At 41.8% G+C, this 142,614-nt stretch overlaps 7 protein-coding genes, 1 long non-coding RNA gene, 5 other non-coding genes and 2 pseudogenes across 16 annotated transcripts in view; 9 read left to right on the top strand and 6 right to left on the bottom strand.

Annotated features, from left to right (window-relative positions):
- camk1b (calcium/calmodulin-dependent protein kinase Ib) overlaps positions 1-17,982 on the top strand; it is a 38,135-nt gene extending 20,153 nt beyond the window's left edge. For both annotated transcript variants that reach the window (XM_085775871.1, XM_085775869.1), the window contains 10 exons: positions 3,165-3,296; positions 11,244-11,318; positions 13,071-13,209; positions 13,313-13,439; positions 13,612-13,687; positions 13,858-13,970; positions 14,656-14,734; positions 14,866-14,953; positions 15,990-16,077; positions 17,655-17,982. In XM_085775871.1, the coding sequence (XP_085631997.1) occupies positions 3,165-3,296; positions 11,244-11,318; positions 13,071-13,209; positions 13,313-13,439; positions 13,612-13,687; positions 13,858-13,970; positions 14,656-14,734; positions 14,866-14,953; positions 15,990-16,077; positions 17,655-17,755 (1,018 nt within the window). In that variant the 3' untranslated portion in view covers positions 17,756-17,982. The remainder of the gene's footprint in view (positions 1-3,164; positions 3,297-11,243; positions 11,319-13,070; positions 13,210-13,312; positions 13,440-13,611; positions 13,688-13,857; positions 13,971-14,655; positions 14,735-14,865; positions 14,954-15,989; positions 16,078-17,654) is intronic.
- Positions 17,983-33,696: 15,714 nt separating this feature from the next.
- ccdc3b (coiled-coil domain containing 3b) lies at positions 33,697-43,788 on the bottom strand. The gene is made up of 3 exons (XM_085775864.1): positions 43,393-43,788; positions 39,179-39,353; positions 33,697-34,112 (listed from the first exon to the last, which is right to left on the bottom strand). Exons 1-3 carry the CDS (start codon positions 43,758-43,760, stop codon positions 33,819-33,821), a joined length of 837 nt encoding a protein of 278 aa, XP_085631990.1. The 5' UTR covers positions 43,761-43,788; the 3' UTR covers positions 33,697-33,818.
- Positions 43,789-45,095: 1,307 nt separating this feature from the next.
- Positions 45,096-45,168, bottom strand: trnar-acg (transfer RNA arginine (anticodon ACG)). Its single transcript has one exon. It is a non-coding gene; the product is annotated as a tRNA-Arg (tRNA).
- A 363-nt stretch (positions 45,169-45,531) lies between these two features.
- Positions 45,532-45,604, top strand: trnar-acg (transfer RNA arginine (anticodon ACG)). Its single transcript has one exon. It is a non-coding gene; the product is annotated as a tRNA-Arg (tRNA).
- Positions 45,605-51,851: 6,247 nt separating this feature from the next.
- Positions 51,852-53,390, bottom strand: LOC146986964 (uncharacterized; annotated as a pseudogene).
- A 108-nt stretch (positions 53,391-53,498) lies between these two features.
- LOC146986963 (uncharacterized) lies at positions 53,499-54,569 on the bottom strand (annotated as a pseudogene).
- Positions 54,570-60,316: 5,747 nt separating this feature from the next.
- trnar-acg (transfer RNA arginine (anticodon ACG)) lies at positions 60,317-60,389 on the top strand. The gene has a single exon. It is a non-coding gene; the product is annotated as a tRNA-Arg (tRNA).
- LOC146986960 (uncharacterized) lies at positions 60,342-65,515 on the top strand. Its single transcript, XR_015035908.1, has 5 exons — positions 60,342-60,400; positions 63,790-63,923; positions 64,046-64,179; positions 64,792-64,848; positions 64,965-65,515. It is a non-coding gene; the product is annotated as an uncharacterized LOC146986960 (long non-coding RNA).
- Positions 61,764-61,836, top strand: trnar-acg (transfer RNA arginine (anticodon ACG)). Its single transcript has one exon. It is a non-coding gene; the product is annotated as a tRNA-Arg (tRNA).
- Positions 65,516-66,713: 1,198 nt separating the features above from the next.
- On the top strand, positions 66,714-76,059 carry vamp3 (vesicle-associated membrane protein 3 (cellubrevin)). Its single transcript, XM_085775863.1, has 5 exons — positions 66,714-66,842; positions 71,940-72,018; positions 74,372-74,530; positions 74,802-74,853; positions 75,020-76,059. Coding segments are annotated over exons 1-5 (309 nt in total). The 5' UTR covers positions 66,714-66,840; the 3' UTR covers positions 75,037-76,059.
- A 2,459-nt stretch (positions 76,060-78,518) lies between these two features.
- Positions 78,519-104,914, top strand: per3 (period circadian clock 3). The gene is made up of 22 exons (XM_085775860.1): positions 78,519-78,683; positions 85,667-86,083; positions 86,880-87,040; positions 87,139-87,257; positions 87,978-88,176; positions 89,292-89,343; positions 89,733-89,881; positions 90,091-90,169; positions 90,279-90,385; positions 91,170-91,326; positions 91,527-91,635; positions 92,085-92,213; positions 92,328-92,436; positions 93,211-93,322; positions 93,429-93,568; positions 93,664-93,828; positions 95,797-96,048; positions 96,911-97,968; positions 98,662-98,854; positions 99,604-99,790; positions 101,407-101,557; positions 103,499-104,914. The coding sequence occupies exons 2-22, from the start codon at positions 85,812-85,814 to the stop codon at positions 103,619-103,621; spliced, it is 4,023 nt and encodes a 1,340-aa protein (XP_085631986.1). The 5' UTR covers positions 78,519-78,683; positions 85,667-85,811; the 3' UTR covers positions 103,622-104,914.
- An 821-nt stretch (positions 104,915-105,735) lies between these two features.
- Positions 105,736-119,929, bottom strand: LOC146986957 (matrix remodeling-associated protein 8-like). 2 transcript variants are annotated; one of them, XM_085775861.1, is made up of 12 exons: positions 119,598-119,929; positions 118,939-118,965; positions 117,359-117,664; positions 116,429-116,530; positions 116,200-116,333; positions 115,023-115,202; positions 112,496-112,637; positions 107,871-108,029; positions 107,730-107,754; positions 107,115-107,206; positions 106,532-106,603; positions 105,736-106,428 (listed from the first exon to the last, which is right to left on the bottom strand). In XM_085775861.1, the coding sequence occupies exons 1-12, from the start codon at positions 119,647-119,649 to the stop codon at positions 106,406-106,408; spliced, it is 1,314 nt and encodes a 437-aa protein (XP_085631987.1). In that variant the 5' UTR covers positions 119,650-119,929; the 3' UTR covers positions 105,736-106,405. The 2 variants fall into 2 exon arrangements, with proteins under 2 accessions (XP_085631987.1, XP_085631988.1); XM_085775862.1 differs by having other exon boundaries at positions 106,167-106,428; positions 107,115-107,200; positions 119,598-119,831.
- An 872-nt stretch (positions 119,930-120,801) lies between these two features.
- On the bottom strand, positions 120,802-120,873 carry trnae-uuc (transfer RNA glutamic acid (anticodon UUC)). The gene has a single exon. It is a non-coding gene; the product is annotated as a tRNA-Glu (tRNA).
- A 681-nt stretch (positions 120,874-121,554) lies between these two features.
- Positions 121,555-126,267, top strand: psma5 (proteasome 20S subunit alpha 5). Of its 2 annotated transcripts, none has more exons than XM_085775874.1 (10): positions 121,555-121,595; positions 121,902-121,952; positions 122,613-122,679; positions 122,781-122,907; positions 123,823-123,890; positions 123,988-124,095; positions 125,013-125,071; positions 125,190-125,292; positions 125,515-125,601; positions 125,824-126,267. In XM_085775874.1, exons 2-10 carry the CDS (start codon positions 121,924-121,926, stop codon positions 125,899-125,901), a joined length of 726 nt encoding a protein of 241 aa, XP_085632000.1. In that variant the 5' UTR covers positions 121,555-121,595; positions 121,902-121,923; the 3' UTR covers positions 125,902-126,267. The 2 variants fall into 2 exon arrangements, with proteins under 2 accessions (XP_085632000.1, XP_085631999.1); XM_085775873.1 differs by having other exon boundaries at positions 121,571-121,609.
- A 2,921-nt stretch (positions 126,268-129,188) lies between these two features.
- LOC146986954 (sortilin-like) overlaps positions 129,189-142,614 on the top strand; it is a 20,240-nt gene continuing 6,814 nt past the window's right edge. The window contains exons 1-10 of the mRNA XM_085775859.1: positions 129,189-129,483; positions 134,753-134,815; positions 136,845-136,918; positions 138,394-138,496; positions 138,594-138,755; positions 138,945-139,018; positions 140,993-141,042; positions 141,122-141,249; positions 142,032-142,176; positions 142,293-142,448. Coding sequence (XP_085631985.1) covers positions 129,211-129,483; positions 134,753-134,815; positions 136,845-136,918; positions 138,394-138,496; positions 138,594-138,755; positions 138,945-139,018; positions 140,993-141,042; positions 141,122-141,249; positions 142,032-142,176; positions 142,293-142,448 — 1,228 coding nt within the window. The 5' untranslated portion in view covers positions 129,189-129,210. The remainder of the gene's footprint in view (positions 129,484-134,752; positions 134,816-136,844; positions 136,919-138,393; positions 138,497-138,593; positions 138,756-138,944; positions 139,019-140,992; positions 141,043-141,121; positions 141,250-142,031; positions 142,177-142,292; positions 142,449-142,614) is intronic.

Genomic DNA, 142,614 nt, shown 5'->3' with positions numbered 1-142,614 from the left:
CAGTAACAGAGACTGTGATCAGCTCACGTCCATCCATCTCTGAACACACTGGCACTTCTTCCTTGTTCGTGAATGCACGGTTGTGGTTCCTCTCTGCCCACACGTACAGCTGTCTGTGGCCACAGAGATAAAACATGGCACAAACTGACAGCTGACAGGCCCCTCTCACACGCAGACACACAATAGATATAGCAACTCCACACACACACGCACATGCCATAACTTTGTGGTTGTTTCTACACACGACGGTACCGATGAAACTTTTGATTAAGTTTGGTTTAGACTTTCCTTTGTGACGTCACTTTTCCCACCGGAGACAGAGTCGTGTCTGAATGTGCTGCTGCTGCCGCCAACATCTGTTGGCAAACCGGTTTCCTATAATACTGATACGATCAATGGATCTGTTTTAAAACAAATATGCATCTGTTCATCACGAGTTGATGTAGAATGAACATTAAACAGTGAAAAGGAAGTACGAGTAAGATCTGATACTACAAACTTCCCTGTTTGTGTATCGGATGATCAGGAACTTGATCGTTGATGTTTCAGCTTCAGCGACTCTCCTGGCAGCAAAGATGAACCTGAAGTTTCGATGGGAGGGAAGTTGTCTAAAAAAATGTATTTAAATAGTTGAATACTGGAGTTTTCGGTTGATTTTGATGAAACAAGGTGTTGTGTTGTGTTATGAATCGATCCAGTGCAGGAAATCTGTATATTGTAAATAATAAACCTGTTTACCTTGTGGTTGGCACCTATGGAGGAGGATGTACACTTCAAATACTAAGTAAATGTCATACAGTTACTCTATTTTGGTGATTTATTGATATCTATTGAGTGAAATATGATATTTTTTATGGCACTGTTGCTATTTTTATGTTAGAAAATGAGATTCCTTCGCTCTGACTTGGTGTTATCACTTTTATCCCATCTAAGTTTCTTGTTAGTGAGTCTCACACTCACACTCTGTCGTGTCCAGCTTATAAATAGCTTTTACTTTAACATCTAAGTTGTAATTTGGACTGAGATTTTCCTCCTGAAATCTCTCGATTTATCCAGCTTAGTACTAATATGGAAGTGCCTGGAAAGCAAACAAATATGCGGCCGGTTCACAGTATTTTTAACCCTCACATGGGCATCGCTGCAATTACACAACCAACCAGCTCCAGCGAAGTGGTGACTGACAACATGAATGTTTGGCGAGTCATAAACATACGAATCTTTCCCATCTGTACGTTCCAGCTGTAATGACGTGAACGCGGCAACATAAGGTGTTGTCTGTGGGGATACACAGATGTTTTGCATTGGGCCTCATTACTTTATACAGTACACACTCACTGACTGCCGTGGTCCTTTGTTTTTCCTCTGCTTGCCCTGAATGCCTCAGGAGGTCTAAGGCCAAAAAAGTGTTATGTGTGTAATAAAACAAGAGCGAGCAGTGTGGAGACTCCCCCTCCTCCTCCTCCTCCTCCTCCTCCTCCTCCTCCTCCAGAGCAGACAAAAGAATTATATCCATAATGTTATTAATCTGAGAGACCACCGTAGTTTGGACGTGAAGGTAAAAAGTTCAAACTGGGATTTATTGTAAACATGAACAGGTGAAAATGTTCGGAGCCGAGCCAGAGAGAACAATAGAGAGAGCGCAGGGCCTGAGGGAGAAATCCGGGTCGGGAGGCCGAGGGAGGAATGGGGAGGGGGGTGGGGGGTTGGGAAGTGGATAAGATGAGGCGAGGGGAGGCAGACAGGATATAACTGGACTGGGAGATGGATGAGGAGCTGGGTGAATGGGACTGGAGCCGAGGCCGAGACCCGGTTCAGTCAAGTCTGTATGTGGCTCTGTTACAGCAGCGGAGTTATCAGAGCTCGGGTCTTTTTGTAGACGTTGATTACTGGATGAGCTTCAGGTATGTGGGTTGATTTAGAGAGCGAGGAGGAGGGAGGAGGAGGAGGAGGAGGAGGAGGAGGAGGAGGAGGAGGAGGGAGGAGACCGCTGTGCCCCAAACACACACACACACACAGAAACACACACAGAGGTGGAAAACAAGAGGGAACCCGTGACACTGCAGCAGAACTGGGACACTGTGATGCCGCTTCGCCATAAACAGCAGCGTTTCTTTCACACTTTTCCTGTGAAACGCTTTTCCTTGTTGTGACTCAGAAATCCCAAATACAAGTAGGCTACGTAGTTATTGTTCAGTTATTTGGATCCGAGTCAAAAAAAAAAAAAAGAAAGAAAGAAAGAAAATCTCTGGACCTCGGCCAAAAAACGCTAGAGAGCCTGTAAGAAATGTCTGTCTCTACTTTTAAAAAGCGGGTCATGGGAAAATGCTGAAGTTCTTTTAACTGTTCTGAGATCTGCTCTTGCTTTACTAGTTTTTTTGTTTTTTGTAGTGGGAAACGAGACACATAGAGTAAAAACAGAACGATAAGCGGTTTATCATGAAGCCATCAGGGAAGACGTGACATCTGTGCATACTTCAGCCTCACTTTGGCATAAAACTGGCACATGTGACAACATACTAGATGAGGAAATTAAAAGAGTATCATGTTGAATTTATTAGAACTTCTAGTGTACAAATGTGCTGAAAATGAATAATTAATTGCACACGCTGGTTTAAACACATACACAACACACATTCATTTAGCAGTTTGGTAGAAATTTACTTCTAAATTTAAATCTTAGACATTTTCCTCAGTGAAACTAATGTGAGACACAAAGAGAGTGACGGTGATCGATGGGCATCACATGGTTCAGACTTGAAACGGTGTCAAAATCTGTCTCCGAGATAAAAGCTGCAGTATTTGGAAATCAGTTTTTCTTCCAAAAAAAACAAAACAAAATCATCATCCCACCAAGTTGTCGCATCTCCAAAAACTTGACTCAGCAGCAACCCGACGACTTCAGGAGGAGGCTGCGGTTAAAAATAAACCTTATCTGGCATCAGCGGGTGAGAATTTCTCCCAGCAGCACTTAGCTGCAAGTCGCCGCCAAGTTATCAGAAACGTTTCGCCAATTTAACATCAAAGCAGGAGTTTGCTTTTTTAAGTCTTTACAGTGTCACAGATGCACATGATGAAGCGCTCTGCCCCCACACACACCCGGTGATAAATGGACAGCTGCGCTCTGACCGGCTGACCTGTGTGTGTGTGTATGTTTGTGTTTTAAGGGGAGCGTTCTCCGAGGTGGTCCTCGCCGAGGAGAAGAGGACCCAGAAGCTGGTGGCCATCAAGTGCATCCCCAAGAAGGCGTTGGAGGGCAAAGAGAACAGCATCGAGAATGAGATCGCAGTCCTGCACAAGTAAGTGGACTGACTCGGTTTCTGATTTGAGAAATTGACCGGTAACAGACTGTGATTGTGAAATGTTTTGAAACCGCAGCATCAGCCTGCATCTGAAATCCAATCTGCAAGGTTCAGGATGGTAAATTTTTCATCACTGGATCCCCGTTACTGCATCATATACGTTGTATCACATTACTAGATATCATACATGTTGTATATGACCGCTGTAATATGATCTAATGTGATGCATGACTTTGCATCATGCTATATAGGGAGATTTAAAGGGCCAGTGCTAAATAAAATGAACTATAAGTTCATCCAGGTCGTTTTACTTTTATTTGTTCAGGGTGTTAAAGGTGAGTTACACTTTTTCTCACCTGGCGCTCAAATTACTTTTTCAAAATTTCAACAACTTGAGTTTCAGGAAACAAATTCCTGGTTCATCTGGAAAAACCAGAGACTTCACTATGCAGACGTTGTAGTTGAACTACTTTCTAACTAATCACACGTTCTGCAGATTAACCAGACGAGCAGCTTCTTCACAGAGTTTGTGCTGCTGCTTTAAACAGAGTAGTTTTCAGCTCCTTTGTGTTAGTTTGACAAAATGTTTATTTACTTATTGGAATTTGGGAGATCTGGTTATTTTAATTTTAACACAAATCAGCCTATTGAGTATAATCAACTTTATAAGATTATCTTTTGAAGATTACAGTGCTGTGCCTTAAAAAACACACACACACATACACAAGTAATGCGCCTTTTAACCCTTTTTTCTGAAGTTAAAGGGATAGTTCAACATTTTGGCAAATTGGCCTATTGTCATAATCCCTATAGTCATAGCAGTAAGTTTGTTACCTTTAATTGTTTAATTGCTCAGAGCTACACTACGGAGGCTCATGGGATTTCCTGGTTTCCCTCATCAAACTCATCAAATACACAATCCAACAACTCCAAAACGCTCTGGTGGACAAGTTGTGACCTGCACATTCACCACGCTATGAGATAATAACACAACGTTACCAGACAGAGTTGTTTTAGAGGTAAATTCATGCAAAACTGCTGATGCACTTTCCCGTCGAAGGCAGTTTTTCATCAAGCAGTCTCTGTATTTACCTCTAAAACAACTCTGTCTGGTAACGTTGTGTTATTATCTCATAGCATGGTGAATGTGCAGGTCACAACTTGTCCACCAGAGCGTTTTGGAGTTGTTGGATTGTGTATTTGATGAGTTTGATGAGGGAAACCGAGAAATCCCATGAGCCTCCGTAGCGTAGCTCTGAGCAGCTCACGGCTCTGCTCCGCCGTTCTAAAAATAGCTTGCACCGACAATTAACAGTAACGAACCTACTGCTATGACTATAGTGATTATGGCAATGGGTCAATTTGCCAAAATATTGAACTATCTCTTTAACATGTGGAAATAAATGTATGGGTTGTTTTTTTTATCACATCTTACAATTTTCACACCTACAAAAAACGGCTGCACACGTTTGCACTTGCAGAAGTTTTCTCTCTACCTGTGCAAATGATGACATAATGTTTTATTACCATATATTAAGACAATACATCTCTCTTGGTAATTGTGCAGTGCTTTCGAACGTACATCTCTCTTTAGATATGGGGGAATTTACAGGCCGGTGGTGAAAATGGCTGATCTACATTGGGTCCCAAGTTATTTTTAGACCTCTTGTTGCCTGGGTTACAGGAGACACACACACACAACTCTTGCCAATATACAGCTATGATCCCTCCTGAGGTTTTTGGATGGAGGAATGAGAGCGGGTGGGAGTTTAGTGAGCACTTTGGTGACAATTTTGACAAATAGAGTAAACCGAGGCGAACTTGGCCTGAAAGTCGTTGCTGTCGTCTGAAGTTTGTGTGTAGACGCATTCAAGGGTGTCATCACTCAGTCTAACACTTCGTCTTTGAGACACACATACACACACACACACACAGCACAGGACGAGGTCAGAGTGCTACTTTCAATAGGCGACTAGAGGATTTTCATGAAATACATTGAATTGAAACTATCTCATCCCAGTGCCGTTTCCTTCTTCTGTCTTTTCTAATCTGTAGTTGTTTGAAATTTGCGTTGGTACGACACTGAAGATTTACAGTGAAGTGAACCTCCAGCTGGCACACATTAATGTTGTTGTACCAGAAACACTGTCTCTTCTGTCGCTTCCTGTGAGGCCCAGAGCCAGAACCTGTCATCCAGACATTTCTTTCATGTCTCTCTCTGAAGATTAATCATTATTTACTTAAACATGTAAAAGAATTTATATAACAATGTAAACAAACTGAATTTATTATCAGTTCAGAGTCCATCGGCCCCTCTGCTCCTGCTCTGGCTTTAATGGTAGTTTGATGTGCCACCGTGGTAAACTGAAGCCCTCTGATATCATCATCATCATCATCACCATCAGATGATTCGCTGGCTCTTCACCCTCTTCCCTGTTTTATCTAGAGCAAACATTTACTCAAACACAGACGTGCAACTGCAAATACAGTGACTAATCACACTCTGCTAAGTCATCTGTCGCCGTGCCAGTCCGGAGAGTCGGTGACGCTGCTGCACAGGCCTCTGAAAAAAAACCTTCATAAATATGGATATAAAACACATCTGAAGCATATTTCTGTGCTGGAAATGTAAAGTGGATTTAATGTTGGATGGCTCATAATGTTTCTTATCTTATGGTGAGACACCCCAGGCAAAAACACTGTTTTTTCATGCACTGATCAATTTTGAGATTTTGGGCTATTTTTCTTCCTTAACATGTCTTCTTTCAGAAAAGTCAAAAGAAATGGTATTAAATCCACATTAAGGTGGTTATTTTACTTCATTTTGTCTCTTTCGTCAGTAGATTTCTCCTAAACTCGCCAAAGGTTACTGTGACAAACTGTGCTGTGCTTGTTATCTGACCCATGTCAGGTATCATTGTAAAGCTCTCTCTCTCCTGAACAGTGATGTCGGCTCCAAAAATTGTCATCTCCTCCGTATCTGCAACCAATCATAAAAGTATGATTTACATTAACAATCTGGGATTTTACAGTGCAAGTCTTTAAAGGCCGTTTTCTCAAAATGAGTTTTACCTCAGACTCTGAGCCCGAAATCTCCACTTCAGCAGCACTTACAGACACCAAACCTTCCAGTTTCATTCCTGTCTATATTCTGAAGGTTTTTACAGAGGGGATTGTTGATATATCATTCACAGCCAGATTTATATAACATTTTATTCCTAAAAACATGGCGAAATTTTTTGGGCTAGTGACAGTATTTTCTCATTTACAGAGTGATAAAAAGAGATATCCAAAATCCCCTCTGTAAAAACTTCTGACTCTAATATGTCAACAAAATAAAACAAGAATTTTGAAAGTAGCTTTATCCATTTTTCAGATTTCGGTTCTGGAAATGTATGCAAATTAGCGCATATTTCATCAGATATTACCTCATTTACATATTTAAACATACAATTTGACAAAACTTGTAATACAAAAAATATTTGTCTTAATGTAAGTGATAAACTTGGGAAGTTTCATGGTGATATCTGTTATTTAAGATTTTTACCCTATTCACCTGTAGTGTCTCCCCTTAAAACACCAAATGTCCACTTTTACTGATGCTAAAAAGTCATGCATGACAGGACACTTGACTTTTAGGAAGTAAGTTGTAGAACAGAGGGCATTTATTACTCAACGTCCTGAAAATGTGGTGGTGAACTAGTTTACCATCTGCATCATTGTGTTCATGGTGCAAAAGCACCTTTGTACCCGTACTACCGCTTTCTGCATGTAAATTTAGGTTTAGTTTTTTTTTTTATTTCAGGAAAAGCAACATTCTCTGCACTTTAATGGATGTGTTTCCTCCTCCTCCTCCTCCTCTATGACCTAAGGAGGAAAAATTTCCTCTCCCACCACAGGAATTTAAAAGATCCTGCAGATATTGTGAGAAGCATTCATTCATTCATGCATTCATTCAAAGCCCACTAACGGCTCTCGGGGGGTAGAAACTGTGTCTCAGCTGTAAGGAAAACAAATAATATTCAAAATGTCACATGAGCAGAGATGCCAGATCACCTTAAGGCTGTTAAATTGTTAAAATAAAACAGGTCGTTAATGAATAAACGTGTTTTTTGTTTGAGAAGCCCGACCTGCTTCTCAGCCACAGTCGTTCGCCGGTCCGTCAGACCTCGTCTTTACACTCTTCTCTAATTTGCTGACTTCTCTGTTCTGGTGTGTTGTGAGACCTACGGGTGCTGACAGAGGTCAGAAAATGACTCACCAGCCTCCCAGCACTCTGACAGTCACCATGACCACTGCCCAGCATTTCTATTCTCATCGCCCACGCACAAACACACACACACACACACACACAAACACACACCTGCACAGAAATCCACCTTTAAAATTGCAGCAACTTGACTGCATGAATCCGACCCTCTGTTATTGTGTCTTAAAGCGCACGCCCGAGCTCACACGCGTTCACACGTGTCCACTCACACGGCAGCTTTAATCCATCATTCATCCTTCACCGGGTCCATCTCTCCTTCCGCGCCGAGCTAAGCAGATGAATGAAGGTGTCCATGCATAGTTACAATCCGGATAAGAGCCGCTGCTGCTGCTGTAATCCAGCATGAGCTGAGGCCGACACATACACACTCACCTCCAGTACATCTCCAAACACGTGGCTTTGTGTGTTTGTCTTTGTCTTCCCGTCAACTCGGTAACCTTCAGCTACGTCCAGGTTGAATAAAGGAAGTGGTCACATGCAAACGTTAAATAACCCCACAGTTAAAATATGGATTAATAGTGCTGAGAAACAGGGTCTTTGTCACATGGATGTCCAATTTAAAATATTTTCAAAAATTATCAGTTGCATCATAGTAAAGAAAATGTTTTTACACCCACGGAGCATTTTGGTGAGTAAACATGACCTCTGTTTGTTCACTCTAAAACGCCACAGGACATGACATTCAAATCATACACAAACACACACACAGACACACAAACACACATGTATCAAGTGCTGTTTATCACCTACAATATTTTTCACCCTAATGCTGATGCGAGACTTGAGCTTTGATATGATAAAATATTGTATGTTAAACCCTTTTTACTTCATCTTTGTTTTAACTATTGATTATGGTTTCTTTATAAAACTCTTAAAGCCCCAGTATGTCACTTATTTGGCTTCTTATTAGCAAAAATCAAATATTGCTTTCATAAATACGTATTTCACTGAAGTGGAATCACACCCGCATACAAATGAAAGCTTTCTCGTACCTTAGAATGAGTTGTTACAAGTCATTACAAATATAGGAGGGGGGGCGCACCGAACCGAGGCGGCCATGTTGCATCGCCATTTTTTACGTTGAGTGTCAGCGTGACCGTAGGTAACCACGGAAACTCAGCGGAGCTGTCGGCTCGGCCTGTTAAAACTGTCACCACTGTGTAGTGTGAGGAAGGACGGAGGCACTGGTGTTGCATTCAGGTGCAGTCAGGCAGACGGCCGTCGGCAAACCAACCGGATGTCATTTTACTCCACCAGAGAAAGACGGTAAAACAACGTGGGTCAGGTAAACAATACGACATCACCATGACAACATATTGTCACGCCTGTATTGTTTTGCCTTGTGCTGGCGGACCACTTGTTTACATAGACGCTTGTTTATCCTGTTACATGCAGCGTCTGTTGTCTGCCTGACGTCTGCCCAATTTCACGTGAATGCAACATCAAGAATACGTTCAGATATGCAACCGCACCGCTAGATGCGGGGAATTCCTACATACTGGGGCTTTAACACAAGCAGAAAATAACATTATTTATGTGTAAAGATGACGTTTAAATAGAAACAAGCTTTTCAATACATAATTTTAAGGCTAAAGTCTGATTTATACTAGAAACTATCATTACATAAACATTTTAAATGGTCATGATCTTCCCACATATCCTAAAATTATCATTGTTTTCTAATGCAAGATGACACTGAAAAAATTCATTAGGCTATGCATCACAGTGGTTCTTATTAAGTAAAAATCTGCAAATAATAAATAAATAAAATGTTTCTAATGTCATCATGTTAATTTCATGATGTGACCTCGGGCTCATTTTATTTCGCATCTTGCACTAAAAACACAGACTAAGTGCATGTGTTTATTTGTTTATTTGTTTATTAAGATCCCCATTAGCTGCAGCAACGCCACAGCTATTCTTCCTGGGGTCCAACAGTATCAAATATACAGTTGAAAACACAAAACATAAACATTATAAAAATTTAAAACAAAAAAAAACAAGTGAGCGATATGCTTAACCTAACAAAACAAAAACAGAATAAGTGTTTACATTTCTTAACTGTGCTTCATTCATTCTTCGTTATATTAATTGTTCACATACTAATCCGATTACCCACATTTCTACATATCATATATGTATACATCATTACACATCACACATCATACTTGTATATACATTCATTCTACAGAATATACATTATAATAACACATATCCTATATCCATCGAAATATACTCCATATATAAATATACCATGTTGTCTTACTTTGATAAATGCTGTTTTATTAATATTTTGAATTTCTTTGTGTTCGTGGTGAGTTTGATATTTTTCGGCAGTGAATTCCATTCTTTCATACCTCTATACAAACCGTACGCTTGATGGCGTTAGATCTTGCTTTAGGTAATGTAAAGTTTCCTACAGCTGCATGTCTGGTGATATATTTATGACTCTCTGCACTAAAAGCGAGGTTTTTAAACAAGATAACAGGTGTTTTTAGGACAGATATATTTCTAATAACAACAAACAGTGAGTACAATAGTCTGTCTTTGACCAGTAACCAGTTAAGTTTCTTGTGCATAGAAATTATCCTTGTCCTGTAGTCACACTTAAGTATTGTGCGGGCAGCTCTATTCTGTATACATTGTAGTTTGTTTAACATGTCTCCAGTGGCATTTGACCAAACTGCTGGGCAATAGTCGAGATGTGATAATATTATCGATTGGATTGCTGTTTTCAAGATGTTTATATTTATAAAAGTTGCATGTCTTCTTAGAATTGATATACCATTACCCATCTTTGCAATCATATTATTAATGTGTTTTTTCCATGATAATTTGTTGTCAACTGTCACTCCCAGCAATTTGGTCTCATGTACCTGGTCTATAGTGATATCTTTGATTTTAATATTTAATACAGGATTTCTATCAATATTATGATTTGAGCCTACAATCATGCACTTGGTTTTAGATATGTTCAGGACCAGCTTGTTTTCTTTAACCCATTCAGCCACACTTTCTAGTTCCTTATTCATAATAGTTTCTAATACATTATTAGTAGATGCTGATGTATATATGGTTGCGTCATCCGCATACATAACTGTGTTAGCCTTCTCTAATACATACGGTAAATCATTTGTGAAAATACTGAATAATAAAGGACCAAGGCAGCTCCCTTGAGGTACTCCACATGTCGTGGTTTTGGTTTCTGAGTAGCTGTGTGTGTGTGTGTGTGGGACAGAGGTTTATCATGGTGCCGGTGACAGTGTCACACTGGTTGAACAGAGAAGAACGAGACTTCTCGGTCTTGATCCTGTGAGTCATCGTCTCATCCGCGGGTCTCAGGGGTCAGAGGTCAGCCAATTAGAGAGCTACATGTGAAGCCTCCTGCACCACCAGGAAAACAGCTGTGTGGGGGCTTCACACACACACACACACACACACACACACACACACACACACACACACACACACACCGACCCACCGACCGACCCCGTCACATCCACTGGACATGATTAAAGTCATTTTAACGACACACACAGAGAGAGGAGAGGGTTTCACGCTGCCTGCAGACACACAAGCGGCTAAACGATGAGTGTGTGCATCGAAAAATAAAAAAAAATGAAACGAAGGAGTCGGTTTCTCATCGTGTTTCTCTGCTCTCTCCCTCCTCACAGGATCAAACACGCCAACATCGTGTCTCTGGAGGACATATTTGAGAGTAAATCACACCTCTACCTTGTCATGCAACTGTGAGTATTCACATACGTGTGGGTTTGTGGGATGATTTGTCTTCGTCGTGTGTTTCTCAAACTCCCTGCTCGTGCTCTCCCACGCACTCCATGTCACATGCCATTAATTGCACTCTGTATCACAGTTGCATGCGCCTCAACACACACACACACACACACACACAGAGAAGCAAAGACTGTACGATGCCTACTCACGAGCACCAGTGGGGAGTTCGCCCTCACACCTGCAGCCTGTCGGCCTCCCACCCACCTCAACTCCTGAAATGTCAGCGAGAGAGAGAGAGAGAGGGAACCAGAGGAAGGACGGATCAGGATCATCAGCACGATTCACTGAAAACATCAATTATTAATACAGTAATCACAGTCATTGGTAAATCATGGACAGAAAGAGAGAGGGAGGGAGGGAGGGAGGAGGGTGGGCGTGTATTTATGAAGCCAAGGATTTTTTAGTTTCTCAAGTTGTTTTTCAATTCCGATGCCAAAACGCTGCAACACGATTGTGTTTCCTCATAATAGTTTGGACGTGACCTTTTCAGTGTGTTTTGTGTTGCCTCTAACTCAAGGTTTCACACTCCTTCACATCATGAGTCAGTTCTTTTCATTATTATTATAATTATTTAATATGAACATGACCAAACAAGATCAGAATGACATTTTAACAAGATGCAAAAAAAACCTTCAAGGAATCACAGATAGTTCAAGCATCATGAGAAAAATTAAAAGTATGTGGACAATCAGCCTCACACAGGTAGAGTCAACATGCACACAAAAACAACATGCAAATGCACATTAATGCTCAGTGTCACATTACATTTGACTTTTACCTCCTTTATTGTTCATCATCTGCACCTGTTGTTCACCTGTCCCTCCCTTTTCCTCTGAATTGAGTCTGCGGCTTATGATATATGAAGAGCAGCCAGTGAGTGTGTGTCTGTGTGCGTGTGTGTGTGTGTGTAAGAGAGTGACTGATGTGGGAGGCTTAAGAAACACACCCAGTTAGCAGATGTTGTGTGTGTGCATGTGTGTGTGTAGAGTGAAGTCTCCATCTAGTGGCTTCAGGGTTTAACATCAGGCACACGACGGCTTCACTTTCCTCCGGTTTCTCTCACACTTTTCTATCTGCAGTCGTCTATTAGAAATAAATACAGATAAATACATGATACATTTTATTATTGAAAAGTTAAAGCTGAAATTTGAGCAAAAACAGAAGCAGTCTCTCTCTGTGAATCTGGATTTTTAACAACTTTAAAGCTATTGGAGCTGTTTTTCTGTTTTGTTAAGATAAAATATTATTGAATGACTTTTATAATGAATTTTATGGAATGAATAGATACTGGGTGATTTGATTTGATTGAACTGTTTAGATATTTTATGTTAGTGGAAAGGTTTTCAACTACACGTATCATATTTATGCCAGGAAATGATGTCATAAAAGGTGAGCAAATGGAAGCAGTGCTGTTTTTTGACCACATGCTCCTGCTTTGTTTTTTGTTTTTTTTGTGTGAGTGAAAGTTTAAGTGGATTCTGTGCCGTAGGGTTAATACAGTTATTTAGTTTGAACCCCAGAAACAAAAGGACAGCAGCTAAAGATGGCTAGAAGCCGGCGCGCGCCACACAAGCAAACTTTCAATTTAATATCTTCGCATTTCATATTTCTTTCTCTCCTCTCTTTACGTCCCTGAACAAATCAACACGTCTTCATTAAGCTCATTCAGTCTTTATGAACCGACCTCCCTCCTCCTCTCTGTGCAGCGTGTCTGGTGGGGAACTCTTCGATCGCATCATAGAGAAGGGTTTCTACACGGAGAAAGACGCCAGCAAGCTCATTCAGCAGATTCTGGACGCCGTCAAATATCTGCACGACATGGGCATCGTGCACCGCGACCTCAAGGTCGGTTGGGTCTTTGTGGCGGTAGTGCAGGAGTTTGTACTTTGCTTTTGTAAGATACTATTTCATCTAAACACCCATTTTTTTTTGTCTCTTCTCGTTGTAGCCAGAGAATCTTCTCTACTACAGCATGGACGAAGACTCCAAAATCATGATCAGTGACTTTGGTCTGTCGAAGATCGAGGGCTCCGGCAGCGTGATGTCGACGGCCTGTGGGACTCCTGGATACGTTGGTAAAGAAGCTACTGGCTGAAATTTACTAAATCTGTTTGTATTTGATCAGATTTACAAAGAATTTGCACTTTGCTGGTGTTGATTTTAACAAATTTAAATAAGTCGGGAAATATTGGAACTAACTCAGATTTGGAAAATGGGGACCAACTGTGTTTGTGTTTATTCTTTCAGCCCCTGAAGTGCTGGCTCAGAAACCCTACAGCAAAGCAGTGGATTGCTGGTCTATTGGCGTCATATCTTATATTCTGTGAGTACACACACCCAGCCTAATGTAGAATACATAGAAATCCTGCGTTGGTGTGATATTTTAATAGTTAAATTATCTTTATTTTGTCATAACTGTGCGTATGTTTTGCATCCAGATGTTTAATGCTGTATGGAAACGTGACATCTGTCTCCTCTCCTGTGTGTCTTCAGGTTGTGCGGTTACCCTCCCTTCTATGACGAGAACGATGCCAAACTGTTTGAGCAGATCCTGAAGGCAGAATACGAGTTTGATTCTCCGTACTGGGACGACATCTCTGACTCAGGTTGTTAATAATCGATGGACGGTTTAATTAATTAATCCAGATGTGACAAACGAGTATTATAACGTATCTTCGACCTCAGATGTGCTCGTGACGCTCGTCAGAAATTACGCAACCTACAGTAGTGTCTAAATGAGCTTTTTGTGAGCTGCGTATTGTAGAGAGGGTCACCGTGGCAACAGGGAACAGAGTTGTGAGGTGAATTTTTCTTTTTTTTCTTTTTTTTTTTCCCCTTAAGCTCCGTCTTGTTTTGACAGAATGAGGTTTTTCCAACACAGTTAATATTTTGTCCGTCCACCGGCCGATCACCTTGCAGGTGTTGAGCCCACGGAGTCGTGGCGGTGGCGTCGATCCCACCACGCTGATTCTTTTCCATCCAGTCCTGGCTCTCTGCCTGCGTCCCTGTTTCCCCGCTCGGCCTCGGCCTCTCTCCAACGTTTAGGACAAATTATGCAGCTGATGCAGCAGCCAGTTTCCTTGCATATAGGAAAAAAAAAACTGAAGATGTTGTTTTTTTCTCTTCATTTTGTTGTTTTTCAGCAGTTAGACACTGAAATATTATTATTATACTAATAAACTGAATCCAGTCTGTAGCCTGGGGCGCTCATGAATAAATGGACTGTGTCAAATCGCATTAATGAGTTTTTTCTCTTTTTATTTTATTTTATTTTATTTTATTTTATTATAGCCAAAGACTTTATAGTGCACCTGATGGAGAAAGACCCCAACGTACGTTACACCTGTGACCAGGCCCTGCAGCACCCCTGGTACCGTTCCTACACTCCTCTATTATTATTAACATTATTAACATGAATGCAATTTGCCTATTAAGCAGAACAAAGTGAAGTCGCCCACGGTGCCAGTGAAATGTTCCCTGTCTCTTCTCTCTCTGTGTCAGGATTGCTGGAGACACCGCCCTGGACAAGAACATCCACGAGTCTGTCAGCGCTCAGATCAAAAAGAATTTCGCTAAAAGCAAGTGGAAGGTGAGTCATGGTTGGATTCACTTTGTTTTTCCTCTCTGCTTATTATGTCCTGCACTTTTAACTTCCATTTGAGCAGACACACACACACAGAGAGATACTGTTTAGTAGTGACATTTAAAAAGTTTGGTCTTGGTCTGAACCTCAGGAATCACAGAGTTTGTTTTGTTTTAACATACAGATGTATGTGGAACTTAAAAGCACCACAGATCTTTGATAATGACAATAACTTTACACTACTCACGTAGTTAAAAGTTAGGGATATTTGACAAGAATATCCCTATAAAAAGTTCATGCTACAGTGATATTCTATCATGAAAGCCTTTTAAGTAGAGGGATGCAATGATAATTTCTTTATCTCAAACAAAAGCTAACAACAGTGGTGGCTATAGTACAAGAAAAATCTCAATGTCTCAATAACTTGATCAATTTGATCAAAGTGTCGTCTTGGTCTCATGATGTCAAAATTTGAACATCATGGAGAGAAGAGGACTGTATACAGATTGTCATTGAACCAACAATTGAACATTTAGTGGTTCAATGACAACTGAACCACTAAATCAGACGGTGCTTGTGATTTTTGTGGTTAATCACCTTGTTAGAGAACAGCAGGTTATTCAATAAGGACTGAAACTTTGAACAATTGGACATGTGCATTCAAAAGTTTAGAGAAGGTTAAATTAAGTTCACCTGTAAAGGTTACAGTGCATTTTAGGTGCATTCTGAAATTTAATCCAAAAGCCAAACATGCCTAACTTGTTGTGAGTCGTGTATATGATACCAAAAACAAGAGTTTACGAAGTGCTTTTACAAAAAAACAGGGACACACAGGAACCTGGTATCATAAAAGTCCAAGCAACACAGGCAGTACTTGACCCCAACAACAAATTGAGACGAAGAGGAATTAGAATAAGATGTAGTTTGTGTCACATACATGAGATTGTGCAGTAACTGATGCTCACCTGTATCTCTGGTCTCCTTACCTCCCTCCCTCCTCCCTTCCCTTCTTCCTTTCTTCCTTCCTTCCTTCCCTCTGCAGCAAGCATTCAACGCCACAGCGGTGGTTCGTCACATGCGGCGTCTCCAGCTGGGCACCAGTCATGAAGGCCCCAGCCCCACCCTGGCCGGTGTGTGTTGTGTTGTTATCTCACATACACAGCTTTAAAGGAGTGTAAACTAGGGGTTGCATGACTTCAGATTTTTTAGCGTCGACTCTAATGTTATGAAAGTCGACGTCGACTAGTCGCTGATGACATCATTCATATTTTTAGAAAAAAGGAGTGAAGTCCGCAGATGAAGATCCACCGTGATCAAAACGTTGATCCACAATAAACACTAGAGGAGCTTTATACAGTGTGCGGACTTCACTCCTTTTTTCTAAGTCAATTTTGTTTGTTGGTCCTGCACCTGTAGTGCGTTTGGATGTGCGTGCTCTACTCCACTATTGTGTCCTCAGCAGTCATTCATATTTTTCCCATCATAACTAAAATCACAGGAGGAGGGAAATGCTCTGCAACAATCTGTATTCACTCACAGACAGAAATTAGTACACAGACCAGCAGGTGGCTATATAAACTACAAGCTGTAAATCAGTGTTTGGTTTTTTTGTAACATACACTCCTATATGCAAAAGAAAATACTGTAATATTTTCATTCAGCGCACTCAGCTGTTGTTTCAAGCAGCTCTTCTCTTGTACTGTCACATGATCAGCAACTAGTTGACGTCAAACTAAAAACGTCATTGTGGAGCAGTAAAGTCGACTAATCGACTAGTCGACTAGTCTGTGCAACCCCTAGTCAGGGTTCCCACTTGTCCTGGAAAACATGGAAAATGGTTGGCCAATTTTCCAGTCATGGAAAACACATGGAAAATTAGAAAAAAAAGTCAAATGTCCTGGAAAAGCTTCAGTTGTCCTAGTAAATTATTTAAGACATCAGTTACCAGAGCTCTATTTGCCGTTTTCAGACCTCACTAAGGATTTATTTTCTTAAAAGAAAAGTGCCTAGTAAGAAAACTAGAGACTTTGAGTTGATGAGTGTTTCCAGTATTGGACCCCATGTTTGTGTTGTTCTATGATAAATTCATAGGAATTTCTAAGCATGTAACTGTAAGAGGTTATTGCATAACTTAGAGCCATAGACTGCACATCTTTAAAGCAGAAGTAAGCGATCCGGTCGTTTTGGCTAACTTCTTGTCAGCCGATGGAGTTAGCAGTCCTCACCCTCGTCATGGATCTATTGGTCCTCGTCCCTACGTCACCACATTCACGCGCATCCCTTGGCTGCACACACAGCCCTTCATGCCGTTCTCTCTCCTCATTGGATAAAGGTTGTAGGATACAAGGAAAGTTTTCTCCTCAGCTTACAGCAGAGCAGAGCAGAGGGACTGACAGACCCGTGTTTCAGACCAAACACTCTATATAAGTGATTGCTGTTGGAAGATATAACTATTTAAGACTTATATTAACACAAAAATTCTGCTTACTTCTGCTTTAAATCAGACTTCTGGGGCTGGGAGAGGAAGAAACATAGAAACAAAAATGTACAAAATAAGGTACAACAGTCGAAAAGAACACTTCTCCAAAGCATGAACGGGACAGAGGATGTATAATAACATGTCTGTCCGACTGTAGCCGCTGAAAATGTCCTGAAAAAAGCACTGACAGTACATGTTCCTGTCACTCTCTCTCTCTCCGTCTCTCAGAGGATTGCTCGGAGGGTGGTTGCTCCCAGAACGTGGACGGCGGCGGCGCCGATCCTCTGGCCAACTGCACCTACCGCTGCCACCCGACCAGCAGGGTGTGACGCCCGCCACCTGCTCCACTTTACCTGTCTAATCAATCCCAGTGACTTTCCAATTTTAACCCCTCGGTGGAACCAGAGGCAAACCATCTCCCCCCATTATCTGGTTAGGAATACAGCGTCATTCCAACCTCTCACCTGCAGGGGGAGCAAGCCTGTCCAGCCTGAGAAGGGATCGAGACACAAAATGCAATGAAAAGAAGGAGGGAGGAGGAGGACTTGATGAAAATGATAATGATGAAGCACCGGAGCAGATGGTTTTTACAGACTGGGCTGGTGGTTTGGGATGAGTTAAGAGAGGGGAGAGGATTCAAAGGAGGGGAGAAGACGACGGACGGCCTCCTCCCACCAGCTTGTCAGGTGGATTGTTTTTGCTGCAGCAGGACAGAGCTTGTTGGACACTTTTTATTCATTCTTTTTTTTTTTTTTTTCATTCAACCTGTCTCTTTGTTTTGTTTTATTGTTTACTGTTTTATATATTTTGTGTTGTCTTTTTTAACCTCCTCCTCCTCCTCCTGGAGTGTAAAATCCAGAAACAATATCTGCATGACAAGGAGAATCTTTCCCCATGCATGTTTTTGTTATCTTTAAAAACACACAGATGTGTTGCAGAGATGCAGCATCACAAACACCATGCAAACCACGGGAGCGTTGTCGAGACAGAAAGGCGGAGAGCATTTTGATTTGTCGCAGTATTTAAAATGAAACCGGTTTAAATCTCGTAGTTTTCACAGATTTGGATTCTGTGTCTTTAAGTCGTGCTTTTAGACAATCAGTGACAATAGTTTATGCAATTACAAAACTCCATCAATCTACTATGTCGCCTTTCTGGTGGCGATCTAGAGTTTCCAAACAGTGGTTTGAGCTTTTTGAACGTCAAAGGCTTACCTCTTGTTTTTTTTTGTTTTTAAATTTCAACCCCAAACTTCTTCATCCACTTGAGCACAGGGATATATCTTTGTCTAAGGTGCCTTTAGGATATATAAATAAATATATATATATATAGTATGGTGGGTTTATTTTCGGGTATAGCTTCTGATGACATGGTTTTGTCTTTTTCTGCAGAGCTGTTGCAGCACAGACTCTTTCTGCAACTTCATATTTTGTATGTATCACATTTTCAGCTTTAAAAAGAATTTTATGCTCAAAGTAAAGTACTGTAATCTCTGAAAGGAGGCCTGTGCACATACAGTAACACATACTAACGACTACTTACATTACAGTTACATAATGAAATGGGTAGAGCAAACAATGATATTTTGAAAATCTTTCTGGGGAGCTTTTTTTTTTTTTTTTTAATCCATCAAAAAAAAATCTTCTTTTCAGAAATATTTTCTAGTATTTTGCCTTCTCCCTCCATAAAAGAACTTTTTCATGTATCCAAATAACATTTTGTGCAAAAAACTTTGCAAACAAACTTGCAAACCTGAAAAAGCGTCGATCAGCGTGCTCAGCTGTTCTCAACACTTTGCTGGCTGACGCAGCAGGATTGGGTTGTGTCAATGCAAAAAAAAAAAAAAGAACAAGAACAACCAGAATTTGATATGCATCTGTCACCATGTCGTGTACTTGTGCCATCATTAGTCCCTTTTTCTTTTTACACTCGTTTGCAGGCGCATCTCCTCCACGTGCAGCCTGTTCACAAAAACCCTGGATTAAAAGCATGTGAATATGAATCAACGCAGACACAGAGTATGTCCTCTGTGTTTATTTTATTCACCCTACTTAAAGGTGTGTGTCAGGAAACACACACACTCAACAGTCTTGGTTCTTTTATTGGATTTTATTAAGAATCATATGCCGTACATTTTTTATTGGATCATGTAAAAGACGTGGAGGAGCTTTAGGTGCAGGTGTTTGAATCGTCTGTACTTTATTATGAGGCCTGTTAGAGGGAATGTCTGGACTCTTCCATGAGCTTCATCCATCCTCCGATCGCTCCATCCCGATCACACTTTCTCTTCTCTGTGATACAACAGTATAGATGTGATTTGGTACTGATGTGATTCTGATTCTTCTGATTACGTATGTTTGCATGACGTGGCTTGAAATTTTGTGAATCCCATGATTAACAATGAATAGTGTGTATGTATGTATGTACACTACTTGTGATGATGTTAACAGTTGCCATGAAGTGAGTGCTGGTGAAAGAAGGGGGTTTTTTTTATGTCACTTTTACTCTTTAAAAAGTTCAAATTTCTTTTAAAAAACATCACACAGATGAGTGAAGAGCAGCAAAAGCTGTAATAACGTCAACATGTCTGAGCAAGTTGAGTGTGCTGCTTCAAAAAGTATTTTTGAGCTTTATTCTGCATCTCTATTGGGTAGGCGTTGTAGTATATTTGAACAGTAATGTAACTGGTGGTGACTCCAACTATAAGCGTAGTTAAAAAGAATGATTATTTTTTCAGGAAACTTGCAGTGTGAAGTGTCTGTACATCATGAATTACTGTGACAACGAGGCAGCCAGACGAGCACAGGAAAGCAGACGCGTGGAGGCAGTCGTCGTTCACAGTCTTATTATTGTTGGCAGGCTGATAACGTCGTAATTAATCTCCTGGTAATGAAAACAACTCCGATTCTGCAGTAGGTTTAATGCACCCTCTCCCAAAAGTATTCAAGTTGAAAATATCTCCCACAAACCCTGTAAAGGAAAATGTATTTCCAGTGACACAGTCAAATATGATAAACAAAATAAAATAATTTGTCCTAATGTTTGTTGCTGCTTTGTTCTTTGCTCAGGCAAAGAACCTGGAAATGGAAAAAAAAAAATAAAGATTTTTACATTCCAGTGCAATGAAACAAGTGATTATGAAATATATAACCATATCCCATTACCTCACCACTCAACCTCCTTGGTAGGAAAATATGCAGAGGTGACATTAGAATTGCAGTGGAGGAGAAGAAGTCGTACTGACCTTGCCCTCAAAGGTGCTCAACCACAGGGTGTTTTGATAAATTGCTGCAGCTTTTGCATTAAGTGATGATTTTTACAGCACGTAGCCTATAGTATGTGTCATTTTGCGGCAAATCGGCCTAAAAGAAACAGATTGTTCATTTGGAGGCTTCCTCTTTGATTGCTCAGCAACCACATGTAGAGAATCACTGACGTCTGGTTAGATTTGTTGTACAAATAAGCATTTGTACTATAAATATGTTGCCTTTTTAAATAAAATGCTGTTTTGGACTACAGTAACCTACTGTGTAACACAGATGCAATGCATCATGGGTTGTTGAAAAGTGACTACTGCTCAGTGTGAAAGCCCAGTGACTTGTGCTTGGAACAGATTTGTAAGTGAAACATACATTAAAATCCTTGTCTATGCATCATGTCTGAGCGGTCGGAGTCTGTTTTTACAAGAGGAAATAAGTACATATTTAACAATACATGCTGGAAAAAAACATTTGGAGAAGATGAATTATGTGGAGGAACAAAGAAATACTGTGACCAAAAAGTCCTAATGTCTTATTTTATGCAGAAAATGTATTGAAATGTGTATTTTAATAGATGGCTATACCTTTATCTTATAGTGGGGCTACTTTTCTTTCTCTTTGAATGGAGTATGCTGCTTTGTTACTTTGGTTATAGATGTTAGTTCAAACAGACAACAAAACAGAATTCATGTTTTGCAATTACAGGAAACTACTAGAGAGAAAACATCAAGTAAACCTAGCTACAAGTGGTTATCTCCAGCTGGCGTTACCCTATGTGTTTTGTTGTAACTGCTGCCTCTTTCAAAATTACATATATTTCTATGGTATAAAACTATTTTATGTGAAATGAATATCAAATCACATCCTGGCCTTAGCTAAATGTGCATTTAATGAATTTTTATCCTTGTTGGTATCGTGACAGATTTTCTTTTTTTTTTCAGAGTCGCTTTCGTCCTTTGTCAGAAAACAGAAACATTGCGGCTGTGATACTTTTCTCAATGGCGAAATTTCTCAACTGTTGATCTCATGAAATAGTTTTGTGGCTTGAGAGGTTAGTCATGAATGTTAATTTCATAGCCTGCTACAGTACATGAGGCCTTCCTCGTCCTCTTCCGTGGAATGCTGGGTAATTGAGGCTTGTGGTTTGGCTGCATTTAGCATTGTGCTAAAGGAGGCCGAGAGCAAAGAGAGAGAGAGAGAGACTGGTGGTCGACCTCATTCAGGAGACAGTAGACAGAGTAAAAATTATGTGGTCAAACCAGGAACAAGGGACTGATTCAAAATAATGGGAGAGAAATTGCATGAATCACAAGGAGGAGAGTGCTGAAAGATGCAGGCGGTGTTTAAGATGAGGAGGGGTGGAAAAAAAACTAAGGCCAAACATGGCCGAGGGTGAAACTTGGCACCCTGGGCAACAGTAGACGACTAAACCGAGGGATGAGACCACGAGGACAACAGGCCGACATTTTAAAGGCGAACATAGGCTACATAACTTTATGCATGGGTTAAATTTCTTACCCAAAACAAAAGCAGCAGCGACTCCTCCTTGATGAAGACTGTGCTCGATCCTCGTCCTCCTTGCAGCTTGAGTTTGGAGAGCTGTTGCCCATGCTTGAATGGAATGTGAAACAGAGACTTGATACAGCAACGAGCCAAAAAATCAACCACACTGTTATGACTGCGTTGTTTGTGAGTTGATTTATCTGAGCCGTGTCAGTAATTTAAACCTTTGACGAACGGCACTAAAAAAACAAAACAAATTGCTGATCTGGACGTTTGCAAAGATTTATTAAATGATGGGTTCGTATTAGAGAACACGGCGCAAAATGAGTAGCACACCTGCTGTGAACGCTGGATGAGCTGCTTTAAATCCTCTGCACAGGGAGAAGAGGAACGTATTTGCGTAATATGGAAGTTATGTTTACCAGATTTCATGGACATCAATCCAGCAGCTGAATCGTTTCACTTGAAGCCACTGGAGCTGTGTATTGGCACGAATCTGACCATATGATACAAATCTCAAAGGGAGGTGACGATATGATGTATTATGATAGACTGGGATGCTGTAAGAAAGAAGATATATTGTGTGTTTTTTTCCCCCTAAAGTCCATTTTTAGAAAACTCTCATATTTTAAAGAACACACAGTGTTATGCCAAAAATACAGTTTTTCATGCATTCAGGTATTTCACAGGTCTTATAACAGTCTACATTGTAAATACTTTTTCAACAGATGAATTAACATCTGCCTCAAGCAGTAAAAGTCTCAAAAGTACAAAGAAGAAGGATAAGACATTTGTAAACAGTGTTATTGAACTTTAACATGGTGCAACATCCAACAACACTTTTTTTATGTAGTCCGAGCTAAAGGAATTATCCGTCCAGGGTTTAGATACAACACAAAATCACTGTCACCATCTAATCCATCGGAAAAAATGAAGGGCTTGATACTGTCACGTAAAATACTGCAATACTTTTGTGCATTCAAAGTTGGGAGGTGTGACCAATGGATGTAGATCAAAATGCATCTGTACGCAATTATACAGACCTCAAACCAATCAGAGCAACGATCCAGATGACATGACAGAAAATATAATTAGTGCTATTTTAAGCAATATAACAGTATCAAAACGGACTGTTCCCTAGTTTTTGGGAAATTGGAAGTTGGCCTCAACGGCCTTTTCTCCCGCCTACAACAAAACTTCAGGACAATCCATCCAGTAGATGCAGAGATATTTCAGTTTAGACCGATGACTAGCACTGCTATCACACAGGTTCACAAAAGTGTCATTTTTTCCAAGGTGACCTGCTGTATCTGGTGTAGAGTTATAGCTCCTCCAGTAATTATGAAGATAACTGATAAGATACAATGCAAACGACAGACAAGCTGCATGCATGTGAGCTTCTAATGGCCTTTTTCAAATGAAAGTACTTCTCAAATCCAAACTCTTTTGTCGACTTTTGTCTTTCAAGGTCACCTGTTTCCACTCATGTCAGAGTGTTGAGTTAAGGTTTGAAACCAAATGTATTGTGAGCGCACACACACGCACGCACACACACACACACTGCCGCCCCGTCTGTCAGCAGGACTTTATTGTGCTGATATCTGTCAGTGCCCTCAAGAGATTTATGCGCTCATTACGTATGTGTTGTCCTTCAACATGTGTGAGTACGGAGAGTTTCTACAAGTTGAGTGAGCTTTTTTATTCTGTTTCCACAACTTTACTGGTCAAAAGGTGAAAGTAAATATTTAGTAAATCTGTAGCACAGTGAGGAGATTTGGCAACAGGTGGAAAACAGTGCAATGAAAAGGCAATATTTACCTAATTATTACCTAAATCCTGGTATTAATTGCAGTTTGCACGAGGATTAAATGAGAAACCTTTCAAGTGAATGAATGAATTCATCATAGTTGTGCAGCATCAACTACTGTGTGGCTGAAACTGTGCAGCGTCTGTGTTCCGTCAAACCCTCCCACCAGAAATTTGGGTTTATGTATTTTGCCTGTTATGCTTAGTGAGAAATGTTACATGTATGTACCACACAGAAGTCATACGTGCACATTTGCACATATGGTTGCAATTGAGCAATGCATTAAAATAATTGTGGCAATTCACGTTAAATGGCGCAGGGAAGAATAGCAAATAAGGAATGTCAAACAACAAATGACTGATGTTTCGTTTCGTGTGCAGAAAAAAAAGGAATTGAGCTTTTAAACGTCAGTTCAGTTAAGAGCAAAATGTTTTTTTTTACAGTGTAAACAGATAAATGGTTAACATGACCATCAGCCCAAAGCTAATGAGCTCTTCCTTTGCACAAGCTTCAGTGAGATCCAAGTAGAAACAGACACTTAGATAAATGAAAACACGACCTCCGTGGTGCAGATACTAACAAATTAACTGACACGCCACGTCTGGTGAGATGTGCAATTAATTTTCTCTCAGGAGGACGTCCAACATCTGATTTCATCAAGCCGTCGCTGCACAAAGAGCGTGTGAGGGCGAGGCCGTAGCCAACGATGTGAAGGCTAACAGGTCGAAACCATAGGACGTGTGTGAATGTTGAAGTTTTTCGTAGAGCAGGAGCTGTAAATAACGTGCAAAGCTTTGGTTTTATTTTTAACAAGACTAAACTTTTTCTCTCACACAAGCCAAAGTATACACTGTGGCACGCAGCCTGAGAGCAGCATGACTAACAAATAGTCGTATGGAGAAATTTGGATTGGCTTTGTCGACAAAATACCAAATAAACACACGCGTGCATACACACACACACACACACACACACACAAACTCACCAAGTTATATCCCCCTCTTTAGCTAATCACTGAGATCTTTCCCTTGTATCTCAGTTGTGCATTTGTTTTGGATGCAGCGTCAAATAGCTCAGAGCATCTTGGCTGAATATTTGTTTTGGATCCAAACATGGAAAAACAGGCAAAAATCATTAATGCAAAGAGATTTTCCAGTTCCATTTCTCCTCAGTCCTGCAGCCGCACATTGTTTTAGGAGTAAAACCAGGTTGTTTGAGTTTGAGGGAGACTAAAGTCCCTGAGGTGCTGGAGCAGAGCGGAGGGCAAGAGGCTTTAAACTCTAGAGTGAGATCACCCTCCTCCTCCTCCTCCTCCTCGTGCCCTGGAGATGAGTGACGTGCAGTTTATGAATGACTCATTTCAGCAGAAGTAGGTGGGAAAGACAATGGGAAAGTGTTTTTTTTCCTGAGTCTGAATCTATTCATATCCAAGAAGACATCCAGAGGTCTTGTTGGAGCATCAGCACCGAGCACTGAAGCCAAAGCAGCACAGTTTATGAAAAGACCCTCACAGTCTTGCATGACTGACTGTCAAACCACAATTGGTAATAATAAACAGGGTGGAGAGAGGGACAGAAAAGAGGGATGGAGAGGATCTGGCTGTGGAGGGAAAGCCACATATTTTTCAACCTGCAGTTAGGATCAAACTGAGCCAGAAACTTGACGTCCATGTTCCTCTGATAGCGGCCTGCATGTGCTGCCTGGCTGGGAGTTAACCCCAACTCTAGTCCATCAGTCAGACCATGGAAGATGAAAAGGAAAACACACAATCAGGAGGAAAACATGAAAAGAGGGAGGATAGAAGGGGAGGAAAATTATCAAAGAGTGTTTTTTTCCACACCTTTGCACATCTAGAATGGGCTTTGAGCGAGTGTGTAGGGGACACAATGGATCAAAGAGGACATCAGACAGGATACAGAGTGGAATTCTGGGTCATCTGAGGTCACACCGGGGGTCAATGTCGCCGAGAGAGCCGACGGAGAAATTCATGAAATGTCTGACTGACTGTGTCCATCTGAATGAACTTCCTGGAAACCCAGTTTCATTCAGTCTCCCTGAGCAGGTCGCAAACCAGCAGCATTTCTCTTTCGCTTCATGTTGGCACTGATTTTTTTTCTCTTGTTTACGTATTAAAAGTTATTCAAACTGGGAAACAAATACAAAAACCAGCTCAGTCAGAACACACAACACATTGACACACAACACACAGACTTTTTATATAAAGATACGTTTGTATGCTGGTTGAGGTATGAGGCTGGTATGAGGTTGGTGCTGATGGAGAGAGCTGCAAGTGAAATGTGCTCGAACACGCCCAATGAGTCACGTCAGACTGAACCTCAGTAATATCAGTTTCAAAACAGCTTTTCATAATAACAATAACACAATGACTATATCTCTGCTCCACCCCCATTTTATTAATCCTGTATTGATTCTCGGCTTTATATTTAATCTGCATGATTTGTTTCATGTGAATCGTACATACATAAAAGGTGCAGTGATAAGAGTTGTTGCTGGACAATAAGAACGTTTCTGGATGACACATTTCTTGTATCAGTCGAAAAAGGTTTTCAAGTCAATCCAGAGACATGCGGATGTGACTCTTTTGTGACTTTAAATTATCCACAGGTGTGAATGGTTGTCTCTCGATATGTATCATGCCTTTCGTCCAGTATGCTCTTGAACAATGTTAATTGCAATGAGAATGATTTTTACCCCTTGAATGTGCATATATAATCCACAAAAAAAACCATCAGTTAATTTACCCATTGACTATCTTCAGAAGGAAAGCAAAAAAATGGAAGGTATTCAGTCTCAATGTGGAAGAGACCACAGAGAGCAGCCAATATGTGACATGTTTTCGATTTGCGTGCAGTACATAATAAATCTCCTCATCTTATGATACATTAATTATAACTTGTCTAATGATAATTCATCAATCTGTCACATCTAAAAAGCTGATCAACTCACAACTCCTCACATCTGAGACGCACACACAAACCCTCAATTAGTAACATCCGTCCTCAGTAACCCAGACAGCTGCTGGAAAAAAAAGGCACAACCCACAATTTAATGCTGTTCTCTCAAAACTATGCAAAAACACCCAAACACATGCAACTCTGACTGAAAAACCAAAAGAAAAACAACTCCTGAAGAATCACAAAAGAAATGATGTAAACATCCGGAAACCTAACGGCCCCATGTCCAACCATTAGATCTGCAAACAGCTTGGCAGCGCTAACAGCAAACACATGAAGTGCTGATTTCCTCCTGTTTGTCCTGCCGAAGTCATCAGCAACTCAGACAAAGAATAAAATAATTATAATTTAAACAAAACGACAGAGGACAGGGAGTGGGGGACAAAAGAAAAGAAAACACCCTAAGAATAAAGTCATTCTCAGCCCTGTGAACATGAAAAATGTTTCCCAGAGTGAAAAAAAATGAAGTCAAACCCAAATTCCCAAAGTGAGAACCATGAGGTTTTTTTGTGCGTGCCAAAACTGGGCCAAGGAATTCAATCTGGTGTTATGGTCATCATTGTAGCCTTAAAGTATAAAAATCCTGACCTCACTCTTTTTGGCTCACACCACCAAGACATTGCATTCACCTCTCTGGGGTCTTAAGACTGAGCTAATAGTGCTGGTCTGAGGATAAAAAGCATGGTATTGTGATTATAGCCAAATCTCTGAGGGCAAACGCACACATCTGTCATTCTTATTGAGACCGAAGTGGAGAGACAGCAATGAAAAATCACAGTCTCCTCACCAGAGTCCTGAGGGTCAAGGGTAAAGAGACGATGAGGAAATGTTCCCACTCAAGTCAAAGTCATGTTAACAGAGGTCCTGGGTACATTTCCCATGTGCAGCCACATCAGTGCATCAATTGCAATACTGGAAAACAGTTAAAAGAAAAGAAAAAAAACAGTTTGCTGTTAAAGATTTCTTAAATTCTTTTGTATAAATATTCCAGTATGTCCTATTATGTGTTATACTGGGAGGGAATCTGCTCTCAAATGATGCAACGGCTGATTGGTTTAGCATACGTCCCTCTGTGAAGAGGACAATACTCATCCACTGGAAAGTGAGGAGACCCAGCTGTTTCAGTTTGGAGAACTGGCTCAACGATCTGGGCTTCGTCTCAATGGAACGAGCGGCCACGACTCTTCAAAAGTTGGACATGGTCAAGGTTGATTGTCCCTCGACCCCAGTTAGGTAATTCCTGGATACTTCACATATCGTCCAGGGCGTAGGTTTTTTTTTTTGTTTGTGTTTTGTTCTTCAAGTATGTAGGTCAAGAGTGTGAGAAAACACATTGATAGTTTGCACCACATGCAACACAATATAAAATTTCTCTATGTTTCTGCAGCGCGACTCTCGGGTGGATCAGGTTGTCGGTTCACCACCTTATTGGACCAGACTGGAAATTCTAAACATGTAGTACAAGAAGGATTTCCTGAGATTCATAGTGCCCATAGGATGAATCCCTCTAACTGCAGCGATTCTGTGATGTTTCCTCTAATTTCACTGTTTGCTCTGCAACTGTGGTTTTCAGTCCCTTGACATCTATGGGATTGATTGCCTTGAAATTTGATGCAACCGCAGGATGAATGAATGTGACTTGTGTTGTGACTAAATGCCTGCAACAGAATGAATGGCATTCCCATCAGCTACTAATTATCAAATGGTAGCATGCTTACACTTGTGGTCGATATGAAAGCTATCTGGTAAGCGTCTGTGCACTACAATTAAAATGTAGTAGTTGAATGAGGGAGAAAATTGGAGAAATTGGAGCTGTTTTGCCTCTGACCAGCAGTAGAGTCGTAATGCTAAAGCAAGTTATACTAACTACTGGTTAAAAGGATAGTTCAACATTTTGGAAAATTGGCCAATTGCCATAATCCCTATAGTTTTAGGAGTAGGTTCGTTACCTTTTAATTGTCGGTGCAAGCTATTTTTAGAACGATGGAGCAGAGCCGTGAGCTGCTCAGAGCTACGCTACAGAAGCTCATGGGATTTATGATACAATATGAGACGATAAACTTTATTGTCCCGTTCAGGGAAATTTGTCTTGGACTCTGTAGCTGCGCCATAAATGCCTTGATGGCCACAATGACAAAAAACAATACACCTCAGCCATACCAACCCAGCAAACACAAGACATAACAGCATTGCACATATCCCTTTCTTGGTTTCCCTCATCAAACTCATCAAATACACAATCCAACAACTCCAAAACTCTCTCGTGGACAAGTTGTGACCTGCACATTCACCACGCTATGAGATAGATTTGATGAGTTTGATGAGGAAAACCAAGAAATCCCATTAGCCTCCGTAGCGTAGCTCTGAGCAGCTCGCGGCTCTGCTCCGCCGTTCTAGAAATAGCTTGCACCGGCAATTAAAGGTAACAAACCTACTGCTAAAACTGTAAGGATTATGGCAATGGGCCAATTTGCCAAAATGTTGAACTATCCCTTTAACATCACACTGATACCCCCAAAGGACAGTGTGGCCTTGGACTCAGCCCACGTGTATCAGTACACAGCAATAACACAGTAATTACACAGGAATAGCCTAAAACGTGATTTCACATAATGAATAAAGTGATAATACTGGATCATCCCGAATGATACAAGGTCGTCCTGTATTCAAAATAAAATACACGGTCCCTTACTGAATCAATACAGGATGCCCACCCTACTCTAATACACTGTGTTTTCACATGCATGGTATGACATTAGAAACAAGAAAGCCAAAAGTTTCATGAGACATAGGTGAGAAGTGTAAAATCAGAGTGACAGATAAGTTGTCTGTTACTGTCGCTCACCGTCATCGTTGCCTTGCAGGTTGAAATGAATAAAAACTGATAATACATGGGGGCCCACTTTTTCAAGGGGCCCAGAATTATTAGCAACGGCCCTGCCTGGAATTATCAATACAAAAAAACCAAAAAAAAGATGAAATCAGAGCAGCCAGAGAAAGTAACAGCATTTGTAAATATAAAACAAGGCAAGATAAATAAACCATGTCCACAGATAGCCAGCTCCTCTGGAGGAGACCACCACTGTGCAGTCTTAGTGCTTGACATCTGTTTTGCAGCTTGGCTGTGCACAGTGGTTTATGTTGAGAAAGCAGTGTATGTATATCATCTTTGGCCCTGGTCCATGGGATTTTGACAGTTGGCTGCAGGCAAGGTTGTCTGAAGCAAAAGGGCTTCACTGCGCGAAGAAAGAGTCAACGAGGAGACAAGATGAGGAGCGTGGAGCTGTTCTTTGAAATCCTTTACCCCCATGAGGTCAGATGACTGGCAGAAAGAAAAGCTTGTTAATGTCCCCGTCATGTCCTCATGGCTTCACTGCCATGCAACTCTGCAGGAGAGGCTCTGTCATTAAACTTGTTTGAAAAGTGTCCATTTTGGTTGTTTGTTCGTTCTTGCTGCCACGCAAAACCCGGCCCCCTCATTCCCTTTGGTTTTTATGCGACTGCACCATATGGAAGAAATTTGGTTCAGCTCTCCTGGAAATTGTGTTGAAAATTTCATCTGCCAGGATGATTTCGCATCTGAAACGACCCTGCTTTTCTTTGTGAAAATGCACCGGACATAAAAACTGGACAAGGAGAAGAAAGGTCAAACTAGGGCCAGTTTATTTTTAGGATTTATGTTGCTTTTGAATCCGAGCTGTTTCTTTGAAAACATTTGATTTATTAGCAGTGAATCACACAAAACACATTGTGACTGCCAGAAAACATTCATCATCTCTGACTTGAGGACATGGAAAGCAGGAAACATTACAATTGAGGTTTGAAACTTTTACCTGAATTCATTACCCTTCTGCTTCACAGCTCCCTGTGTAATAGCTTTGTTCTGGACACATTTATGATGAAAGTAAATGTAACACGTTTAATAATGTCAACCTGTTGGGTGCACCGATATCAATAAACACACGCAGCCAATGAAGCAGAAACTGCTTTAAAGTGGTGCATGTGTCTGTTTTTTGTTGCTGACTGGACGCGCCTGGAAAACTCAGGAAGATAAAAGCTGAACTATTTTACACACCCAGATTACAAAATCCTGCGCGTCCAAGTTTTACATCTGCGACTTGTCAATGTTTCGGCCCTTTCCCCGCTATGAAGAATGTGATTCTGCACAGACACTCGTTTAACAGCTTCACACTGTGTTGATTTTTATTATTTGTTTTATATGTTGTTTCTATGAAAGCCTCATGGATTTAGATGTTATGGGAACTTCTCTGTAACCTGTGAATGTTGTAGCCTACTTTTTCAAATAGCACTGAAAAGAAGGATTCAGTTCACTTCTGTGTTATACAGATTAAATAATCTGTGACGACTAAAACACTGACACAGGAAGTTTTGGAAAAGTTCATTTATTTATCAAAAAAAATTACAATAACTGTTATACAAATGATTATGCTGTTGGCAAAGCAAACCAGATGTTTATAGTTCAGAGAAAAGCGATTCTACTAACAAAAGCAAATAGAGAAAGATGAATAACGAAGCAAATTCTCATTTCTGACACAGAAAAAGCCAATCCTGTACCACGCCAGGCGCACTGGCTGGACGTACTGAGTGCTCAGCACCCTGTTTTTAAACACAAAAATTACACTTGCAGTCAGTATCATTGGTATGAACAGGTTTATGTGAACAAAATGCACTCTTGGGAATAATTTCATTGAATTTAATGAATCGTTTCTCAGGGAATAAATAGATCAGAGAAGTGGATAAAAGAGGTGAAAGAGAAGGATGACGCAATGGTTTTCAACTTGGACTGTAACTATATCTTCATATACAAAGTCAAAGACGGATCATTGTTCGTTATTTGTCCCTTTAACCTTCGATTTGTCGTCTGATCTGTCTCTGACTCATCTGTTAGAAACTGTAAACGATGAAATCCATCCTGTGCTGCTCAAGACAGGGAAGGTGAGACTAATTACTCCTCACATCTGGAGCATCTGGATGAAGAAATTTAATTCTAATATTTATACAATGCTTAATGTGTCCAGCACAGAATTAACAAAAAAAAAAAATCTAAACAGATCTACAATTTCCAATGCTTTAAATGACCAGTGTGTACAATTTAGGAGTGTCGACTGTTTTCCACATGTCTATGGTAGCCCAGAATGGACAAACTAAACACCTGAAGTTCTCCTACACCACTAAATCCTCCACACTGGTCCTTTAACATTGTCCAGGTATTGTTTCAACAGTGCATCTGCCAGCTTTGAGCTATGAGTTACTATGTGTATTTGTTTGGAAAATGGTTAAACTAATGGACACAGGTAAAACGTTTTGGGAGGTGGTGGGGTGAAGACTTTAACAGCAACAGTAACTCAGGGAAGAGTGATGATATCGGACTAATGATGGAGAAACAGGAATTAAGAGATTTAGATTTAGATAAAGATCTCTCCTGTGAAACCTTTAAATCCGTCATGTCAGAGGGAGTTAATCCTTCACTTTAGTTCATCCGGGGACACAAGACGAAACGGGTCAAAGGGAGAAGCCCACACACACATACAAACGCGCACACACATATAAACATACACACACAGTATGGATAAGGAATAAGGATGGCACTAATGGACAGTCTCAGGTCAATTTCACCAGGAAATAAAACTACACTGCAAAAACTCTAAATCTTTCCAAGAATATTTGTCTTATTTCTTGTCAAAATATCTAATTTCTAGTCAAAACTAATCTCTTTCCACTTAAAATAAGACTAATCACTTAAAAAATTAACTTGTTTTTAGATAATTTTCTCTATTTTCAAACTACTTTTCAACTGAAATAAGTAGAAAAATCTGTGCTTGTAATAAGAAAGAAAAAAGAAAAACTTCAGATTTTTCTACTTATTTCTTATGCTTGAAAGAAGTAAAAAAAAGTGTCTAAAAACAAGCTACTTTTTAAATGTGATGAGTCTTATTTTAAGCAGAATTAGATTTGTTTTGACTAGAAATGACACGTAAGACACATAAGACAATGTAAGACAATGAAATGACACATAAGACACATATACTTGGTAAGATTTTGAGTTTTTGCAGTGTGCATGATGACGTTTCTTTAAAGGGACAACGAGGAGTTTCTATTTGGTTATTTAAAAGTCTCACGTTAATGTGGATGAATCTACGCTACCCACACTTGTTAATGGGCCCATTTTCGATAAATATATCGTTTTGTCTCTATCGTTATTTTGTTATTATTAGTGGTGGCGGAGATGCTGGTCGAGCCGACCAGCGTTTCTTTACCTTCGGTTTCGTGGCGAGTCATGAGAATGAAGGTGCAACCACACTATCTTGTCGTGTCACTCCCATTGAGAATACATTGGGTGGCGCCGTCGGGAGTCGGCGTCGCCGCGCAAAGCATGCTGGGATACCTGACGACGCGACCCAATGTATTCTCAATGGGAGCGACGCAATGCTTCGCGATTTGGTCGGTTATAGTGTGGCCGCACCTTAACGCAGCCGAATCGCAGTTTATGGTCGGAACTACGACGGTATGTGATCGTCTTTGAACCTCTGACTTTAATTATTGATGAATGAAAACATGAGTCTGTCTTGTGCCGGTCAAAGAATTTCACGGTGCGCGCGGAGGCTCATAAATGTAGTGTGAAAACGCTTCGCTTTTCCAAAACTCCTCGTTGTACCCTTAAAAAAAAAAAATTTAAAAAAAAAATGTTTTTTTTTCATCCATGATTTTACTTTCATTGATAAACTTGCTGTTGCTGTCACTTCCCCCCAGCTTTTCACTTTCCCCTGTCACAGAAAGTTGGTTTACATACAATGATACAGAATAATAAAAAAAACAACAAACGTGTCTATTTTTTCAGCTTCTTGGAGAGAACCTTTTTGAGCGGCGGGCTCTTCTGGTCCTGGGTGGTGTCCTGGTCCGGGTGGGTCTGGGGCGTCTTGGACTCGTACAGCTGTTTGAGGCTGAGGGTCTGCTGCTCCTTCACGTTGTCTCGCTGGGCCTGGCGCAGCAGACGTTTCATGGTCTTCACCTTTTCCCTCAGGTGTCCGTTGGCTTTCTCCAAGGTGCGCACCTTCTGGGAGAGAGTCCTCACCCTCTCCTCCTCCTCGAACAGAGCCTTCTGCACCATGGAGCACAACAGCTGCGAGAAGAGAGAGAGAGAAGATGGAAGATTTAAGCTTGTTTATTCCACTTTTACAGCACAGAGAGTTGTATTTAATATCTGGGAATACATGAAGGCGGTTTGATTAAATGCACTTTGACCCATTTAAACATTTACCTGTCAAATTACTATCAGGCTGTTTGCAATTTACTACTCGGAGAAGTCCGGCATCAGCTTTTATTCTGCAAGATTCCCCCACTGAAATTCATCCTACTGTGCTTTTTGAGTGAAATTGTATTCCATCACGGCTCATACTGTCAGGTTTAATATATTTTTTGTTACATTTATGACAGCACATGACAGATCTGCTGTTTTTGATACTAGATTTCATTTGGATAAGTCCAGTCGGTGCTGGCTGGCTCTCTGGGCCGACCACCGCTGCCAACAGCTCATAAGTCTTTTAGCATATTCCGCTGTTTGTGTGTGAGTGAGTCAAAAAAAGAAAGAAAGAAAGAAAGAAACTTTTTGGCTGCTTTTTAGAGCCCCGAAAAGAAAGAGAGCGGAAGGAAAAAGTCAAGAAATTAATCACGGAGTATTTTTAAGATCATACCTCTCTCGCTGTGGAACAGTCTGTGGAAATACAACTCAAGAATCTAAGCTGCACCGTGTACCCGTCCTGCTCTTTGTGTACCAGCCAGTTTTTTTTATATACGCCAAAGACAACTAACACTGCAGCTGAAGGTATACAGGACCAGAAGAAAGTGTATAGTCACACACACGACATAGTCTCTGTGTTTCAGTGAGACCCTGCCACTGCAGTGAGATGAAACCCAACATGCCTGCGAACCTGCGACAGATGATCCAAAGGCCTGGACCTTTTCTTAGGTGAAAAAATGAGCTCCAGATGCGTCCGACTGCATGCCTGTCTGCCTGAGTGTGGATTTCCTCCACAGATCCTAATGCTTCCACATGGGCCCGCGTGAAACACTGATGTAAATTCCCTGCCATCAGATAACAACCGCTGAGGGTTTTGAGGAAATGTTAAAAATGTGCTGCCGGCCGCCGGCCCACATCACTGCTTAGTACATTACCCGCTGTAATATTAGCCGTGGACTTTTTCCCATGAGCTCTTGCTGGTGTGTCCCATAGGGATTTAAAAGGATGAAGTGTAGGTACAGGACAATCACGTTATGTAAAGCAGAAAGTGCAAAATGGAAAAAAAAAAACACTATTTTTTTGCACACTCAGGTAGAGCTTTAACTTAAACATGATGTTTCTCTCTGCACGTCTACAGTTTTGTTCTAAGCTGCAATACTTAAGTAATTGCACTCAAAAGAGTCTGCAGCCCAAAATGAGACACAGGTGCAGCATTTAGACCTTGATCTTTTGTTACTGATGATGCATAATCGTTGATAAAAACAGATTTTTGTGCCTCGGGCAGCAAGTCTGATAAAATACCTACAAAGCTGCTGATTCATCGAAGCGTTGTATCAACGTTTTCATCAAGAGTTCACACAGTGATGGTGGTTTTGAAATGTATTTGAGCCTCTGACCAACGGTGAGATTATATGAAAAACAGTGTTGTTGAATGTCACAGTGACCATATGTATTATATTAATTATGTTGCTTGTGCCAGAGTATGTTTCAGTTGTTTCTGTATTACCATGAGAGGGCTAGCAGAAATAGCTTTTATTTTGAAACCACCACTTTTATTTTGAAAACCAGATGTTCCTTGTCTGTGTGGGTGGGGAGCAGGTGAGCAGGTGAAGATGCAAGTTTGCTCCAGGTATCTAAGTTTTCTATGTTTTCAACCTGTTTAAGTGTTTGTAAAGTGTTTAACAACCTTACAAGGTCCAAAGAGAATCGTCTTGTTTGCAGCCAACGAGGTAATTAATGATTTTTGTCTGTTTTACTTGTCATCATACAGTGTATATGGATTTCGAGAGAGAAAGCTTCAAATAAACCAGTTGATAAACCTGATTGAGGCAGGTGTTCAGATTCAATCTGTCCAGAACAAAAGTATTTAGTTTTATTGAGGATGTTGTAGGAACTGCGCAGGTGCAACTGTTCTGTGTCTGTATAAATTATTTGTTGTTGTTTTTTTGTGCACAACATTGTGTTGTCTTTATGCTATGAGATTTTTTTAAAACAAACTTTTGGAAAAAGTACACAGCCCTCTGGTTACACCTGCCTAAAACTTATGAAGTCTAATACAGTATTGCTTTTTTCTTCTTCTTTTTTGGTAATATTGCTGATTTATCCAGTAGCCCGCTGCACTACATCATTTCTGATGCCATGTTGATGAAGCAACAACAGCTAATCACTGGAGAACAGTTTACCTTCAAATGGTGAGTGTAATGGTTGTATGAGTGGGAGCAGCAGCATGTGGATGATTCATCCGATGATTCTCTCTCTGTAATTCATGGTGAGGTTTGTTTTGGTTCTGAACTATAACACCCCAACTTCTGTCACAGTTTGCCTGCAACATTTTCTAAGTGATGATGTTTATATAAAAGTGCCGTCAGGCCAGATGCCAAGATCTTTGTTTTTTCTGTGGCAGTGGCGCTCGAGTATTCATGTAGATATCTGAGTTATAATCATCTACATTACTTGATCTAAAGAACATTTATTTATTTGCATTAAATCTAAAGGTTTTAACAGCAGCAGAAGGCAGAATCATATTTTTCAATAGCTGATTAAACATATAAAGAAACACCGACCAGTCTGAAAGATACTAAATATGAACTATATATCACTGGTGAGTAATCGTGACCAGAAAAATGACTGGTGTTTTTTAATCTTCATTAAGGCTGAGACAGACTGAGGTGAGGTCACAATCAAAGAAAGCGGCAAGTGTGCACATCCTAACTTTTTGGCTCTAATATGGCTCAAGCACTATTTCCCACAATGCAACTGTGCTACATAGATCCTCCCTGCCTGGTGAACGCCCACATCTTCCAGACTCTACCTCCCCAGATTCTGACAGGCTCCAAAATGGATCCATGTGGTGCACCCTCGGCCCTCATGCAGAGCTTTGATGATCAAAGTCTGATTTGATCCAAACTCCACAAAAAAAAACAATCAGGACTCTACGTGTTTCTTTTACGTGTCATTTCCAATGTCGGAGGGGACGTTCAGGGTAAAAACAGATGGATTATTTGCTCATCTCGCGCATTAGCACTGTATTTTGTTACACTGATGCTGATTTCTTTTGTTTAGCCTCGCTGCGGTCATCAGGCCAGGACGGTGTCTGTAGACCTCAGAGCTAATATTTCTACATTAGTGTTGGGAACAAAAACTGTGGGAAAACCCAGCTTGTTAGAATAATGTTTTTATTGCCTGATACACTTCGGTGTTAAATCTTAAGTTGAATACAGGCCATTTGATTTACTATGGTTTGGATGATGCGTTGTGTATCTGTTCGGATGTTGAGTTCAGGTCGGTTGTCCAAACAATGGTTGCTCAGTACCAGAAGAAAAAAAAAAAAAAAAAGTCTGTTTTTATTTTTCTAAGAGGAAATCTAATCATGAGAGTGATGTAAGGAAGGAGCACTGATATCTAAATGTCGCTCTATAATTATAATCATTGGCCTGACTCAAGAGTTTGCTGTTAATGGAAATACAAACCATGTTTTCGTTCTCTTTTACCCATAGCAGATTTTCTTTTCTTTTTTTGCTTTTATGAGTAGTCAGCAAATGATTGGAAACAGACTGAAGAAGACTGACCTAAATCAGGCGGATTATGCCAAAGGTTTAGATTCATTAAAGGGGATAAAGCCGTGCTGAGTGACTGGAAACCATTTCTACGCCGACACAAAGGACTCTGAGACGAGTCGACACAGTGACGGAGCACCAGGTGCAAATGAGCTTTGATCAGTGAAATCCTAAAGATTCAGACGGTCTTAAAAACCTGATGTCCATCAATATGAAAGTCATGAGCTTCCAGACACTCTGAAATCATCCATCTGAACGGTCCTACGTATAATCAGGAACTATTTTGTGATTAAAAGTTGTAATTTCATTTCACGATGGATCCACTTTCCCTGGTTTTACTTCACTCAGTCATTTTCTACATTTCTCTCTCTCTCTCTCCCAGAGAGTTATGGTTTTTCCAGCCCATCAAAGGCCGACCTCCTCCTTCAATATTCATCATGCTGCTGCTCGACTAATGTTACTGTTTCTTCATGTGATGGATTTCGTCTGAGGCCTCCAACTAATGATTGTTTTCATTATCAAATAATCATTTAATACATCGTATTTTCCCGAGTAATCGTTTAATGTCGGAAAATTAAGAAACATGCCTTTGACGAGTTCATGGAAAAACCAAGAGACACATAAAACATAGAGGAGGATAAAATCCTAAATCTACATCCAATAGTGTATTATTGCATTGGTCATTTTTGGCATAGCAGTTATTTGAATCTCTGTTTGTTGGCTGTACGTGTCATGTAGGTATAAGTTGGATATGATTAACAAGGCTGCGGTTTCCCTTCAGGGATCCACATGTTCAGTGTTTTGCTGGAAAAACTTTGACAATTAAGTGTCAAATGAACTTTTTGTCAGTGAACTAACAGATAAAGCAGGTCTTTGCTTCAGCTTCAATTAGTGGTGGTTTTCGGCTGAACACGTAAAGTTTGAATTCTCGTTCTGCCGCTTTGATTTTTATACTTTTCTCTATAAATCGGTTGAAATACTTTTAACCAATCAAAGACCGCTGGCTCCGTACGCTGTCACCCTGACGTAAGGAGCTTAGGTAAAAACTCCATTAAACAACCAAATGGCCAAATATCTAGATCTTAACATAGTGAGCTCTTTGTCTGATAAAAACCTCAAGAAAATGTGTATTTAGTTTCCAATGGCCTAAGAACTTATTTAGTGTTCCTGCTTCTTTTCTTTGAAAACAACAGGGTGTGATGTTGAATCCTTTGTGTGCGCGCCAGAAAACCTCAACCTCTTGGGGCTTATTGCACCCGTTCCTACCAAGTATGTGTGAAGTCACCATGAATCTGTAACCACTGACTCGCTGGAGATGGTGCTTTTCATCTAACACTTTATCAACACTGGTTTATGTTGGTGGTTGCGGTTGGGGTTGTTTTTTTGCTTTACCCTGCTGTCCTCCTGAGCCTCCCACTCCGGGGTGAAGGTGTGGACCTGAGTCCCGGGCGTGCAGTTGGAAAACTGGAAGAGGCTGGAAAACATGCGATGGTTATCTGCAGTGTCAGGGAAGATGGGATCCTGGAAGTTCACACCATGAGGGACGATGTTGTAGTTTTCATCCATCCTGCAGAGAAAAGGGAGAGAAGATTGTGTTCATTCACTCATGCAAAGTTGTGAAATCTGAGCAGCGAGAGACTTTATTAAGAAGGGCAGTCCGTTTAAATCGAAGCAGTGGAGGAGATCTATTTATCCTAGACTCCTAGTTTCAGTGAGTCTGTAGCGATAACAACACATAAAGTTTGGCAGAGTCAAACAGGAAGAGTTGGACCAAAACCCCCAAACATTACAGTAATATAAGTGCAGAATTGCAAACAGACTCTGGTCTATTTTTATGCAAATTCAAGCATTATGTAGATGAATCAAGCCAGCAAATTACAAGCCAACGGGATTCAGTGTGCATGTTTCATATCTTCTCCTACAATGTGAAGTGTGTGAGGGAGGAAGCGGCGTGTTTTCCATACATCTGGATTCCATCTCTGATCCCTCCAGGGACATCAGGAGTTTGGTTGTCCCTATCACAGACTCTGTGTGTGTGCGTGCATGTGTGTGTGGACTGTGGAGATGTTGAAAGAGCAAGAAGAAAGCTGATGTTTTTCTTCAACAGAAAGAAGAGGTCAAAGATCACATGTAAGCAAAGCAGCCAGGAGGTCAGAAGAACCAGGGACTTTTCACCACGATGATGAAAACCTTTTTTTTTTTTTCTTTCAACGTTGTGTAGCTGTTGGTGAATTTCACGGCATGTTCACCCTGCTATAAAGACATTATTATGAGCGATAGTTTATGCACTTATGGAGTTTCACCTCCAGTGATCGCTTGTCTACTTTTGACAGAGAGCTTCAAAAACGTCGAGATATAGGCAAAAAAAAAAAAGAAGCTTTTTACAGTGAGCGCATGGCTGAAGCAGCGCTCTCAATCTGTCTGCTTTAAAGGTCCTGGGGGAGGCCCGAGGTTGCATTTTTCTCCATGCTCTGATTCGTCCTGTCCTGGGAGCTTATTCCTATGATTGATTGGAAAAACCGCTTTGGTCTGAGACGGTGTTGTTGAGACTTTTATAACAGGAAATGGACGTCGACTGGAGACGGCGATGTGAACTGTTCGGTTTTTGGCTCCGTAACACAAGTGTCTGGTGTTGCAGAGTGGCCACAACAACTGTTCGCTATCACTCCTCGTGAACCTTATGGGTGTTGTGGCGCCAAACAACACATTGGATAAGAGCAAGAAGCTTGAGAGAAGATTGAGATGCATCTTGCATGAGGTTCAACTGCTGCACCCATGTTCCCATGTATCCTGCATGGACTGGAGTCTTCTGTATTGGAAAATGTGGGTAATCAGATCGGTGGGGGGGTTTTCCCTGGACAAAACACCACCACCACCACCACACCATTTGTTTACTGGGGTAATCATTGCTTCATAATTATCATCAGATCGGTGCTTAAACGGGCTCTGTTGAGACTTGCTCCAGGAAGTGTCTGACGGTGGTCGTCTGGCTGATTACAGGGATAATGCAACTGTGCTACATAGATCCTCCCTGCCTGGTGAACGCCCACATCTTCCAGACTCTACCTCCCCAGATTCTGACAGGCTCCAAAATGGATCCATGTGGTGCACCCTCGGCCCTCATGCAGAGCTTTGATGATCAAAGTCTGATTTGATCCAAACTCCACAAAAAAAAACAATCAGGACTCTACGTGTTTCTTTTACGTGTCATTTCCAATGTCGGAGGGGACGTTCAGGGTAAAAACAGATGGATTATTTGCTCATCTCGCGCATTAGCACTGTATTTTGTTACACTGATGCTGATTTCTTTTGTTTAGCCTCGCTGCGGTCATCAGGCCAGGACGGTGTCTGTAGACCTCAGAGCTAATATTTCTACATTAGTGTTGGGAACAAAAACTGTGGGAAAACCCAGCTTGTTAGAATAATGTTTTTATTGCCTGATACACTTCGGTGTTAAATCTTAAGTTGAATACAGGCCATTTGATTTACTATGGTTTGGATGATGCGTTGTGTATCTGTTCGGATGTTGAGTTCAGGTCGGTTGTCCAAACAATGGTTGCAAAACACCACCACCACCACCACACCATTTGTTTACTGGGGTAATCATTGCTTCATAATTATCATCAGATCGGTGCTTAAACGGGCTCTGTTGAGACTTGCTCCAGGAAGTGTCTGACGGTGGTCGTCTGGCTGATTACAGGGATAACGTCCGGATGTTTCCACCAACACACAACGGGGGCCAGAAAAAGTCGTCCCTGGAGGTGTAATTAACTGAAACCAGTGAAAATACTATAAAAGAGTCGTCATCATCCCGCTCAGAAACACACCGCATAACACCTGTGAGCGTGACTCCGCTGCGTAGCTATGTGATGTGTGACATATAAAAACACATATTGATGTTGGCTCTCTACTGCTGCAGACCCTCATGTGGGACAACCAAACATTAAATGTGAGGAATGCTTTCCAGTCGCCCTCCCCCCCGCCTCCCAACTCTGGCCACCATCAGATGGTAGTAGGCTATACTGGAGTATTTCAGCAGCAGTGGAGTGCATGGGCAGACAAAAGGTGGTCTTGCCGGCTTGATAACTCTCATGAGTGAAAATTCTTTGCAGGTTTACCTTCAAGCTTTTGGGGAAATGTCTGGCACTGTAATTACACTGACTGGAATGCAATCGAGGTTTCCCCGAGCAACCGTGTTGTTTCTGTCCAACACAGACATTTAAGAATAAAAACCTGCAAAAATCTGAGCGGAAACTTTGACAGGCCGTGAAATGCAATATTCAAATGAAATCAATACACGATGATGATGGTTTCGAAAACTGATTTGCAAAGGAGGGAGAGCGTGTGTGTGTGCCGACGGTGCCAGTCATCTGCCAATGTATGTGTGCAAATGTTTCCTCGCTGGCCGACAACTGATTGACTCCTTTGCTTCCTTTCATGACAGATCTCAGCAGAGGTTTGAGGAGCTGTTGCTGCTGCTGGTGAGACAGGCCAGACCCAGAGAGGAGCTGAGGTTCAATGGTGGATTTTATATATTACACTCCTGATTTATTACAGTGGTTTAAACACATGCAATAGACTGTGATTGCAATGTTTTCCGGGGGGTCAAGATGTGAATTTGACCTTCTGAATGAGCAAACTATTGACAGACAGTCACTGATTACTCTGTACAGATGTTTCTTAATTACCCAACCACTTAATAGGCCTACATTGAACTTCTCTCTCTTCTCCAGTTTAGACATTTAACTCTCATAGATGTGCACATTGTGTCAGAGTCAGAGGGGTGCAGAGCACAGGAAGGTCAGACGGTGGTGGAGCCAGCGATGATGTAATTTGAAGTGTATGACTGCGAGACAAATGGAGGTTCTTGTACTTTGCTGTCTAATCCCAAATATATTAAAATAAATGCACATTTTGAAGTTTCTGGACTTTCTCATCTGAGGGTTTTCTTTGAAGTGCTTCACACTGAATTTTCATTTTTTGATGGATTAGGTGTACAGTAATGAACTGGCCCCAGTGAGGGCTACTGACCGGATATGTCAGCTGTACAGGGGGGAAGAGATAGATAGTGGAGCTGATAGAAACTTTATAGGCAGCGGCTACAACATGACGTCCACTATAATGGGTGGTCTCTCTATTTGCAATCTGTTTTAACAAATCTAATTATCACTTTATGTAACCTGCTCTAATTTAAGAAAGAAAAGAGGGAGAAAAAAAAAGTCTAATTGTTCTCCGATTGTAAATAACAATGTGAAGTTTATTCCAGCTGTGAGACACATCTGGACACCATGGTGAAAATGGGTCATGTAATGTTACCTCATGGGAAACAGTCACTGAGACAAACTCTGAAAACTCTTAAAACTTTCAACACATGCTGCTGTCATAAACAAAATCATCCTCATGTGCGTTCAATCGTATCCACATTTTTAAGTTTGCATGACAATGTGTGGCAAGAAAAAAAATCCTAAATAAGCAGTTTTCTTTTGTCTTTTTCCTTTCTTTGAGTTTACTGACAGAATTTCTTGCCTCATGCTGTATTAATAAAGCTTAATTATAATCATTTTCATCCCAACTCTTGCATAATATTGCAATGCAGGTACGCTCACCTTAGGAAAAAGTAGTAGTTGTTGTTTTTGGTGACACTGTAGGAGAAGCAGGGAAAGTAACCCAGGCCGGTGACGTTAAACCTGGAGCCGGCGGGGACCTCCAGCATGCTGCCCCACGCCTGGTCGCACAGCAGCTCGATCTCGGCCGAGTAGAGCAGGTCGGTGTCGTGCTGCCACGGCAGGTAGTTGTACACGCTGTAGGACTCTTTGTGCAGCGCCAGCACCTTGGCAAAGACTATGATCTCCGCCAGCTCAGCGCGGCACGCTTCTGTCTGCGGTCTCCAGTCGTGGGGCAGCTGACATCCCATGCAGCTCCCCCGAGGACCGGCGGCCGCTGCTGCCAGGATAAACGCCAAAATAATCCACATGATCCGGGAGAGAGAGAGGGAGAGGGTCACCGAGGCGCACCGATAGGCTACGCACGATGCAACAGATGGATGAACTTAGGGAGAGGGAGATGAAGGAAGAAGAAAAAAAAAACTACAGGGCTTTCATGCAATGCACATTCTTCCAGTGTTATTCACAATAAGTCAATATAAACAACCAAACAGCCCCGGACAGACAGTCGGTAACTCCACTGCGGTCCCTGCTCCCTGCTCCCTCCTCCCAGCCTCTGTACCTGCGATCAGTGGATCAGCCCATCCACTGCAGCAGCAGCAGCAGCAGCAGCAGCAGCAGCATCCCCTGGAAAACTGCTGCCTCTCACCTTTGAAGTGACACCAGGAGGAGCTAATTAAAGTGTTTGCATTTAGAGCCTTAGCTAATTAATGGAATTTCCCTGGAGTATCATACACAACAAGTCCTCCAGCTTCAAGGTTGCGACAAATTTTAGTCATTTAATGCAACAAAGAACCGTCATGATTTTATTTATTTTTTTTGACACAAAGCAAAAGCCTAAAAGAGTTAGAACAGAAACTTTGGAAAGATCAGTGGCGCCCTCTACTGACAACATGCACGCACTTTGTTAGCGTAGGCCTAGTAGAATAAAAGTGTGTTACTGTAAAGGTAACAAACCTACTGGCAATGGGTCAATTTGCCAAAATGTTAAACTATCCCTTTTAGCTTGTCCACATTGTCACCTGTAGGAATCACATTTATTTTTCAGCACTCTGGACTAGGCCTACAAAGAACTTAATTTCTTTAAGTTTTGGCTCTCAGGAGTTGGTTTTCAGTTTGTGCCTTATCTATATATGTTTGACCAAATGTGTCAACTATTAAAACTATTATTGATAAAATAAAAAAATGCCAAGTTTGGCAGCAGTCCAGACATTCAACATGATATGGGAGTAATGTGCCTGTACCATAGTCTGTAAAGCCCTGTACCGTATATAGGTTTCAAAGCTAATTGGATCTAACTGCATCTAACTAACACAAGTGTACTTGTTGTTGTGTAATGTCATGTCTGTTGCCTCGTTGAAAAGCCGTAGGTCAGCCTCAGTCTCTTGCCAGGTCCATTATTTGTTTGTATCCACAGAAACACTTCTGATCTGTTGGGAGTTTTTTTGTGGACATAACTTGTCAGATTGTTTTCTGACTTAGTTGCAATGTTTTCTCTGTCTACTTGGTGCATTGACCTCTGAAGATTGTTATGGGTCTAAGATATAGATATAGTATGCTTGCGTGCCACAGTTTTACTGAGATTGTCTTGCTTGTACAGTAGGCCTACACTAGACTTGTTTGTACAGGACTTACAATTTAAAATTCGAGCCAGCCAGGAGTCGAACCTAGAATCTTCTGATCCGTAGTCAGACGCGTTATCCATTGCGCCACTGGCCCTACAAAATATCACCTTTGACCTATTCCCACAGTTTTGACTTCCAGGAGGTTTTTTGTTTGTTTTTTAATCTGGCTTCTATCCACAGTCTATGCTTCTATCACTTGACTTGATCAACATGTCAACCTGCTATTCCTGGAGCCTATTATGTAGGCTAATTGTCGGTGCAAGCTAACATACCATGTTGAATATCTAGACTCCTGCCAAATTTAGCCTTTTTTTAAATTGTTGTATCAATAATCGTTTTGGTTTCATCATTTGGTCAATTTTTCCTTTTTTTTTTTTTTAGATAAGACAATCAGAAACCAACCGTGCCTGAGAGTCAAAACTCGGGGAAATTGTGTCTCAGGTATTCAGGTGCTTCAGGGCCAGTGGCGCAATGGATAACGCGTCTGACTACGGATCAGAAGATTCTAGGTTCGACTCCTGGCTGGCTCGACTTTTAAAGCAAAAGTCAAATATGAAGAAATAGTAGTGCTTCATGTAGTCTTCATCATATACAAACAAGACTGTGACTGTGAAAACAGCTTGAACAATCTAACAAGGGCATGTCCACAGAAAAAAAACAAAAAAAAAACTCCCAAGACATCAAAGGTGTTTCTGTGGACACAAACAGATATTGGATCTGGTTAAAAACTGAGGCTGACCTAACTATATTCTATATTTCACCATGTGAATCATGTGATATCGACATTATAATATAGTATTTTAAAACACCACTCTCTTGTCCCTGCCAAAGTCAAGATGTATTGAACATCTCTTTTTCTTCTTTTCTACTTCTGTTGTGTTGGGAGTTTTTGCTGCACATGTTATTAATTAAATAAATTTCATTCATTGCATGTGTTTCCTAGCCTTGACCTCTCAGGGCAAGATAATCCCAAGAGTTAAAACCTGGGGGGCAATATTCTGAATTCAGTGGATAATCTTTATTATGGCAGATCTTCACATAGGTCTGAGGAGATGCTGTTATCATGGACAGATACATTCTCTGTATCTTTTGTTGTGTAACAGAAAAGCTGACTGAGCAGTCCTAAAAGCTTAACCACGGTGAAAATGTGTTTCTGCATCACTTTTTTCATGGGCCGCTGCCACTCCATTGACTCCCGTGGTAAGCATTATGCGCCCCGAGTGGCAGGATATGGGTATTGCAAAAGTGCCCAAAAAACTCATTCACCCCAATGTATGTGTTCACTTGCGTTTTTGTTTTTAGGTGTCTTGGTCATATCAAATTATACTTGTAATTTGTTTATTACAAAATGTAGATTGAAATATTAATGTAGACCACTGTATTTTTTGTTTTTTATGTGTTAATGTTTATCTGTAAAGGGTCCACGATGATGCTATTTACGTGGGTGATCTAGAAATGGCCCTAAATTATTGAAAATACCACACATGCTCATTCACCAACAATGCAGAGATGTCAGTTCTTGGGCGCTTTTGCAATACCCATATTCCGCCATCAGGAGGCGCTTGTTACTCTCTTTTCCAGCGCTAGTGCCGCCTGTGGGTCGAGGTGACTCTTGGTAGTGACAGCCAATCACGTTGCCGTATGCTACCAAGAATCTACCAAGATTTGAACGACGTGGCCAATCAGCGCTCGTATCGCTACCAAGAATCTACCAGAAATTGACCAATCAGCGTGAGGCCTCTGACTACTGACTTTTGCGGGTTGAAAAAAAAAAAAGAAAAGAAAAAAGTCCGACCGAAGTTACCGCCTTGCTGCCACCTGTCAGCCAATCACGTTGCCGTATGCTACCAAGAATCTACCAAGATTTGAATCATGTGGCCAATCAGCGCTCGTATCGCTACCAAGAATCTACCAGGAATTGACGAATCAATGATCGAGTACTTTGCGAGTACGACGATTGATTCTTTTTTTTTTTTTTAACCAACAAACGTAAGTCAATCCTTTACAGCTATTGTCAGAGCGATAGATATAATAGAGTGGCGACAGCCTTTGATGTCGCCGCCAGCGCGGTCACGTGGTTCATGTAGCTCCCAATAGTTCCAAACGAGGCTGCCGCTGTCATGTTCTGCTATGGGACAGACAGCACTGAGCTTGCTTTTGGACGGTAAATATTAAAAAATAAACCGTACAAAGGTATATTTACAACTGTTACTGAATTACTGTATGTACATCAATGTCAGTTTTCAAACAAAAGGCAAAATCTTCTTGCTTCAAGGTTTTATTTGTCACTCTAAAGTGAAGATTAGCCTGCCCTACAGTAAAAATGGCATAAGAAGAGGAGTAAAGCAATATATTAAGCGGGAATATATATATTTAAGCATAAAGGATGTTCAATGAAACCCACACAGTTTGAAACAACGTTCAAAACACACACACAGCCAGTATCACCTAAATATAAAGCCCGCTAGCTTAATGCTAACGTATAATGCAAAACCTCATAGACGGGCTAACAGAAATTAGCATCGATATCGCCATTTTGCGGCAACCGAGCCACAGCAGTAAAGCTGCCAAAACCTGGCTTTAGCGCTGTCAACACGTCACAGTTTTAATATTTTTTTCATGCAAGAAAGTCACCGTTTAATCCGGAGTCTGTGGTCAGTTCATAACGTTTGTTAGGAGGAACTTGCACCGATGTTTGTTCTGGGAGAAGTGCAGAGTCTGTGTGAGCCCCGACCCCGGGGACCAGGGGCAGCGGCTGTCACAGCAGCAGCAGCCGCTCTACTGAGCTGATCTGCCGGGGCCGACCGTCCGTTCTCCCGTCGGAGAAAACGAGCCAAGTAACGTATCCGCATGCTTTTAGAGGTTTACCGCTGGCTTGTTAAATTATTTTGAAGAGATTAATGTTGGTCTCATTGATGAAATTTAACAACTGTGGCAGTGGCATTAGTTTGTTTGAATGAAAAGTGAGCAGGGCTGCTTCTGGGCTACGGACTGAAATCACCACAGTTACGTAAATAAATAAATGTTTTTCAATGAACCGATCAGTCTAATAATTTTTATTTTGTTAAGTCAACATGGTTACTGTACTTGGGAAAGATTATTACCACTTTATAACTTAAAATCGGTCGGTATTTCGTCAACGTAGCTCAGTAGTTTCTTGCTGTGCAGCCATAGAAACAGACGTGGTCCAGCGCCGCGGGAGGAATGTTTGGAACTATTGAGGGCTCCATGACCCGGAAGTCGGCCCGCCATTTTTTACAACGGAGTCCTATGGGAGTGTCGCCACTCTGTTATATCTATCGCTCTGGCTATTGTCAATAAAATAAATGTAAATTAATTAATGTAATACGTAAATTACCGGTTCCAAATAAATGCCGAGTCAGGAAAAAACCCCAGGAAGAAGCCTTCTTCGCCCTTTTCCGGTGCAGCGAAAAATACGGCTTCAGCTTCAAATTCAAACTTTCTGTCGTAAAATATGCAGAGGAAAACTTGGGAGAAGCAGCCGCTGGACGTTTCTCTCTTCTCTGTCGACGCCAACGGTTACACCCCGCCTTTCCGAAGCCCCGCCTTTCCGACAATAGACTTCCATTCATCGTAATAGCGGGGTTTTCTATTTTTTCTAAAGACCCCGCTACTCCGAAAAGGCTATTGGGGGAAACCCCCAGTGCGCAGTGCGCATTGATCCTTTTTTCCTTTTTGGGGTCAAACGGATCATGTGCATAATTAACTGCAAAACAAGCAAATACTTCATATTAATGACATATAACGTTCATTATGCTTCTAGCCTGTCTAGCCTCTACCTGGTCTTTTTTACTAAACTTAACCAACTCCTTTCTTCATTGCCTAAGCCCAACCAAAGCATCTCCCTCAGTCAGCTGTCAGCACGAGCGGCGGCTGCAGCAGCCTCGCGCCCGTGTGAGCTCAAGCCGGGTTCAGCCGCGCTCGAGCGGAGCAGGGGGGGAGAAAAAGATAAAAAGTGTATTTCTACCTACTGTGTGGGAGATCTCCAACAACGGAGTCGGGGAGAAAGCAAGTGGGACAGATCTGCCCAGTCCCTGAGCAGCGCACGTTTCACAGACAAGCCACAAAGCAGAATGTAAACAACGTCACGCGGTTCAGCACCTTGGACAGCTGCGGGGGGGAGGAGGGGGTGTCGGAGTAGCGGTGTTTCGAAGTGGGGCTATTTCGGAACAGCGGGGTGTCGAAGTGGAGGGGTGTCGGAATGGAGAGCTGTCCCCGACGCCAACGAGAGGCGAAAAAATAAAACTGAGCTAAAAGGGCCAGGCTGCGTGGTGGAGGTAGGAAGAAGGCTTAGTAGCGAGGAGCTGGAGATAAACAGGCGGGATAAGGTGTGTGTGGCCCGGTGTGGCCTGACCGTGGCAGCTGGTGGCAGTGAGGACCATTTGATCCAGCTGTTTCAAAGAAGGGGAGCCATGTGCTGCAAGGAGAGAGGAGTTGGCTCAGGCCAGACGAGGAGAGCAGGAAGATGATGGAGAAGCTGAGCAGCAGGAGGAAGATGAGGGTGAAGAGTTTGAAAATGAACTGGTAGTTGAGGATGATGAGGAGGAGGAAGTGGATAGTGATGCGGAAGATGAGTGAGAGGGTGGACATGGACTTGGTCTTACAACAGGCTGTTGAACCAGTTTTCTTGTTGACTTACTCAGGTTGCCCTCCTTCATGTTTTTTTTTTAATTCATGTGCATGTTATTTTTTCTGTGTGTTTCAGAAAACAAGTTGCTGACAGGATCTGGCCATTCTTGTTCAGTATTTGGCCTTATATTGTCTACTTTCCTGAAAAACTGATTCGTTCAGCAATTGTTTACTGGTTTGAGGTTTAATTGAGTTTGCATGAGAGTGATGTGTTGACAAAAGAGGAACAATTTCAACTACATTGCTGCTATCTCACTTTTAAAAAATGTAAACGTTATAGTCATATTGGTTTAATAAAAGAATTTGAGTAAATTACCATATTTTCCCAGTTTTGCTGAGCAAGGAATACAATATACACAGCTGTATATTGTGTTATCAAATATGTTGTTCATCTCATCTTTCACAACTGTGTTATTTACATCTGTTTCTGTTTTCTTTATATTCTCATTTTTTAATTTAGATGGAACCTTGCTTCAGGAAACGGGCTGACACCGCTGAAACAAACACGGTGAAACAAACACGGTGAAGGAGATCAACAAAGCAAAGCCATGGGTGAAACCAGTGTCTCCTGAGGGAGTTCTTGCCAAGGCCACAAACGCTTTAATTCAGCACCATGGAGATCCAGCAAACAAAAAACACCTGCTGGGTTTCTTTGAAATCCAGTTCGGTGTGTTACGTGGGCCGCTTGTGGTTCCTCCGTCACCTGTGTGACATCTCCTGCAGCCTGCACCGTGGCGTCACTGCTGCGGTCCTTCCAGCACTTGGAGCACATAGCTGTGAGTATTCATATAGTTTTGGTATTTGTTATCACACCAACTCTAAATATATATTTGTCATAAAGATGCTAAGACAAATTTAACCTAAATATTTTCTTTTTTTCATGTAGCCCCAGTGCACCAGTTATCAGCAGAAATGGATCCTCCAACATCTGAAGAGTCCATTTCACATGATGTAAGGGCCAGGTTCTTTATTAAATGAATATTTACATGTTTGCAAACAAAATCAGGGTTAAAACTATCTTTCATTTTAGGATTCTGTTGAACCTGACAATATTGAGGCGTATGGAGCAGTGCAGGACTTGGCAGAGTTTTTGGTTGACCTCAGAGACTGAGCGGAGAGGAGTGCACCAGGATCATCACCCTGCATTGGGGGAGTATGTCATAAGAAGACTGTTTACCCACCACGTCACCAAGCCATCCTAAAACACGGACGATTCAAGGGCCACTAAGTGGCACCAGGTGTGGAGAGCACCAAAAGGTGTGTTAAATTAAAACTAAACTGAAAACTGACACTGGCTGAAATAGCATCTCTATCTTTATTAGTATAGTTACGTTTATTAAAAGATCCCCATTTGCTGACATCTTGACAACCAGCTTATCTTCCCGGGGTCCAAAACTTACATTACATGAAACACAATAGTAATTTAAACAAAAGGGAACATTCATTAAAAAAAAACAAGACACCATAACTATGCACGGATATTAAAAATCAATGTGTAGACGACAAATAAAAGAAGACAAAACAAGAAAAACAGAACAAACAAACAAAAAAGGAAAACTTGAACAAAAATACCACATAAGAGTGTATATATATTATTGATATGTATTCTGTTGTAATTTGCAGGTGTTTCATTGGGGCTCAAATTCCTGCACAGTGGATTGATTGCAACAGAGTGGTGGCGGCCGTCTTCATAAGGCTCTGTGCTCTCTACCCAAATGCGTGTGTGTGTTATGAGGAAGTCATGCTTCACAGTGTGTCTCCCCATGAGTTTTTATGTTTCCAGTCTCTTGTTTTGAACTTTGTTATTTTCTGTTGTACTTTGTATTCCTCTTTTTCCCTGTCTGGGACTTAGGCCCTTTGATACTTTGTTCTTTTCTGTTGGATTTTGAAGACCTTTTTTTTTAAACCTTTTTTCATAAATATCTTTGGTGGAACTTTACCGAGTTGTCTGCATTTGGGTCCACCCCCCCCCCCCACCCTGACAACGTGTTTACAAGCACATCCGAGAGTGCATCATCACCAATGCCAAGCTGATGATGAGTGAGACCACTATCCAGCTCCCAGAAGTGAATGCTGCAACAGTGACACAACGGTGCGTACATTAGCATGCTTCATATCAGTTTTATTTCATATCAGTTTTGCATTCCAGCAGTAATCAGTTTTCATTACATGACAGAAGGTGATGGTGATGGTGCTGGCAGGACCACAGACGGTGATGCCATGGTGCAGGTTGCAGGAGGAGTTGGAGATGATGGGACCACAGACCCTGCAGACAACGATGCTTGTGAAGACGCAGCAGGTGGTCTTTCTGTGCCAAAGATGGGGACAGTGATGTCCTGAAACTCCTCATGTTCAACATAACCTTCATCCCCCTCTATATGAACATCCGTGGTCTCTGGCTCTTCAGTAGCCAACTTGTAGTCCTGCAGGACTTTACCAGTTTGCTGATAAAGGTATTCCACTGCCCATAAGCTTACCTTTTAAAATATAAAAACCTTGTTATGGCCCGGCTCAGTGACCACAACAAAACAACCAAACAGAGGACAGATGATCAATAATAAGTGTGAAATTTATTTACAACGTAAGGAATACATGCGAACAGAACCATAACCAGCGCACAAAACAAAAGAAAACAATGGTGGCTCGGGCCGAGCTTCCAGCTGGTGGCAGGGAGAGAGAACGCGAGCAGACTGGCCAGCCATCATTTGTAGGCACCAGGAACCACAGCGGCAGGTGTTCCCGATTCCCGGGCTCCGCCTCAGAATTACAGCCACTGCAGGGGAGAAGGGAAACGCATAGAGCACAGACAACCCCGGATCGTCACATGACAAACAATTAGATAATATACCAGGACATTATATAATAAGTTGGTGGTAAATTTTTTGGTAAACTTTAATGTTATTGTCACAAAAAACAACAAATATAATAGTCATCTACCAGTGTATTTTCTTGGCCCAATGTAAGGGATGATCTTCTCGCCCAGTCCAAAACCTCCTCTGCAAGCATACTGACAGCATGGCGGAGAAGATGATTGTATGAATGCGGCTATTGCACATCAATAGTTGCTGCAGCAGCCTGGTCATCGTTCCACCTTGCAAGTCCATCCAAAAGATACGTCTGGAAGAAAATGTCACTTGCCAGGGTACCTGTAAAGTAAATTGAAATGTAAAAACAAACAAAAAAGGGAGGTCACGCAAACATTTCCTTTAAAATATGTCAGGGGCACAGAACACAGGAGCAGTTTCAAAGCAACAATGGGTTTTTATTTAACCCCAAAACCAGCCAAATCAAATTTACAACGTAACTCAAGATCTGGGTCAACTACAAATAACAAATAACTACAAATGAACTAGCAAACGATAAGGTGTGACATGAACAGTTTTTCTTACAGTTAATTCAATTTCTAAATTATCAATTAACTAAATTGTAATTTAATCTAAACATAGTTTAACATTTTAATGAAGTCAGAGGAGAAAGGATTTGCATATTTACCTGGGATGAATCTGTTCATGTGCAAGTGGAATGACTCCAGTGACGTCGACCCTCTTGTACAGCAGTATGTTGGCAGACCTTCATTAGAGTTCCCGTCTGCGTGTACAGCTACACACCTGGAGGATCCTGGATGCAGGCCACATGCTTCCGCTGGGATTTCAGGATGTCTCTCATCCGGGCCGAGTCGATTAGAGGCACCTCCAGCGTGTTAGAGCCAGTATCCCCGTCAAAGGTCTGGATCAGAGCCTGGGTCTCCTGCAATGCAGAGCGAGTTTGCTTCGGCTGATGGAGCGTGTCACATCAGCCTCAGAAGGATGTTTCCGGTCAGCTTCTAGCTCTGCACGCTTGGCCTCCTTCAGAGCCGTCATGTCATCCAGGTCCCACATGAAAATACAGTGGCTGAGGCGACTCATAAAGGTGGCGTAGAGTTGGTGCAGCAAACCTCCGCATGAAGTGCCAGATGTCCAACCGGATGTTCATCTGCCCCCACTCTTCAAACATCCTCCTCAGAAGAGTGTTTCTACAGCAGTCTCGGTCGACATCTCAGGAGGAGCCACCCCAGCCACTCTGTATCTCATGATGAGACCTTCGATCATCGGCCCAAGACCAAAACCTTCACTGGCTGTGAACATCGGTTTCCCAGGTAGCGGTGCAATAGCTGTGTCCTGCAAGCTTTCGGGCCACCTTCTTTGTTGAATCCATCTTCAAGATCCGGCCGTACTGCGATGTGATGCTGGCCTTGATCTCCTCCAGCCTTTGCAGGACATCCTGGGCGTACACCTGCATCAGCCACCGGTGCTTGGGGGACAACAGGCATGGCAGGTACAGGTTCAAATCTTACAGGCAGGATGAGGCCCGATCTGGCTGCACTGTCCATCCCCTGGCAGTCTGTGAGGTACTGGACTGTCTTGTGCAACCAGACCTCAGTGTGACGCTCCTGCAGCTTCTTTTGTATCTGGCTTCTGCTGTTACCCAGCCCACGCTGACGCATCAAACTTGCTACCTCGATGTCACAAGCAAGTTTTGACGTCAGGATGCAGGGGAAGTGCACTCTGTGGGCAATGTCAAGCTGTGAGGCGATGGCATGGCTCCAGCTGATGACCTTGCGCTTGCATCTTTGGCAGGCCAGGTACTTGGATGCAACAAAGTACATCTTCCCCACAGTCACCACCTGCCTGACCTTCTGATGCAGGCCAGCTGAGGACAGAAGTACTTTATCACAGCCTGAATGCGGACACATCAGTTTCACCTGCCACAACTCTCGTGGCATCCAGATCAGCAGAGGATGACCAAAGTAATTGTCCAATGGAGGAGAATTATTGGTCTTCAGTGGCACCTGTGGAGGATACCACCAAAGTTAAAAAGTAAACAAAAAGTCTGCAACGTACAACAGAAAATAACAAAGTACCAACCAAAAAGGGTCAACAAGCCACTAACGCAAAGTACAACAGAAATTCACAAAGTACAAAATAAGAGACTGGGAACATAGGAACTCACAGGTAGAAACACGAGGGGAGGAACACAAGAACAAAGCTCACGAAGGACAAAATGCTGCACATGGACAACAGACAATTTCACAAAGACAAAGGGAGAACACTGAGGTTAAAGCCAGGAACACACCGCCACGACGCTTCCCGACGCTTCCCGACGCTGACGGCTTTGGCCGACGAGTCTGTCGCCTCTCGTCGGGAGAAAGGAAAAAGTGAAACACACTGCCCCGACTGCCGACCAGAGCGACTGAGTGGCGAGGGCTCCCCCATAGAAATACAGACCAATACAGACCAGGGGCAGCTCTGCTCACTGTTCATTCAAACAAACTAATGCCACTGCCACAGTTAATTTCATCAATGAGACCAACATTTATCTCCCCAAAACAATTTAACCAGCCACGTTTTAACAGCGCTAAAGCCGAAATTAAAACAGTTTTTAGCAGCTTACTGCTGTGGCTCGGTTGCCGCGAATTGGCGATAGCCGATGCTAATTTCTGTTAGCCCGTCTATGGTGTTTTACATTACACGTTAGCATTAAGCTAGCGGGCTTTATATGCTTAGTTGTGAGCTGTGTGTGTTTTGAACGTTGTTTCAAACTATGTGGGTTTGATTGAACATCTTTGATGTTTAAATATATATATATTGCCGCTTAATATATTGCTTTACTCCTCTTTTTATTGTGTATACCATTTTTACTGTAGCACAGGCTAGGACATCGTTTGTTTACTGTGGTCACTTCCGTCCCTCCCACACACCGCGCTGATTCGCTTAGGGCACCGCCAATCAGAATCGCCATAGCTAGCACACAGCCAATCAGAGTACCCGACGAGTCTACTCTCCCGACGGCCGACGAGTCCCGACTGAGCATGTTCAATCGGCCCCGACGAGACCCGACAAGACCCGAGGCTCCCCGACGGAGAGGAACACACCAAACAGACGAGCTGCCGACGCCGTCCGACGAGGCCAGACGTCCGACGGTCGGCTCGGTGTGTCCCTGGCTTAAAGCAGAACAATGCAAGTCGGCCGGAAATAGCTCGCTCCTTCGTTGGTTTCTCTTTTTTTCCCTCTCCGGAGCTTCCCCACAGTTCTGGGAGGCACATGTCACTGTCGTAAAAAAAAAAAAAACTCGCCGCCGCCACCTCCTCCACCCCCCCTACACGTGCTTGTGTTTACTGCTGTTTGCTAAGCCCTGCTAACACCGAGCTAACGCTAACGCTATGCTAACACGGAGCTAACGCTAACACGGAGCTAACGCTAATACAGCCACACACAGGCACAAAGACACAAAGACACAGACATACACACACAGGAATAAAGGTTCCAAAACGCAAAGGTGTGTGTGTGTGTGTCATGATGTATTACATTATCTTATAAAGACCCATGGTGTGTGTATCTGTGTTAGCATTAGCTCCCCGTTAGCCACAAGCTGAACTTCATCAGTAAACATTTCATGTTTCCATGGTTTCCTCCGACTTTCCGAACTCAAACCAATCACGATTCGTGACATGCATGACGTCATGTGCGTTCTTATCTCGTACTGCCGTAAGGCAGTTTCTCGCGATACTTCTATCCATTGACGAGATTTGTAACACCGAGACGGACGACTGATCTTGCAAGTGCGGTTTTCAGCCAGTGGGGGGGGTGAGCGCATTGGCCTAGACCCCATTCACTTCATAACAGGTCACTCAACCATCACAGTGACTCTGAGCCACAATAATTACAGCCCAAATCCTGCATAGTTCCGCTTTAAAGCAGAACTATGCAGGTGGGCCGGAAATAGCTCGCTCCTTCGTTGGTTTCTCTTTTTTTCCCTCTCCGGAGCTCCCCCACAGTTCTGGTAGGCACATGTCACTGTCGTAAAAAAAAAAAAAACTCGCCGCCGCCACCTCCTCCACCCCCCCTACACGTGCTTGTGTTTACTGCTGTTTGCTAAGCCCTGCTAACACCGAGCTAACGCTAACACGGAGCTAATGCTAACACGGAGCTAACGCTAACACGGCGCTAACGCTAATACAGCCACACACAGGCACAAAGACACAGACATACACACACAGGAATAAAGGTTCCAAAACGCGAAGGTGTGTGTGTGTGTGTCATGATGTATTACATTATCTTATAAAAGACCCATGGTGTGTGTAGCCTATCTGTGTTAGCATTAGCTCCCTGTTAGCCACAAGCTGAACTTCATCAGTAAACATTTCATGTTTCCATGGTTTCCTCCGACTTTCCGAACTCAAACCAATCACGATTCGTGACATGCATGACGTCATCTGCGTTCTTATCTCGTACTGCCGTAAGGCAGTTTCTCGCGATACTTCTATCCATTGACGAGATTTGTAACACCGAGACGGACGACTGATCTTGCAAGTGCGGTTTTCAGCCAGTGGGGGGGGTGAGCGCATTGGCCTAGACCCCATTCACTTCATAACAGGTCACTCAACCATCACAGTGACTCTGAGCCACAATAATTACAGCCCAAATCCTGCATAGTTCTGCTTTAAGGAAACAAGACGCAGGTGGTGCAGTCAGACACAGGTGAGACACGTGAGGTAGGCTAATCACAGCAGGGAGCACACAGGAAGACAGGACACTGAACTTCAGAATAAAAAGGGAACGAAAGACACAGACCGTGACAGCTAAGATCCAGCTCAGGATGCCCCTGTGCTGTCCACCTAAACAGAGCCTTGGATATCCAACTCTGGTCCACTTCAGGGAAGATGTTTATCCAGCCAGCTAGAAGACAAACTCGTTGTGCTGGAAAAAACAAAAAGAAAGAAATAAACAAATGCAAATTCACTTAACTTCACTTATCTTTACTTTATTATCCATTTAAATCAAACCTGAAAAGTAAATAAAAAAAACAAAATCAACATTACCGTTCACAGACCAGCAAATTTTGCACTAATTAATATCGTGTTCTGTGTTATAAGTATAAACATACGTATCAAATGTCCCTCCTTCAAACCGAGTTGCCACTGCCAGCACGGCCCAGCAGTGTGCTGTCAATCCAGCTCAGTGGACACAGTGGGGTGGGCGAGGGGGGGTGAAGGCCGTATGCGTCCCTGGGTCAAAGCTAAAAACAAAACAGAAAGCAGGACAAACATTAACATTATGAGTATTGAACACATACTTAACATTAAAAAAAATGTGTTATACAATAAATGTTTGCTTACAAGGTTTGGGTTTAAGTATCTTCCTAACCATGACTGCCATCAGCCCATTTCCTGACGCAAGGCTCCATTTAAATTAAAAAATGAAAATATAAACAAAAGTAAATCAATGACACAGTTGTTAAAGATGAGATGAACAGTCTCTTGGTAGCAATACAAACGCTGATTGGCCACATCATTCAAATCTTGGTAGATTTTATAGATAGATAGATAGATTCCTTTTATTGTCATCATACAAAGCATGACAACATTAGCTTCAACCCATGAACGGCGCATAAATAGATAAAAACAGAAGGTACAAAAATGTACACAATTTAAATAAAACAAGAAAACACAAACACATCAATAGCACTAGTGCACTTTCTGGATTTGTGGTAGCATATGGAAACGTGAATGCCACCCCCTTTCCCCCGGCAAATCACACCCTTAATACAAACAACATACAAACACAAACACAAAAAAATATTGTGTTGCTTTTGTGTTATTTTGTTATGCTATTATTATGTGGTGTTATGTCCCACTCTTTCAGCGGGAGCAGGGTCTGGTGGGGTTCTCTCTCTCTCTTTTTTTGTTTTCTCTTTCCCTAGATCTAAGTGGAAATTAAAGCCTGAGCTGGTAGCTGGTGATCTAAAGGCTCTAGTTTTGTTAAAGAGGGTTTGTGGTAAAGGGAGGTTGGCCGAGGTAAGACCGGGGTACCCTATACAAACCTCACTCACGTAGTTCTTTTATGTTAGAGTCACTAGGTTATGGGTTGGTGCCACTTGTGTATGGTTTTTCAGCAGCCATTTTGTTAGTCAGGCCTTGTGTTCTTTTCTTTCCCTCACACAGTTAGAGGTAGTCAGGCCCAGTTTTGTTCTATTTATTTTATTTCTTTGGCACAACCCTCTGACGGCCCTCCTTCCCTCATCCACCTAGTAGAATTCTCTGTTCATTTGTTTAGTTCTGTGTCTTTCTCGTCATTGTTTGTCGAGTTACTGTTTCCCACAGTAGATGTGGTATTGTATTATTTATTTATTTTTTTTCCTGATTAAATAAAGGTTGAATGAGTGTGTATAATTAGTTTTGTATTCCATGTCTGAATTAATTAATTATTTTTCTGTGCTGAAAAATAAATGTGATTCCTGTGGACAAGCTTAAGTGTGGTGTGGAAAGGTTACTCAGACTATTCGGACTAGGCTCACCAAACTTTGTGTCTGCTAATTAGCCATGCCATTTAAAGATGGATACACATGACATATCAATCACAATATTCATTTGAATGGAAGAATTCAGACGACAGTTGCAACACAGATCAGGGACAGTTGTAACATATTAAAAACTAATTAAATTTCACTGATTAACTTTGCTTTTGTCTCAATATACATAGTATTCCTAAAATATGCATTGTCTTACAATAATACTATAGTATTATTTAGTTATTTAGTAATAGTTATCAGAGAACAGTTGGAGTTTTTTTTTTTGCGTAGAACATAGGCCTTGAGTCAATGTGCAGAAGTTACTGGTGTTAAAACCCAATAACTTAGTGTGAGACAAGAAGAATGCAACTTGCAATACAAAAAACTATTAATGTAGGCTAACGTTACTCTACTTTTGGATGATTTATTCACTCTATGACATCAAATAAACTAACTTTTTTCCACTTTTCATAGGAAAATATATGTGGCTACTTTTGTCCCATAGAGCAAGATACAACTAGGCTATAGTTTTTTCATTATAAGTTATTTGGGGAATTAGGCCTATTTTGTTTAGTCTCTCGTGGTTTAATATAATTGGCTGTTCTCATCATGAGGAATAAAATAGATAAATTGTGCCTTTTTTAAGCTTAAAATTTTCAATTTTATACATAATTTGCTTCCATATTCAAATGGCAGTTGCAACCGTCCCTACCACCCTATCAACAAAACATCATGTAACCTGCATGTAACTTACTAGCTAGACACAATGACACATAAACCATGTCATTTGATAGTCAACAAAACTTCGATTCAAACCACCTAGGTAGGTTTGGATTAATTCATACAAAAGGTCAGGAAAGTATGACAAAAAATACAGCTCATGAAAAAAAAAAAAAAGCTTCTTTCATACCTCAAAAGCAGCAGGTGAAGATCGGTGAATGTCCTCTTTATTCTTGGTGGGCAGAGGGGTCTATTCTGTGCATGTGCACTTAGCTTCTGGCAGGAGTCGATAAGACAAAAGATTGAGCTCGACCTACAGGTGGCAGGGATGTAGCCCCTGTAAGGTGGGCTACCGGCAATTTACTCCCATACCATGTTGAATATCTAGACTCCTGCCAAATTTCGCCTTTTTTATTGTATCAATAATCGTTTTAGTTTAGTATTTGGTCAATTTTTTTTTTTTTTTTATAAGACACAACCTGAAACCAACCATGCCTGAGAGTCAAAACTCGGGGAAATTGTGTCGCAATTATCCACATGTCGGAGGGCCAGTGGCGCAATGGATAACGCGTCTGACTACGGATCAGAAGATTCTAGGTTCGACTCCTGGCTGGCTCGACTTTTAAAATGTAAGTCCTGTACAAGTATAAAGGAAGCCTTTGTAGTTTAGTGTACTGTACAAACAAGACAGTCTCAGTAAAAACTGTAGCACGCAAGCATTTATATATCCTACATCTTAGGCCCATAACAATTAAGCTTCAGGGGTCAATGCACCACATAGAAAACATTGCAACAAATTCAGAAAACAATCTGACAAGTCATGTACACAAAAAACTCCCAACACATCAGAAGTGTTTCTGTGTGTGGATACAAACAAATAATGGACCTGGCAAGAGACTGAGGTGAATCAATGAGAGGTAGCTCTCTTCATCACTGCTAAAGTCAAGATGTATTTGAACATCTTTTATGGTGTCCCCTGAAACACTTATTTTGTGTTTAGGTTTTGCAGCATATTGTAGAAATTTAATTTAATGTCTTGCATGTGTTTCCTTAACTCCCTAACCAGAACTCTCAGCGCAAGATCCCAAGAGTTAAAACCCAGGGACAATATTCTGAAATATAAGTTCACTATCTGTTCAGTGGATGATGCCATCTTCACATAGGTCTGAGGAAATGCTGTTATCATAGACAGATAGCCTACATAGATGAGGAGTGATTCTGTGTACTAGGAACTATCTTTTGTTGTGTAAGAACCTGATTGGTCAGTCCTGAGAGGTGAACCACAGGGGAATTTTTTTTTTTTTTAATGTTTGCATCACCTCTCATGGGCCGCTGCCGCCTGTAGGTCGAGGTAAATCTTGGTAGTGACAGCCAATCAGCGCTCGTATTGGGCCAGTGGGGCCGCTGCCACCTGTAGGTCGAGGTAAATCTTGGTAGTGACAGCCAATCACGTTTTCGTATGCTACCACAAATCTACCAAGAATTGAACCATGTAGCCAATCAGCGCTCGTATCACTACCAAAATTAGTTTTTCGTGGGTCTCGTCTGAGTACGGATCAGAAGATTCTAGGTTCGACTCCAGGCTGGCTCGACTTTTAAACACTCATCCTCAGCGAAATTGAAGTCTAAAGCGCAACATGCGTGTCGTATGTGTAATATCAAAGTCCTTATCGTCTTTGGTAATATCACGCGAGGCAAAACGTCGCCTGTTTCACTAACGTACTCTTTTTTTGTTGGGTTGTTTTCTGACTGCTGGTCCCGCTGGTGAAACGCTGGCCATCGCTGTAAAAACCGATGAGACACAGAGTAGGCTACAAGTGAGGCTGAGAGCATGAATTTCATGTTACACTAATAACTATAGTACACATTCACATTGATCTAAGAAGGTTTTACCAAATCTGTTGCCTAAACGTTACCATCCAGTAAGTCCGTCGGCCCAAAGTCTATATATGAATCTATATAACTGATACTGTATATGCTCAGTACTTCATAGGGCTAGTGGCGCAATGGATAACGCGTCTGACTACGGATCAGAAGATTCTAGGTTCGACTCCTGGCTAGCTCGAAATTTTTTTTTTTCGTAGCCTACATTGAAATATGATGTAACTTGAATGTGGAGAGATCGCGTGTATGATTTAAATCTTTTAGTCGTTTGTTATACAACCAGTGTTTTAGGCAAAATATCAGCAGAAAAAAAAACCCACCTGTTTGTGATCGGGATCTAATGTCGGCATAATACAGGGTAGGCTATGTCAGGAGGAGTCTACGAAGAATCTACGTGTTACGCTGATTACCTGAATAAAGGTGAAATCAGAGCTATATCAATCGCTCTGGGTGAAATGAATCCGGGGAACACGTGTTTTGGTTTGGTTCATAGACTGTAAAAAAACAGGTTGTTACCTTAGACTGTGGCGCCACCTGTCGGTCAATAATGTGAGAGCCAATTGTGATGCTTATCCTATGTGCTTATCGCTGCCACGGTTTGAAAATCATTCAGGTGTCTGTGACGCCCACATCACAATAAGTAGACCAAGAAAAGAGAAAGAGGCTATGACCATGGATGCATAATTCATCAAACACACATTAATATGAGTCAATAATTTGCATGGGCTCTTTGGATAGGCTACCTCTTGCTTTATTTTGGGAAGTGTTTCAATAATGAAAGGTACAGTATGTGAGAACTTTCTGACTAACTTTCAAACTAGTTTGCTGATAATTGGCCTACGTCTTATTCTCACTTTGGAAACGCTGTGTCCTGCCCACAGATCATCAGATTCTGGGTTTGTCTCCTCGCCTTTCAAACATCATTACTGCAAAAGAATGCTTACATAACATTACATAACTATAACTTAGTGGAATGTCACCATATCTGGATATAATAAGAAAGTAATGCTTCTCCGTCACCAAGTGAATAGTCTAACAGCTGGCAGAGTAAAAAAGGAAAGAAAGACAGAAAAAAAAAAAACAGGACCTCATCGGAAAAGTACCTCTGGTTTTGTTTAATAGCTGGTAAATCAGTGCGGATAAACACACACCACAGGCCTTTGCAGGACTGAAAACCGCTGCAGGGTCAGTTAAATGCTACTGAGAACATTTCTAAGTTCAGGGCCTTAAAACAATTACTGTTATAAGTTGCTGCCATAAATTACTATGTACCATTTACTCTCTTTTTATTCTAAAACGTATTCCACTTTCTTCCTGAGGGCAGTTTAAATCTTTAATTACATCACACTTTACTCCCAGATGTTCCTGTTTTAGCTGTTCTGAATACCATTATAATATTTTAATTATGTTTAAGATTTTTATGCATCCTTAGTGGTTTTGTGGCTTTATTGTGGTATTTCTTGGCACTTTTTTATTGTTTGTGTTAGTGACACTATAAGCTCAACATTGTTGTTTCTTAGGACCTGTCAACTTATCTTTCATTGAGTGAGTGATTATCATTGGACTCATATGAATTGTGGTTGCATAACAAGTCATGTGTTGTGTGAGATATAGCTATTTGTGTAGATAACTTTACAAGAATTTCCATTCTGAAGCAGTGGGCCCACAGGCAGTCACAGTGTATTGGAGTTAAAGCGCATCCTCTAGGTGGCAGCATCATCAAGCATCAAGGCATTTGCAGATTGTCCCCATTGCTCTGCTGCTCTACTGACCGTGGTTTAACAATAAGACGCTCCTCAGACACAAATAATACTTACAACATTATAATCATCTATGATTAAAAAAAATCTGTTTCTGTTTCAAGTCAAAAAGTGGCAAAGGGAAGAGCACTGTCATTTAGATATCCTGCAGAGAGCCACACCAATGACACTGCAATAAGAGTTCCTCTTTGCAACAAATACAAAGTTCATACATACGTTATAACATTTGCAAACCAAAAAGGAACTTGCAGGACAATGTATTCCCCAAACACAAATATACATACAAATGATGTCTATGCCACTGAGGACACTGTGTTCTTCACCCAACAACACATTCCTTCCCTCCCCATATCTATCCGAGGCCCCTTTCTCAGGTGACAAACACAAAGTGCTGGGAGCTGACAGGGGGGCACAACAATCGAGAGGTGGAAGAGCCTGAGAGAGCACGAGGACATGGCTGCGACACTGCTGACTGTGATGCTCATGATCACCTACGTCTGTGAGGGAGGTGAGATGTTTGTTTTGTTTTTTTTTCTCAGGAACTGCTCCTGTCTCATGACATAATGCAACTACTATACTCAGCTCTTATTTGAGATATGAATACATCTGTGTCAACCGTTTGCGTAATAGCACTCCTGAGGAAATCAACAGCGTCTGACTTCCTGCAGAAAATCCGAGAGAAGCGTGCATCAGAGTGTTATCCTGGAGGCTGCAGCACAGAGGCCAGCGAGTCTGCAGAGCTGCTAGAGATGGATATGGCATATGTAAGTTCTCTGTCACTTGGACTTTCCTTCACATCTGCTGAATGTTTTGTTGTTGCTTTTGTTTTTTGCTGAAGAAATACACAAATTCTTTTGTACGGATTCAAACTCTTCCAAGCTTCACATCATTTCTTCAACTTCTCATTTTTCAAAAATAAAAGTAAATAGCAACTAAGTTTTATTAAAGGACAGTCAGTCGATTTAGGACAGTCAGGTCCCTGCACAGGGGGGAGATACGATCCACCTGAAACTATGCATCATGAATAACAGCCATGTCCAGAAGCTGGTCTTAGACTTGAGAATCACTTCTTTGTTCACCAGGTATGAAGTGTAACTCTATCGAGCAAGTCACTCAGGCGCTCACCATTACTGTGTTGCTATATACAGGCTTGCAGTCTGAGGACACAGTGAAGGCAGGCCATTAACATCTACTTTGTCTCTTAGTGCACCTGCAGCAAATATCAGGTGACCAGCATTAAAAAGCCAGCAAAGATGTGGAATGTCACTGACTAGGATTATTCTGACAAGCAAATCTTATGGACACTATTGGAAAATAGAGTGTGTTGTAATGTATTTTGGGCTATGTTTGGAATAAATGAATCAACCCATTTACAGGAGGACAGTCCGAACCTGCTGTTTAATGGAGGCGCTGCTCAGAAGGAGCTAAACCATGTAAGTTTTACTTTTGTGCTTAATGTAAACATTAGTTGTGTTGTTTTTAGTTAAATGAAAGTGGTATCAATAAAGCCAATATAACTCTGCCTAAACCCTCTGTTGTCTTGTAACAGAACCCTCCTGGAAGTGAAACAGTGAATGAAGGATCTGGGATGTAGCCAAGATGACAATGTTGTTGTTGAGTAAAGTTTTCCCCCAACCATTAGGACAACTTTGTCTGAATGCTTAGGAGTTAAAAAATACATTTGAAAATATATATCAAATATAATCAGAGAGATGATCAGTAACTGAAGCATTTATAAACATTAGAGAGTGATTTGTTGCAATGGTTAATTTGCATACATACTATCCTTAAGTTAAAATCTAAGACGTTTGAGTAGCTAAAGAGGATCATCATGCATTTCCACTAGTTATTACTGTTTTAAGTAGAGAAAAAAAAGTAAAATTAGAATTGAGAATCTTTGACATATATATTTAAAATAGACAAATTAATTTCTTTTCCAGAAGTTGGTGCTCAAAAAGTTGGTTAACTGCGTCATATATTACATAAAATATATATTTGACATGCAGACTTAAAAGCAAGCTTTACCTAAACATTTCAGTAAAGATGCATTATATTGATGTGTACTTATTTTGTATACAGAATAAATGATATGCAGACATGTGTAGACTCTTGGGATCCCTCTGTGTTGTGTTTTTCCATTCATTTACTCTAAGTTGTTGTTTATTTGTTTCCTGCATGTATCCTAGGGGCGCATCTTTATTCACCCACTAGGATTAGACATGAATTTCTTTTCTGGGGGAAGTGTAAAGTGAATTTAAGACAACATGCCATTAATTAGCTCCATATTGGGTGACCTCATGCCTCTTAAGTGTTGCTTTCATGGCTTCGAGACACAATTAACTAAACATTTAGCTATTGGGTGGTCACTTTTTTTTGAGGGCTGTATGTGTACTCTTCTCTTTTGCAGTTTGGACCTGCCAAACTTGTATGTTGTGTTACTGCTTGGTACAATTGTAGTTCATTTTTCTTCTGATCAAAACAATCCGAGGTATTGACTTCATATTGATTGGACAGAAGTCACTGACTGTTGTAGAAACATAGCACAACTCCTACTTGGTTCTGTTGCCTCGAGTTCTCAACTCACATTTTTTTTTTGCTCTGGATGTTTGCTGACACAAAGAATATCATTGTTGAATAGTTTCTATTAATATGTCACAATATAAAGAGGGCCACATGTAGGCAATAAAGAGATAAATGATTTTTATTCACGTTGACCACTTCAAATGATGAATTCTGGTCTTATTTCAGATGCAGTAATGAAATGCGTGTTGAGAGACTATTTTTACCTTAGAAAATATTCAAAGTAATGTTTTAGTTCCCATGGTCACATGCTGATCACGGGTTTTGGTGGTCGTTTTTTCCTCATACTATCTACCGGACAAATGACCAGATAAATGAATGAAGATTGAAAAATGCACATATTTGAGATGTTACTCTTCCATGTCATCCTAGAGCCTAATATCACGCCTTGATCTGGATTATGTGCTGTTTTTTTATGTTATAATCTAATGTTATGCGTTAATAATGTTATTATGCGCGAAGGGCTGCAGACTGCCTGTCGAATGATGCCTTTCAGTGCCTCTCGTTTGCTCTTACTTTTACAATTCAACACCCGACGATAGGATGCACTAAGTAATAAAAGGCAAAAAATTTAAGCACATTTTATTAGATATAGTGAACACTAATTAATGATGCACTTTTACGCAGTGAATGATTCATTTTATACATATATTTTATTATCCTATCCGAGTCTGCGTCATGGATGTAGGTCTGCGTTTGTCCGAGATTAGTTATCCCAATTTTGCCGATAGTACGTGAAGGCAGCACACCAACCGACGGTACTAACAGTTACGGCTTGACACTTAGCATTAGCACACACAAGCAAGAAGCAGCTGCGGTGCCGTTGAAACAAATTTCATCTCACAATGTAAGTTTGTTTTGTTTCTACCAGACTGGTTAACAAATCAAATAGTTGAAACTTGGTCCAACTTTTTCTCCCCTATACCGGTCTTTTGGATGGTTTGGTGAAACGGGGTCACGGAAAGAAAGCAACGCCCAAAACTTTGCTGCGTTGCTGTGTTAGCCAGCAACAAGTGCTAGGACGTTGCTAAGCTAGTTTTAGCAAGAGCTTGCTAACTTCGTAAAACACAAACTTTTTCTGTCTCTTTTTGTGTGTGCAGAAGTTGGCTCGTTCTTGTCCTTTGGTTTCCTGTTCGGCCGTCGATTAGTAATTGACAATGTTGCAAATATAATCGGAAATCAATACAGTAGTCGCGAAGTTAAATTAGTGCCTAAAGGTCTACTAGGAACAGGAAATGTATTCAATGCTAACGTGTCTATTTGTTAGTAATTAGTAATCGAGTAATTCAAAGTGGGACTTTACAAATGCGACTGAGTGATGTTTTGTCATTAGTCTTCCCTGCCCAACGATGTTTGGTCATGTTAGAATAGAAATACAGGGTGATTTTTAACCTAATTTCTTTTGAAAGGTGCATTGTTTTCGTATTTTTCCGCTAACCACCCTCATCCTTTGAGCCACTGCCACCCTACACAGGAAAACCTGTCCGTGCAATGACAACATTGCAGCTAATGTTTTACTACGATTGTGTTATTTGCTGCAGTCCAATCTGTTACCCAGCATATGCATATTGAAATAGAGTGATGTTTAGAGTTAATCAATAATAAATGCTGCCATAAGAGAAAGGCGTCATGAAAACATGAATAATTTAGTCAGAATCGACTGATCCAGTTGACTGAGTGTGATTAACAGCAGAGCCACAGTTCAGGACACATGATCTTAACCATGTAATTTTGAAAGCTTGACAGTAGTTTTTTTTTCTGCTTACACCCATGATGCAGTAGAGAACTTACAGCATACAAAGATTCATGTATGGATATATTTTCTGTTGGTTTTGATGAAGTAATAGTTGAGACAGTTAATAAACTACTAATGGGGAAAATGTGACTACATGTAAATTGATCATTTACTGTAACTTTGCTTCAAGAAGACTGGATTTATTCAGTCAGAGTTTGGTTATTAAAGGGATAGTTCAACATTTTGGCAAATTGGCCCATTGCCATAATCGCTATAGTCATAGCAGTAGGTTCATTACCTTTAATTGTAGGTGTAAGCTATTTTCAGTACGGCGGAGCGCAGCAGCTGGCTGCTCAGAGCTACGCTATGGAGGCTAAGGGAATTTCTTGGTTTCCCTCATTAAACTCATCAAATTCAACATCCCAAAACTCCACAGCGCTTTTGTAGACAAGTTGTGACCTGCACAACCACCACGCTATGAGATAATGACGGAACGATACGAAACGGAGCCGTTTTCGAGGTAAATACAGGGTAAATACGGAGACTGCTTGCTGAAAAACTGTCCCTGAACGCAACGCGCATCAGCGGTTTTGTATGAATTTACCTCGAAAACGGCTCCGTTTCGTATCGTTCCGTCATTATCTCATAGCGTGGTGGTTGTGCAGCTCACAACTTGTCTACAAAAGCGCTGTGGAGTTTTGGGATTTTGTATTTGATGAGTTTAATGAGGGAAACCAAGAAATTCCCTTAGCCTCCATAGCGTAGCTCTGAGCAGCCAGCTGCTGCGCTCCGCTGTACTAAAAATAGCTTACACCTACAATTAAAGGTAACGAACCTACTGCTATGACTATAGCAATTATGGCAATGGGCCAATTTGCCAAAATGTTGAACTATCCCTTTAAAGGTTGGATAATGTAAGCTATATCAGACTGAGAGCAAGTGCAATGGCTTGATTACAGAGTTCCCTGAAATTTAAACATTAAAATATTATAGAAAAACTAACTGTTATGATACTTGAATACAGTTTGGTCAGAAATACATGAAGTATGGACCTGTTTGCTGGCTCCTGGTCTCATATAACCAGGCATGACACCACCGCACATTTTTAAGCAGGAGGCACTGGAGAAATACTAAACCTTATTTGATTGAGAAAAATTAAATCTTGTGTGTCTCCAGAAAGTCAAGACACAGATTTTATTTTCATTCAATAGATTCTAAATATGTCTTATTTTTGTATGATTTTATTAGAGTGAACTAAGGTGGCAGTCAAAAGACCTTTTTTTTCCACGTCATGTTGACATGACTCCAGGTAGAGCACAGATGTAATTTGGAAGATAATAATGCAGTCTATTTGTGTCATTCGCTTTTACAGCCCTGTCATTGTACACACTGGCTCGTTTTGCATGGCTTAAATGGAGTGTAATCAGCCGTGCTATCTGTTGTGTAAAGGTCAATAGAAACTATCACACATTTAAAATTAAAAAACAAACAAACCGCTCACCGTAAGATAAAAAACTGTGGAGAAGCTTTCCATCTGGCCACTCTGCCATGAAGCATGATGGTTGTGCATCTGGAGGTTTCTCTTGAGATGCCTTTTTTTGTCTGTCTTAGATCTTACAAAATAATCAAAGGCATAGACTTAAATGGAATTGAGTTATTGATAATGATATCTGTGTTTTACTTGGTACACTGTCTCAAAATATCTTCTGTGAAAAGGCCCAATTGAAATTTGCATTTATGTACAAGTAGCGTAAAGCATATTTTTCACATGCTCTTGACAATCATAATAACTTCATATTAAAAAATTACATAATTCATTAAACTATATTGTTTTCTACATCTGGTAATAGTGATAGAAAGTTGCTGATAAGCCTGACATTAAGATGTAAGACTGAAATCCAAAAGGAGGTATCGCCACTGCGAGCTTATGTTAGACTGATTTGACTTTTGTGAACAGAAAGTTTACTGAACCATAGAGTCAGAAACTGAGAGCTAAGCGAGCAAAGAGAGAGTCTTTTAAATGACACAAAACGGCTAAACTCCATTGTTGATCACACTGCCTCACTTAAGGCCACTTAACTGTGGCACCAAAAGTTAAGGCCAATTATAGCAAGCAGCATTTAATTTAATGCATGCCAGTATCGACAAGGCAAGGTGTGCCATCTACAGTCATTAAAGGGACTTGCCCTTTCATTTTTGTCTGTGTGCAGCCTTTTAATAAAATCAAAAATTTTAAATCTTGCCTTATAAACCTCCGGTAGACATTCAGTACTAAAAATGGTGCCTCTAAATATTGTACTGCTTTCACAGGGTCTTGGGTGTGTAACAGGATTAAGCTCATTTAGATGTAGCCCGCCCATTCACCATTGTTGGGTTTGACATTTGCCTTCCTTTTTGGATGCATTTACGTCACAGATTGTTTTTTCTTCAGGATATGAAGTAGGTTAGTAGTAGTGTTGTTGTGTGAGCACTATTACAGTTTACATTGAGTGTTCCTGTGTAGTTTAAACCTGCGCAACTGGAATGTAAATCAGCTGCTGAATCACGCACCAAGACTTAAGTTGTATTTAAAGTTGACTGTCACCTCTGCAGTGCTGACAGATGTTTATACACCCGGGCCGACTGTGGCATTTACACTCTCACTCAGACCCTCAGCAGAGTGTCAGGTGACTTGTAGGTTAGAGAACAGTAGGTTAAGAAGACTTATTTCTGGCTTAAGCAGTAGTATACATTAGGATTATTCAGATATTAATACTAAGCCAAAGCATTAATAATATCCTCCAGCATCTTTCTCAAGTTTCTTGCTTTTTTTAGCTCAGGAAGGAAGGACTCGTATTCATAAATTCATTGGGACTTTTGAGGAAAGTGAGTTGGTGAGAGTATATGAAAATATGGCTCAGTCAGCTTCCTCATTCAACAGAACCCACACTGACGTCTGTTGTGGAAACAAAGATACAGTGAGTCTGACGTGTCACGTGACCACAGTTTCATCTCAGTTGTGTAATTTTTCAAACTAAGACGTCCAAGAAGAAATAAGAGGATTTATGAAAGTGTTGTGGCTCGATGTCTATGATCGTTTGTATAGGTTTATCAGAAAATCAAAATGATTTGGCCTCTAGCATTGTTTGTCATAAAGGATGTTTTGAGCATGTTTTGTGGACGCATTGATGTGTGCAATAACACTTTCACTTGCAGAGGAAGTTACCAATCTGCAGCTGTGTTGTTGTTGTGTTGTTTTGTTTTTGTGTGTTAGATTTGGGTTGGGTCCTTGTACTTGCCGTAAGAAGCTCCACTTGTCTCTTTACTGTACTGAGTTATAATAATCCCTTACAGTTTGCTGTAAACATATCCTCCCATTTTCAGATGAGTGGTGTCACTGGAGAGCAAGTGCCGTCTGTCGTCACAGGGTGGCAGTATGTAACTACTCTGTGACCCTCAGACAGCGATGCATGCAGTTTAGAGCCATTATGTCTAATGTAGTCCATTTTTTCGTGACATGTTACATAAGGTTACTTATTGTCAGTTATTTGAATGTTATAAGGCATTGATATGAAGCATTTATCTTGCAGCAAATTTATAGGCCTCTTATTCATTCTTATCACATGCCACCCTTCTTGCTTGATTAACTAACTTCTATTCAGATGATATCAGTCATCAGTTTTATGGTTGTTGTTACACTACAGCTACAAGACAGACATGGACCTGATATGTTAAAGGAAGTGAAACAGACACATGTGCTCAATTAGTACAGGGAGTACCGCCTGAATATATTTGTGCTGTCATCATGTTGTCACAGTGTCAGTGCTGTTGGTCTTAGAGCTCCATCAGATTGAAGGTTGTGTGGGCTGCACTTGTACCTCTGAGGAAGATCCTGGCTTTTTCTACAAAAAAAAAAAAAAAACTCAAAATGTTCACAAAATCATTTCATGACCAAAAATGCCAAGCTGAATTCAGCATGTTTATGAAGGGAAGACTAATTATGTCATGCATTGTGTGTGTTGTGCCACAGACTCGGTGTATTGTGTTTGTTTTCATGTTGTACCAAAAACACGTCAGCGACTCTGGCCACTCGGCTGCTGAAAATCAAAGTGAAGTTATAAAAAATGTAACAATTTAGGATTAGATTGGGTTATATGTTATGCAATATATTTTTTTTCTTTTCAAATCTCACAGGAGGCTAATATTTTCACTCTTTCATCGTTTTACCAGGTCAGCCCCCGGTCCAGAAGGCTCTGGCGCAGCGTCAGGCAACAAGCGCTTGCAGCAGACCCAGGCTCAGGTGGATGAGGTATGATGATGTGTCCGCTGGCCTCTGAGGTCCATTTAAACTTTCAGGCTTTTATTTTCACATATGGTTGATCATTTTTTCTTTAATCTCAGTTCATACATGTGTCACCACGAGGAATACAACAATTATTGATTTCTGTTCAGCATTTATGGAGAAAATTTCCCACATGAGTGCATTTCATTCTGTACTTATTTTTCTTTTTCCTATCATTTATCAAAATGAATGGAATTTCTGTTTGGTCTAGCCTTACCACTAAACATAATTTATCTCACCGAACCCACAACCCTCCCCCTAGGGCTTTATATTGGCACTCACCTCCCTGTTTGGTTCCAGAAGTGCAGAATTTATTCAGATAAATAGAAATGTTTATATTTATTCCAAATTCAAAAAGTGATCAATTCAGTTTTCTTCCTAACTCAAGAGTCCCACAAAGTTGTGGCAAGTCTGCGCAGACACTAATTAATTACGTCACCATTTATGAGGGTGTCATAAATCAAGCAGGCTATCATATAGTTTTCCTTTTAATTTAGATGAACCTTTCTGTGCATGTACTGCACAGGCCTTTTGGAAAGTTGTTAAGCACATACACCACTGATTTGCAGTTTATGGTGATGGTAGAGTGGCCGGATGTAACCCTCTCTCTCAGTGAACGTTTGTAAGAAGAAAAAAAAAAACACACTCAAGGAGTCTGAGATTGTGAGGAACAAGATTCTGGTCTGATGATAGAAAGATTGAACTGTTTGGCCTCAGTCGTGTCACGTCTGGAAGAAATCAGACATGACGTTCTTACCGAGCCTGTTCTCCTCTTAATACTCAGCCTGGCCTGGAGCGGCCACCTCAGGGCAGAGTCCTGCTTGTTCCAGACTTCCTCCATTTAAGAATTATGGAGGCCACTGCGCTCGTGGGAAGCTTCAGTGCAGCAGAAATGAATATTTTTATGGCCTTTCTCAATCTGGTCTCTGAACTCTGCCGGCAGCTTTTTCCTCCTCATGCTTTGGTTTTTTCCTCAGATATAGACAGAAGTGTGCTTTTCTCAATCATGTCCAATGTTCAATGTAATATTTCAGTTTTTCATTTTTAATATAATTGCAAAGATTTTTACATCAGGCGGTAGTTTGAAGAGACAATTACCGTGCATGCTGCAACATGAAAGGTGGAAAAATTAAAGGGGTCTGAATACTTTCTGAATGCACTCAGTTTCCATAAACTAGGCATTTAACACACCACACAGCCTCCCTGAACCACTCTCCACTAGTAAATATTACATTTGCATAATCCACAGTAACAGTATTTGTCCACATGTTCAGTGACAAACTGTGTAAATGCAAAGCTTGGTCTTCAGAAGAATCACCAAAAAAAAAAAATACAAATAGAAATTTCAACGGCCAGAAAACGATTTGGTTTTTTTTCTGTCTAGTCCTCAACACGCTCCGTCTTTCTCTGTGACTCGCTCTCTTGTTTCTTGATATCTGTCTCAAGCAGAGACTTACATAACCCCTTGGCAGCCGTGTCATGAATCACCACAATGTGGAATCGGTGGCTCTCTGATGCTGCTCTACCTCCACATGTCGGTTCACATGGCACGCAGCATGCGGCGTGAGCTTTCAGAAGTTAGGATCAGAAAACGGTGTCAGTAAGGCCACCAGGTAGAAACGGCGGCCAAGTTTCACTCCTCCCGACGTGGGTGTCGCTCTTAACCCTATTACTGTACGCCCCCTCCTTCCCTCGCTCAGTTTTGGCCCCCTTGGGGTTGGCCCCTCCTACCCAGAACTTTAACCTTAGTGTGTCATACAAACGCCTCCGATTGGCTGCCTGCAGTTTATATAATCACTGTCTCCATGGTTATGTAAGGCCTGCATGGGCCAGTACACTCCTCTCCACCCAGCCGCTCTGCTCTGCTCTGCTCTGTCTGAGAGGAGGGGCGATAAGTTGGGTTTGTGGATCAGTGGAACATATAGGTTATGTGTATTGTGTGATACTGTGTGCAGACAAGCATGTCTACCTGATTCCAGGTGAACTCTTGTTATTAAGCATAAGTTTGAATATCATTTATTTATTTATTTGTTTTCACGTTTTTAAAAGCATGCTCCATCCTGCTTCCTGGCAGTGTTAGGTAACATTTTAGAGCTGAAACCAATGATGTCATCAGCCATGTGCACACTGTATTAGTTGATGTTTTTCCCTGTTTACTATTAATTCTAAAAGACGTGATTAAGGCAGGGTTTGATTGGTCTCACATGATGTCTAGTCAGGATTACCCCACATTTAGATCCTGTAGGTCAAGAAAAAAAAGGAGAAAAAAAACTAACATGCTTCAACTAAGAGTGTTTTTCTTGTGTGTGTGTTTTTGTAGGTGGTGGATATTATGCGTGTCAATGTGGACAAGGTGCTGGAGCGCGATTCAAAGCTGTCTGAGCTGGATGACAGAGCGGACGCACTGCAGGCCGGAGCCTCCCAGTTTGAGACCAGTGCCGCTAAACTGAAAAGGAAATACTGGTGGAAGAACGTCAAGGTTTGTTCCAAAAATCACATTGTAATAAATATAATGAATTAAGTCCATGCTTCAAGTTTCAAAGTCTACTAAGTCCTCTAAGCTGGAAGTGGTCTGAGTTTTATCGGTCTTGACAAAGGTCAAAGTCGCAACTAGAGTTTAATGTCACAGATTTTTTTTGCACTATTAAAGTTTTTTTAACGAAACTGATAGATATTACTAATACGTTTTTCTTTTTAATGAATACACAACAACTTCCAGTTTAAGTGTTTAACACTGTCACCTCTTGCAGATGTGGGCCATCCTGATAGCTGTGTTAGTGATCATTATCATCATCATTGTCAGTGAGTATCGAGCCTGCAGTTCATATTGCCTGTGATCTTCAATATAAAATTACTTTTCAGAGCTTTCACTTGTTGATAGAGTGGCTTTTTAAAATAAATACATTCATTTACTCATCATAATTATATTCAAGACAAATGAATAACTAAATTCTTACTTCATTCACAGTTTGGAGTAAATCGTAAAAACAAAAAAAGCAACAGGGGAAGGAGGAGTGGAGGAAACAATGAAGACGAGGAGAGTAGCAATGTGCATAAAAGATGTCTCAGAGGAAGAGGCCACGTGATCACTGGCTACTGAGCTCCACAACATTTTTCTCCTTCAGGGGGGGTCTTCATTCCTTGTCCTGGATTGCCCTTTGTGTGTGTGTGTGTATATGTGTGTGTGTGTGTATGTGTTTGTGTGTGTGTGTGTGCGCACATATGCCTCAGTAAAGGATGGTCATAAAACCAGATTTACACCAGACCAGACACCTGTAAACTTCTATCAGTGCCATCCCACATGCCAAAGACTACAGAATATGAATGAACTCAAAACTCTACTAAAACCTAAAAAAAAACACCTTTACCTTTGCCTGTATGACAAAGAGCACACACACACACACACATTTATTCCAACCTCAGGACTAGAAGTGAAGAATATTGTTGTAAACTCTCCTCAACTTATATTTACCTTTTTTTTTTATGTTTTACTGTATTAATATCCATTGATTTTTGTGTGCCGGGCTAAGATAAGTGCCTTTGACAGTATGCTGTTCTGTGTTAGTCTAGATTGTAACAGTAATCTTACGTACAATAGAAAAGATGCTCCTTTCCAAACGTACACACATTTCTGTGTAATGCCAATTTTTTTTAATATTCAATATTTTCCCCTCGTTAAAAAAAATCAGATTCTTCTGCAAGTCACAGTTACAGGGGAATAGTATGGTTCAGTGCCTTATTTCATTTATGCACGTGTTAACTGAGTTGTCTATATGACATCTTAAATTTAGGATTGAAGGAAGAGGAATTTCAACAACAAAATAAGCAACAACCAGTAACACGCTGCTGAACCACCTGAAACCACCTGTCCTTGTCCACCGCTGTTTGAGCGGGGTCTTAATATACAGTATAAAGACTAGATAAGTGCCTATATGCTAAGACCAACAACCTCAAAGTCTGACAAAGGCTAGAGAAAGTGAAATGACATATAAAACAAAAGAACAAAAGTGCTACACTGGGTTTAAGTGGAGAGTTGTGGTCGGGTCTCTCTGTCATGTGCCAGATGTTTTAATCTCAGATATTCAAGCACAGCGATGTAAGAACATATAGTTTAAGATCGATGCCTTAATAAGTGTCTCTAATGAGGGGCAGCAAACATTACAGCCATATCTTATTGACCATATTCACCAACCAGCTGAAGAGTTGTGCTTTCTGAATGCCCACACCTAACAAATACTGTGCTGCTTGCATTTGAGTTACTTAATATGTCTTTTTTTTTTTTTTTTTTTGGGTTAAGTCACACTGGCATTTATCTGATCCCAAATGCAAAACGCTCCTACTGTGTGATATTTTAGTTTTATTATGTTGCTAACATGATTTTTTTTTTTTGTGCATTATTATTATATGTAGAACTAATCTTGGTGCTCGGTTCACTGTTGCTGAGCATCATGGGAGTGTAGTTAAAAAAAACAAAACAATCCAGTGTTGGATGTTGGGCAACACCAATATTGGGGTGTCTGCTTCCCCTGCTGCCGCTTCCCTCTCATTAACAGAACTCAGTTATAACGAGGCAAACGTTTTGGGATTACTTTGTACATTCATTTAATTGTGCCTGGCATTTCATCCAATCAGAACTCTTTGTGTCGCCCTTTTTTCCGTAGTTTCTCGCTAGTACTCATTTCTTATTTGGCCATATAGTTATAGTGCATGGATGATACTATAGTAATTCAGATGAACATTAACACTAAAAGCAGGTATGTGTGCTCTGTAGGCGTTTTTATAGTAAATGGGTGTAGCCGTGAAATAAATTGTGTAATGTTTTCAAAGGTCAAATTATTTTACATGCCAGCCTTTTATCACAGATGTATGGAACTGTCGCCATCATCATCCTCTCCTGTCTGCGCCGCAGATTTGAGGCCAAAATACTTTTCAAAGAAGTGCAATTCTACTCTTTGGCCCTGTATGGCTTTTTTTTTTTTTTTTTTTGCTTGAATAAAAATTTAACTTAAATCACAATACTTCTTCGTCTGGGTGTGTTTTTAATCTGTCACTGAATATATACATCACGGTACTCTTACCAACAAAGACTGGCTGTCTCACAGGAAGTCTATAGATGGTGAGAGTATTCTTGATTACTCAGTTGGGGTGTGATACAGCCTCACTAATGAAAGGAAACCACTTGGGAGGTGATGCGATGCACACTGCAGAACTGTTGAGAAAAACACTTGTCAGTAAATGTTAATTAATTTCATTGCTGAAAACACCACCTGTTTACCTCAGTAGCTTCCTCCCTGGAGCTTTTCAACATATTAACCGGCTTGAGATCGAGTCATCCAGCAAACTTTCCGAAGCATGATTTGTCATATACTGCAGCACCCATCAGTTTTTCTATTATATAATAGTTGGATAGGTCTTCCATGATGGACCTTGAGGTTCTGCACAGGCCCTGTGGCAGTGGTCTGCTTTGTCTAGTTTAGTAATCCAGCCTTGTCTGCATGGATACCACCTGTCAGAGGTTGACAGACCTCATGAACAACTGTTCTCAAGTTCACATGCAAGTTTCTCTGTCAAGCAATTACAAGAAAAAAGGTTCAAATAAAATAAAATTAGTTTTCCTCAAGACCTCCAACTATTGATTATTTTCAAACAATCAATAAGATAATAATAATTGAAGGGGTCATCTTGAGGGGATTGTTTTGTTTGACCACGGTCCACAGTCCAAATGCATAGTGCACATACAATACATTCTTTACTACTGCTACAACTGTTCAACTGTTACCTCTTTCTGTGTTCAGCTTTTAGTTTTGTTACTATTGTTGCTCTTTATTCGTCTTTCTACTGTATTTTTCTACTTAGTTTTTGCATTGCTTATTTTGGCATTTGTGTGGACAGCAAAGAAAGGATGTAATTGAACAGGGAAACACGTTTCCTACTGTGTAAATTACCTTAATAAACACTTTGAAATATGTTTATTTGCCATTCATAATTAATCAGTTTCATATCTCAGACGCTGGAACCAATGAGATTCTTGCTCAAGAATTATTACGTAATTATTTATCACAATTATAAATGATCCCCTCATTCATTTTAAACCCCCCTAATCCCGGTATTAAACTCAGTTGAAAATATTAATGTCAGAAACTGAAGTTGTCAAAGTCAGATTCCCTCCTCCTCCTCCTCTACCAGCTGGACCGTGCGGCGGCTCTGTTCATTCATCAGCAGCAGGGGGGGTGAAAACAGGGGGGGAGCTCGTAGTGAGTCCGCTGCTTGCGCGATTTGCTCCAGCTCCAGAGTTGTTGTCGGCTCTGTTGTGTAACATGGAGATACACGTGAACCGACAGCAAGCCGATGACAAACTGTGGCTTTTGGGACACGCCCACTAACATCCGCTCCGTCCAATCACGTTACAGATGCAAATTCGCGCCGGCCAATCAGAGCGCAGTGGGCGGGGTTGTGCTCTGCCGGCCTCACGTTGCACAAATGTGTCAAGCGCGTCTGAATAGGTGACGCTGTAGCTACGTGACTGAGACTTAATTAAAACATATTTACTTCGAAAACGGCCCAACGGTCGTTTTTTATTTATATTATTGTTTTTCGGATATTGGAGCTGCATCACGGGCAAACTCGAAAAGGTAAATATTTCTCCGCTACACCAACTAATCTTCAAGGTATCGTTAGCGAGTTGGCTAACTGGCTAGGCTAGCTCTCCACCTCGCCCACGGCACCGATTTGACAGAGCAGTGGATGTAAACAAACGAGATTTACTCTTTAATCTTGCATTTGTTTTATTTGCTTGTATATCGTTTTGAGTGTGTATTGTGTAGCTTTATCCGACAACTTTACGTTTTTTAAAACAGAAAAGTGTGACATGGGTGTAAGCGTGTGTTGCTACTTGTGTTAGCTGAACGACATGTCTGCCCTAAGACTAGGCTGCACACAGCGAGAGGCGCTGGGGCTGTCAGTACAGTAAGAAACAAAGTGTTAACAGTTTATTATCCACACTGCATGGATAATAAGTGCGTTTTTTCTTCTATATTTACAAGTACAAACACGCTATGTGTTTATAATAATAGACTTTTACTATTTGAAGCTTCAGCCCATAAATCCCTTTAACGTTACAGTCTTGACAGTGTGAGATTGTACTAATTGCATCATTTTCTCCTATAGGACCTACTAAAATGTCATAAAATGTCATTTGCCAAAAGGAAAAATGTTAATTACATTTAACTGACATTGCTCATGGATGAATGTAAGTTGTGTTACAGTCTTTAAGGTGCAGTAGAGATGGTTGGAGGTTATGGTTAGCTCTCTTTCTCCCTCCCTCTCTCTCTCTCTCTGACTCTTAAGCCTTAACTTATGGTGGTTGACTGAGGTTATTGAGGTTACTGGGTTCATATGGGGAGGGGGGTTGTGAAGTGAACCGACAAATGAGTGTCAGGTTTGTTTTGAGTGGGTACGGGTTGTGGTGTGTTATTGAAGTCTGAAAGCTTTTCCTCTTCTGGTGGATGAACACAGGTAAAAAACATTCCAACAATGTCTTTGGTTTTCCTGTTCTGTATATATGTTTTATTTGCTGTGATGGGCCTTGGTTTACTGCTATGACCCATAAACCTACAAGTTCACTACTACCTCATCCATGAATATTTTATAGGAGTCAGCCAGCTCCTTTCAACGTGATTCCTCTTAAATAATAGTTAAGGTGGGCTATTTACAGCCTGTAAGTACATAGACTGCATTTATATGTTGCCTGTGAGTAATTGTTATTATATAATATTGCGATTTCGTAACCAATGTGGTGGGTATGCTGATGAATCCTGGTTGGCTTTTACTGTACTTCCATATCTGCAGGAATAGTGTGAACACTGGTGGTGTACGATGAAGGGATGGTTTTTGTAGTATTTCATTCCACCAGAGATGTGATTAGAGTGTGTGTGTACAGCTCTTTGACATGACAAGATCACTTCCTTAATTGCATTTCTTGTAAGCTGTTGCATCCACCTACACTTGAGGGAAACATCGGCTGAGTTTTTTTTCACTCAGTGAATTTTCTCAGCCGTTTGGTCTTATGCCACTAATGTTGTGTGAAAAACAAGCCTCCTGAAAGTGTTGATCTCCCCAGAAGTGTGTTTGCCAAAATAGAAAATACTATCATAGCAACATGGTTCTGACAGTGCATGTCATCTAATCCCCTCTTTTGATAAGATGGGGCAGTTGCGATTGCTCCAGTTTTGTTCAGATCAGATCAGCAGGCTAGATGTCAAGTGCAACAGAGGTTTGCCTTGTTTTTCTGTACCACAACCACAACCATGGTCGAGCTTTTAAAAATGGTCACATGATCATTTACTATCAGATTCAGAATCAGAATCAGAATACCTTGTTAATCCCCCACAGGAAATTGTTATGTCACAGTGCTCCAGTTGATATATATACAAATAGAATTAAATTTCAATAATTTAAACCCCTCCATATTCAAAAAAGAAAAAATATATAACCTGTCAATAATAAACAATATATACATAATTTGATGTTTATATGCAGAAATATTATTGAATATTGCACATGATTGTAATTGCACATAATGCAATAATGCAATTTTTCAACTTCCAGAAGAGGGACATTTGTGATTATATGATCTTATATTATTGCAAGCCATGAATAAATGAATGATAAATGATGAAGAAATTAGGTATTAAAGTTTTTATTTTATTCAAATATTTAATCGCACTATCCCTTTCAAATGCCTGGTAAAACCACACTGGGCCTCAAAAAAGTCTAAATCTATTAAGCTCTACTTTTACTTTTACAGGCAGTAAAAGCACAATCCCGCTCTGTCCAAAGTTTTCCTTCTTATTTTTAAGGTCCTATTTAATAATTTAATTGTTATTTCCACTTTATAAACACAATTCAGCTATTTCATTTCAAAGTGTGTAGCGGAAAAAATAAAGTAATTTAGTTGTTTCATGGCTTTTCACACTCACACATGGGCTAGTTTTTACTGTCAGTTTATTTGGTAGTGATAGAAACCCTTTCCTTTTATTGGGATCACGGAGTTCTTTGAATAGGAACTCGTACTCACACTTTTCTCGCCGAGAAGTTGGAGAGAAAAATAGAAATCACTAACCTGGCCCGGCGCCTTGACCTTACCGCGGCCTTATCTGCTATGTTTGTGTGCTATACAATTAAGACAAGGCCAGAGTATTACTCCTAGACCACGGTAACCATGCATCTCTGTGTGTGCATGTCGTACAGGTACATGCTTCAAGTAATAGGCGGATAGCTTACACGCTTCGAATTGAGCAAGCTGATTATGTAATCCTGCAGTGACGACCTGATGAACGACACAGGATATTTTCATTGCCTCCTGTTTGTGCCTCTCAGTCTTGTGACAACCAGGATTTACCTGCTCGCTGCTGCCTGTAAACACCCCCCACAAACACCCACTTACACACAGCGCTTAGCCATTTGTTCCATGTTCTCTTCTCACATCCATTCAAACCACTGTGCCATTACAGTGTTAGTGGATTAGAAGCAGAGGGGAGCGTAGGGAAGGACGACGATAGCAACACTCACTATGACAGTATCGACTGAAAAGTGAGGTAGTTAAATCTCACATAATTATCTATTCAATCTCCTCTGACAGTCATTCTCACACCCACTGTTCATAGGCAATTTCTACAGTTAATCAAACTACACTCCTATCTGCAATGATGTTTTTGATATTCATCATAGCATTTCATTTCTCCATTTGTTCGCAATTCATAATTTGAAAATTAATATGCATCCTAAAAAACAAATTATCCATAATGTAATTTTATAAAATCCAAAGATGCATTTCTGATCATCACAGATCCCCACAGTTCTTATTATGACAAGTAAAGATGCAATTAGATATCTACAATTAGAGCAATGATTAGTAACGATTCAGATTGCAGATATCCAGAAATGAATTGTGGATATCTGAAACTGAAAGCCCAATGCTAATGAATGGCTGAAGTGATATTTCCTAGAAGAATAATGTTATCATTTTGAATAAGATGAATTGAATTACATATCTGCACTACTTGAGCTGAGTCTAACAACTGAATGGCTTATCAGAGAATCAGTGCTGCATATCTCACTGTTTGTTTACGGACGCCTGCAGCTCTCTCCGGCTACTAGTAACAAAACTGACTGATTAGACTACTGAGTTATAGTTGTTTTATTTAATTTTATTTTATTTGAGTGGTTCTTGACAGTTCAAGTGTTAGAGGTGGGTGGAAAAATCAATGCACCATAATATTGCAATGTTTTCTGTGGCAATATTGTATTGATACACGGTCAATATTAATCTTAGATAAATTGATCTTATATAAATAGTAGTGGTACTAGAATACTACAGCACTTTATATGGCTGTGTTGTTCAGTCTGTCTGCTTGAAAATCCCATTTTGCGACATAGGCTAAACGAAATGTTGACAGAGTTTTCCTTTTGGGGTGAGTTAATATAAATTCATCATGTCACAATGTGTTTAAAATCATAGTAATATTAGATATTGTTAATTATCATGATAAAATTGTATCGTGGGGCATTTGGTGATTCCAACTCTCAATATGTGAACATTTTGGTTCAAATAAATGAAAGGTTTGTTGTGTGTGTGTTGTACTTGTTTGGGTTTAATGTGTGTTCAGTTTTTTAGCTTGTAGGTGCGATTAAGCTAAAAAACAAACAAACTGACTTTAAAGGGATAGTTCAACATTTTGGCAAATTAGCCCATTGCCATAATCCCTACAGTTTTAGGAGTAGGTTTGTTACCTCTGATTGTTGGTGCAAGCTATTTTTAGAACGGCGGAGCAGAGCCGCGAGCTGCTCAGACCTACGCTACGGAGGCTAATGGGATTTCTTGGTTTCCCTCATCAAACTCATCAAATACACAATCCAACGACTCCAAAACGCTCTGGTGGACAAGTTGTGACCTGCACATTCACCACGCTATGAGATAATAACAGAACGTTACCAGACAGAGTTGTTTTAGAGGTAAATACAGAGACTGCTTGCTGAAAAACTGCCCCCGACGGGAATGCGCATCAGCGGTTTTGCATGAATTTACCTCTAAAACAACTCCATCTCATAATGTTCTGTTATTATCTCATAGCGTGGTGAATGTGCAGGTCACAACTTCGCCAGAGCGTTTTGGAGTTGTTGGATTGTGTATTTGATGAGGGAAACCAAGACATCCCATTAGCCTCTGTAGTGTAGCTCTGAGCAGCTCGCGGCTCTGCTCCGCCGTTCTAAAAATAGCTTGCACCGACAATTAGAGGTAACGAACCTACTCCTAAAACTATAGGGATTATGGCAATGGGCCAATTTACCAAAATGTTGAACTATCCCTTTAAGTCCAAGAGAGAGCTCAGGCTGTCACACCGATGGATCGACAAAAAGTAAAATATACAAAGTCAACACCAAACTGTCACCGTCTGTCTCCCTCCATCTGTGTCTTGTGGTCTCTCTCCTGTCAGCGTCTTGGTGACGTTGCTGCAGTTTGTTAAGATTGGTGGAAAAAAATAAAATAAAGGCTGGTCAATCCAGGCAAGCAAACACAATACCTCAGATTCATTCCTGATGTTATGTTCAGTTTGAAAAAAAAACATCACAAGCAATTATGATGTTGAAGTATAATTACCGAGGCCTGTTTGGGAGGGGTCGCACTCTGTCTGTGAATTATTTAAGTGAGATGTGTGAATGCCTGAATGTCTGCTGTAACTCGCAGTGTTTCTGGGCTGCAGCCAACGCTCAGGAGAACAAGGAAAACGTCTCTGCGGGCATCAGGTGTTATGCAACCATCCAAACCAAGTATCACATAATTATTGTGCTGCTGTTGATGGTGGTGGTGGTGTGTGTCGGCTGATTGGCGTTTGTTGGCAGAGTCGCACCTGAACTTGGCAGTAGGCTGCCGACGGACGACATGTGTAAAATCGGAGATGATGGGAGTGAGTGAGTCAGACAGCGAGTGAGTCACTTTGATGTTCACGTTGTACAATAGTGTTAGATAACAACTGGCAGATTGTGTTTGTTCACATTTGTGGAATTGAAAACAATGTAAGAATATTTAAATTCTTTACATTTGGGAATTGGTTGTCATGTGCTTTTTTCCCCCTCTTCTTTTTATGCATCTTTGGAGATTTTGCCGCTTATTTGATGCACAACGTCTTCATTCATTCATTAGTTGTTTTTTTCCCCCTGCATCAACCAATATTTTCCGAGGCAAACATGTTGTAGCAGGAAATTAATATTGGTAATTGCAGAGGTTTTGCTCATGTTACAATCAAAGCCACAGAAGCCTGGAGCGTAAATTAAATACAGGAATTATTGAAGTTACATATTTCTTGTTAATATAAAAGCTTTAGAAGTGGCAGCGGCACTCTTGTCTCGCATTACGTATAATGAATATTGATTTGTGATAATAACTGCAACAACAGGATACCACACATAGTAGCAATGCAAAATCCTATTAGATGCATGCATTAATTTTTAGTCAGTTAGTTTATGGATTTTTTTAAAGGGATAGTTCACCCAAAATTGAAATTTCACTCATTATCTACTCACCCTCATGTTGACTAAGGGCTGGGAGAAGTTTCAGAGTTATCCGTAGCTTCTCTGAGTTACAGGGGGTCTCAGCGTAGCAGTGCATGTCCATATAACGGTTGCAAATGGATACCAACTGTCTTCGTAACAAAAAGACACACCAAAAAACATCCAAATACCTCCATGCTGCTCGTATGTAATGTCCTTCTTGTATTGAAGCCCCGAAATGCGAAATTGTCCCGAAAAAAATTAAATTAGTCTATTTTTCAAGCTTGTTTGTAGCGGAAGCTCCTCTTCCCGGTTCGTCAAATTTGGACGAACCAGGGTCCGTCCTCTTCCCAGTTCGTCCAAATTTGACGAACCGGGAAGAGGAGCTTTGAGAAGCTTCCGCTACAAAACAAGCTTGAAATATAGACTTATTTAATTTTTTTCGGGACAATTTGGCATTTCGGGGCTTCAATACAAGACGGACATTACATACGAGCAGCATGGAGGTATTTGGATGTTTTTTGGTGTGTACGAAGACAGTTGGTATCCATTTGCAACCATTATATTGACATGCACAATTGATGCACAAAATTTCAATTTTGGGTGAACTATCCCTTTAAGTTACAGTGAGTAACATTTTACTCATAGAACAAAACAGGAGTAGTGTGTCCGCGGGGCTTTCTGTGCAGGTTGTTCAGCAGGTATGGTGACTTGATATTTCCTCACTCACTACACTCTGAAGTCTCTAGTTTCCAGCCACACAAACAAACAACACACTTACGGCCACTTCTGTTCTCAACAAAAACCCACCGGCCTCAGATTTTCAATGGGGAAGGAGGAGGACAGTGCCATTATTACCATATGTTTCATCACAACAACACATTTTTTCTTCACCATCCCCGAGGCACCAACACTCCTCCTCCTCCTCCTCCTCCTCCTCCTCCTCTGATCTTTCAGCTTATCTATCGACGAGTTCTTTCTTCCAAGAAGTGAACCCTGTAAACTTTGTTCTCGTACTGTTTCTTAGCATCTCCTCTTGTTTTCCCCTGTGTGTTGTTCCTCCCAGTGCTCCAGGCGAACCCTTTGCATCCAACCAGTCGGCACCTGATCGAATTAACACCAGTTTATCGTCACCACATGGAACCCATTCCCTCCGTTGAACATATGAAGACCCTTCCTGACCACTTCAATCGGGCAAACTACTACTACTGATGTGTGACCAAAGCGCGGAGATGCCTGGAGGTGACAGCGGTCCAGATGGGGAGGAGCCTGCGTTACCGTCGGCTACAGGAGGAGGAGGAGGCGAGGGGGAGAGAGAGAGGGCGACCTCGGCGGCGCAGGAAGGCGGAGAGAGCGGAACTTCAGGTGGAGAAGTGGGACAGGAGGATGAGGAGATGACGACGAGCGGGTCACATGACCTCTCCTCCTCGGCCAATCACAGCCCTGGGAGCGCCACTGGATCCACCTCAGTCTCAACAAAGAGGTATTTGCCTTTTCAACATATTTACATCGCACCCGGCCCAGTGACCTCAGCAGTTGTCATCACTCCAAAGAAGTTGTTGCAATACTCTATGGCATTGAGAGTGTGTGTGTAAAGATCAGTGTGCAATAGGTTTGTTCGTTCATTTGAGTATTTTGACACCTTTTTATGACAACTGTAAGAAAAAATACATGATTGTAAATCAAAGTTCAGCCAAATTGTTGAATTTATTACTAATGCTGGAGATTAAAATGATTAGCACGCTCATAATGTTGCTAATTTCACAAAAAAAAACTCAGAGCAAGCACAAAATAAAGCAAGAGAACTGTGATCAATACTTAAAACCAACAGTTTGTGTTGTTATTTTACTAGGAGGTTTTGGTGACCTCTCTAAATGACTTTTTAACATGCAGGAAAAACCAATGACTGGAGGGTACGAAGCTGGACAAGTCATCTTTTGTCCACCAGTCAGTGTTCATTAACTGTGATGCTTTGAGCAGCTGTTAACAGACACGGAAAAGTATCAGTGACTCCAATTCACGAGTGTGTCACCATATGGTGATTATACACACAATGACACAATGACACAATGATGGCAAAAATACCAGATGTGAAGGGAAATAGATTGAAAACATCACTGTAGAGTCCAGGTTAGATGAGTAGCAGCAGATCTACATATAGACTTAAATACCACACAGGTAGGCTCCATTACTCTGTATGTGTGTGTAATCCAAATCTACTATGTCGTCTTCTGTGTGTGTGTGCGTATGTGACCTGAATCTGTTCATTGTCTCTGCAGCAGTGAGCACGCTGAAGGTGGCAGAGGCCAGGCCCACAGAGACGTGATGATCACTGTGGCTGAGATGAAGAAGAGGCTTCCTTCAGACAAACGCAGCCGCAGCAAAGCCAGCACTGTGGAGGCCTTACACTACGCACTCAACTGTGTCAAACAAGTGCAAGGTAAAACGCACACACGGACAGAAAGCAGGAGTTATTTTTGTTTTTGCAGGAGTTTTACCAAGCTTGATATCACACAGTGTTGTCGTTGTCTTCTGCAGCCAATAGTGAGTATTACAAACTGCTGATGAGAAACGGCCAGGATGAGAGAAGATACGCGACAGTTTGTGCCCTGGAAGAGCTGGAAAGAGTCACGTCTGAACACACCCTCAAAAACACGGTACATGACACACACAACATGCACAACACACACAGCCCATTAAAACTGATACTACTTCACTTTCTTGCTCTAATTTTTGTATCAAACATTAATGGTGCGTTCCAGTTGCGCTCCAAGTCGGATCTCCAACCTGGAAAGTCGGACAAGTCCTACCAGTCCCACCGTCAGAATTCATGATGGCTGCTAGTCACGTAAACAGTGGTGAACCGGCTGCAAGTTTACTGTTTATTTTATTTCTCTCGTAATTGTCTCACATGAAAAGTCCCCGGACATTTTCCATACAATGTTTGTATGTGTAAAAACAGCCAGGAGTGTTGTTATCAAAAATGTTAATATTGCTAAAACGGTTTATTACATGTTTTTGTTGTGAGTAAGTTAAAAAAGTTTAAAAAAAAAAAAACGTTATACAAGTATAATTGTCAATTTTTCCGACTTCCCTGTTAGTTTTTCAACTCGGAGGTGAAGTCATCCTGAGCTCCGACTTCCAATGGAAATTGAGCGCACCATTATAACTGAAAACACACGTCACACACTTGCATCGATACACATCCATGGTTGCGTACAGTGCGTTTATTTTTGCCTCACATCTGAGCATGTGTGAGTGTATGTGTGTTTACTGCTTTAGTGTGTCTGTGACTTGGCTTGCTTGTGTGTGTGTGTCTCTCTACATGTGCGTGCGTACGTCTCTGTGTGTGTGTGTCTGTCGGTGTGTGTGTGTAGGACTCCTTCGTGGTCGTCTTCTCCCTGTCGAGCGGCCGCGTGATGTACGCCTCGGAGCAGGCTCCCAGCATCCTCTGCTGCAAGAGGAAGTTCCTGGAGTCGGCCAAGTTTGTGGAGCTGCTCTTCCACCAAGACGTCAACGTCTTCTACGCACACACGGCTCAGCCGCACCTCCCGCCCTGGAGCAACTCGCACACAGGTCATACCTCTTTTCAGGAATAATTAAAGAATTAAAGGGATATTCCAGCGTAAATGTAACCCATGGTCTAACACACCATGAGACCGAGTCAAGAGCCAACCGCCATCAAAAAAGCCACTCATAGCCACAGATAACGCTCAGAACAGCACCAAACTTCATCAACAGTACAAATAGTGTCCCAGCACATAATGGGAGGCATCAAACACCTGCTAGCTTTTCCTGATTTCTATTGAAAAGAGACAAAAACAGAGATCACCCACTCTCCTCCAGCTGCTTCCTACTAATGCAGAAGCCCTAACGAGTCGATTACCAAGTGCAGTAGAAAAGTAAAGAGTCCAGTGACGTTTAGTTCCAAAAATGCAGCAGCTTTGCTGTGATGGTTTGACCAACTCAACTCTGTTCATTTCCCTGTCAACACTTGCTAATTATTGTTTGAAACAGAGAGGGAAAACAGATAGGAACACTGATGCATTCGGTAATTGACTCATCAGGACTTTCCCACAACTAGCAAGCCGCTGGAGAAGAGTGGGTGATCTCTGTTTTCGTCCCTTTTCAATAGAAACCAGGCAAAGCTAGCAGGTTTTTGAGGCCTTGTATTACGTGCTGGGACCCTTTTTGTACTGTTGATGAAGTTTGGTGCTGTTCTGAGCATTATCTGTGGCTATTAGTGGCTTTTGTTTATTGCGGTTCGCTCTTGGTTCCATAGACAGCAGTATGTTGCTATCTGGCTGTCTGTGCTGAAGTCGCTACAACTTGGGATGTTTGCGGTCAGCAAACTTGATCTCTCAAGGGGGCGTTCTACTCGGTCTCGGGGTATGTTAGGCCATGGGCCACATTTATGCCGAAATATCCCTTTAATCTTCTTTTTTTTTCTTCTTTTTTTCCGAATTTAATTTTATCCCAGCATTTGATTGCATGTGTTCTTTAACTTTACATTTTACTTCTTTCAATTTCTATTTTCTCTACTTTGCATGTAAGTTTGTACATCAGTTCATACTTATATGCAAATTCAACTTTGTAAGAGTGATTTTTAAGATTTTGTTGTGTATGAATATGTTGCGTTGTATGTTTTAATTGGCCAATAACTCACTGCTCTCTGTCTTTTGTTTCTGCAGCGGGGGTTCTGTTTGACTGTGCCCAGGTCAAGTCGTTCTTCTGCAGAATCAGGTCAGTGTCTTAACTCTATTACGGTACTTTCCACGAAAGAAGAACCATAAATCTGTAAATTATACAATTATACAATGATACAGCATAAAATATGTGAATTCCATAGGCTACATGCTTGCAAAACAGTAGCAGAAAGGTATGCAGTTATGTCGACTAATGAGTGTCAGCTGAGGGTCACTTCTCAAAGCTCCTCTTAATGCATACTAAGATTATTATAGTTTGTTTTAAATGAGCTACACGGTACCAATAAAGACACAATAAGTCCATATATATTAGTAACAGGAGCTGGAATTGGTAGAAATGACTGTTCATTAACCCCTTGATTAAGAAGTTAAGTCATATTCGCCTGTGATCACAGTGGAAATTAAAATCCAGAGTGTCTGTTTCAGGGGTGGGAAGGACCGTGAGGGCGAGATGCGCTACAACCCGTTCCGTATCACTCCTTACCTGCTGAAGGTGCAAGGGACAGGAAGCAGCGGGGAGGAGGAGGAGCCGTGCTGCCTGGCACTGGCCGAACGCATCATATCTGGATATGAAGGTATAGTTTTCACCACAAACTGCTCACACAGCACCACTGGTCCAGCCAAGTGAGCAGGCAGCAACAAGTTACAAGTTACTTAATAGGATTTCACATTTTCTACCTATTCACACCTGCCTGAGATGTTTGTATGAAATTATATCGGTTCACGACCTTTCCGAGAAATATGTCTTGATTTGTCCTAAAGTTTACTGTATTCATTAATGCAGCACCTCGGATCCCCATGGACAAGCGCATCTTCACCACCACACACTCCCCGGGCTGTGTGTTTCTGGAAGTCGATGACAGGTCAGTAAAGACTTCACATACACACACACACAGATTCACACAAATGTGAACAATTAGAGTTTTTGTTGAGTTACTATAATGAGGCTTATTTAATGGTTATCATCCACAGGGCTGTGCCGTTGCTAGGATACCTTCCTCAGGATCTGATTGGCACATCCATGCTGACTTGCATCCACCCAGAGGACCGGCCCCTCATGCTGTCGATGCACCGGAAAGGTACGAGTTCAAGCAAGAGGGGGACATGGATTTGGACGTTTTTAACTGTAAAATTTTGGCAAATTGGCCCATTGCCATAATTTCTAGAGTCTTAAGAGTAGGTTCGTTACCTTTAATTGTCGGTGCAAGCTATTTTTAGGACGGTGGAGCAGAGCCGCGAGCTGCTCAGAGCTACGCTACGGAGGCTCATGGGATTTCTTGGTTTCCCTCATCAAACTCATCAAATACACAATCCAACAACTCCAAAGCGCTCTGGTGGACAAGTTGTGACCTGCACATTCACCACACTATGAGATAATAACCAGACAGAGTTGTTTTAGAGGTAAATTCATGCAAAACTGCTAATGCGTTCCTGTCGAGGGCAGTTTTTCAGCAAACAGTCTCTGCATTTGCCTCTAAAACAACTCTGTCTCGTAACGTTCTGTTATTATCTCATAGCGTGGTGAATGTGCAGGTCACAACTTGTCCACCAGAGCGTTTTTGGAGTTGTTGGATTGTGTATTTGATGAGTTTGATGAGGGAAACCAAGAAATCCCGTTTGTCTCCGTACAATTAAAGGTAACGAACCTACTGCTAAAACTATAGGGATTATGGCAATGGGCCAATTTGCCAAAATGTTGAACTATCCCTTTAATACACCATATTAGTATGTTGGGAGAAATGATCATAAGTACATTTATCAATAACACATTTGTCTGATTAATGATTTGCTCAGGGTTGTTCACAGTGAGCAACTTCATCTCCACTTCTTGTTTCTGACTTGATCTCTTGGTGTCGTGTGTAGTGTTGAAGTACGCCGGCCAGTCTCCGTTTGAACACTCTCCAGTGCGTCTGCGCTGTCAGAACGGAGACTACATCACCTTGGACACCAGCTGGTCCAGCTTCATCAACCCATGGAGCCGCAAGGTGGCTTTCATCATCGGACGCCACAAAGTCAGGACGTAAGGAACAACAACAGCACAGCAACAGCACACACACACACAAAGAAAAATAAAGTGTTTTATTTACAAGTTAAGACTCAGAGGGATTTGGTGTTTGTAGGTTCTGTGTGCTATAACCCAGCTATTGTACAGGAAAGCGGTGCAGCAGCATTGCTACTGCAGACAAACATCTTTGTCCTTTGGTCTTTGTTCTTTTGTAGGAGTCCACTCAATGAGGATGTGTTTGCTGCTCGGACTAAGGAGTTTTTCCCAATCACTCATGAGGAAATAAAAGATCTGCAAGCAAAGATCTACAAACTTTTCCTGCAGGTGATTATTTATTTATTTATTTATTTACCAAAAGAAAAACATGAAACAACAAAATTGGTATTAATGCTTTTATATTTATCATAAAAGTAAAAAAAAAAAAGTAGGTTCATAATTAACTTCATGATTAGTTTGCTTCTATGAAAGTCATTTTGAAACTCATCTTCAGGTTTTCATTGTGGGAGGCACTTGCCCTTGTTTATCAGTGAAATACAATTAAAACAGTATAAAACACACAAAATTATATATTAATTTTAGCTAATTTAAAAAGGTGAGTTTTGAGCATGGTCTTGAATGTTGGGAGGTGTGTGCAGATACAGATGGGTTTGGGGGAGTGAGTTCCAGAGGGAGGGAGCAGCGATGGATATATGATGCTTTACTTTCTTTGCGTTTTTGTGTATATGCCTCTTCTCTCATTGACTTCTTTGTGTCTTTGTGTCGTTTCCCCTCAGCCGGTCCACAACAACGGTTCCAGTGGTTACGGCAGCCTGGGAAGTAACGGCTCTCATGAGCATTACATCAGCGTCGCTTCTTCAAGTGACAGCAACGGCAACCTATGGGAGGACTCGCACCGGGAGCCGGTGAGACATCACAGTGACGCCACTTGTCAGGAAGCCAGATGTGGTTGGTTGAGTGTTTTCCTTTCCTGCAAAGTTAATCATCCTGATGCATGTTGTGTGTGTTTTTTCTTGCAGATGACTTTGCAGCAGATCTGTGCTGATGTGAACAGGGCGAAGGGTTGGGGCAAGCCGCCGTATCTGGGCTCCAGCCACAAAATCGCTCTTCTAGGCAAACCTGTCGCAGGTAAATCAGTCCCACTCAAACTAATTTAAAAAAAAAACGTGAACAGTATAGTTTATGCTTAAAGGGATGCTTCACCCAAAATCAATAATTCACCCAATTGTCTACTCACCGTCATACCAAGGAAGGATTTGGAGAATTTTTCAGAGTTATCAAAATGCTTTTGGAGTTCCAGGGGGGGTCCGGCTGGCAACGGCTAGGACTTTAAATCGTCCAAAACACACACTATGAAACATCCAGATACCTCCATACTGCTCGTCCGTACTGACCCAAGTGTCCTGAAGCCGCCACATGAAAAAGTTGTTTGGAAAAAATAATGTGATCTCTGTTTTTATCCTTGTTGTAGCAGCAGCTCCCAGTGGCTCTGTTGATGTTTGTGTGCGAGATTTGCCGCGAGATGTTCGTTCGTCGTTGTAAACCATTGGATGTGTGATGTACTGTAAACACGGAAGAACATCTCGCAGCAAATCTCACGCAGCCACTGGGAGCTACTGCCACAACAAGGCTAAAAACAGAGATCAAATTAATTTTTTCCAAACAACTTTTCCATGTGGCGGCTTCAGGACACTTGGGTCAGTACAGACGAGCAGTATGGAGGTATCTGGATGTTTCATAGTGTGTGTTTTGGACGATTCAAAAGGGAACTCTATCCGCCGCCATTATATGAAAATCCGTTGACAGCCGGACCCCCCCGGCTCGATTTTGGGTGAAGTATCCCTTTAACATGTGCACACATACAGTATAAACATTGACTAAAATCATCCTTTGGTCCCTCAGCGCGTCCGCCTCCTGCAGTCACAAACCGTGAAGTCAGAGATCACGAAGAAAGCAGGAAGCAAACACACATTCCCTCCTATCAGCAGATCAACTGTGTGGACAACATCATCAGGTGTGTGGTTGGAGCCGCTCGTACGTCATCATCTCACTTCACGACGTAGTAAAGCTCCTAATTCACATCCAACTCACCTCTGTGTGCGTGTGTGTGTGTGTTGCAGATACTTGGAGAGCTGCACAGGTCCGGCTCTTAAGCGTAAGAGTGAGTCTCATTCCCTGGCCACCTCCTCTTCCTCATCCTCTACCTCAGAAGACGACAAACCAGCTGCAGCCACTGACACGGCTCAGGCCAGCACAGACGGTACAGACACACACACACACACACACCTTCCTCTCTGGTCGATAATCCTTATTAAAGCAACATTAACCAACCTCGTCTTGTTTCTCCTTGTCCAGTAGTGGCGTTGGACAGCGAGGTGTCCGTAGGCCCGTCAGCTGCAGCCGTAGTGGGAGCTCCTCTCACAGACATCACCATGTCCACCAAGGCCATGAGTGTGGTGTCGGTCACCAGCCAGTGTTCGTACAGCAGCACCATCGTACACGTGCCGCAGCCCGAGTCAGGTACACAAACACATAAACAACCTTTAACCCTTAGGGGTTTGAGACTATTTTGTTTTTGAATACTTTTGATTTTGCCTTTATATACCACATAAAAAAATGTTGTTGTTTTTTCTTTCAGCACAACTTCATCTATATGAACTAATAATTATTGTTTCACTTTAACTTACCTTATTTGGGCTCCAAAATACCACCATGTTAAATACCACGTCAGACATCTCTGTTGTACGTATTTATTGGCTGATTCCCACCTCTTTTCTTTGGCTTTTCACACTATGTAGGTTGTTGATTTTATGTGTGCACATATTTTATCTTAGGGTGGACAGTATATTTATTTATTATGTTTTATTGTGTCTTTTATCTTTAGTATTTTGCCTTTTTAGTATGTTTTATGGTTTTTATTTTACTGCACAACACGTTGGAAACCTTTGTGTTTATTTAAAATTGTGCTTTATAAATAGAATGGATTGGATTGGACTGATTCGACCACTTTTTCCCGACCATATGGAAAAAAACATGCAACGCCTGCCCCTCCCATCCAATTCCCTGGATAAATACTATCAAATTACTTACTTACTTCAAACTTCAAATTAAAAAAGCATATGTCTGGTTTTACGTGGTCTATCAAAATCAAATAAAAGCTGTGAGAGAATTTTAAACCTGCAATTTCGACTGTACTTGACAGCAGAGCTGCAGCTGTTCTAGTTTTGTTTTTACGGCACGTTGAAGTCATCGTGTAATCTAATCAGGATCATAGACCCCAGAGGGTTTTAACCTGTCTGACATTTTAACAAACTGCACATGAGAGTTAAACCTTTTTAACTCATTGAGTGCCAGCCCTTTTATAAAATGGTCAGTGCCATGTGCCAGCGTTTTGGGGCATTTTGAGTAATATGTCAAGACCCAGAAGAATATTTTGTACTATGACTCTGAAAACACCAAACAGCTCAAAGGAAAGAGGAGACTCTCTATTTAACTAGGGAAAAAAACATTTGTTTGTACCTTGTTCCATTCTTAATTTATCTAAAGTTGAATAGAGCCTGGTTGCACCAAAAAGACCACTTTTTTTCTATAAAGCTGAGAAAAATGCATTTTTGTGAAAGAGAGTCTCTCAAGAAAAACAGTGATTTATCCGTTTTAATTTTGGCTTCAAAAACATGTAAGACGTCTGAAAATTTCACATGTTTTTTTTACCCCCCCCCCACACACACACACACACACACACACACAAAAGACAAAACAAAAAACAACAACAACAACTAAAATACAACAAGTACGAGCGGTTGCTGGCTGCCCCCTCAGCCTCCCCTACGCCCCCCTCCCCCTCCTCTCTGCCCCTCCCCTCTCCTCCTTCTCCTCCTGCTGCTTCCCCTCGTCTCTGAAGTAGGGAGGGAGACGTCGTGGCGTCTTCAGCCTCTCTGCTGGACGCGGCCGCAGCAGCGACGCACCGCGCTGATCTCTCGGTTCGTCGTCACGACGTCGGTTTACAGCAACGCGATCCGCCTCCGCTTTCGCTTCTGCATTTCGGTGCTGATCATCTAGATGAGTTTACCTTTCCTGCCTCCTCCGATCACTTCATGCTGGAGCTATGCTAATAGCATCCGTGGCTAAGCTTTCCTCCAGCTCCACGTTACACTGGTTCCAGGCTCTGCCCGTCGTTTTCCTCTAGAAATAGAAACTTTTCCCAACTTTTTTATCTCTGTACCAATCGCGCTCGTCTTCTCCTGCTTCTTCACTTCTTGCTCTGATCTACAGTCTTCTTCGTTCTACACATCCCAGAAGCCCCAAAATTACTCACAGTGTGCGCGAGAGCGTCCCCATTTACCAGCCGCAGAAAAGTGCATTTGACGTCTATGGACGTCAATGGCACTCAAGCGTTGGATTTTGATTGACGTCCATAGACGTCAATGGCACTCAATGAGTTAAAAACAAACTCTTCATCGTTCTCTTTGTGTTTTTTTTCTCCGACAGAGGCCACGGCACTGGAGGACGCACCGATGGGCAGCGAGCCTGCTGAATCTGCTCACACCCCCGTCCGTCCAGCCCCGAGCCCGGCGACGGAGGAGCGAAGATTAGTGGGCCTCACCAAAGAGGTGCTGTCGGCTCACACCCAGAAGGAGGAGCAGGAGTACGTGGACCGCTTCCGCCACCGCATCCTCCAGAGCCCCTACAGCTCCTACCTGCAGCTGGACAACAGCTCCATGGCTCACTCCCACCACCCAGGTGTGGATCTGGTTGTTGACATAACAAGCAGCAGATGTAGCGATGTGGAGAAAGTTGAAAGCTCGATTTTTTAAACTTTATTTATAGCCTTTTGAACATTTTTGACAGTGTGGTGTACAGCACCAGCCACAACAAGGGTACAAAACAGGCATCGATTATCACAACTGAATGTCAACTCCCTCCCCGTTTCCACCCACTGGCAGACCAACCCCACAAAATCCAAACAAAAGTGAGGAAAAAGAAAGAAAGAAACAAGGACGAAGGGAAAGAAGGGAGGAAAGAAGGAAGGGGAAAAGGAAGGAAAGATAGATGGAGGGAGGGAACAGATTGGGTCAAAAAAGAAGGAAGAAGTAAGGACGAAGGGAAGAAAGGAAGGAAGGTAGGAAAAAAGGATTGTGGATAGAAGGAAGGGACAAAGGAAGGAAAGAAAGATGGATGGAGGGAACACATTCGGTCAATTGGATGAAAAGAGGAAGGAAGAAGAAGTAAGGACGACGGGAAGGAAGGGAGGGAAAAAGGAAGGAAGGATGAAGGAAAGGAACATATTGGGTCAATTTGACCCAGAAGGACAACAGGAGGGCTATTAGTAAATAAATAATACATTTACTAATTAATTAAATGAGTAGAAATAACAGGTAAATGAATACCGAAAAATACAATAGCAGATATTAGTCTTCCAGCTCAGAGGATAAGTGTAAGGCGTGTATATAGTTCAGAAAGGGATCCCATGTGACATGAAACGATTTCTTTAGTGTAAACCTGAGTTTTTCAAGTTTCAAGTAGAGAAGCACCTCAACAACCCAGCGAGAGCGTGCCGAAAGCTCGATTTTAATCCTTCTCCTTTCCGTCTCCTCCCACACAGGTGATTATCTCCAACCATTGAGCGCTGGCGGTCTGAACCGACCCCGGAGAGGAAAGCCCAGGCACAAGCGTCCCAAACCGCACGGCTCCTCGGACAGCTACGCCTCTCCGCCGGGGCCGCCGCCGCCTCGCTGCGTTGCTGCCCCTCACTCTTCCTGGCCCTCCTCCGAGTCCTCCCAGCCGCAGATGGTCGGAGCGCCCCACAACCACAACCACAACCACAACCACAACCAAACATCCCCACTCCACGCCGCCACGCCATTCTTCCCCATGGTGGCGACTCAGCAGCAGCAGCAGCAGCCCGGCCCAGAACAACAACAACAACAACTACAACTACAACAACAACAACAACCCAAACTAGAGCAGGTGTCCGGAGCGCCTCAGCCCGTCATCCTGCAGCAGCCGCCGGACCAAACCATGCCCAGTTTCAGCTTCAACATCATGCAGTCGACCCAGAGCTTCGCCGACATGCAGCAGATCCACATGGAGCCCATTCAGAACATCCAGAACCTGCAGAACATCCAGAACTTTCCCACCATGCAGCCCATGGCGTCGGCCCAGGGCATCAACCCCTACATGACCCCTGTCATGGCCGTCATCCTGCCCAACTACCCGACCTTCACCGCAGGCTACCCGTCCATTTACCCACCGTCCACTCTCTCCATGATGCCCCAGATTCCTCAAATGCCCCAGATGCCTCAGATTCCCCAGATGTCCCAGATGCCCCAGACGCCCATCACCATGACGCATGGCTTTGCTCCCGGCGGCACCGTCCCCCTCCCGCAGCCTCAGTTCCAAGTCCAGCCGGGCCTCCACGCCTCCATCATGACCTCCATGACCTCCATGACCCCGCCGGGCCCTCTGCTCTGCTCGCCCAGAGCCAGCTCCTCCATCGGGGACGAGGAGGAGGCGGCGGCCGAGCCGAGGGCGCTGTTCTCCAGCTCTCGCTCCAGTTCTCCGCTGCAGCTCAACCTGCTGCAGGAGGAGCTGCCCAAACCCAGCGAAGGAGGGCAGAGCAGCACGGGGCACAACCACGCCGAGAGCCTCCACGAAAAACAGGTTTGTCTGCTGCTTTCTTACAACTTTTAAAAGGGATAGTTCATCATTTTGGCTAGTTGGCCCATTGCTATAATCCCTATTGTTTTAGGGGTAGGTTCGTTACCTTTAATTGTCGGTGCAAGATATTTTTAGAACGGCGGAGCAGAGCCGCGAGCTACTCAGAGCTACGCTACGGAGGCTAATGGGATTTCGTGGTTTCCCTCATGAAACTCATCAAATACACAATCGTGGACAAGTTGTGACCTGCTCATTCACCACGCGCATCAGCAGTATTGCATGAATTTACCTCGAAAACAACTCTGTCTCGTAACCTTCTGTTATTATCTCATAATGTGGTGAATGTGCAGGTCACAACTTGTCCACCAGAGCGTTTTGGAGTTGTTGGATTGTGTATTTGATGAGTTTGATGAGGTAAACCAAGAAATCCCATGAGCCTCCGTAGCGTAGCTCTGAGCTGCTCGGCTGTTCTAAAAATAGCTTGCACTGACAATTAAAGGTATTTAACCTACTCCTAAAACTATAGGGATTATGACAATGGGCCAGTTTGCCAAAGTGTTGAACTATCCCTTTAAGTGCATCTCCCTCAGTGTGTCAGTATAGAGCTTTTCATACACACCCAGTGGAGTGTATATATGTGTGTGTACAGTGCAAAGAGCTCCAGTTGAATTCGTTCTGAACTCCCTCCTTGTTCAGGGTGACGGCCCCAGTGACTCCGGTAACCATGACGCCCAGTCGACGTCCAGCGAGCTGCTCGACCTGCTGCTGCAGGAGGACGCCAGGTCTGGGACCGGCTCCAACGCCTCGGGATCTGGATCGGGAGAATCTGGAGGCTCACTAGGATCTGGATCAGGATCTGGATCCAATGGAACGTCCACCTCTCACACTGGTAAGAGATGGAGGAAATAATATGCAAACACAGCCGCATCGTTTCAACAGTATTGCATTAGAGGAGGTGATGTTTGTTGAATATATCAACCCTGTGATCCAATACCTGTCACAACAGTTCAACCAGTGGCATATATAAGTCAGCTATAATAAGCCACACCAACACAAATACATTATATTAGTCCCACAGGTGAACTTGCACTTGAATGTTGAACACATTCACATTTCCTGACCTGCACATTAGCTTGTCTACACAGGAAATATTATATCAAACTTTGCAAAGTTTTTTTTGCAATCTCAGACCATTAATGCCAAATCTTAAAATGATTAAACTATTCACTCAAATCTAGCAGAATGATAAATGCAGCTTGAGTCCCATTACAGAATTGTGTTCAATCTAATAGAATTAACTGTTATTTTATTACAATTATAACAATATTTATGAAATCACTTCACATTTATCACAGTTATCCCAATGTTTTCTTTACTATTAGATATTATGATGTGTAATTGGACATTTTTGGGGGAATTTTGTTTGAATTTGAATTATTTACCAGATTGAAAGGAGCAACAAACATGTGCACAAGCGTATCAACCACGTCCACGTTATTGCTAATTTTGCTAATCTTACAGAAACTTTAGGATTTACCCCTTTTGTTGAGGTGCTTTAGATGTTATATGAAAGCACTTGTATCAATACAAAACTACATTCAGGGACAGGGACTGACTGACTCTCGATGGCTTTTACAGGCAGCAGCAACAGCAGCAAATACTTTGCCAGCAACGACTCATCGGACACGTCCCGCAAAGCCAGAAAGAGTCAGGAGGCGCCGGCAGAGCATCAGCACCCCTTCGACTCCCGCGTGGAGAACTCGCTGTGGAGCATGATCCAGCACACGCCCGAGCGAGTCATGATGACGTACCAGATCCACACCAGGTACACACACACACATCTGGTAGCTTTTGAAAATGAGGCCACATTAGAAGCAGGAAGATGTAAAATGTTGATTTAATCTCGAAACATGGAAGTATTTTAACTAAATCAGAGAGTTTCCCCTTTTTTCAGGGAATGTGCTTTACTTTTGTAGATCAAATATAGATTATATTGAATGAAACAAGTCGTTCCCTTTTGGAGGATAAACTCTTAAAACCAAACTCATGTACCAGCATCAGCATTTCTGTCCATTTGACAGTTTCAAAGAGATTCGTCAGATTCTTGTGGTTTCAAAAGCTTTCCACCGAACTGAAGTGAAATCAAAGAAAGAGACGTCTCCTTATTCCTTTTTTTTTTCGTCAGTCCAGCTTTTTGAAGTCCAATGCTGTTAAACTTCTGAAGTCAGACCTCTTTGAAATTGAAAGTTTTCAGACCAAAGAGAGATTAGTTTGTCTAAGACGGCTCTTCCAGGAATGGCTCGACTAAATTTTTTATTACATCCTGTGACACCGTATGACAGTTTCATTATGACTCTTCTCCTCCGACGGCCTCGGTGCATCAACATCCTCCCAGCTATCTCTCAAACCAAGATTTAACATAATAGCAGCAGGTCGTGTGTCTCTGTCTGTTGCCCCTGGCAGCACAGTGTCTGTCTGAAGAAGACGTGTGTGTCAGTGAACTCCTGTTTTACAGGCGCCATCTCCTGATTTGATGATGTAATGTCATCGCTGACAAACGAAACCCAACAGTAACACAGTAACAACACGGTTCAGGCTGTTTCAGCTAATTCACTATTGAAGATAATTAGATACAAAGCATTTCTTTATGATGAATAATTGAACTTTATCTGTCATTATACACACTGTACAATGAAATTCAGTGTGGCTTCCTCTTGAGGTAAAAACAATAGAAGAGGATAAATAGTGGAAAACGTTTTTGGTAACACTTTATAATAAGTACACACTATTAAGCATTAGTTAAGCATTAATAAATACTGAATTCTTCATTATAGCGCATGAATACTCATTAGTATGTAGTTTATAAATACAGTTAGTGCTTATCAATGATGAGTAAAACATTTTTATGTGTTTTTAAACTACATGCTAATGAGTATTCATGTGTTATAAATGATGAATTCAGTATTTAATTCTTAACTAATGCTTAATAGTGTGTACGTATTAAAAAGTGTTACCAAGTTTTTTTTAAATAAAAAAAGAAGAGCATATGAAAATATATTTTGAAATAAACTGAAACGAAACAGCTCCAGCCGTCTCTGTAAAGCAGCACTGGCATTTAATGAAAAGCAGCATCGTTGATGCATTAGCACATGCAAAAGAAAATAAGATTATATTTACAGATTTGTCAGAAGTTTTTATCCAAAGAAACTAAAACTCTGGTGCAGTAGCTTAAGTAAAGCTTAAATACTACTTCTATTTAATAAATTACAGGAAGTAAAATATAGAAGTGTGCTGAAAGCGCAAAGAAGGTGGGACCACAGAGCCACATAAGTCACAAAAATGCAGATAAACTAAGACTTTGTAACAATTCTTACTGTCTATATTAAGTCATTTCTTTAAAACTCCTCCTTCTCTGTCTTTGTCTTCTCTAACCTCCTCCAGGGACCAGAGCGAGGTGTTGGCCGAGGACAGGGAGAAGCTGCGGGTGCTGCAGCCGCTGCAGCCCTGGTTCACCCAGAAGCAGAGAGAGGAGCTGGCGGAGGTTCATCCCTGGATCCAGCAGCACACCATCCCACAGGAGATAGACACACAGGTGGGAGGATCTCCACACACACACAGTAGTCACCACAATGTGTGCCATTTTATTTTTCTTAAAGGGATAGTTCAACATTTTTTGGAAATTCGACGATTGCCATAATCCCTATAGTCATAGGAGTAGGTTCATTTACCTTTAATTATCGGTGCCTGTTGTTTTGAGATAAGCGGGGCAGAGACGTGAGCTGCTCAGTGAGTGAACACATTGGAAACTCATCAAATACACAATCCAACAACTCTAAAACGCTCTCGTGGACAAGTTGTGACCTGCACATTCACCACGCAACCAGAGATGTGATAGTTTTAACTTGATAGTACAAAAGCTATTCATCCAGGGAATGGGATGGGAGGGGCAGGCGTTGCATTTTTTTTCCATATAGTTGGGGAAAAGTGGTTGAATCAGCTGATGAATATACCAGGTCAATACCACGTCAATATACCTGATGTGGTATTTAAAGGGATAGTTCACCCTAGAATGATATTTCGCTCATTATCTACTCACCCTCATGTTGACTAAGGGCTGGAAGAAGTTTCAGAGTCCTCCGTCCCTTCTCTGAGTTACAGGGGGTCTTAGCGTAGCAGTGCATTTCAAAGCAACGGTTGTAAAGGGACACCAGAGCTCTTCGTAAAAAAACACACACAAAAAAACATCCAAATACCTCCATGCTGCTCGTATGTAATGTCCGTCTTGTGCTGAAGCCCCAAATTGCGTAATTGTCCCGAAAAAAATGAAATAAGTCCACATTCCAAGCATGTTTGTAGCATTAGCTCTGTGTCTGTTGTCCGGTCTTCCGCTGCCAGCGCGCATGCGCAACCAGACTGAGACTCGAGTCGGTCTCAGTGCGAACTTTGCGCATGCGCGCTGGCAGCGGAAGACCGGACAACAGACACAGAGCTAATGCTACAAACATGCTTGGAATGTGGACTTATTTCATTTTTTTCGGGACAATTACGCAATTTGGGGCTTCAGCACAAGACGGACATTACATACGAGCATCATGGAGGTATTTGGATGTTTTTTTGTGTGTGTTTTTTTACGAAGAGCTCTGGTGTCCCTTTACAACCGTTGCTTTGAAATGCACTGCTACGCTAAGACCCCCTGTAACTCAGAGAAGGGACGGAGGACTCTGGAACTTCTTCCAGCCCTTAGTCAACATGAGGGTGAGTAGATAATGAGCGAAATATCATTCTAGGGTGAACTATCCCTTTAATACGGTGGTATTTTGGGGCCCAATGTGTTAATAAACTAAGTTAAAGGGATAGTTCAACATTTTGGCAAATTGGACCATTGCCATAATCCCTATAGTCACAGCAGTAGGTTTGTTACCTTTAATTGTCGGTGCAAGCTGTTTTTAGAACGGCGGAGCAGAGCCGCGAGCTGCTCAGAGCTACGCTACGGAGGCTCATGGGATTTCTCGGTTTCCCTCATCAAACTCATCAAACACACAATCCAACAACTCTAAAACGCTCTCGTGGACAAGTTGTGACCTGCACATTCACCACGCTATGAGATAATAATAATACGAGACAGAGTTGTTTTCGAGGGAAATGCAGCCGGAACTACATTTCAGACTCGGCTACTGGGCGGAGTGATTTCAAAAGCGCAAGTAGTACCGAGTATTTGCTTCGTGTGTTGTAATGTTACATAATGTTACTTGATCATTTCATAGCGTGGTGAATGTGCAGGTCACAACTTGTCCACAAGAGCGTTTTGGAGTTGTTGGATTGTGTATTTGATGAGTTTCCAATGTGTTCACTCACTGAGCAGCTCACGTCTCTGCCCCGCCGATCTCAAAACACCATGCACTGATAATTAAAGGTAATGAACCTACTGCTATGACTATATGGATTATGGTGATAGGAGAAATTGCCAAAATGTTGAACTATCCCTTTAACCTAACCACCAGAACATCTTTTAACATGTCACTGTGTTTGTCAGGGTTGTGTCACCTGCAGCTCAGGAGCAGCGGCCGCCCACTCCCCTCACCCACCTGTCCCAGATAGCTCCTCCCCCCTGGACAGCCCCCAGCAGGACGCCGTCGGGCCTGTGGTGGACACCTGAGGGATCTTTTAAGAAAAAAAAAACCCTTTAAAATAAAACCACCACCACCACCAACAACAACAACAACTACAACAACAACCAGTTCGCTGCGAATCGAACCAAGCTGCCCTGCCAGAGACCCACACCAGAAAGTCCCATCATGCATCATCTCTTCTGACCAGTCCAGAGGACTGGGGTTCTTTATGCTTTAGGTTGAAGTTTAACTTGTTTTGTAAAGGTATCGGATGCTGGACCACTCCCTAAGGAACACAGGAGGCAAGAAAGAGAGAAAGAAAGAGAGAGAGAGAGAGAGAGAGAGAAAGACGATGTTCACTGGCATTTCTTTCTCAGTTGGCCTGATGCAAACTGCCTTCGTAGGACCACGAATATTTTACCTCTCTAATTGTGTTTATAGAGCCCCTGTTGGGCTTTTAGTTTGTATTCAAGACCGACCAGACCCCTTTTACGCTCCGTAAACAGGAAGAGGGTCCCCACGGCTGCTGAACATACATGAGCACTGTGTACTCACTTACACCCAGTTCGTCCGTCAGACTGGAGTTAACGACGACACAGAAGAAGACAGTGCTGGCCCAGTTCGAGTATGACAACACAACACACACATATACCTGACTCTTCTCCAGCGACATGGTGTGCAGGTTGTACAGTACCACATACCGTATATGTGTGTGCGTGCGTGTGTGCGTGTGTGTTTGTACCACCATCATCATCATCAGCTCCTTCAATGGCATAGTAACTTATACCATGGATGACACGACGACGTGGTAGATTTTATTCCTGATGGACACACTAAGACAAAGACACGTTTTGCTGCTCTTCTGTTTTTAAATGTTCAGAATTGAATCCTGTAAGTTAATTGTTATCGGAGTGTTTTCTCCTATTCCATTAGATCGGTTCGACTCTTGTCCAGTTTTTTTTTTATGTTACCCCTGACTCACGAACAACAGCAGAACATTTGTTGATCGTCTGAAATTGAGTTTAGCGCAGCCACTTAAATCCAACCTTAGTACTTATAAAAAAAATAAATAAATAAAAAACGTCCTGTAGCGAGTCCTTTTCCTCCAGCCAGTATCCAGTCTGGTCGTCACCACCCTACAGATGCTGTAGGTTACCTCTAATTGTAAAAAACCGACACAGCGTGGCCCCAAATGTCCTCTGATCCTGGGATTACTTACTGATCGAATTTCCTCTACGACTCTGTGTAGCTGTGTGTGAGAGGGAGAGAGAGAGGCAGAGAGGAAGTGACGGTGTAGTTTGTACTGGATTCAGATTGCAGGTGAGCTTGTGAATGTATGCGTGCATGTGTGCGTGCGTGAACGTACGAGCGTGCGTGAATGTGTGAGTGTGTGTGTGTGTGTGTGCGTGCGCCGGCAGATTTTCTTTTTTTGCGAGCTGCTTCCTTCGACACAGTTGTCCAAGAGCGCAGGACAGACCAGGGTTTTCTACCGTTTTTAGATCGAAAGTACAGTATATTACAGTACCATGTATTTTATAGAAAACGTACACAAAACAAAACTTCACAAAATGTATAAAAAAGCCATTTGTCTTGATTTCAGGGACTGTTTGTTTGTGACACAAAGGAATGAATAAATGAATTATGACCTAACATGCACCTCAGTGTGAGTGTCTTCACTTTCAGAAGTTGCAATTTCAAGTTAGAAAGCGGCCGTCGAGTTGAGTTTAATTTTATTGAGTTAGCAGCACAGTACATAGGTAGTTTGTCTTGGACACAAAGCATAAATGAGCCAAATGAAGATAAAACTGCAATTAATTAAATGAAATAAAGCAGAAGACACAAATATCGGGAAGAGTTTGTACTGATGTTCACACTTACTAGAAAAAACAATGTTCCACTTTCCCCTCAATGGAAACTGTAATATTTATATTTCATAACACACAGATAATGCAGTGGTTCTCAAACAGGAGCAGATGTGAACTTGAACTTAATAATATTATTGTTGCATGAGGAAACTGATCCTACTGTCTCATTGTGTTGTGTCATACGTGCACTTGAATGCAACACAGTCATTGTTAATGTCATTATTAGTAACACCTGTGCTTCTCCACCGAGAGTCATTTAAATACAACACATAACAGGTCATAAAAGCTAAAAAAAACAGCATCAAACACTTCATTTTAATACATATAGGAAGAAAAATAAAGTGAAAATGAGCAGTACACAAAAAATACAGTCTCAATATCACAATTAAAATATTCTTACACACTACACTGCTTGTGTGGCGAACAGTTAATCGAAGCCTAGAGAGGAAGCAGGTCACACTGATGTAGTAACATGTCAGTGAAGCTTCAGTCCGGTCAGTAAACACAAAAAAACAAAACAAAGTGAAAAGTAAAACGTCAGTATTCTTGATAAAGTCGAGGCGTAATGATTGAAGCTGTAATAACTGATGCGTCAGATAAACTCAGTCTCTTCTGAGTCGACCTTTAAATCCAGGTTGTTTTTTTCCTACAAACTCCCCACTGGGCGGCGCTGCGGTGCCGTGCATGGTCCAGTCTCTGTAGTCTTAACAGTACAAAGTTAAACAAGATCTTTTTTTTGTATGTGTGTGCCTGTAACGCTTCTTTTTTTTTTTTTTTCAAACATGACACAACAATGTCTCTAAACCCATTTTTCTGTTATTTCATAACGAAGCATTGATTGTCTCCGTGTGGCGTCTTGTCTCCCGCTGCCGGGACAGAAGTGCAGCAGTTGTGTGTTTGGTTTGGAGCGCAGGCAGCCTCTGGACCAGCCAGTGGCTCCAGTTTCACTTTTTCCTCTCGTTTTCCTCACTTAGAAAACTTCTGCATCTCTGCAATAAAAGGAAAAGACAGAGCGAAGTTACAGAAAGAGAGGAGTTCAACTAATGACTGGCTGAGTTTGTGCACGTGTGCTCTTTTACATTTTTTTTTTACCTTTGTCAAGATCAATGACTTTCGGCTGAGTGTTCATGTGGACCTTCTCCTTCAGCAGGTTGTTCTTGAACTCTGAAAATCACACAGGGGAAGGTGACAAATTTTATTTTATTTAATTTAATTTAGTTTATTTGATAGGGACAATGCAGGTTAACATAGTAACACTTCCACTCGTTACAAACAAGCCAATGTGACTGATGTTCTGCATACAGACAGAGATTATAGCAATTGCTAGTTTCCAACTCCCGTCCCTTGTTAGGCTTTTAGTAAAAGAAAGAAGGTAAGATACATCAAAATTAGGCCTATATATACCAATACAATAAAATGTACAATACATCTAAAAGCATACAAAGTCATGACCCATTAAAAATGCGTACAGCTCTGATTTTGTTTCAACAACACAAAGCTTTATGTCTTTGCAGGGTCTCAGTTGTCCAGTTCATTGTAGTCTTTAAGTGTTAAAGCAAAAAAAAAGAAAAGGGCGGCAGTAAAGACTGAACAGAAGTCCAGTTGTCTTTGCTTCAGCACTTAAAGACGACACCAAACGTTGTGTATTTCCACCCTGCTCTCTCCTCCAACTCACCGACTCTTCTCGCCTCCTCGCTGCACATGTTGACTTCAGTCACGTCCATCTCGAACTCATCCGAGCTGCTGTGACTCCTGCTGGACCTGTCACTGTGAGAGAGAGAGAGACGTCTGAGTGCTGTGGGTAAGAGGAGGTAAGTTATGAAGGTTTTGATGTGAACATGCAAATGTTTCCATGTAAACTTAAACTACTGTATTCTAAGTTATTAATATCATTGGTGAATCTAAGTTATTCATAATTTCTCGCTTTTCATTGTTTTTCTTTGTTTATGAAATCGCTTTAATAATCTATAGTAAGCTATTCCTCATTTCTCATGAACTGTTTTGTATGAATTCTGCAAGAGCATCCTATTTTACAGTCTGTTTTGCTTATTTAATCATGTTTGCTTACTTAATTATGTTTCAAATTTGTCTCTGTATTATATATGCAAAGTAGCCTAATGATCTTGTCTCTAACACCATGATTGATTGTAATTGTAACAGTTGCGAGGGTTTAGGCTCCTCATAAGCCCTGGCTTCTTACCTATCCTTTTCGTCTGTATGTCTGTCATTCATACGAAATGTGAAGTGAAAGGTAAGAGAGTGATGCTATGTGTGTGTTTACCGCCCTCACCTCATGGATCCTCGAGGATAATACTCTGAAAAACACAAAGAAAAGAGGATGAGACTGAGAAATCCAGAAATCCCCAATCCAAATAATGAATCAATCTAGTAATGCTCCTGCCGAGGTGCTTTCCAGTCCATGCTTGCAGACCTTTGATTTTCCGCCTGCGTGTGATGAGGATGACGACGAGGATGATGAAGACCAGGAGGAGGAAGGAGGTGAGGACGTAGCCCAGCGGCAGCAGAAAGTGGTGTCTCTGGTCGGGCAGGATGACGTTGATGACTCGCGGTGACTCAGCCTTCGTGGTGTCTGAGTGGAGAAGAGATCACAACAGTCAGCATCTTCATTTCCTCTGCTTTGCTCTTCGTCTTCTTCGTCTTCTTTGTCTCCTCGCTCACAAACAGGCCGATGTGTCACCGTGAGGTTTTTACACACACACACACACACAGTAATCGACACCAGGCCCTTCTTTGAACAGTCATCACGCACCTCATGAGCAACAGTGCATCTATTTTAACTTTTTTGTGGCTCACTATGAGATCACTGCTTCATCTGGTGCATAAATTGACCGGTTGACTTGTTTTTGTTGAAGTTGTTCTCACTCAGCAAACTCTCATTTTAACCACAGCAGCAGCAGCAGCAGCAGCAGCAGCAGCAGCAGCAGTTTGACTCATCAGTCCTTTCACTGTTTTGATCCAGATTAAAATATCTCCACAAATTTGTTGCAGATTTTTTACTGTATCTATTCTGATGACTCCCTCTTACTCTGCTGACTCTGCTGACCTGCTGACTTCTCCTCTAGCGCCCAAACTTTCTAATTATCCTGTGAAATACCACAGACACTCGCTCAGACCTTCAAGGCTCCCTGACGAGAAATGGCTTTCACTGTTTCTGACTTGAGTTAGTTAGATTTAAAAGTTAATTGTCAATAAAATCTTTTCATGACAGCATTTTTAAATTAGCTACCTACCAGTATATGTTTAAAAATGATTAAAGGGATAGTTCAACATTTTGGCAAATTGGCCCATTGCCATAATAATTCCTATAGTTTAGGAGTAGGTTTGTTACCTTTAATTGTCGGTGCAAGCTATTTTTAGAACGGCGGAGCAGAGCCGCGAGCTGCTCAGAGCTACGCTACGGTCGGTGGCTAATGGGATTTCTTGGTTTCCCTCATCAAACTCATCAAATACACAATCTAACAACTCCAAAACGCTCTGGTGGACAAGTTGTGACCTGCACATTCACTACGCCATGAGATAATAATGGAACGTTACGAACCGGAGTTGTTTTAGAGGGAAATACAGAGACTGATTGCAGAAAAACTGCTCCCGACGGGAACGCGCACCAGCGGTTTTGCTTGAACTTGCCTCTAAAACAACTCTGTCTCATAAGGTTCTGTTATTACCTCATAGCGTGGTGAATGTGCAGGTCACAACTTGTCCACCAGAGCGTTTTGGAGTTGTTTGTTTGATGAGTTTGATGAGGGAAACCAAGAAATCCCATCAGCCTCCGTAGCGTAGCTCTGAGCAGCTCGCCGCTCTGCTCCGCCGTTCTAAAAATAGCTTGCACCAACAAATAAAGGTAACAAACCTACTCTTAAAACTATAGGGATTATGGCGATGGGCCAATTTGGCAAAATGTTGAACTATCCCTTTAACTTTATGACTTGAGTTAGTTCAATTTAAAAGTTAATTGTTTATTAAAATCATTTTTTAAATTTAAGAATGAAAAACTTAATTAACGCTTTCTTTGTTCCAAGGCCGGCACAGTGGAGCAGTGTTTCGCAAGTTCTGGGTTTGATTCCTGCATCTGGGTGGAGTTTGCATGTTCACCCTGAGCTGTGTGTGTCCTGTAGGTGTGAAAATGAGTGTGTGTGTGTGTGTGTGTGTGTGTGTGTGTGTGTGTGTGTGTGTGTGTGTGTGTGTGTGTGATGGATGTTTGTGTGAACTACATCTTTTCCCCGGAAGAGATTTCTCCTCCTGCTGCTGTGATTGTGTTTGCTTTGCCGCACATGCGTGAGACTGTGAGCTGCTGCTTTCCCAGCTTTTTCTTGTGAATTGCAAACTGTTGACTTTTTCTTTTTCTTACGTATGTGATGACATTTACTGGCTGTAAATAAAGTTAAAAAAAAATGCTGAACACATTTCCAGGTCAGGGTTGAGTAATTAGCCGGCTGGGTTTAGATGATGTGCGCGGTTTTGCTGAGTGTTGTTGAGAGGCTTCGTTACAAAATTGCGGGGAAAAAAAAAAAAAAGTGTGAGGCGAGAAGCAGCTGCGGACCTCAGACTCGACATATTTGAGCCAAAATGAGATCCAGACAGAAAGTCATGCTGTGATTTACTTTTCCTGGCAGCTAAACACAGAGAAGTGAGGAGAGGAAGAGGAGCGAAGGAAGGGCAGAGCAGGGGTGGAGAACAGAGGAGGAGGAGGAGGAGGAGAGCCGAGGGAGAGGAAGGGGACGCTGAGATGTTTCTCCAGAGGACTGGCTGACTTGCAAAATGAAGTTTGAAAAGACTCGGCTCAGCGGTCACACACACATGAAAACAACATGATCATCAACATTACAAATCCTCTGATCCTTTTGTCCACTTTCAGGTCTTCACACTCCTGCCCGGATGGGAACATATGTGTTTGTGTTTAGACTGGCTGCCCCTCTCCTCCTCCTCCTCCTCCTCCTCCTCCCCCTCCTCCCCCTCCTCTTTCTCCTGCCCAAACCACACTGTGAAATAACTCTGATAGAGGGAGGGACGGAGGGATGGATGGATGGAGGGAGGGGTGACCTACATCTCCTCTTCCGTATTTCATCAACAGACTCTCTGGCCCCTGTCTCTCTTTCTTTCTTTCTTTCTTTGTGTATCACTCTACCTCAAACAGCCTCTCAGTGTGTCTCTCCCTGTGCACTGCAAAAACTCAAATATCTTACCAAGTACAGTATATATGTGTCTTATTTCTAGTTGAAATGTAGTTTCTAGTCAAAACAAATCTCATTATACTTAAAATAAGACTCATCACATTTAAAAGTAGCTTGTTTTTAGACACTTTTTACTTCTTTCAAACATATTTTCACTTGTAATAAATAGAAAAATCTGATAGTGGAGCAAGTTTTTCTTCCTATTACAGTACAAGCACAAAAAACTTCCTTTCACTGGCAGATTTTTCTACTTATTTCAAGTGAAAATTTGTTTAAAACAAGTGAAAATTATCTAAAAACAAGTTCATTTTTAGGTGATGAGTCTTATTTTAAGTGGAGAGAGATTAGTTTTGACTAGAAATTAGACATTTTGACAAGAAATACGACAAGACAAACATTTTTGGAAAGATTTTGAGTTTTTACAGTGTGTGTGTGTGTGTGTGTGTGTGTGTGTGTGTGCGACCAGCTGCTGTACAGATGAAGCACACTTCCTTTTGTTGTGCGCAAACTACTGAAAAGAAAAAAGTAGAAAAAGCAAGTGAGCAAAGCTGCTGGGAAAAAACAGCAAGAGCGAGAAATGGTGAAAGTAAATAAACCCTGAACATGTGTAGAGGAGAGGGGGAAAAAACAGAAGGAAGGAAGGGGGGGTGGAGACTGAGGAGAAGTCACCGGGGCAGCAGACGGTCAGAGAGGGCAAGAGATGAGCAGATAATAATAATAATAATAATAATAATAACAACAACAATAGTTCTGGTTGCAAGAAGAAGTTGCACAAGCTCTTCTCTTGTTGTGCATCTTTGTCTCTGCAGCTCCCGCGGTGCGATCCTACTGTATTATTACAGCTCAGCGAGCGGAGGGATTAATTGTGTGGGCAGAGCTGAACTTCGGGTCCAAAGACTGTATCCGAAAGATTCCACTGAAATGAGATCGGTCCTCTTGGCACGCTCGCTCTGACACACACACACACACATACACACATACACACATACACGTAGGCTACACACACACACACACACAGATGGGCCGACCGCAGGCATTTCTCTTCGTTTCTAAGCTTCTCTCAATGATTTTCCCACATTGATACTGAACTGCCATTTACGGATTTGTTGCAGTTTTACCTCTTGGAAAACGCAGAAAAACTCTCTCATGCTCTAAGAATTCGAGGTAGGCAGCTGGCATGCCAACACACCGACTCCCTCCCCTCCCCTCCCCTCCACCTCCAGCACCCGACTGACTGACCCCGTCTCTTCTCTTCTTTTCTTTTCTTCTCTTTTCTTTTTCCTCCTCTAATAAGCACCCACAGATTTTCTAAACGCAGAGAGCAAAGAGCTGGGAAAAGTCAACCCGACTAAGCGAGAGAGAGAGTGACGAAACAGAGCAGAACCCGTGGGCGAGGGAGGAAGAAGAAGGTGAAAATCGAGGAGGAACGGGGTTGTTAGAGAGTGTGTGTGTGTGGTTTCGGGGGTCTGGCGTCGGACGAGCTGACGGTGCAAGGAAAAAAAAAACCTCTTATGAAACAAACAGAAAGTTTCAGCAATAAGATGAAAAGGAGGAGGAGGAGGAAGAGGAGGAGGGGTGGTGTGGAGGGGGGTTTCTGCTCCTCTCATCTCATCTCCTCGTCCTCCGGTGCTACTCAGAGAGTCTGACACGGTGAAGATGAATGAGGACAAGACAGAAAGTACAGAAAAGAACAGATGTGTGTGTTTTTTTCCCCCTGTTAATTGTATTTACATGAAGTTATAAAACATCCTCTCTGCTCCAGCGCTCACACTGACCTACAACTGGAGCAGGAAGAGACAGTGTGTTTATGTATTTGCATATTTGTGTGTGTGTGTGCGTGCATATGTGTGCGTGTGTGTGTTACCTTTGTCCTCGCTGGGTAGAGCTCTGGCCGGCTGGGTGGTCTGGACCACTTGTGGCTCCACTGTGACCTGGAACTCTCTCCTCTCATGGAGGCCACAGTAATGATGGTGGAGGTGGCAGGAATACATCCCCTCATCTGTGGGCTGCATGGGAGATCAATACACACACACACACACACACACACACACGAATGAAGTCAAATTTTGACCTGATGATGCTTCTTTTCAGTCTAAAGAGCTACAGAAGTTAAACATATTCATTGTTAAACCAGAATCAACTTGGTCAAGATGTCTTTTCATTCATAAAACCAAGACCAGAAGACAAACCTCTTAAATCTGATATAATATAATATATATATATTTATATATAAATATATTATTATAATAATATAATAAGAAAATATTTCCTTTTTCCTTCACATTATAGGTGAGGAAAGGTAAACATGTTTTTGTTCAAAAACTAAAAAACACAATCACATCATCCTTGTGTTTTAGCAACAAGTCACACAATCACAACTCAGTAGGAAGTGAAATGAAAAAAAGAGAAAATCGAAAGATTAAATATAAGAAGCAGAAGTGCAGAGTTTTGAACCTTCACTCAAAACGATGATGATATTTTTTATAAGTGTCTGAACTTATAGGAACTATGACGATCATGTGTGTCACAGGTGCATCCTGTTATAATAAAGTGAAGATTTATCTGTCTCTAAATCATCTTGGATGCAGCCCAGAGATTATTTCTCATTGAACACTAACATATTATCTGTTGTTACATAATTAAATCAATTAGTTTGATTGACAGAACTTCACACTGCTAATGTTAGCATGCACCATGTGATCACACCTGAACACACACAGGTTATCCTGCTGAGTGTATCTGACCTGACCCTCTGTTAGGAGGATTTGAAATTACAAAAAAACAATAAAACAAACACAACAATATACTTAAAATTACAGAACATGCTAATAAATACAGTCGATCAGTTTGGTTCAACCCCTCCTAACACAGACATCCCTGTGGACGCCCTTCACTGCCACGTGCCGACTGGAAAACTGGCCCCAATCCTCAGTGTGGTTGTAAAGCCCAGAGTCTCTCCAGCCTGTTTCTAACCTACATTTTCTGATTCATGAGCTCGATTTAAAAAAAAAACAAAACGACACAAAAAGAAAATAGAAATAAATAAAAAACACTTGGGGCCTGGAGATTCTCTATGAAGTGATAAACTCTTCTCTGCTTTCAGTCACTCCAGATGCCACAGTGGGACCGCTGCAGGTCCTTCTGGGCAGCGTCTTGTTTTGCTTAGTGTGCAACAGTCGTTGTTTTTGTTTTTTAACATGGATGTGATTTCTCAACTCGCTGTGGCTGAAAACCTCATCCCCCCACAGAGCCATAATGTTTAATTTGACACCAGCTACATTCCTGATGTAACTTCCATGTGTTCAGGAAACACACAGCGAACATGAACAACTCCCCCGCCTCAGACCATCAGACACAGATTTAGAGTATGAGAGTAGAGACCGAGACCCCGGTGGGACGTGTATGTAGACCTTCATACAGGAGAATGATTGGTAACACTTTACTTGAATGGGTATTCATAAGATTGACATAAAACTGTCATAACCATGACATAACAGCTGTCATAAACATCAATGAATACTTATGACAGCTGTCGTTAAGTGTCATTTGGTAAGTTATGTCACTTTTGATGCAAAGTTGACATTGTTTGAGATGTCCTTGTTATGAGAACTTGACATAATTTTTTAAAGTTTGGCAATTAGGTCTGCTATGACAGTTTAAAGCAGAAGTAAGTGATATATTTGTGTTAATATAAGTCTTAAATAGTTATATCTTCCGACAGCAATCACTTACATAGAGTGTTTGGACTGAAACACGGGTCTGTCTGTCACTCTGCTCTGCTCTGAGCCGAGGAGAAAACATTTATCGTATCCTACAGTTTTTATCCAATGAGGAGAGAGAACAGCATGCAGGGCTGTGTGTGCAGCCAAGGAACGCCGTGAATGTGGCGACGTAGGGACGAGGACTGTTATGGTGCGTTCAAGGAAACTCGTATTTTTCCGACCGTGAAGTCGTACCAGTTCACCGGTCGGAAGTTACGAGTGGCCGTTATAGTGACTTTCACCGGTAAAACAGGTCGGAAAAACACGAGTGGGTTGCCTGGAACGCTACAAAGTCGTAAGTTGTGACTTGAAGCTGTAATTTACGATTTCAAAAGCCTGCCTGGAACGCAGCATTAGCGAAAACGACCGGACCACTTACTTCTGCTTTAAATTGTCTTTATGTCAAGTTGTCAGAACAAAAACATCTCAAACAATATCAACTTTGCATTAAAAGTGACATAGCTTACCGAATGACACTTAACGACAGCTGTCATAAGTATTCATTGATGTTTATGACAGCTGTTATGTCATGGTTATGACAGTGTTATGTCAATCTTATGAATACCTATTCAAGTAAAGTGTTACCGAATGTTTTAACTGGCTACCTGTGTTTTCTACACCTTTACACACCTGCAGATCAGAAATGGCGAGCGAGAAGTCTCCCTCTGAGAAGGCGTGATTGCTGATGTTCATCTTCCTCTGGAGGAAGAGCGGCCCGTAGCTGCGCTGCTCTCCGGAGGCGTACAGGTCCACCAGCCGGTCTGCGTGGTCATGGCGAACTCCCGGGGACTGCCGGTCCCAGTGGACGACCTGGAGACCACCAAAGCAAAAAGGGGAGGAAGGGGAGTTGCACATTTCAGTAAATACCATTTAATCCAGTGTTGTTCAACCTTGGGGTTGGGACCCCATGTGGGGTCGCCTTGGAATTCAAATGGGGTCGCCTGAAAGGTCTAGTAATTGATAAAAAATACTGATAAAAATATTTTAACCAATTGACTCATTGTCAAATCCCGCCCTCCGGTTACTGTTGCTAGGTTGGACAAGCAATGGTCACGGAAGGGTTAACTCCCATTGGAAACCATTGAAAATTAGGCAGATTTAAATTGCTTATAAGGAAAATTTGAATTAACTTACAAAAGAAAAATGGTGTCCGTGATAGAAGACAGACGTGGCTAAAGAGCGATTGAACGGGCATTATCTGACTTCTCCGAAAAGTGGTGGAAAATCATTGTTTTGGTCATTCACTAGCTAGTAGAACGATGCTAGCTAACGACGCTAGCTAACGTTAGCTACAGTCGCTATTGCAGGCACACATTTTAACCATATTGAAAAATTATAAAGTAGTTTTTGCCGAAAAAATTGCTGTGTCTACCTATCTCGTTTCATAGGGTTTCACCCAGGGTTGTCCAACCTTAGAATGCTGCGCAACACGTGACATGGGGAGAAGCGCTCTGATTGGTGGATCAGCAGACCAATCAGAAGGCCAACAAAGGGTCAATTACTATTCTTTTTAAGATTATGATTAAAAACAACACACCCAATCTTAAACAACTGTATTCTATACTTTCACTTTCTCGGATATAAATCGAGTTCAAATAAAATGCAGCATATAAAAATATTTGAACTGGTGCATCTCAATTGATGGCCGCGATCACATGAGTGCACGTGACCGTGGGGTCGCCAGAAATTTGTGATGTCAAAATGGGGTCGTGAGCCAAAAAATTTTGGGAACCACTGATTTAATCTCTCTAAATCCAATAGTAAAATCTAGACATAGAAGAAAGCAAGCTCCACGCCGTCCACACACCTGCTGGTCCTCCTCGTCGTTGCTCCAGTCCGTCCACACGTTGCGTCGGTTGACGCAGGGCAGCACCACGGTGCTCCCCAGCAGCACCACGTACACGGCCTTCTGCCCGTCCCAGAACCTCTGCTCCTTACGGCCTTCACGGTCAGAAAACAAAAAGACAAACTGAGTTGGATTTAAAGCTGCAACGCGTCGAAGATGCTGTTGGTTTAAGTGCAGTGCAATAACGTACGTGATTTAGTGACGTTGAGCTGAACTCGGATCGTCTCGTACAGGTGACAGTAGAGATGGTGCAGGTTACAGGAGTACAGACCTCTGTCGTTCATCGTCACATCTGCAGTCACATGCAAAGAAGGAAGTAAAAAATACAAATTAATTCATATTGTTGGGCCATCTACACACTTAAAAGACAGTAATGTTTTTGTGTTTGCAGAAACTGTGAGAGCTGGTGTTCACCCTCATAAGTTTCTGTTGAGCTGGGACCGTTTAAAAATACCTCTAATTGGTGCATTCAGGTGTTTATGAGGATTTAATGGCTACTGTGTGTCAGAATTTCAACGTTTGAGTAAATCGTGGCAGAAAAGCAACAAGTGTCCTACATTTCTTGAATGCACCACAAGTTTTTCACAACAGCAGAGTTTCCTTTTATTACGACAGGGGTGCATCTCGCCCAAAACCATCATAAAATTAACACCACTATAAAATGAAGTGCTTAGTTTCATGGATAAAGAGCAAACACAGTGTTGCACAACATTAGATGAAGCTGTTTTTTGAGTTTTGGTTTGTTAACAACCTTGGCTAAAAACAAATCTTGTGTTGGAAATGTGACTTTTAATGCGTCCAATTTGATATTTACTGATGGATCAACTGTCTGACGCTCATTTCTTTACTCAAACACATTTGACTTTCATTCAGGCATGTGCAGAGGTTTAAAGCTACAACATGAAGGGTAAGAAAATACAAATGTTATTGCAAAGTTATTGAGAATTACAAGAGCTTTGGTTCCTGCCTGAGAGTTTCAAAGCCACCGTAAGTAAGGAAAACAAAGTTATATCAGTTGTCCTGAGCAACAAAGCTGCAGACTTTAAAATCAAAGACAGTGTGTGAGTGTGTGTGTGTGTGTAGATGTGTGTAGGTGTGTGTGTGTGTGTGTGTGAGAGACCTTTGATGACCAGTGAGAAGTTTCCGTCCTTGAAGGCTGTCGGAGTGATTCCAACTCTGCCCTGGTTGTAGGAGTTGTAGATCCTCTGGTCTCCTGCAGAGAACATGTCCACCACCCGCTCCATGGCGTAGTCCGGATCGGCCCGGTACAGGTCCCAGTGCACCACCCTCTGCCTGTCCCGCACCGTGTCCCTGGTCCACACCATGCGGCCGCTCACGCACTGCAGCACCACCTTGGACCCGGCCGGGGCGCTCACGTTGTAGCCCGCCACCACCACACTGCTGCTGCTGTCCGACTGACCTGACACTGCAGGAAGGAAGGGGGGATGTGTAGAGAGTAGAGATGTCACGATTACTTGTTTTCACAATTAAAGCAGAAGTAAGCGGAATATTTGTGTTAATATAAGTCTTAAATAGTTATATCTTCCGACAGCAATCACTTATATAGAGTGTTTGGTCTGAAACATGAGTCTGTCAGTCACTCTGCTCTGCTGTAAGCCGAGGAGAAAACTTTCCTTGTATCCTACAACCTTTATCCAATGAGGAGAGAGAACGGCACAAAGGGGCGGTCCTCTCTGTGTGTGCAGCCAAGGGATGCGCGTGAATGTGGTGACGTATGGACGAAGGCGGGGACTGCTAACTCCATCGGCTGACAAGAAGTTAGCCAAAACGACCGGAACGCTTACTTCTGCTTTAAACGCCACAATTAATTGATTGTAAAGATTCTTAAATACCGTCACTTTCTGAAAAAGATTATGTTGGAACCATATCGGCAGTGCAACAAAGTAAAGGTAAATGCACAGATACTGGTCCATTTATCTAAAGTAACACTGAATTGGTAGGGATTTAAATGTTAGCGTGTCATTTCTACTTTTAAAAAATGAATAAAATAAACTAAATAAACTGACAATTAAAGCCCCTGTACGGAGCTTTTAACTGGATACGTAAAAGTCTCTGGTTTCTGCTGATGTGTCTCTGTTACCTACAACAGCAAATGAGCCCATCAGTGTGAAGATACGCTATTTCTAAGTAGTCTAATTCTATACCTCTGGAAGGCATGGTCAGGTCGGACCACTGACGAAACGATACGAATAGATACATTACGCTGCTAAAAAAAAAGCAAGTCTCGTCTTCTTTCCGACGTTTCCAAAACAAATCTACACGCGCCGGCCAGACAAACGTCTTCATGACAGTGGGACATGCAGTCTTCATTCCACCGCTTTCGTCCACAGGGGCCGCCAAAATCAACACTAAATAAAAAGTCTGTACAGGGCCTTTAAGAGATTAGTAATGTAGGCCTAATTATATTTTGACCATATTTGATTTTACACATTCAAAGTTGTGAAATTTATTGATGCATAAATATCGTGATAATCGTAATACCGTGATTATTTCTCTGACAATAATCGTACCAAGAAAATCTATAATGGTGACATCCCTAGTAGAGTCACACAGTGATGGTGGTGGTGTTAAGTGCATTAGGAAAACAGTCAATAAAATAAAAATATAAATCACAGCTGCTCACACACACACACACACACACACACACACACACACACACACACACACAGGGGAACATACCTGCAGTGAAGAGGCAGGCCACAGGGACTGGAACAGAAACAGTAGAAGAGGGAGAAAAAAAAAGAAAAAGAAAAAGTGAACAGGATAATCACTTGAACAGATCCAGACAGGGAGAAGTTTCCACAACATACACTGACTCACTGCATGTTATGGGGCCGTGTTAGAAAAGCATACAGACCTGACTGACTGGCAACAGTAGTGGAAAATATAATGTAAAGCCTTTGACTAATACTCACTAATGCTCAGTAAATGCCGATGTTACTGTGCCCTATGATGGTTTTGACCCTGATTCAGTAAAAACTCATCAGACAGGAATGTGTGTGTGTGTGTCAGAGTGGAGAGGAGGTGAGACAGGTGAAAAACACAGAGTCTGGGTTTATATACGAATAAAAAAAATAGGCTACCTTCTTCCACATCAGCAAATCCCAAAAAGTTAGCTCAGCTTTTCTATATAAACTTTACAGATTTAAATGAGTCCAGACAGAAAAGGGGTGGAAAAGTAAACTTGTACCCAAAGAAAATACTATTTTTTATATATATATATATATTCAACCACCATATTGCAGAAGTCTTGCAGCATGCTCTTTAAAATAGGCCTATTGTGTTTATATTCTACACCTGTAGCAGAAGTACAACAATGCAACAACAACCAAACTCACTGTGGATCAAGAGCAGCGCATGGAAAACGACGTCCTCCGTCTCTCTCCTCATGTTGGCTGTTGAACTTTAAGACGCAGACTTTAGGTTGAGGTTGGACACCTGGATCACTCACTCACTCAGAGGACACACACCGGACTGTTAATCCATCCACCACAGCAGCAGCGGCGGCGGCGGCAGCGACAGAGGAGGTGGCAGCCGCAGCAGCAGCAGCGGAGGGACTCGGTTTGTTCAGGTTGCAGAGTGAGAGCAGAGGCAGAGACAGAGACAGAGCACGACATCAACACAGAACCAAAACAGGACCGGACTGAACTGATCCCACGGTCCGGGAAATGAAACCTGACACCGGCGGCCTGCGAGCGCACAGCCCCTCCTCCTCTCACATCACTCCACAAAATAGATTTCACCAATTAGGCTAATATGATTATTTATTATCATAGATATATGTTACCTATTATTATTGCGTATTATGTCTTATAGGACTCGACATTTTCGTATTCTAACATAGGCTACTGTAGTTTGCCCACGTCCTTATTGCACAGCATGTTGCATGAAAAGGTAACTGCTGCAATTGATGCTATTAATAATAAATAAATAAAATGAGTATATTTACAATATAAAATTCTTGTTTTTTATTTTATCTGTCTTTATCATCAGTTTATTATGTTGACATGTATATTGTTCTATTTGTTTCAGCCATGGATCTAGTAGGCTACAGAACAGTCCAACCATCATAATCATTGCTTATAAATGATAATAATAAAATCTATCATCATCCTCATAATAATGATTTTAAAAAAAACATGTAGGCAAGAGAAACTCAATTCACATTGTCCTTTAAACAAATCAAACAAATGATAGGCCTACTTTTTTGGAGATGGACAGAATGCCTTTTGCAGGATATTTATTTTTGTCATAATATCTACATTTAGCATAGCTACACTTTAAAGTTTGAAGAGCCACTCTTAGTCTTATTATTTAGATTTAGCTCAGTCAGTTTTCCATTGTACTTTCTATTTGTCTTTCTCAATGAGGACACTCAGTGGCTGACTCACTGTTATTACAACTTCACTCACACTTTGGAAACATCAGATGTCTTTGTTTTGTTTGTTTGATTTTACATCAACTGCTCTGCTTGGGCGATGAAAGCTCGTTTACAGATTGGTCAGTGTTGCGATCTCACTGCCGTCTTATCTTAAAAGCCTGTTCCCATACCGGGAGTCGAACCCGGGCCGCCTGGGTGAAAACCAGGAATCCTAACCGCTAGACCATATGGGACTGTGACAAAGACTGATATACACTAGAATCTAATTTTTAATTACTGACCAAATAGGTTACCATAGCTAATTATACAGATTATGCCCATTGATACTGAATTATGCGACTACCTCTATTCTTTAATGTGAAGTTTAATCTAGTCAATTCTGTCTAAATCTATGCCATAAAATCGGTTAATACCAAGTTAAGTGCAAGTTCCGTAACAGTCATGATCTTATTCTGATTTTCCCTTGTGATTATTTCAATCCGACGTCCTCCAATCATTTCTGGATGAGGATTTATTCACATTATAACAGCGGACCAAGAGACAAAACAGCCCTCTCCTGGGCCTGTAGTAAATCGACAGAGGCAGATTCTGTTATGCACAGCTTTACATAAAACGATTCCCATCTTTAAAGAGATACTACAAGTAAATAATTTAATTTTCGTTGGACTTTATTGCGTTAAATTGTAGTATTATGGGAAAATTATGAGGTACAAAAATAATGCATTATCTTGTTTTTCTTCATAGATGTATAACTGATAATAAAGTATGTTTTTTTCATTATTATTATTATTAGTAGTAGTAGTTTAGTGGTGACCCATGTATATTGATGCCCTGTTACAGCTTCGCAATTCGCATGGGACAGCGGAACCTTTCTTTCTTATGCTTTGTTGTCACCCGGCGTGTTTGGATGTTACACCGCCGACGCTTCCCCTGAAACGAGCGAACTCATTCAAGGGTTTGTAGCTGGAGGTAAATCAGTTTATTGAGTGCAATTAATCAGAGAAACGTCGCTTAAATGACCATTTACACTTTTTAAAAAGCGGTCGTAATACGTGGAGGCGGATGTTTGACTAATATTTGTCGTTTTTGTGCCGTTGTGTTCGCTTAGTAACAGTTAGCCTGCACGCTTTGCAGCTAGCCGTTTAGCTTGCTAATCACCCGGTGTCACGGCGAGATAACAAACAAATCCTTGTCCTTTTTTTTAACACTTAGATTTATTATATTGTTTGAGAATATAATTGTTTATCTTCTCTGTTTGCAGGTCCTGTACGCAACGTTTAAAGATGTTTTTGACCAGATCGGAATATGACAGGTGGGTGCTAATCAAACTGCTTTGTCATTTGTTGAAGCGCTTCTCTGTGTGAATGAGCAAACTCAGGAAAAGTACACAAATGTAAACAAGTTTAAGTTGTGTGTAAGTCTGTTTTCTGTTGTGATTATACAAAGTAATCTGGTGGTGCCCAAAGCTTGCAGCTATTGAAGCAATTCAGTAGCTAGCTGCTTGTTTGCAGAAAGTTAGCAATCAGCGAGTAGCTTTCCTACAAGTTTATTTAGTTTCACTTTCGGTATCACTGTGTTTTTTCTTTTTTTGATTCAAACTTTATTTAACCAGAAAGACACAAAGCTTATAAATGTATTTTTTATGCCGTTTTTTTCCCTCCCAACACGGCCAATATAAACACACTCAAGTCTTCAAAGTTTGTGTGTGTTTTTACTGGTGGCTCTAGACATGTGAAAGTACACACAAACTCAATATTATGACAGTAACATAATGCAAATTGTTTTCTAATGTTAATAATATAATATAATAAGATAGTCTTTATTGTCATTTTACACAAATTAGACTACAAAATCGATAAGGTATCCTCCCCAGTGCACTTAAAAACAAGAACTACTATGCCTTTTTGATAATAAATCATGAATAAAAATGAGAAATGTTAATAATTATTATTATTTCCATCTTTTTTTGCAGAGGTGTGAACACATTCTCTCCTGAGGGAAGGTTGTTCCAGGTTGAATATGCCATCGAGGCCATTAAGGTGAGTGCTCTGTGCTGACTAATATTCACTACTATTCACCTCAACTAGTGTCCTATATCTGAAGCTCATACGTTGTCTTTGGTCCGGCTTTGCTCTCCCAGTTGGGCTCCACAGCCATTGGCATCCAGACATCAGAGGGCGTGTGTCTGGCCGTGGAGAAGAGGATCACCTCTCCCCTGATGGAGCCCAACAGCATCGAGAAGATCGTGGAGATCGACACTCACATCGGTGAGTTGGGGGAGGGACAAAAAAAGTCAGACTGAACTGAAGAAGTTGATATTGAATATATACCGTTTACTAACCTGAAAATGCTGTTTGCTGGTATTTTCATTGTAAATCAGCAACTAATTTGACAGATAAACACTCCATGCACCGATTTAAGTAAAAAAGAAAAAAAAAGGAATGAGCCCAAACACTTGGCTGTGTTTGTGTTGCATTGTGTTCATTCAAATACAAAGCATTGTGAGCAAGTGAGAAGCAGAAAAAATGCCCAGAATAAAAAGAAAAGATTTACTTTATACCCCTGTTGAATTAGATCTATCAGTAGTATGCCAACTGTTGTTGTTGGTAGTTCAACACAAAATCTTAAGTGCAGTGAGCTCATGTAAAGGTTCAGTCATAACAAAAGTGTAATTTAATGCCACTCATTGTCTGTCCCTTTTGTTGATCTAATGGCGTAAGGTGCTAACAGAAGTGGAAATGCTAGTGTATCTTTATCAATCTAATCAGAAAATGTCTGGTTTTTCTATTTGCCCTGACCAATAGTCAAAAGCAACTTTAATTGTGAGTTAAAATAGTTTAAAACACATTTAGGCAAGACCTACGGACCGTATTTTTTTTCTGAACACTAGCTGAGCCTAGTGGTATCACACAATATCTCACACATGACAACTTTTCTCATAAACACTTGACCTTTGCCATGTTGTTATTATATCGGACATATTGATAGTCTTAGCATTTATACAATATAAGACTGGACAATTTGATCAGTGGCAACGATTAAACCCACATCTGTTGTATATGAATCTTTATTGGTTTATGTACTATGACATTTAATTTCATGTTTTTACAGTGGCTGTTGTGTTCAGCTGCAGCATCCGAGCGTGATCTGGTCTCTTAATGTTGTTTCTCTCCACCTCTCAGGTTGCGCCATGAGTGGCTTGATAGCCGATGCTAAGACTCTAATTGACAAAGCACGAGTGGAAACACAGGTACGGATGCTGAACATGCTTGTATTAATTTCAGCAGTTTTCCTGACCCCCCCACGTGTTTTAACCTGAAACTAACCCGGTAACGTTTCCTCCTCAGAACCACTGGTTCACTTACAACGAGACGATGACGGTGGAGAGCGTCACTCAGGCCGTGTCCAACCTGGCGCTGCAGTTCGGAGAGGAGGATGCTGATCCTGGTGCCATGGTCAGTTACTCATGTGATCCCTTTGCTGAATGCACACATTCAAATCATAGAATAGAATATCCTTTATTGTCATTGTCACATGTACAACGAAATTTAAAGGAATACTTCACCCAAAAATCGATAATTCACCAATTTTCTACTCACCGTCATGCCAAGGAAGGGTTCGGAGAACTTTCAGAGTCATCAAAACGCTTTAGGAGTTCCAGGGGGGGTCCGGCTGGCAACAGATTTTCATATAATGGCGGCGGATAGAGTTCACTTTTGAATCATCCAAAACACACACTATGAAACATCCAGATACCTCCATACTGCTCGTCTGTACTGACCCAAGTGTCCTGAAGCCGCCACATGAAAAAATGAATGTGATCTCTGTTTTTAGCCTTGTTGTAGCAGCAGCTCCCAGTGACTGCGCAAGATTTGCTTTGAGATGTTCTTCTGTGTTTACATCATACATCCAGTGGTTTACAACCACAAACGAACATCTCACAGCAAATCTCACACAGCCACTGGGAGCTACTGCTACAACAAGGCTAAAAACAGAGATCAAATTAATTTTTTCCGAACAACTTTTTCATGTGGCGGCTTCAGGACACTTGGGTCAGTACAGACAAGCAGCATTTGGATGTTTCATAGTGTGTTTTGGGCGATTCAAAAGTGAGCTCTATCCGCCACCATTATATGAAAATCCTTTGCCAGCCGAAACTCCAAAAGCATTTTGATAACACTGAAAGTTCTCCGAACCCTTGCTTGGCGTGACGGTGAGTAGACAATTGGTGAATTATCGATTTTGGGTGAAGTACCCCTTTAAAACCCAACGGTGCAACGATATAGATTTTTTAAAAAGACTGTAAATGAGCACTAGCCAGTCATGTAGCCTAACCTATCTTCTCTGTTTTTCTGTTGTGTCACTGTAACAGAGTCGACCATTCGGTGTAGCACTTCTGTTTGGAGGAGTTGATGAAAAAGGACCCCAGCTGTATGTATAGACTTTGTGCACCTTTAAATACTTGTTGCTTTAAAAGGTAGAACATGCTACTTTCAAGTCAGACCACAGAGAGACTCATGAGATCTTATGTTGATGTTTGTAAATGCAGGTACCACATGGACCCATCAGGAACCTTTGTGCAGTGTGACGCTCGGGCCATCGGCTCAGCGTCCGAGGGAGCACAGAGTTCTCTGCAGGAGGTTTACCACAAGGTATCCACTGCACATTTATATTACATTATATTTATTTATATTCTATAACAGGATATTTTAGAAATACCAGTGTTTTTAAGCTGATATCTTGCATGTATTTTCTTCAATTGTTGTTTTTTTCTATAAAGAAAATGTGAAAGACTGTAAATGATGTGCAAATCACCAGCGCTAAGGTGTTGTTTCTTTTTGTTTTGTCCCTCTCTCCCTGAATAAAACTAACAGTCCATGACATTAAAAGACGCCATCAAGTCGTCTCTCACCATCCTGAAGCAGGTGATGGAGGAGAAGCTCAACGCCACCAACATTGAGGTATGTACTAGTTTTTGAGTCGATCTTTGTAGACATTCGAGAGGTTGAATTCGACCATTAAAATATCCAGTACAAAACCACATTAGCAGGGTTAGTTAAAAAAAAAAAACAACAACACGTAGCTGCAGTAGTTTTGAGTTTGCACAGAACTGCCAGAGTTGAAATCCCCTGTGCTGGTTTCATGAAGGCTTTTTCTTAATCTGTGTGTCCTCTCCTCTGCAGCTGGCAACGGTAGAGCCCGGAAAGACCTTCCACATGTATTCCAAAGAGGAGCTGGAAGACGTAATCAAGGATATCTAGAGCAGAAAAGACTTTTACAGTCTTGGGTTTGAGATCTGGACAGGAGAGGGAGAGGACGTGGAACTTCACCTGGGACGAATGTCACATCGCAGCCACAACTTTTCCATCAGCGCATTCTCTCCCCCCGCCCCCCTCCTCCTCACTGCATTCATAACTTTTTTTTTTTTTGGATTGAATAAAAAAGAGTTATCTTTGTAATGTGCTAATTCACTTCTCTCTCCTTCTATCTGTACTGCTCCATTCAGGAGTCTGACCAGCGCTTACAGCTGAGTGGCACAAAAAACCGTAAGGGGTGGGAGGGGCGGGGTTTGGGATGTTTTTTTGTTACGAATCAGTACTATGATTAAACTGTTGTATTCAAAGGAAGTGTAGTTTTTGTGTGTTTCTTCTTGTGTGGTGAGTGTCCAGAGTTGATCTCTACAGTTTCAATGTTGTACCATTGAGCTCATGCAGATCACAACCCAGCGTCGCACATTATTAAAAAAAAACAACGTGCACATAAAGAGCAGACATCCACTGTCTCCTGTCCTGCTATAGACGCACACTATTGTTTCAACAGTGAGTCCTGCAAATGACTTAAATAAGATTATGTATCGTCCACATGACAAAAATACACACACAGTGTAGTGTTGGGTAACTATTTTAGTGTTAAGCCTGTTACAGCTCTGCTTTAATTCGGCAACACTGCAGAATTAAAGCAGAGCTTAGCCGAACTGGCTGCTGTGTCAACACATACGATTATATAGTTTATCACATAGACCACTGGTTCTCAACGTGAACCAGGGGTCCTTGAGAGGGTTCAAGGGGGTCCCCAACTTTTTCTTGAAAGTTTACAATTTTTTCTAGAATTGTTAAACTTTTTTTTTTGAGAATTCTTTTTTTATTTTTAGAAATTTTACCACTTTTTCTAGATTTTGTTTTTGTTTTTACTTTTTTTTATGAGAAGAGTTTACCACTTTTTTTTCTAGAAATTTTTTTGAAGAAATTGTACCACTTTTTTCCAGAAATGTCTCTATAATATTTCCAAAAATTCACACCATTGGCCCTAATTTGAATTTACAAAACTTTATTCAGTCTCTATTCGTGTATTTCTGGTGTTTGCTTCAAAATTTTGTCCAATGGGGGTCCATCATGGTCTAATTTGTGTCAATTTAGGGGTCCTTGATGTAAAAAAGCTTGAGAACCACTGACATAGACTATTTCTGTGTCATACTTGTTGACAAAATTGTGTATATTGATAAACACTTAAATATGTCTGCAACTGCTAAGTTAATAAGAAAACTTTGCACATTGCGTTTAAATAAAAAGGAAGACTATATGCATTTATATTAAAAACAAACAAAACAAAGCCTATTATTGAGGATTTGTTCAGTTCCAACTTCCATGTCAGGCCCGTAGCCAGCCTTGTGGAGGGGGGGGTTCTTTTTTCCCAAAAAGTGGACTCCCCCCCCCCCCCCAAAAAAAAGTAAATAAATAATAATAATAAAGGCACACACTTCTTTTTTTCCCCATTATAACTTCACTTTGACATCACATGTTTCTCTTCCTCCACTATCCTTTACTGTTGCTCTCATTTACAACCAAATTTTCACCATGTAATTCATTTTTTTTATATATATATATATATATATATATATATATATATATATATATATAGGCTTAGCTTTTTCATAACAATAATCATAATAATGTTTAATGTAGTTAAATGTATCTGTCTCTCTCTCTCTCTCTCTCTCTCTCATACTCACACACACGCACAGACACACACACACACACACACACACACACACACAGACAGACACACACACACACACACACACACACACACACACATAGGTATACCTGCAAACTGGGAATGATGATAAAGTAAACCCCTGTAGGGGGGGTCTGGGGGGATCCTCCCCCCAGAAAGTTTTTATGATTTTAAGAGGTAAATGAAGCATTCTGGTGTACTCTGAGAAGAATATAATGGGAAGACAACATTCGCTTCAGATAAAAAAAAAAAAAAACAAACACATTTGGTAGGCTACTGACTGAGATTTCTATCTTTGTAATGGCAAGAATGGCTGGACTGTATGACACTAGTCTAGTGGGGAGCTGTGGCTGGTGAGAAAAAACAAAACTTTTTTTTTTTCAATCTTTTGACCTGGACCAGCCTTTCAAGGCCAGTTTCCTCTGCTTCACCATGAGCCTCTTTAAGACCACGCCACCACCACTTCTGCCCTGTTCTCATCTGTATGATGGCTGTAGCTACTGTCAGATATTAATAAATGAAAGGAGGCTCCCATTCCCATTTGGAGGTTGCAGGTATAACACACGCACACATGCACATGCACACACAGTAACGCACGCACGCACACACACACGCACGCACACACCTGTTGCTGTCTCCCTCTCCTCTGCTCTCTGGACTGGGCTGCCTGGCTGTTCTTTTGGGCTACCAGGTGTGCATGGGCCTTAAGGACCAGACGCGTCAGTTCAGTCCGAAAATATGTAGAAATTAATTACGGTAGGTCAGGTCGCGCGCGCTCCTACTCGGCTTCTCTCTCTCTCTCTCTTTTCTTTTGGCCGGGTTCGGACCCACTTAATTCAGGGTCCGGGTTTCAACACCCGCGGGTCAGACCGGGTTCGGCTTTTAACTTTCAGGCCCGTTCAGCTTGATGCAGGGAGCAGGACTTTAGAGCAGCATGTCAGTGGTGCGTCCGCAGGTTGCAGAGCGTCAACTCGCGCGGCGCCCTACTGCGCTATGATTGGCTAGAACTCACAGGCTTTGGACTGTTTGCTTCAGCAGCAGTCCAGTCAACACGGGGACACGCATCCCACACCAATCAGAGAGTTATTAGAGAGCCTAATACACGACAAGCACCGCATTTGTGGCAGCGGTGGGGTGGTGGGTGTGTGTGTGTGTGTGTGTGTGTGTGTGTGTGTGTGGGGGGGGGGGGGTTCGAACGAACCCTCCGATCCCCCTTGGCTACGGGCCAGCATGTGATAATAAACATCCCAAAACTTATATTTTCCAGTAATAAACACTTCTCCCCCCTCTCTGCGCGGTCTTTCCACCAGGGGTCAGTTTCACATCAGAAAACATTTGACATCTCCATTGAGGAAGATTCCCCCGCCGACCAATGAGAGCACAGGTTATTCTGGTCCCGACCAATCAGGAGCCACGGTGGAGGGGCCGTGATTTAAGATGCTTTTGGGGATGAAGGGGGGCATGTGGAGCCAACTGTTGGGCCACATAAGTTTCTCGCCGAGTTGAAGTCCAAACTTTTTTTTAGTGGGTTAGGGGAGTCTCGTCTCCTGGTGAACATGTTGTCCGCACTTTGCGCTGTGTTGCTCGGCCTGATGTGGTCCGCCGCGCCGGGCCGGGGGCTCCTGGTCCGGGGGGGAGAGGGTCTGTCAGGGCTGCACCACGGGCTGCACAGGCTGCACGGGGAGTTTGGCTTGGATGAGCCCGAGCCACATAGTTTAACTTTGGAGAGGTCCGAGCTGTCGAAGCGCAGCGCAGCCGGACTGAATGGACAGACGACGTGCACAGCTCTGGCCGGAGTGGAGTCCAGCCTGCACAACAACACCCACACTGTAAGTCACTGCTTCTGCTGCTTTTAACACGAAATTAGTGCAGTAAAAAGAAGGGGAAAAAAGAAAAGAAAACCCCTATGAGGAGGTGAGTGGTCTCTGAGCTGCTGAGGCTGGAGATCCCACTGTAAATAACTAACTAACTAACTAACTAACTGTCTCAAATCAACATTAATCAGCTGGTCCAATGCAACCTGGTGGTTTCACTGCTGCAGGTTGGATTGTCCTGCAGTTCAAGCTGACTGAAGGTGAAACGATTGATCGATTCATCGATTAGTCGGTCTCCTGAGCTGTTGCAACATATTTTCACCAATATTTTATGGTTAAAGTCCTTTTTTCCCCAAACTTCTTTTGTAGTAAAATGAATAAATCTGTGTTCTGTGGATAATGTCATTTGGAGCTGCAGGATTTCACAGGCCAAATTATTAAATGCAAAGTAACTGATAAAGGAAAATAAACAACTAGCCTATTTGCAGCCCTAACAAATCCCCATGTTGTTGTGCTTTACAAGAATTTGTTATAAGGGTGGAAAATAAGGAACCATTTGCATTTATTGTGCTGTTAATTTTCCAAATTAATTTTTTCTTAGAGCCAAAGATAGTTCTTTAAATTTGACTTATTTTGTTATACTGGCTTAAAATACTAAAATATATCTAATTTATAAGCTGCAGGCAATGATTGCATAAATTGTCAAGTTTTTAGTCTACAACAGGTTAAAATTGTGAGGAAAAAAAAACATTTATAGAATCAGAACTGAGATAATTTTGGGGGATTTCTTTTTGGTTGTTGTAAATGAATTTTCAGGAATCTGTTTACTTTCATTAGATTTTCTGATGATTTAGCTCTGTTATACTTTCTTCTAATAGATCAGTCAGTCCAGGTCAGGGCCAGGAGGCCTCGTGTCTCAGGGTTATCATCCTCTGACTGAATAATGAAGGATGGAAACATGTTGATAGATACTGTAGCCTATGTCCTCCTTCTGTTTGCCTCGTTTTTATCAGCTATAATCAATTTGAAATAGTGACATTGCGATATCAGGCCTCGATTGTGAAAGCGATTCCTCGAAATTTCGAGCCACAGAATTCTTGGATGATGTGAGCGTTTGATGATGATGAGACCTTCCCTCTCTCCTCGTCTCCTCTGTCCTTAATCGCTTTCACTCTTTTCTTCCCCCTCCTCAGTTTTTTATCCCACAGTAAATTGAGCAACACCTTCTTCTGTTGTGTTGAGTCTGCACATGTTGTAATAGGAAGCACAACAAGAACAAGCCCCGATGTCCAGAGGAATGTTCAAGAACAACAACTTGGTCCAAAGCTACAGAGAGAGAACTCGACAGGACAGTCTTGTCCTGTTTGTGTGTGTGTCTATGTGGGTGTGTGTGTGTTTGTGGTGGACGTTACATCATTTCTGTGGCTCAGACACCTGGACGAGCTTCTGAGCATGAAAGCGATTCGGCGTGCTCACACACACACACACACACACACACACACACACACACACACACACACACACACACACACACACACACACACACACACACACCAGACTCCTCCCGTCCCCTCTGGGCTGCTCTCCCTCACAAACATTCCCCCCACTTTTTACTTTTTACTTCTTCTTATTACTTTTTTTAGGCCTGTTGATCCTGATCTGAGCCCCTGTGTGGACCCGAACTCTGACTTTTCTGTTATCAAACCCTCAGACAGACATTGTACAGTCTGTATTTTTAATTTGCTGTATCCACAACAAGTCTAACCTCCTCTTACGCCGCCTCCTCCTCCTCCTCTTCTTCTTTTTCTGCTATTTTAAGCCTAATAGACTACACAGGAAGTGTTCTGTCAGCCAGCCAGACTTTGCTTCATTTTCCCTTTTTTTTCTTTTTTTTTTGTATGTTTGTGTGAGGTTGGTTTAGCAGCCGACTCGGTCTGGTGTACAAACTCTCTTGCTGTTTCTCCTTCTCTTTTTTTTCTCCTCCTCCTCCTCCTCCTCCTGACTCCATCCCCATCCTCTATCCCCTCCGGCCAAAAACACGTGGAGAAAAAACATGTTCTTTTTTTTTTTTCAGGGTGAAGCGTAGCTGGGTCACAGCCAAGCTGCTGCAGCACCAAGAAAAGCAGCAGAGTTGATGTACCTCACGGTGAAAGGGAGAGAGAGTGAGAGTGTGAGAGAGAGAGAGTGTGACGGAAAGTATGGGTTTGTTGATATACAGAGAGAAACGTCCAATGATATCAACAAACTAGTGAAAATGGAGACGAACTCTAACTTATCTCCAGTGCAAACAATCCCGATATAGATTCAAAACTAATAAACAACTTTAAATGTTGAGATATAACTAATTTTTTTTTTTATCAATCTACTAATAGATTTCATCCAAAGTGAATCTGCATAGTCGGCTCAAGGCCTCGCTTTCTCTGGACAACAGTAATTGAATGGACATTAATACGACCCAGCTTAGTCCGGCATCAGAGGACCGGTCCAAACAGCTTTGTGTGTGTGAGATCAGAGCCGAGTCTTTGACCTCGTCCTCTGAAGTTTTATGTGTGTAAACACGGCCGAAGCTGAAAGGTTAAAACCCCCGAGCGGAGGGGAATAAGGAGCTCATTGTGCCGGGGGGGGGGTGGTGGGTCTGACCTCTGGGAGACGACTTCACTGTGAGTCTGCATGTATGTCTGTCTGTGTCCGCTCATGTACTATATACGCAGCAGTGCCACACGCATGTCTTGTGTTGTGCAGCTTCTTGTTGTTGCAGCTATTGAAAGCTGAATGTACCGACACCCCTTGAATGCCACGGCGTCGTGATCCGAGCAGCAAGAGAGGGGGGGGGGGGGGGGGAGATTAAAGATGGCTTCTCACAGCAGATGTGGACGCTTAAATTCAGCATGTGATACAGCATGAGGTCATGTCTGGTTTGTGAGGCCACGTCCACGTCCGGGTCAGACATTTATCTCTTTTGTTTTATTTTTTTTCTCTTCTTCTTCAGACTAATATATATCTTTCCTTCTCTTCGTCGTCTCCCTCTCTCCTTCTGTTATCCCCATCACAGAGCATGACAGGTTAATCTGAAGCTTTACATAAACTCTCCATTTCCCAAGCATTAATCCGCACGATCTTGATCTGGGCGGCTCCGTAAACAGCAGTTTTCACTCAGACGCAGCTTTCTCGGCCTCTTGACTGTGTCAGTCAGCTGACCTGCTGCCTTTATAATGCAATTGTTGATTGTTTGGGTTTCAGTCCCACTGAACTGTAGCCAGTCAAGTCAGCACTTTGTCCAGTCGAGGAGGTTTCAGGGGGGGGAAACAGATGTGGAAAACACCCCCGCTGGTTAAATTTAACACAGGTGTACAAGCAACTGGCAGAAACATTTGCAAAAAAAAAAAAAGAAGCTGATCCTGAGACAAGACACAACATGAAACCCGTCGACCTGCAGTGACCTCGGTGGCAGAATCGGGTTTTTCAAATTGGATTTGAGGAGGTCACGTTTCTGTTGGTCCTCCGTCCTCGCACAGCCTGATGTTAATCTCCTGTGTTTGTACTTCTTTTATCTTCCAGGATGATTTTACCCTGTTGATCCTTTCTGCCTGTTTGCATTGTTTGCTTTCTGATTCCTCTCAGATTAGGTGGATTTCCTCTGATGCAGTGCAGGATATATTCAATATGGCAGTGGCAGATATTGTCTGATTTTCATTTGGTAACATAAATATCTAACATGAACTCCTCTGCTCCTCCTGTGCATGAGTAATAACTGGAAAATAAATCAACATTAACATTCATTCAGATTTGAATATGTACAATATATGCATCTATTTTCCTTCTCTGAGATGCATTTAAGTTTAAAGGGATAGTTCAACATTTTGGCAAATTTGCCCATTGCCATAATCAGTATAGTTTTAGGAGTAGGTTCGTTACGGAGTTCAAAGTAAATTCATGCAAAACTGCTGATGTGCGTCCCATCAGGGGCAGTTTTTCAGCAAGCAGTCTCTGCATTTGCCTCAAAAACAACTCCGTCTCGTAACGTTCTGTTATTATCTCATAGCGTGGTGAATGTGCAGGTCACAACTTGTCCACCAGAGCGTTGTGGTGTTGTTGGATTGTGTATTTGATGAGGTTTGATGAGGGAAACCAAGAAATCCCATTAGCCTCCGTAGCGTAGCTCTGAGCAGCTCGCGGCTCTGCTCCGCCGTTCTAAAAATAGCTTGCACCGACAATTAAAGGTAATGAACCTACTCCTAAAACTATAGGGATTATGGCAATGGGCCAATTTGCCAAAATGTTGAACTATCCCTTTAATTTGGACTTCTTCTAACTTCCTCTTCCTCTCCAACTATCGGTTGGTCGAACATCAATGAACAATGGGAGTATATCCTGACCAGCAGATTGCACTGATGTCTGTAAAGGAAGAGAGAAGTTGTCAAACAGTGATCAAGATATGGAGGAACAGACGGATGCACGGAGGCTCTGATGAAGTAATTTGTGTAGAGCTGAGATGCAGAGATGGAAAGTTGTGTTCATTCAACTTGGACATGCTGGGCCACTTTCCACTGGACCTATTTACAAGGAGTTTTCCAGCAGGCGGACCGGGGCCCTCTCTTGTGGCTTTATAGAGCCGTACACACACACAGACTCTGCAGGACTGGACTCACCTTGTAAACACCTCTGCCCCGCCTGCAGAAGAAAAAAATAAAAAGGGGGAGAGAAACCTTCCTTCCGTCTCCAAACAATGTGAGGCTGTTGCTTAATATGTCACTCAAATGACCAAACACTTGAACGTCCTTCTGCATGAATAGACTGGAATGTTGTTTGCAGTCAGGGAGCGAGTTGAGAAGTAAAAGTTCACGTCTAAACTCGTTTTATTGTCGGAATAAAAGGCCTTCAATCTACATTCGCTGCGTGAGTGTGTGTGTATATGAGTGTGTGTGTCTGTGTGTGTGTGTGTGTTCTGGCTGTGCTCGGGACAGCATCAGTAATTGTCTTGTTCTCCGGCCTCAGCTTTGTCATTGAAGTGGGAATGTAGGTCACACATGCAGAGTGCATCCAAATGGCCGAGTTACTTTGGACAGCAAGGACAATTCAGTCTGTCCTCTGGGCTGCCGACAGGAGTCCACAGTGCAGAGAGGAACAGAAACACACACTCACTATCTGGTGTTTTGGGTTTTCAGAAGCTGAGTTCTTCAGTTGGAGCGAGTGATAATGCACCGGTATTTCAAATATGCAAACATGGGAGTTTATCAAGAAACATTTTTGCTTAAAAACATCCTTTTCTGTTTGTCTTTTGCAGTTCACCTTCAAAGTGACAACCATGGGTTCACTGTCGCTGGCCTGGGTGGGAGACGGATCAGGGGTGAGCTTCTTTAAGTCGAGTCAAGTCAAGATACTTTATTAATCCATAAAGGAAATTGTAGTGTCACAGCAGCATAAAAAAGTATAATAAAAATAATAATAATAAGACTTTGTTAAGGACACAAACCAGAGGTCCATGGTAAAAGTACATAAAAGACAGACAATAAAAACAACAATGCAACAATACAATAGGGCTGGGCGATATGGCAAAAAACGTTATCACGATATGTTTTTCCATATTGATCGATTCTCGATATCGTCTCGATATGTATTTTTTGCTGCCGCTGCCAGTTCAAGCAGCATCCTGACTGAATCCTGAAAAAACCAGAGAATGTGTTCAGTTTGGGAGGATGACATGAGTTCACTTTAATGTTCATTAAGGGTGGAACAGTTCAATAATCCACAGTTTGATTTGATTTACATTGTTGATGCTGTTGTTTTCTGTTGTCTTTTTTCTACCATACATCAGCTCTAAAATGTGTCAATCATGAGGCTTTAGTCTTTCTAGTTATTTGAACAGGTTGTAGACAAATATTTAGCTATTTAGCTGCTCTGACACCAGGCTTTATGCCGAGCCCACTCTGATGAATCCAGGTGTGTCTGACTCTGACCTCAGTAGTCACAACAACTGTCAGACACACCTGGATTCATCAGTTTGTCCAATAATGTAAGACAGGAAGGAAAGGAGCCTGTTTGAGCTCAGGAAGTAGTGGAGCTGTGCATAAAGCCTATTTATTGATCTGACTCGGTAACCACGAGCGCAGTTCACGTCAACTCAGGTGATCTGCAGGTTGTTGTTTCACTTCACCGCTCCGACGCGACGCTCCGTGTGTGTGTGCGCGCGGCGCTGACAGAGAGAGAGGGAGGGAGAGAGGCTGTCGGCGCATACTGTGAGTGGATTTGACTCCGCGCGCACTGTCCGCGGACTTTTGCGGTTTCATAGGCAAGCATACAGTATCACATTTGAAACAGATTGAGTCCGCGCGGTCATAAAAATTGAGCTTTGCACGGAAGGGACCGGCGGACGCCCGCTTTGGGTCCTCGTCTGCCTCGAGTGCGCGCGGACATCCGCGGAGTCAAATACGCCGGAGTATGTGGGGGCCTGAGCCTAGCGCATGTTCTTCACACTGTACATGAGCAAACAGACATGTTACCGCAGAATAAACGTCACAAGCAGCTCCGTGTTTCCTCCACTTTCTGACCGTGGTAGGCTATCATCAGGTTGCTCTGACTCCACACTGACAGGCTTCTTTAGCCGGGACAGACGAACTGATGCTCCACACGTTCACAATCGCTTCAGTTGCCATCGGCTCCACCTCCACTCATTTCCTCCCTCTTTTACAACTTTCACTTTATCACAGCTTGGGATCAATAAAGTATATCTATCTATCTATCCATCTTATCCTTCCTCCCTTTAGCTGCAGCAGCTCAAACAAGCTCTGCATGCTCAGGACAGGAGGCGGAGTATCAGACGGAAGTGTGGCCGGCTGCTGTCGCGCATATTTACTTTCATGTGATATCGAGGAATAGGGCCATAGCTTATTATCGAAATCGTTCAAAGATTTATCGCGATCCCGTATCGAGATCGTTATATCGCCCAGCCCTACAATACAATGTAAAACAAACATCGATCACAAAACATAGCCATCATTATCAAGCAGATGTTGTCACGGAGGGACAGACATAAGTCCTCACGTACAGACTGGAGCGCCAGTGGCTCCACAGTCTTGAAGAGAACCGCAACGAGCTCTTCTCACCATTGCACAAAAACAAAACGATGTCATTTCTTGAGGCCGACAGCCTGCACATAAATTTATACATGAGATTGCGTATTACAGCTGAGCAGTTTGGCACCCCAACATTTACAAACATCTCGCGGGCACTGCACCATCGGGGAAGCTTTAAAAGCATCCTCATGCCATCGTTGTAGGCCACATTTAGTCTCTGCATAATATAAGATTGTGAAAAGAAGAAGAAGAAAAAAAAAAACCCTAGTGCAACGTCTTGTCTCTTCTCTCTCTTCTCTCCAGGTGCTGCTGGTGTTGACGACCTTTCAGGTGCCGCTGTTCACGATGCGCTACGGTCAGTCGAACCTCTACAGGAGGTGAGTGTGAAGTGTCTGATGGCCGATAGTCCTCTAAACGGGAACGGAGAAGTGTTTCCCATCAATATGTTCTATATGTGGTAAACATCATATTGATGGTAAACACTTCTCCATTCCCATTTAGAGGGAATGCAGAAGTGTTCCTTCTTCCATCAATATGTTCTGAGTAGGGAACACTTCTTCATTCCCATTTAGAGATGAATGGAGAAGTTCATCTATATGGTAGCGAGAGGGTTCTGGGTTTGTACCCGCCGGCCCTTCTGTGTGGAGTTTGCATGTTCTCCCCGTGCATGTGTAGGTAGGCCACTCCAGCTTCCTCCCACAGACCAAAGACATGCAGGTTAGGTTAATTGGCGACTCTAAATTGCCCATAGGTATGAGTGTATTTTTTTTTTAAATTAAAGGGATAGTTCACCCAAAATTCAAATTTCACTCATTATCTACTCACCCTCATGTCGACTAAGAGCTGTGAGAATTTTCAGAGTCCTCCGTGCCTTCTCTGAGTTATGGGCGGTCCGCGCAGCAGTATTTGTCCATATAATGGTTGTCAATGGATACCAACTTTCTTCGTCCAAAAAGACACACCAAAAAACATCCAAATACCTCCATACTGCTCGTATGTAATGTCCCTTGTTGTGTAGTTGTTCCGGAAAAAATTAAATAAGTCTATATTTTAAGCTTGTTTGTAGCGGAAGCTCCCAGTGTCTCAGTTCACCGCTCTTTCTGTGTCAGTGCAAATCTCGCGTGATTTGCACTGACCGGCGGAACAATTTCTCATGTTGGGGCTTCAATACAAGAGGGACATTACAGACGAGCAGCATGGAGGTATTTGGATGTTTTTTGGTGTGTCTTTTTGGACGAAGAAAGTTGGTATCCATTGACAACCATTATATGGACAAATACTGCTGCACGGACCCCCCCCGTAACTTAGAGAAGACACGGAGGACTCTGAAAATTCTCACAGCTCTTAGTCGACATGAGGGTGAGTAGATAATGAGTGAAATTTGAATTTTGGGTGAACTATCCCTTTTAAGAGACCACTTCAAAATTATCAGTTCCTCTGGTTTTACTATTCATAGCTATGTGTTTGGGTAAAAGGAACACTTTTGTTTCATTCTATAACCTACTGACAAAATTGCTCCCAAATTTGAAATAAAAATATTGACCTTGGCTTGTATAATGCAAAGAAAACAAGTTCATAACTCATTTTAAAACAACACAACACTACTTTTTAAATTTAGGAAGAGTTTAGAAATCCAAATTGGTGGAATAATCCCAATTTTTAATCACAGCAGTGTTTTTATTAGTATTTAGTTAGTATTTTTATTTATTTATTTATAATCTTCCTCATAATTAAATATGACTTGGCTCAGGCTCCAGTTCACTCGTGACCCTAGTGCAGGATCAGCGGTATAGAAAATGAATGAATGAATGAATGTTCAGAGTATCTAACTGTAACTTTGTCTCTGCGTCAGTGAAGACTATGGGAAGACGTTTAAAGACGTGACTCACCTGATCAACCACACCTTCATCCAGACAGAGTTCGGCATCGCCATCAGTCCAGACCACTCTGGGAAGGTGAAAAAGAGAAATGTTGTGTTGTTGTTCTTTGTTTTTGTGAAAAGACTTCTCTTTATGGATGATAAAAATGTTGTCTGTATGTTTTTTCCTTTAGGTGATCATGACCGGTGATGTGTCAGAAGTCGGGGGCTTTCGACTGTTTCGCTCTCAGGACTTCGGTCTCACATTTGTCGCCACAGATCTGCCGTTTGAGCCTCTCATTCAGATGCTGTACAACCCCGGAGACTCCAACGTTCTTCTGTCACTCAGCATCAAGGTAGCAGCCTTCATCTTCCACAAACATTTTTGTCAGTAGAAATGAACCGTGAACTAAACTGACCTTCCTCTTTAAATTGTTGGACTTTGATAAGAGAACAATCGACTTAATGCTCAATTAAACATTAACCGAAGTCAAGGGTTGATTTTTTTTTTTTTTTTCTTAACTGATGAAGTTTTTTCCCTCCAGTTGGACCTGTGGCTGTCTGAGGACTTTGGCGCCACCTGGAGGAAGATCCACGACAGTGTGTGTTTGGTCAGATGGTGAGAATTGTCAGTCTTGTATGAAAGGACCAGTGTGAAGGATTTAATGACTTTTAACAGTTTGGTTGAAGATTGCAATGACTTGGATACCATTCCCCTCGCTCGTCCCTTTCCAAGCGTGTAGGCCAAGCTACGGTGGCCCCTCGGGGTCACATAAAAAAGCTAAAAAGCCGTATCCAGAGCCAGTGTTTGGCTTGTCAATGCTCTGGGCAGTGTCGAAACGTGGCAGTGCGGACTTGGCCAACTCATTTTAAGTGAACAAAAACACAACAATTACTAGTTTCAAGGGATGACAACATCCGTCCTTTGTCTATTCTATAACACTTATCTATGCGGGGTCACGGGGGGTGAGGCGATGCAGCCAATCCCAGCCAGCGTAGAGCGAGGGCAGTGTGCATCTTGCAGAGGTCACCAGTCTATCACAGCACCAACAAGCAGAGATAAACAACAATTTAGAGTCACCAAATCAACCTACAGTAATGTTACTGTGTCTGTGGACTGTGGGAAGAAGCTTGAGAGTCCATGTAGTCAAAGGGAGAACATGCAAATGTAATGACAGCATAATTATGAATATTATATCACATTTCTGCCCATAGATCCGCCTTAATCTCGCACGCAAATGCTCAAGATGGTTCTGCTTGTGATAAATATGCAACAGCTGGCATCATAAAGAACAAACACAGTAATTAGGGACTGTAAGAAAATTAATGGCGTGAGGAGGGAGGGTCAATTTAAAGTCCTGAAGCAATGACAGCTCTGTTATTAAACTTAAAAAAAAAAACATATTAAATGAGCAGTTCTTACCACTTAACATGTTGGGTTGGGTTGTGCTGAACATGCATTGTATTATATATTAACTGTTAATGATGCAGTGATACAGTGGAGTTTGTTTAAGTGTAAAAATGGCGCTCCTTCATCATCATCATCATTATCCATAAAGTGCACTGTTGTTCTAAGACAGCATGCTGGTCTTTCTAGCTGCGGGTCCTGATACTGAGACTTAATTGTTGTGCTCTGTCTATGGAAAAATCAGTAAACAGTAAATCTCATTAGAAAAGGATGAAATTAAATATAGATCTGGGCAATGGAAAATTTGCAGACACATTCCTCCTCCTCCTCCTACTGCACACTGCCCTCCCTTCAGCAGAAAGAGAAGATACATTACTCTCTACCCTTCGCAGACCCCACCTCTCCTAATCATTTTCATACGGTCCCTTGATAAATATTGTTCTACTTTTCACATACGTTTTTCTCGTAAGTAAGTAAGATCGTCTTGTGTGTGCGATCGGTTTATAGCGAGGAAAAAAAAAAACTAAACACATCAAAGCGGGACATAAAAACCTGCCTCCACTCCCTACAGTACATGTTGCATCTTTGTCCCTGTTGTTTGTCCATTGTTGTTATTCCAGCTGTCTCTCTCTCACCGCAGCTCGGATCGCTCTCCTGACTCCGGGTTTCTTCTGAGCACCAGAGTTCACATGAGGTTGCGGTGTCAGCCTGCGGTTGTTAGCGCTGCATTGTGGGAACATTGTGATAGCTCTGCGTGACCACAGCTGTCGTTTAAGGCCCCGGACCTAAATTGACTGCAGAGCGAAGGGAGCTGAGGCTGCTGTCAGAGTGAATCATGAGTCAGCAACGGCATTCTTATTCAGCCCACAGTCCTTGAACCAGCAGAAATCCTTGCAGTGTGAAAACCCTCGTCCCATTTGGCAGCGAACAAAGCCAGAAAGAAAGAGACACAGAGAGAGAGAGAGAGTGCTTGGAGTGCAGCCTGGTGGTGAACCTTTGCTCGCACAGCACTTAGAAGAAACCGCAAAAACCTAATCTGTGATCTCTACAAATTCCAAAAGTGGATTTACATTTGAACTCAGACAACTCTCAGATTTAAAGAAAAAAAAAAAGTGAGCACAATTAGATCTTTCCCTGCAGATTCCCTCCTTCACTGTTTCTTTTTTTTTGCTCTCACACACACAGGGGTCCAAAGAACAGCATCTATTTTACAACTAACTACAATGGATCATGCAGTAAGTGAAGACACTGTAATAAATCTGCATATATAAATCCAGTTAACACATGTAGTAACTGTTTTTTTCTTTCCGTCAGACGAAAAAGGGATGTTAGAGCTGAGGAGAACGTCGGACTACGGCCACAGTTTCAAAACCATCGCAACAAGAGTTTTCTCCTTTGTGTTGGGAGGAAGATTTGTTTTCGCCTCCATCATGACGGGTGCAGTAAGTGTGCCTGAATTTCTGCTTCTTCCCCCTTTAATCGTTTAAAAATGCAGAATATGTGTGCTTCTGTGAATCTTGTGCATGTGTGTACAGTATAATATTTCCTTATGGCCAGAAATGGTAATAATACATAAAGTTACTTACATTTTTAAAGGGTCAGGTCACCCAAGTTTGAAACTACATACGTATATTTTATCATTGCATGTCCATTCAAATAGTTAAAGGGATAGTTCAACATTTTGGCAAATTGGCCATAATCCCTATAGTCATAGCAGTAGGTTCGTCACCTTTAATTGTCGGTGCAAGCTATTTTTAGAACGGTGGAGCAGAGTCGAGAGCTGCTCAGAGCTACGCTACGGAGGCTCATGGGATTTCTTGGTTTCCCTCATCAAACTCATCAAATACACAATCCAACAACTCCACAACGCTCTGGTGGACAAGTTGTGACCTGCACATTCACCACGCTATGAGATAATAACAGAATGTTACAAGACGGAGCCGTTTGTAACGTTTGTAACTATCCCTTTAATCACTCATCTCCTGATATTAACATGCAATATTGGTATCTAAATAAGACAAAATGTCATGGTGTTGGTGTACAGAGCATGCATCAGATCAGAAACTTTAATAATACCCACTTGTTTCCCCCTTTTCCTTCCTTTAAATGTACAGCCAGTAAATAGAAAAATATGCTTCTTTTACTTGTAAATTTGTAAGCGAACGTTAATACAGATTCTTTTTAAACAGTATGTTTGCCTTGTGGTTTGGTGTGTGTGTGTTAGGGAACGGAGCGTATGATCCATGTGTCCGTGGACGGAGGAGAGGTGTGGAACATGGCTCAGCTTCCCACAGTCAACCACGAACAGTTCTACTCCATCCTGGCAGCCAATCAGGACATGATCTTCATGCATGTGGACGATCCTGGAGGTGAGAAAGGACAGCGATCCCCCATAGTGAAGAGGGGTGTGGATGTAATGGTGTTAATGATATCTGTCTGTGTGTGTGTGTGTGTGTGTGTGTGTGTGTGTGTGTGTGTGGAGCAGATTCTGGTGTTGGAACCATCTATGTGTCAGATGACAGAGGAACCGTGTTCTCCAAGTCTCTGGAGCGTCACCTCTACACAACGACAGGAAGTGACACGGACTTCACCGTCATCACTTCACTCAGGGGCGTCTACATGACCAGCGCACTCACAGAGGGTGGGTCACCACATTTTACACATTTTATTACATATTTTAGCCAGTCTTTTTTCGTTGTTTCCGTTATAACTATGTTTTAACTTTTCAAATCTCAAATGAACATCATTTAGAACCGTAGAAAGCCTGTTTCTTATCTCTGTAGCTCTATAAGTTAAAGTAAGTTAGC

Source organism: Trachurus japonicus, chromosome 5 (assembly GCF_045865225.1).
Source record: "Trachurus japonicus isolate A0001 chromosome 5, Traja_1.0".
NCBI lineage: Eukaryota > Metazoa > Chordata > Actinopteri > Carangiformes > Carangidae > Trachurus > Trachurus japonicus.
Note: the sequence above shows the minus strand (reverse complement) of the source record. Positions and strands in the feature narration are given on the sequence as shown.

What these genes read in the sequence shown, in the direction of transcription:
- ccdc3b (XM_085775864.1), bottom strand. Translation starts at nt 43,760, where the DNA reads ATGTGGATTATTTTGGCGTTTATCCTGGCAGCAGCGGCCGCCGGTCCT. An exon ending in AACTACTACTTTTTCCTAAG is followed by an intron (nt 39,354 to 43,392) that starts GTGAGCGTACCT and finishes TTTTCTCTGCAG; the next exon opens with GATGGATGAAAACTACAACA. An exon ending in AGGCTCAGGAGGACAGCAGG is followed by an intron (nt 34,113 to 39,178) that starts GTAAAGCAAAAA and finishes CTCTTCTCGCAG; the next exon opens with CTGTTGTGCTCCATGGTGCA.
- vamp3 (XM_085775863.1), top strand. An exon ending in CCCAGGCTCAGGTGGATGAG is followed by an intron (nt 72,019 to 74,371) that starts GTATGATGATGT and finishes GTGTTTTTGTAG; the next exon opens with GTGGTGGATATTATGCGTGT. An exon ending in ACTGGTGGAAGAACGTCAAG is followed by an intron (nt 74,531 to 74,801) that starts GTTTGTTCCAAA and finishes CACCTCTTGCAG; the next exon opens with ATGTGGGCCATCCTGATAGC.
- per3 (XM_085775860.1), top strand. Translation starts at nt 85,812, where the DNA reads ATGTGTGACCAAAGCGCGGAGATGCCTGGAGGTGACAGCGGTCCAGAT. An exon ending in GGCTCACTCCCACCACCCAG is followed by an intron (nt 96,049 to 96,910) that starts GTGTGGATCTGG and finishes CCTCCCACACAG; the next exon opens with GTGATTATCTCCAACCATTG. An exon ending in CACAGGAGATAGACACACAG is followed by an intron (nt 101,558 to 103,498) that starts GTGGGAGGATCT and finishes TGTGTTTGTCAG; the next exon opens with GGTTGTGTCACCTGCAGCTC.
- LOC146986957 (XM_085775861.1), bottom strand. Translation starts at nt 119,649, where the DNA reads ATGAGGAGAGAGACGGAGGACGTCGTTTTCCATGCGCTGCTCTTGATC. An exon ending in TCGCCATTTCTGATCTGCAG is followed by an intron (nt 112,638 to 115,022) that starts GTGTGTAAAGGT and finishes TCTCCCATGCAG; the next exon opens with CCCACAGATGAGGGGATGTA. An exon ending in CGAGGAGGCGAGAAGAGTCG is followed by an intron (nt 106,604 to 107,114) that starts GTGAGTTGGAGG and finishes TGTGATTTTCAG; the next exon opens with AGTTCAAGAACAACCTGCTG.
- psma5 (XM_085775874.1), top strand. Translation starts at nt 121,924, where the DNA reads ATGTTTTTGACCAGATCGGAATATGACAG. An exon ending in ATGCCATCGAGGCCATTAAG is followed by an intron (nt 122,680 to 122,780) that starts GTGAGTGCTCTG and finishes TTGCTCTCCCAG; the next exon opens with TTGGGCTCCACAGCCATTGG. An exon ending in ATGCTGATCCTGGTGCCATG is followed by an intron (nt 124,096 to 125,012) that starts GTCAGTTACTCA and finishes TCACTGTAACAG; the next exon opens with AGTCGACCATTCGGTGTAGC.